We start from the raw sequence: 121896 nt of genomic DNA on the forward strand, positions 1-121896 counted from the left end.
TGACATCCTGCCAAATGTTACTTCTGATATTCACATCATGTGCATTTGAGCAATGTAAAAACCTTTTAGTAATTTAGTACACCTTTATCCCAACACAACTAAGTGTTTTTAGGCTTTGAAATATTATTGTTTCCCTATAACTGCAAATACTGAAGACAACACAAGTCAATAGGGCATTAACATTATCAGTGTTGTTAAAACTTTCTCACGCTTTTCCCAAGCATTGCTTTTTCCTTCTGTCCGCTCAAGTTATATAATGCTCTTTTCCTTCCTTTTTAATAGTTTGAGGTTTCTCTATTATACAACAAATATTAGTGTACTGTCTACATGGTATTTTTAAAAATCTGAATATAGCCCGGCAGGGTGTGGCTCAGGGGTTGAGCGTCAACCTAGGATCCAGGCGATCGGGGTTCGATTCCTGGTCAGGGCACATGCCCGTGTTGTGGGCTCGATCAATGACTCTCTCATCATTGATGTTTCTATCTCTCTCTCTCCTTCTCCTTTCCTCTCTCTGAAATCAATAAAGATATATTTTTTAAAAAAACATTCTAAAAATCTGAATATATTTCATATGCCCTGCAAGTGTCCTTAGCTACAGCATTCTAAAGCTTTTCAAAATGTGGTTATCAGTTTCAAAGTTAAAATAAATATAAGAAAGCATCCAATTAGCCTATGGAAAAGTCTACTTATGGAATATTATTAACAAAAACACCTACAATGCCCAAAACATCCTACCACTCTGTTAATAAATCACACTGCAAAGGGGAAATACCTTATACGCTATATAGCCAGGCAAAAGAAACACTTTAATTCCAGAAGAACAACACACTAATATAACACTGGTATGTTCAAACTATCATTTTCATGTGGAATATTTAATAAAGTCAGTTGTACACAGCTGTGCATTTTGCTACAAAAATATCTAAAATATTTTCCAATGCAATTAATTTTAAATGCTAAGTAGAAATTTATATCTCAGAGATACCATCTTAGATAACAATCCATAAAAAATTAAATTGCCCATTAAAAATCTTAACAGAGCCTGGCTGGTGTGGCTCAGCGGCTGAACATTGAACTATGATCCAGGAGGTTGAGGTTCGATTCCAGGTCAGGGCACATGCCCAGGTTGTGGGCTTGATCCCCAGCAGGGGTTGCGCAGGAGACAGCCGATCAATGACTCTCTCATCGTTGATGCTTTTCTCTCTCTCTCTCTCCCTCTCCCTTCCTCTCTGAAATCAATAAAATTTATTTTTTTTAAAAGAATCTTAACAGAAAAAATTGACATGAGACACACGTTGTCTGCTTGTTGCACAGTGGGCCAATTTTGCTTATATCTGTTAAATATTATCAATGGAAGAGACATAGATATAAATGTTTTCCTAAATTTCTTAAACTGATATATTTCCATATTGTAAACTATGTTAAAATACATTGTAAACTAAAATAAGACAGAAGAGTTTAGAATTTGAACAAAATATAAACACATGCATCAATATGGATCTGTATGACTCAGGTACACACATTATAAAATTCAAGCAATATTTTATTGCTTGAACAATAAAAGCACTCAATGAACACCATGACAAGCATCCTTTTCTAAAGAATCAAGATTGAATAATATGTAATTGGATAGCAAGAAGTGAATAATAAATGCCTGTGTGAATCACAAATACTCCAGCTTGATAAAAGTTACTTAACCCATGTTTTATTGCATCATACTTTCTTTATATATCAGGATATATCTAGCCCACAGAAATTATTGGCAGACAATGGACTACTTAAAAAGTGAAATATCAACAATGATAGAAAAGACTGCTCAGCTGGATGAATGGGGTGACCCATATTCCCACATGCATGAATAGTCTATTTCTGTTACTTTATCACTCATATAAGTAAAAATTTGGCCATTGGGGACAGCTATATTTTCCCTTTTATTTATTTATTTTTACCATGTTTTTATTGATTTCAGAGAGAGGAAGGGAGAGGGAGAGAGCAACATCAATGATGAGAGAGAGTCATTGATGGGCTGCCTCCTGCACGCCCTCCACTGGGGATCAAACCGAGACATCTTGGTTCATGGGTTCACACACAACTGCTGAGCCAGGCTGGCCAGGTTATACTTTTCCTTTTAAGTAGCTAGTTTTCCTACTAACTTCCAGATCCATTGGTTTTCCTATCACTTATATTTCTTTTCTAGTCTAGTCAAAATGTGTTTCTCAAACAATTCCTGACTCTGAAATTTCATAGACATTACTTATATTCGCATCTCTCCTTGTTACAGAATGCAATGAAATAAAATAAATGGTGAGAGTTTATGCATTGTGTTTTGATACCTGAAATATTAACATTTTATGCATCAATTTTCTCCCTTAAAATTAATTGCATTTTAAATTGCATTCACTGCAAATTTCAAATGTAATGATGTGCATTCCTACTAATCACTTTGTTATCCACAGAAACTAGATTCGTATTTGGCCCCAGAAAACAGCACTGAGGTTTTTCATGTTGCTTTAGGACCAGAAAATCCCTCTGTTATGTTGTTTCATTATTATACATCATAAGGAAGAAAATAATCATTGAAATAACATATTAAAAATGATCTTTAAACTGTTAGCTATATATACAGATGTAAAGTAGATAAGTTAAAGTTCTCTCCTCTACCCTGTACAGAGTTCACATCTAACTTGAATTTATTACACATTCAGCAATTACTTACTAATCATGCCGAATGTACTGGATTCTATGACATCACGTGAGAATATTAAATATGCAAAATTATAATGATGCAAATCTATTTTTTGCAGTTAACATCGTGATTTGAAGGAAAATGCCATAATCCACTCCCCCCCTTATTCCCTGGAATGGTAAAACAAGGGTCTTCCACTCCCTTCCCTAATTTCTGCACACCCCCTTCCCTTCTATACACAATCTCTGTGAGAAGTTGGAAAGTAATATTGTAAAATTGCTCTCCCAGTTGCTCCCACTCCATTCAAAAAGTTTCGAAATGCCAACGGCCGCTATGGATAAATTGAGGTATTGTAATAATTTAACTTTTATTATGCATTACTCTCAAATATGGTGTTTACTTATTTCTAAGTGTAATGGCTTCTAAAATAATAATAATAGTAAATCCAAGTTGAATGGACTTTGAATGGTAAGTGCACCTTTGAACACACCCATGTTTCTGACATAACAATTACTCGTCTTTTTTGTGAAATGTATCCGTTAAAACACAAATAAAAGCTTGTTGGGTCCTATACACAATAATGCCATCGTCTTTCTATCAGTACAAATAGGTGTTCTGAGTCATGCTTATGATTTCCACGTACTTACTAATACTGCGTGGAGCTATTAGCTGTGTTGTGGAGTATTATTTTCAAAAAAGACTCCTTTGCCAAATGATATTCATGTAAAGTATGGCCTATGCTGCATCTTATTAAATGGCAAATCATTCAAGATCCAATTCAAATCCCATCTCTGTCACAAAGCCATCTGATTCCCTCCTCCATACCACATGTTCTCTCATGCTCTCTCTCTCCCTTCTTTGAACATCCATGGCAATCTATTTTTAGGTTATCATCATTTTTACTCCTGTATTGTAAAGTTTAAGTAAATGTCTCATCTTCCATGATATGAAGCTGTACTATGCAAAGACTCACAGACTTTTCATTCCCACTTTAGGTATCAGAATGCCTTACACATACCTGTTACCCAGAATATTTTTTTAATGAAGGGATATTGCTTTAAGTGATTCCTTAAAGAAATTCCTAAAAGGAATGATTTAAAGACATTGCAAGTCATTTATTACCTGTACCAGGAATTTTGGCGCTTTAAAGTTTAGACCTTTATACTATATTACTTTTGTTCTTTAATAGCTTTGAATGTCTCACCCTTGTTTCTCAAACATAAACTATAATCTCCTTGAGGCCAAGAACAGTCTTTTAATACTTTTATACTTGCATAATTCTTAGCACAGGGAGTGCCAAGCAGGAGTGTTCAATTTAGTGAATTAAATGTTGCCAAAGGATCATCTAGGAAACATTATTAACCATAGCTGCCAGCCATCTCCTGGCCAAGGAAATCAAATCCCATAAAATTTGCTTACCATGGCACTGACATTTGTGTGATCTTTCCGATTCCGAATCTGAATACAGGATATTGGCAAATTCAGTCCTAACCCAATAGCCAGATTTCTCAGGTCAGCGGCACTGTATTCCCCACACCACAGCAAACTGTTATTATCAGAACCAAGTCCCAGGGAGGCCCGATAGAGATAGGTCTGAGAAAGTCTCTCGACCGCAGTGACATCTATTGTGGCTGATGCCGTGTAAGGATTCGAAGCCATCTTCCTTCCATACCTCCGCTCCTCTGGAGGGTGACAGCAGCTCTGAGAGCAACAACCTGGGCTCTGGCTCAACTTAACACACACAAAGAAAAGTAAGCACCCCAGAAATAAAAAGGAGATACAGGCCAGAGCAATTACTAAATACAGGTTCCGGGCAGAAAGGCGTCCTCCTGTTTCCCAGGCATCTTCAAAGTCTGGAAGGACCTGAGGAGCAGAGTTGCTCAACAGTACGCCCAGTGTGACAGAGGAAGAAAGTGGTGGGTCCCCATGGTCCCGGACCACCACCACCACCCTCTGTTTACCTGCATCAGTGGGAAGGACTATGCGAGCAGTACGGAGCTCGCCCATACTGGCTGAAATTCTGAAGAGACTGGAATCAGAAGCCTGAGAGATGTGGTAGGAAAGCCAGGCATTGGAGCCACTGTCTGCATCCTCTGCTACTACTTTTGTGACCAAGTGTCCAGTTCTGGCAGAGCGGGGCACAATTTCCACTGGGACAGTGCCATTTCTGGTCAAAGGAAACAAGATGACTGGAGCATTGTCGTTCCTGTCTACCACAAACAAGTTCACAGTCACTGCTGCGCTTCTGGGAGGAAGGCCACCATCCCGGGCTTCCACTTGAAAGCGAAACCCCTTGAGCTGCTCAAAGTCGAAGGAAGTTTTGGCAGTGACAGCCCCACTGGATGATTCTACCGCCACCAAGCTAGAGGCTGCCTGCCCTTCAGAGGTAATATCCAGCAGTTCATAGAAGACAAGGCCATTCTTCCCCAGGTCTGGGTCCTGGGCAAACACATGGCCCAGAGAGGCCCCAGGGCCATTGTTTTCAGCCACAAAAAGTTCCTGTTGCGGTTGAGGAAAGCTTGGTGTATTGTCATTCACATCACCAACTGACACAACCAGTGTCCTGCGGGTGCTAAGTGGTGGCGAGCCACCATCTGAGGCGGTGATCAGGACCTGGTATTCACTGACCTGCTCCCGGTCCAGCGGCCCATCAGTCAGCAAACTGTAGTAATTATCAAAAGCAGCCTTCAACTTAAAAGGCCCTCCACTGGACATGCTACAGATGACCTTACCATTGGGACCAAGGTCGTCATCCCTTACACTAAGGAGAGCAATCACTGTGCCAGGGGCGGTGTCCTCGGGAACTGGGCTGGAGAGAGTCAGCAGGGTCACCTCGGGAGCATGGTCGTTCACGTCAGTCACTTCCACCAGCAGCCTGGCGGTGCTGGCCAGACCGAAGGCGCCTTCATCCCTCGCCTCGACATACGCCTCCAGCAGCGTTTCCGGAGGACCTAGTGAAGCAGCTACCCGCACCTCCCCATTTCTAGGGTGAACGTGAAAGTGGTGTCGAAGCTTTGCCTGCGTGCTGTTGCTTAGGGAGTACCGGATTTCCCCGTTGGATCCTTCATCCGGGTCCGAGGCCTGAACTCGGAATAACACAGTCCCGTTGGGTGCAGTCTCTGGCACTTTGGTGCGGTACACCGTGCGCTCAAATACAGGAGCGTTGTCGTTTGTGTCCACCACGGTGATGGTGACCTGTGCGGCCCCAGAGCGCGCAGGCCGCCCGTGGTCGTGAGCGGTGAGCACCAGCCTGTGGGTGGCGCGTTCCTCGCGATCCAGAGCTTTCTCCAAAACCAACTCCGGATACTCGCTGCCATCTACCCGCCACCCCATGTCCAGGCGAAAGTGCTGGCTGGGGCTCAAGCTGTAGCTTAGCACCCCATTGCTTCCCTCGTCGGCATCTTGGGCATTAGGGAGAGTGAAACGGGCCCCAGGCATCAGGAACTCGGGGATGTGCAGCTGCACGTCGCCGGCAGGGAACAGAGGTGAGTTGTCGTTGACATCCAGGATGCGAACGCCCATCTTGTGCAGCTCCAGGGGGTCCTCGAGCACCAGCTCATAGGTCAAGACGCAAGTAGCTTTGGCCCCGCAAAGACTTTCGCGGTCCGCCGGCGCTCGGACCACTAAGCTACCGCTGGCCAGATCCACCCCGAAGTAGGGCTGCCCGTCGTGGCTGGAAAGGCAGCGAAAGTTCCGCAAGGACAGAGCCGCCGCTGACAGCCTCAAGTCCGCGGTAACGTTGCCCACCGCCACGCCCCGCGGAGTCTCCTCCAGCACTGAGTATTCGAGCTGTCCCGCGGCGGAGCCGCAGGAGACCCACAAACATAAAACCGCCACCCTCCAGCCCCCCATCCCTCCTGTCGGCATCCTCGCTCCGCCGGCGGAGACCCAGGACCATGCTCCGGACTCGCGGAGAGTACGAGCCGTGGTAAAGAGCGAGGGCCGGCGGCTAGAGGTGCAGAGCCCCGTTCCGCCTTCTGAACACGGGGATCACCCGGGACTGGCTGGGGGGGAGGGGGGGCGGGGGAAGCTCAGCTGGCGCGACCCGAGGCTTGGCAGACGTCTGGGGAAGTGGAGCGGACCCTGAGCGTGAGCAGAGGAGCGCAGCGCCGCCTAGGGGTGCATGGGCGAGGTAAACGGCCGGGGCGGGGAAGTGCCATGTCCTTGCTCTGCCGGCTGGGATCTCGCCCCGAGAACCTAACACATCTCCCCTGACCCGGAGTTTCCTAGCGCAACGCCCTGAGAGCCCCCGGCCTTAGCCTCCACAGCCTCTGCCTGACGACTGTAACTAGGATCAAGCTCGGCTGGGCTTCTCTCGCCAGCTACTGGAGAGCCGAGCGTGCAGTGCCGGGCGCTCGGACCCACTGCCCCCTAAGTACCGGCTGGAGGGGGCGGAACTCCGAGATGAGCCACCCGGCGCAGAGGGTGAGAGGCGCAACCTTGACCGCGCATGAACACCCCTTTGAGACTGAAGGAAACAGCCTCCCCAAACCTAGTGCTGCGGCGCATTCCGTGCTTAATTCCCAGGCTCTCCGCTGCGGGTTAAAGTCTCCCCTGCACCTCCGTATAATCCCAGGAACCCCCAAGATTTCAATAGAGGCTTCCAGCAAGGGGCAACTTGGGGAACAGTAACCTCCCTCAAGCTTCCTCTGGGATCTCGCTTGGAGCTGCACCAAGCAGGCGAGCGTAAGGCTTATGTTCCGGTTTCTTGCGGGTCAGCAGTTTCTTTCCCCAGGAGGCCCTACGGGGAGTGCGTGCAGGCGCCCTTGACGCTCTGGGCGAGGGGCCAGTCAGCATCAAGCACCAGAAACTCAGAAAGATGGACAACGTATCCCCAAGCAGGACAGGCAACGTGGAGGGGAGAGAAAGTACTGAGATACTACACAGGGTGTGGCCCGGAAACTACTTTGTAAATATTTCAAAAACAGCAATGAGGCAGGGTAAGAACAGTCTAGATGCCTGGACTTTCAACATCTTCTCTTTTTTCTTTTTATTTATTGATTGATTTTAGAGAGGGAGGGAAAGAGAGAGAAATATCAATTTGTTGTTGTGTTCCACTTATTTATGCATTCATTGGTTGATTCTTGTATGTGCCCTGACCCACCCGGGACCCAACCCGAAACCTTGGCTTATCTGGGAGCCGCTCTAACCAACAGAGCTACCCAGCCAGGGCCTCCATCTTCGGTTCTAAGCCAGTCTATTGCATAGAAGTCCTACAGTGATCAGTTCCATGAAAAACATCTGTGAGCTACAAGCAATACCTCCAAATTCCACCTAGCACCCTACTACCAGTGGCTCTCCCTGGGATGGAGGCGAGCTGAAAAAGATACCGACTTAAATTACTATTAAACACTAAATTCCTCACTCAAATCCTTCTTTAAATACAATTGCAGTATTCAAAGTCCCAAGAACCAAAATTTGAAAGACAAAAGCTGACGACAAATGAAGAATTGAAGCTTTCAGGGCATACTACTTTCTGATCAGAGCACTGCCTAAAAGTATTGTTAATTTTTTAAGCTGAGTATGGGATACATGGGGGTTAATTACACAATTCTCTCAACTCTAGTGTATGTTTGAATATTTCTATAATAACTTTTTAATTGCTGATTAAAATGGAGTTGGGGGCAGGCAGCTCCAGCATTCTGGTTTTAAGACTAAAAGTGGAACTGGTAATTTCACTGTGCCATTAAGAACCAATCACCTCCGGGCAACATCACAAAGCCATCCCTCTCTCTTCCGGGGAAGAAAGGCAGGCTGCAATATAAAGTGATATAAGCAGTAAAAGCCCCTGTCTAATTTGTTTTTCTGAATTAAGCAACAAAAACTCATTGACACCAAGTCTTGGATAAATTAAAGAGGAAAACATGTGAGCCCATTCAAGTGTTAGGTAGAGTCATAGGTTAGCCATCTTTGGGGACCTTCAATAGAATGTGAAATAACACATAAAAAATAAATTTATTCTCACTAAATTTCAGAACCAAAGCTAATTGTCTACTTCAGTGCCAGAGGTTAGGATTTGCATTTCCTTATTTTAATTTAATGCTGCTAACCTCCTCTGGGGTGAAAGGTTATACTTTTCATTTCCCTTAGCATCAGGTGAAATTCACCTGGAGAGATGTACTCAACTTCTGGAAGCTCTGACTTTTAGCAATCAAGCTCCCAATTATACTGGACATAGGAATCTGAGCTGTATCTAGGACAGTGTGTGCGGATGTGGATTAGGAAGAGGGGGTAAGGAAAAAGTCATCTTGACAAAAACTCTTCTCCCTTCACACACTTCTCAGGCTTTTGGCTCCCCTTTTTTCACATTTCTCTATTTAAACTGCCACCAGTGTCTAATTTCAAAGGATACAATTTGTGTCAAGAATAAGTGGATAGCACTCACCTAGTGGAACTGGTCTCACCATTGCCTCCATATGTTTGGGCATAACTGTGATTTGTGGGAGAGTGATATTTACTCAAATGCAATGGGATTTGTGAGCAAGCAATATTTAGAAGATATGTGGAAATCCCAAAGATGAGAAAGTCTCAAGAATTTTTCCTTTTGTATATGATAACTAGGTAAGCATTAAAACCATGAATTAACAAAATATTTCTTTAGCAGAACCTTTCCTTTCTGATATTTCATTTTGCCATTTTATGGCATTTTTCATGGTTTCTCATAACTCTGGTATTTTCAAGTTTTTAATTAGGTACAACTTGAAGTGGGCTTGATGCAAAAACATAGTGTTGATTTCTGTTTTGGCTCTATTGCCAAGACTATTATTAGAAATCTCTGCCACCAAACTTGGCCTTAGGCTATAAGTTCAAAAGATTTCTAGCCACTTTTATAAACTCCTATTAGAAATCTTGAAGCCAAACCAAACCAAACCAAAACAAAACAAAACAGTAAATCTATACCCATCGAAGAGTTTGTCAGCAAAAGAATATTATACTTTATGCAAGGTTTCTTAGTGCTTAAGATTATTTCCTGGGAGTATATTATGTTCTTATGAAAACTAAATTAAAAGCTGGGCTATCACAAATTTTAATCCAATAAAATACCTTAATGAAGTGTCCAAATCAAGTTTAACAGAGTGAGAATTCCTTGTATCACTATGTCATTCATTTTTTTTCCTTGAACCCTTTACCAATAACACATTACTACAGAATTTCTTTGTCAAGTTCCTAGTACTAAGGAACTAGTTTCTCACCATGAAATAGTACCATTTAAAGTATCTTGGACCTTCCTTCATGCATTTTCACTCTCATTAACTCTATGCTGTATTTACTTACTACTTTTTATAATTATGTGCCAATTTTTCAAAACTTACCTTTTTATAAAAATATATTTATATTTCATCTTCAAAGTATAGCCCTCAGAGCTTAAAGTAATACTCCAGGTTGGTCAAATCAGATCCAAGAAGAGGCGATATAGTCCTTTGATTCTGAATACCACATATCAAGTAACGGAGTCTAAAATGCATCTGGGTCCTGGCCAGTGTGCCCCAGGTGGTTGGGCATTGTCCCATGCACCGAAAGGTTGCTGGTTCAATTCCTGGTTAGGGCACATGCCTGGGTTTCTGGCTTAATCTCTGTTAGGGGGCGTGCAGGAGGCAGCCGATCGACGTTTCTCTCTCTCCCCCCCTCTGCCTTCCTCTCTTTGTCTAAAAATCAACTTAAAATCTATCTTTTTAAAAAATTTTATTGATTTTCAGAGAGGAAAGGAGAGAGAGAGAGAAAAATCCATGTGAGAGAGAAACATAGGTCAGTTGCATTCTGTACACACCCCAACTGGGAATAGAACCCGAAACCTGAGCTTGTGCCCTGACATGGAATCAAATCTACCACTTTTTGATGTAAGGAAAGATGCTCCAACCAACTGAGCCACACCAGTCAGGGCAAAAATCAATAAAAATCTTTTAAAAAGAAATTGCATCTGGTACTTAAACAGTTACATCACATACTTTTTTCATGATGGATTGAAAACTAAAATTCACACTCATTTTTTTATCCTAGATGTTATTCAGCCACAGATCAAAAAGTCCTAGACTTTTATATTTACATATTTTTACTTAAATTTGTTGAATGTCTAGTCCTATCACATAATATATTTTACCTACATTCAAATTTCATATTCCTACATATTTAGTAAACAATCACACTAGATGTTCTTCTGGGCTGCAGATGAAATTTGTGATCAAGTGTGACTGGAAAAAAAGGCCTGTAACTACCACCAACCAACCTACCTGACATCAGATTATTAGATGGTGTCTAACCTGAAATAAAAATCTGACAAAGATACTATTAACAGTCTCCAAAAAAGAATCTACACAAATCTCATATAATAATTTCCAAAAATGCTAAATAAAATATTGCCAGATCACCATTATGACAGATGCTTAAAAGAAATTTGATAAAATTTTGGCAGCTATCACAAAACGATGGCCATCTTCATTTTAAGCAGTTAAACACTATGAACATAATACAGGACACTTCATGTCACACTTGCTATTCAATACTGACTTTCATACTCTAGACAACACAAGATAGGGAAATGCGTGTGTGTTTTAGAAGAGAGGGTAAAATACATTGTTAGATGATAAATTAATAGATAATATAATTCCCTACTCATAAAATCCTAGAGAATTATAAAAAAATAATTAAAACTAAAAAGAGTTCAATGAGATGATTACCTTAAAAATAAAATCTAAAAAAACATAGCTTTCCTACATACCTGCAATAACTAGACAAAAAGTGGGATTTCTACCAATCAAGGATAAATGAAAATGGACATTGTAATGTGTCTCCTCCTCCATAAAACCAACCAAAAATAACAAAAAGTATAGCCAACAAAAAATAAAATTACATTCTTGTTAAAACTCCATAAAACAACTACACTTCAACCATAATACACATGCATAAAGGAAAGTTCTCAAGTGCCATGAAAATTGGACTGAGGTGGGAGAGAATGCTAAAAGAAGATTCCCACCACTGGAGACCTTGGAAAGAGCTGGTAGATTAGAGTTTTCCAGAGTAGTGGTTCACACTGAGATGCAAAACCAATGACTCCTTGTTTGAAACAAAAAGATCTAGGTACATAGGTTGAATCAGGCAGGACTTTCCCATAATCCTATTTCTTAGCACAAAATTAGAGGAAAAACAGGACTGAATGTGATAATGAGTGGATACACTATTATTTCAAGAGTGAAACTAACTATGTTGTGAGATAAAGAGAAAACTGTAAATGACAAATTGCTCTGCAGCAACTGTCAGTTGTCATCAATTCTAAATATGTAAAAGCTAGCCTGGCCGGGCATGGCTCAGCGGTTGAGTGTCGACCTAGGATCCAGGCGATCGCTGTTTGATTCCCGGTCAGGGCACATGCCCGGGTTGCAGGCTGCAGCCGATCAATGACTCTCTCATCATGGATGTTTCTATCTCTTTCTCTCCCTCTCCTTTCCTCTCTCTGAAATCAACAAAGACATATTTTTTAAAAATAAAAAATTAAATAAATAAATAAGTAAGTAAGTAAGTAAGTAAGTAAGTAAGTAAAAGCTAAAGCATACATTAAATAAGGAAATGTTCACATCAGTCCAGAGAACTTCTGGTCATTCCACTTACATTCTCCATCTGCATATAGCTAGTCCTGAAGGACCTTGTCTGAAAGATAAAGTAATCAATAAAAGCCAACATAGGATCTACATAAGTATTACAAGAAAAAAATATATAAAAAATTACAGATAGGAATACACACCTGAAAATTTTTACTATCAAGCAGATAAAATTTTTGACTAGAGGTCTCTAGTCAGGAGATTCACAAAACAATTCTAAAGGGTTTCAGAGAATTAAGAACTAAAAACGGAATTACAGAATTTCAAGGAGAAAATAACGTGGCCACAGACGACCATTTTTCCCTCACACCCGACTGACACCAATGTTCCTGTGCAGAGCCCTCCCTTCACATGGCCAAATCTTGGTCTGCTTGGCCAAGATCTTGAATTCTGCTGGCCTCATCCCAAGGACTCTATTAAGCCCTACCTCACCACATAGATCCAGAGCCACTAGGCAGGTGGCAGGTGGCCTTGGTGTACCCTGGGACTTTTACTGAGTGACTTCAGACCCTACACTACCGCCAAATTTTAATCTGTATTAATTTAATGAATACCACTTGCCCCTAGCTGGTGACTCACTGAGAATCTTCCTTATGCAACTCTAGTACCACCAGAGGCTCTTTCAGTAACTGAGCCTAATAGGCAAGCCAGCAGGAAGAGGTACCTTGGGCCTTTTGCTGACCTACCCTCACACCCCACCCATACACTCGGTGCTAGTAGAAGCTGACCTTGGTATGCAGCCTGGCTTCTCCCATAAATACCCAGGCCCAGCAGAGGCAGCCAAAACTGTGAATGGCTTAATAGCTCCAAACATGTATCCTAGGGTCAGTCACAGGCAGTACCTGACATTAACCTGCACCAGTGTCTCTCCCAAGAGGCCCCAGAACCAAGTCACCCTGTGGTGGGCTTCAGACCACATCAGAGCCCAACCAAATTAGCTCCACAAGAGGCACACTCAAAGGGAGATCTTGGAAGGCACCAGACCTTGCTGAGGCAAATTTCACTTCATGGGGTCAGCTCCCGGACAGCAGCTCATACACTGTGATCCGGGTCAGTCTTCACAGTCAGCCAGCCTGAGGGTCAACCTCACCCACGTACAGGCCAACAGCAATAAAGACTCAACTACAACAGGAGGGCTCACTTTACCCACACAAGGGACATTCCTGGAGTATCTAGCTCAAGCGATCAGAAAGACTGTGCCACTGAGCCCCACAAGACACCTACTACATAAAGCCACCATACCAAGACTGGGAGACATAGCAGACCTACATAATAGACAGAAACAAATACAGAGAGGCAGCCAAAATGGAAAGACAAAGACACATGTCCAAAATAAAAGAACAGGCGTAATCCCCAGAAAAAGAATTAAATAAAATGAAGGCGAGCAATCTTCCAGATACAGAGTTCAAAACAATGTTTATAAGGATACTCAAGGAACTTAGGGGAAGAATGGATAAACTCAGTGAGAATTTAAACAAAGAAATAGTATACATTAAAAAAGGCAAGGTAGCAAAAAAACACCCAATCAGAGTAGCAAAAAGAAGAAAGAATTTTTTTAAATGAGGATAGTTTAAAGGATCTCTGGGATAATGTCCAGTGTAAAAACACCCACATCATAGGGGTACCAGAAGAAGAAGAGAGACAGCAAGAGATTGAGAACCTATTTGAAAAAATAATGACTGAAACTTTCCTAACCTGAAAAAGACACACAAGTCCAGGAAGCACAGAGTCCCAAACAAGATGAACTCAAAGAGGCCCATTCCAAGACACATCATAAATAAAATAGCAAAGGTTAAACACAAAGAGAAAATCTCAAAAGCAGCGAGAGAAAGACAGTGAACTACAAGGGAGCTCCCATAAGACTGCCAACTGATTTCTCAACAGAAACATTCCAGGCCCAAAGGGATTGGCATGAAATATTCAAAGTGATAAAAAGCAAGGACCTACAACCAACACTACTCTACCCAGCAAGGCTATTATTAATATTGAATGTGAAATAAAGATCTTCCCAGACAGGAAAAAGCTAAAGGAGCTCATTACCACCAAACCAGCAATACAAAAAAAAATATTAAAGGGTCTTTTTTAAGAATAAGAAACAAAAAGAGGGAGGAGCATAGTTATAAACAATAAAGTGATAATAAATACATACCTATCAATAAATACTAAATGTAAATGGATTAAATTCTACAATCAAAAGACATGGGGTAACTAAATGAATAAGAAAACAAGACCTATGTATATGCTGTCTATAAGAGACCCACCTTACAACAAAAAACACACAGACTGAAAATAAATGGATAGAAAAAGATATTTCATGCAAATGAAAATAGAAAAATTAAAAAGCTGGGGTAGCAATATTTATGTCAGAAAAATAGACTGTAAAACAAAGGCTATAATAAGAGACAAAGAATGACATCACATAATAATAAAGAAACCTATCCAACATGAGGATATAATCCTCGTAAACATTTATGCACCCAACATAAGAGCACCTAAATATATGAGGCAAATCTTGGTGGATATAAAGGAGAGAGTAACACTAATACAGTAATACAGTCATAGAAGATTTTAACACCCCACTGATATCAATAGATACATCTTTCAGACAGAAAATCAACACGAAAACAGCAGCCTTAAAGGATACACTAGACCAGATCAATTTAATTGATATTTTCAGAGCATTTCACCCCAAACCTACAAAAAAATTTTTTTCAAATGCCCCTGGGACATTTCTAGAATAGACCATGTGTTAGGACACAAAACAAGTCTTAATAAATTTAAGAAGATTGAAATCATATCAAGCAACTTCTCCTACCACAATGATATAAAACTAGAAATCAATTACAAGAAAAAAACCCTGAAAAACACACAAACACATGGAGGCTAAATAACATGTTACTAAACATTGAATGGCTTAACAATAAGATCAAGGAAGAAATGAAAAGATACCTCGAGACAAATAGAAATGAAAACACAACAGTCCAAAATCTATGAAGCAGCAGTCCTAAAAGGGAAATGCATAGCATTACAAGCCAACCTCAAGAAAAAAGAAAATTTGCACCTAAGGGAACAATCTAACTTTACACCTAAAGGAATTAGAAAAAGAACAACAAACAAAATCCAAAGTAAATAGAAGGAAGAAAATAATAAAGATCAGAATGAAAATAAACTAAATGAAATCTAAATAAAATTACAAAAGATCAATGAAAACAAGAGCTGGTTCTTGGAAAATATAAACAAGACTGATAAGCAAGACTGATAACCAGACTCGTCAAAAAAAAAAGGGGGGGGGGGAGAGAGAGAGATCCCAAATAAATAAAATCATATGTGAAAGAGAAGTAGCAACAAACACTATAGAAATACACAGGATTATAAAATATATATATATTACAAACAACTATACCTTAACAAATTGGACAATCTGGAAGAAATGGATAAATTCCTAGAAACATAAAATTTTCCAAAACTGAATCCAGACAAAACAGAAAATCTAAACAGATCAATTACAACTAACAAAATGAATCAGTAATCAAAAAACTCCCAACAAAAGTCCTGCAGTACATATATACAATGGAATACTATTCAGCCATAAGAAAAGATGAAATACAACATGGATGGACTTTGAGAATATCATGCTAAGCAAAATAAGTCAGACAGAAAAAGTTAAGAACCATATGATTTCACTCACATGTGGGATATAAAACTGAAAGCAGCAAATGAACAAACAAGAAAAACTGATAGACACAGAAAACAGTATGGTGGTAACAGAGGGAAGAAGAAGAGGTAGTACAAAGTAAAGGGGGTCAAATATGGTGACAGAAGATGATTTGACATTGGGTGGTGGGCACACAACGCAATGTGAAGATCATGTAACATAGAAATGTGCACTTGAAACCTATATAATCTTATTAACCAATGTCACCTCAATAAATTTAATAAAAAGGAAAAAAAACTCTTGGGCCAGATGACTTCACAGGTGAATTTTAAGAAGCATTCAAAGAAGAACTAACACCTATCCTCAAAATTTCCAAAAAAATTCAAGAGGAGGGAAGACTCCCATGCTCATTTTACAAGGCCAGTATGATCCTATTCCAAAACTAGATAAAGGCACTACAAATAAAGAAAATTATAGGCCAATGTTCCTGATGAACAAAGATGCTAAAATCCTCAACAAAATATTAGCAAACTGAAATCAGCAATACAGTAAAATGATCAAGTGGGATTTATTCCTGGAAGGCAGGGTTGGTACAAAATTGACAAATCAATTAATTTTACACACCATATAAACAAAATAAAAAATAAAAATCAGCCATGACCAGTGTGGTTCATTTGGTTGGAGCATCATCCTGTACACCCAAAGGTGGCAGATTTGATTCCCCCATCAGGGCACATACAGGAGGCAACTAATCAATGTTTCTTCCCCCCCCCCCCCCCCCCCGCTCTCTCTAAAATCAATGGAAAACGTATTCTTGGGTGAGGATTTAAAAAAATAATAATAAATAAATAAAAATAAAAATCATATGATCATATCGATAGATGCAGAAAAAGCTTTTGAAAAAAATCCAGCACCCATTTATGATAAAAACTCTCAGCAAAGTGGGAATAGAGGGAACATACTTCAACATAATAAAGGCCATATCCGACAAGTCCACTACCAACATCATACTCAACAAGGAAAAAACTAAAGTATTTCCCTTAAGATCAGGAACAAGACAGGGATGTCCACTTTCATCACTCTTATTCAACATAATTCTGGGAGTCATGGCGAGAAGCAATCACAGAAGAAAAAGAAATAGAAGGCACCCAAGTTGAAAAAGATGAAGTAAAATTGTCATTATATGCAGATAACATAATCCTGTATATAAAGAATGCTAAAGATTTCACCAGAAGATTACTAGAACTGATAAATGAATTCAGTTAAGTGGCGGGATACAAAATTAATATTCAGAAATCAGTTGCATTTCTATACACAAATAATGGACTATCAGAAAAAGAAACTAAGAAAACAATTCCATTTATAATTGTATCCAAAAAAAAAAAAAATACCTAGGCATAAATTTAACCAAGGAGGTGAAAGACTTGTACTCAGAAAATTTTAAGACACTGAAGAGAGAAATTGAAGAAAATACAAATAAATGGAAACATACCATGTTCGTGCATAGGAAAAATTAACATCATTAAAATGTCTATACTACCCAAAGCAATTTATAGAATCAGCACAATTCCTATCAAAATACCAATGGTGTATTTCACAAAACTAGAAAAAATAATCCAAAAAATTTTATGGAACCACAAAAGATCCCAAATTGCCACAGCAATCTTGAAAAAGAAGAACAAAGTTGGAGGTATCACTCTATCTGATATCAAACTATACTGCAAGGCTACAGTAATCAAAACAGCATGATGCTGGTGAGAGGGAGGGAGGGAGGGAGGGAGGGAACGAGCCCAGAAAGAAACCCATGCCTATATGGGCAGTTAATATTTGACAAAGGAGGCAAGAATATAAAATAGGGTAAAGACAATCTATTTAATAAATGATGCTGGGAAAATTGGACAGATACATGCAAAAAATGAAACTAGACCACCTTCTTATCCCATATATAAGAATGAACTCAAAATGGATTAAAGACTTAAATGTAAGACTCAAAACCATAGAACTCCAAGAAAAAACCATATGCAATAAAATCTGACATTTCTTTTAGAAACATTTTTTTCTGATACATCCTGGCCAAGAGAAACAAAATAAAACTAAACAAATGGGACCACATCGAACTAGAAAGATTTTGCACAGCAAATGAAACCATCAACAAAACAAAAAGACAGCCTATTGAATAAGAGAAGATACTTGCCAATAATACATCTGATAAGGGGTTAATATCTAAAATTTATAAGGAACTCGTACAACTTCCCTGGCCAGGCAAGGTTCAGCTGTTGAGCATAGGCCTAGGATCCAGGAGATCGCGGTTCGATTCCCGGTCAGGGCATATGCCTGGGTTGCAGGCTTGATTCCCAATTGGGGGCGTGCAGGAGGCAGCCAATTAATGACTCTCTCATCACTGATATTCCTATCACCCTCTCTCCCTCTCCTTTCCTCTCTCTGAAATCAGCAAAGATTTTTTTTTTTTTAATAAAATAAAAAGAATTCATACAACTTAACACCACAAAAACAAACAATCCGTTATGGCTCGGTGGTTGAGTGTCGACCTATGAACCAGGAGGTTACAGTTATATTTCTGGTCAAGGCATATGCCCAGGTTGTGGGCTCAATCCCCAGTAGTGGGGGCGCAGGAGGCAGCCCATCAATGACTCTCTCACTCTCATCATTGATGTTTCTCTCTCTCTCCCTCTCCTTTTCTCTCTCTAAAATCAATAAAAACATATTTAGAAAACAAAAATGGGCAAAGGACCTGAATAAACACTTCTCCAAAGAGGACATACAGATGGCCAATAGACATGAAAAGATGCTCAACATCACTAATTATCAGAGAAATGCAAATTAAAACCACAATGAGATATCACCTAACACCTACCAGAATGGCTATTATCAATAAATCCACAAATGACAAGTGCTGGAGAGGATGGTGGAGAAAAGGGAACCCTTGTGCACTGTTGGTGGAAATGCAGACTGGTGCAGCCACTGTGGAAAACAGTATGGAGTTTCCTCAAAAAATTAAAATGAAACTACCTTATGACCCAGTGGTTCCACTTTTGGGAATATATCTGAAGAAACCCAAAACACTGATTCAAAAGAATATATGCACCCCTATGTTCATTGTAGTGCTATTTGCAATAGCCAAGATTTGGAAGCAGCCCAAGTGCCCATCAGTAGATGAGTGGATAAAAAAGCTGTGGGACATTTACACCATGGAATACTATGCAGCTGTAAAGAGGAAATATTACCTTTTGTGACAATGGATGGACCTAGAGGGTATAATGCTAAGTGAAATAAGCCAGAGAAAGACAAATACCACATGATTTCACTTATAAGTGGACTCTAATGAACAAAATAAACAAAATAGAAATGGACTTATGGATACAAAGAACAGACTGACCACTGTCAAAGGGGAGGGAGGCTGGGGAGCTGGGTGAAATAGGTGAAGGGATCAAGCAAAAAAAAAAAAACCTCATGAACACAGACAACAGCATGGTGATTACCAGAGGGATTGGGAGTGGAAGCAGGTGGAAGAGGGTAAGTGGGGGATAAATGGTGATGGAAGGAGACTAGGCTTTGGGTGGTGAGTGCACAATGCAATGTGCAGATGTATTGTAGAACTGTACACTTGAAAGCTATATAATTTTATTGACCAATGTAACCCTAATAAATTCAATAAAAAATGTGTTTAATAAATATTTGTTCACTGGATTAATAGAAGAGCTTGGGGGAACAAAAGAAATTTGGCCAACTACTTATTTAATCAAAGTGATTCATAAAAAATCTTTTTAAAATTCAGGTTCTGTCCTCACTCAGCCTTTGGGGCAGATAAGATAGGTCAGAGGAGGGCTGGAGTCTGGGTCTCCAGGTATGTGTGTGCTCAGTGAGGCTGAGGAAGGGCCAACTGCTAGGAGCCTTGCTGTAAAGATTAAAGATGATTCGTCCCTCCAGTGGGACTTGCCAAAGGATGCAGTGAATTTGGATCTGCAATGAGGCTGCAAGGTATTTTCACACTTTGAATATTCATTTCCACTTGACACAAAGGACTTCTCAGGTGACCTTGAATAGGCCACTTAGGTAAATTTCTGTTACTTAAATGAACCATCTCTGTGGAGAGAAGTGATGATGAGACTTGTTAATTTACATTTGTAAAAACACTTTGAAACCTCTGGATTGAAGAATTTCTGCAGAGGTACAAAGGGTGAGGTAATATGTTGGGCAAATTCTACCCTCTATGGAGGCACAGAGGGAGCAGGCAGGCTTGAGGACATAGGAGGAGCCTCTCGCACATTATATTCAAACTAACCTAAGAAAGCTCCCTACTTTCAGTGCATCCTGTGTCTTAATCATACGTATAAGTTACTATTCTAGCAAATACTTTCCTCAAACATTTCCCTCCTAAAACCTTAGCTTTGTGTAAAGGGGATCTTTATAGGGATTTGCCTGCAAGCTTTCCCCCTACAACACTTTGGTTTGTTACTTTTCACCTTACGTCAGTGACACTCAGCTCCTAAGCATGACAGTCTCTGTTGCTGAGCTGATTGGGACCCAAACGGGGGTCATTTCATCAGTTCTAGTCATATGTTTACAAGTTATAGTAAGAGATTAGTATAAACTCACAAAGGAGGAGAGAGAAATTTTCAAAAGAACCTGCCAGTCTATGAGTTAATTATATCTATTTCCAAAAATTGTATTAATTTTTACTTAAGAAATAATACCAAGAGCCCTAGCCAGTTTGGCTTAGTGGTTAGAGCATCTGCCCGTGGACTGAAGGGTTCGATTCCAGCCAAGGGCATGTACCTCGGTTGCAAGCTTGATCCCCGGCCCTGGTCGGGCACCTTCCGGAAGCAACTGATCTCTCTTTCTCTCTTTCTCTCTTCCCCCTATTCTCTCTGAAAAGCAATGGAAAAAGTATCCTCAGTTGAGGATTAAAAAAAAAAAGAAATAATACCAATAGAATAGAACATTTTGTTAGCATAATGATCTCTTTCAGCAAGGTAACTACAGACTCAAAGATAAGACATTTAATGTAAAACTGTCAAAGTAACAATCAAGCTTAAAAAAGAAGAGAGAACCAGGCAGTCATCTTTTCAATTCGCTTCATCAATTATATGTTTGTGATTGTGCCCAAATGAGCTTTCTTACATTTTTCTTGACCTTGAATTTGCTTAGTTTGGGAGGGAGGTAGACAGTAAATTTTACTAATTGTTCTCAGCGGTAAGAAGGGTTTTTTGCTTTACTGTGCCTGGCTCTTCCTGAAAGAGGAATGAACTCCTTGGCCCTTTCAATGGATCCAGACAAGTCCCGGGAAATGCTCCTTCAGGTCGTGATGTTCTTTCTCTGTTCATCACATTTCCTTGGGATTTTCTTTACCTGCTTTACCTCTGAAATCTTCTTCCTCGGAGATAGCAGGGCCCCTTCTTGCTGCTCAGAGGCCGCGCATAGTTGAGTTTTTCCAGGTCAAGTCCTGCATGCTGTCCATGAGCACACATCAGCTCATTCCTGGGTGCTTCCTAGACCACCGCCAAGATTCTGGTCAGATGAATGCTGCACATGGAGGCACAGGTGAGGATGCCCACATCCAGCCTTAGGACTCATGGTTTCTCTTGTCTCCTCAAACAGGAACTGTGTGAATGCAATGGGGCCAATCTTCTCTTTGGCCACTGGGTACCCTAGCTCACATTCCCCCTTTTTTTGTCAAAAGTTTTCTCAGCTTTTGAACTAGTTATCTAGATGCCTATAGCTCTATTCTGGCTGGAAAGATAAAATGCAAAGTCACTAGGAATGGACTTGTAAACTCCTGTCCCTCTGGTTCATCACCTTGACAATAGAGTATTGAACATTATAACATAACAAAACGGTTGAACCACTAAATTACTCTGGGCAAGGCATCCTAAACAGAGACTAGGGTGCTATAAAGAACATGTCTGGCATTTCAAAATAAGTGGCTTTTTTATGACTGCAGGGTTTTCTCTAGCTTTTGACAGGATATCTATGTGCTTTGTTTGACTGGCAAAGAGCCCGATAGTCTTGACTTGAAAGAAAGCAACTCAGGGTACCATCACCACCACCTAGTCAGCCAACATCAAATATGTATTGAGCAACCACTGAGTGCAAAGATGTTACACTACACATGCTAAGAAAACACATCTTTCTCTTCAAGGGAAGGCACACTTTAAAGGATGAATCCAAACAAATGAAAACACTCATTTTTCAGTCACTTATATGAGCACAGTGCAAACAGACAGGTTTGAGGTGTACAAAAGGGGCTCATTACAAGGTCTACAAATGGGCACATCTTTGCATCCAGCTGTTTCTGTAAATTGTCTGAGTCCCCTACATTTAAAAATGGCATTAAAATCCTGCAGGGACTGTAGAAAAGGAAATAGGATGCACCATTTGCTTAGAAGAGCATCTCAGTGTGATACTGTCAGGGAGCATCGGTGTTCATGTCTAACCTGCTGACCTATTGACTGTCATAGTGATGTGCTTAGTCCCTCCTTCTACGGCTCACCAAAAACTTCCAGGGAGGAGTGTGGTCTGGTATAAGAGCAGGGCTTGAGGGAGACTTGGGTTTGCATCCAGCTTTACCACCTACATATAGTTCGTTCTTTACAGGTAAATGACTAAATCTTGCTTCCATTTCCTTCTCTCTAAAATGGATATCAAAGCATTGAATTCATGTAGTTGTGCAGGGGAAATGAGATCAAGTGAAAAACTATATATAAACACCTGTAGAAAGCCTGAAAGGAACATGAGTTATTTCCCTATTTCCCTCCCTTTGAATTCAAGTGTAGGTGTCAGTGAATGAAGGACACAAGAGCTTTTAGCAACTTGATGTTTCTCCTGTGAATTGTGCATATCTCACTTAAAGTTCACTTCAGTTTCACAGCAGCTGTATACAATCACGTATGATCTCTTGTGTTATTTAATGCTTTAATCACTCTATGCATTGGTTATACATTTGACTATACTAGATAGTCTCCCCAGCTGAATGTAAGGTCCTCGAACACAGGACTTGTTAGAATCTTTCGTACACACATTTTTAGAGTATATTTAAAGTGTTCAATACATATTTTTGTAATAACTAATGTGAATAACATGATAAATGCCTGTGATCACACGATGACACCTATCTGCTCATCTGCGAGTTTTTGAGGGCAGGCACTGCAGTGTATAGGTTCTTACTGAAGGCCCAGTGTATGGAGGACACTGTCTCTAAACAGCAGTGCTTCCAGTCTCTTTGGCCACTATGTCATGATCTTACTCATTTTAGCACTCCTAGGTGCAGCATTGTGTACTGTTGCACATAAAAATATTCTATACACGTTTGATGCATAAAATAATAAATAGTATAAATGTTGATGAAATTGAAACACTTGAGTATAGCTCTATGAAATAAGTGGATATACATATAAACACCATTTATTTAGTGTTTTGGCAGGATCTCAGCTAATAATGAACATATAATATCTCATAATGTTCCCAATAAGCCCATGATGTTGGTTATATCATAATACATGAAGAAACTGAGGCAGATGCATTATATAATTTGCCCAATGTCATGCAGCAGTAAACAGTGAGACTGGGTGTGTGGCTGCAGAGCTCCCTGTTTAAACAGCACACCATCCTTCACTACCTGCCCACACCTGTTGATTTAAACAGATTCCTCAGTTTATCACTCAAAACTCTTCAAGCTTCACCTTAATTGACCCTTTCAGATTTATCTCTTATAGTTCAAGACTTCTCCATACAGATCCCATACTCTGGACAAAATGGAACTGGCCACTTCCCCATACATCCCGAACTTTCTCCATTTCAAAATTTTACGAATGGTATTTCCTCAATGTAAAATGCAGCAACCATTTATTAAGAGCAAAGGGAAAACTGCCCGGCCAGGCATGGCTCAGCGGTTGAGCGTCGACCTAGGATCCAGGTGATTGGGGTTCGATTCCCGGTCAGGGCACATGCCCAGGTTGCGGGCTTGATCAATGACTCTCTCATCATTGATGTTTCTATCTCTCTCTCTCCCTCTCCATTCCTCTCTTTGAAATCAATAAAGATATATTTTTTAAAAAAGAAAAAAAAGAGCAAAGGGAAAACTGAAACCATTTTAAAAAGTATATATCCCTGGCTAGGTGGCACAGTTGGTTGGAGCATCATCCTGTACAACCAAAGGTTCTGGGTTCCATCCCCAGGCAGGGCACATACCTAGGTTGTGGGTATCATCCCTGGTCAGGGTGCGTATGGGAGGCAACTGATGGATGTTTCTCTCACATCAATATTTTTCTCTCTCTCCCTTTCTATCTCTTTAAAAATCAATAAAAGTATATCCTCAAGTGAGGATTAAATATAAATATACAGAAAGAGATACATAATCATTATAAAGGCTAACATTTATTGACCAATTACCATGTGCCCAAAACTGTTAATCCATTTATATAACTACAGGGAGGGGCAAAAGTAGGTTTACTGTTGTGAGTATGCAAAACACAGAGCTTATTCCTGTACTCTTATTTATTAATTATTGTATTATTTTTCATACAAACAACTGTAAATCTACTTTTACCCTACCTGTGTATCATAAATGCAATTATGTATAATAATACATATAGGTATTATCTCCCTGATGCTACAGATGAGGAGACCAAGTGTTAGGAAAGTTAAGTATCGTGTCTAGAACAAGTTAACTAATAAGCAATAGAATCACAACCCAAACTCCAACTGTCTGACAAGGAGCAAACTGTTAAACATATATATTAGGCTGCATCTGTCTCAAATTCTAATTTGCATTATAGTTGTTTGAGAGTAAATTTTGTATCTCCCTGCTAAACAGTACACTTCTCAGAACAAAGGCTAGATTTTGCATCTCTGAACACCTCCCAGCCCAACAGACACACAGTTTTGAGCACAATGTTTGTGAAAGTGATGTAAGTAAAGGCAAAGAATTCTAAAGTAAAATGCCAATTTCAAGGCTCTGGGAAGTCTTGAATCCCTGGGAGGGGCAGCCCCCCATCCCCCCAAGCACCACCTATGTTAAATGTGCGCTCCTCTTGCCCCCAGGGAGACTGACAGGAAGCAGACCTGCAGAAAGAGTCAGCGTGTGGTGGGGCCTCTTCTGTACGATCCCAGGTGGGAATGACTCGCAGTCCCTCACCTTGCTCTGAGCGCTGTGTGGAAAGTGTTGTGGTTTGAGAACATATTGGAACTAACCTTAATTCAGGCTTTTCAAAGATTATAAAGCCTCACAGACTGTAAAATTTTTTAAAGGAACATATTCCCTGGGAGATTTCTTGTATTTCTGGTTACATTGCCAGTAGTCAGTCTGAGATATATGTATTTAAATTAAAGAAAGTTATTTAAACATACCAGAGCCAGAAGATATTATTAAATCTAATTTTGGTTCTAAAAATAGATAAAGACTCAAATCAGCAAAATTTGAGACCAATTCTAATTTTATCTGACCCATCTGGTTACGTGCTGCTTCTTGAGACACTATCAGTGCCCGTGGTATCCCAGAGAACTACCTACCACGGTACACGGAGAGACACCAGACTCAAAGTCAGGAGACACAGATTCAAGGTCAGATCAGACTGTCACTTAAAGCAGAATAAGCATGAGGAGGTTACCTGGTCCCTGAGCCTCACTTTCTTATGTAAAATGGGATGGTCTAACCTATTGGTTTTGTACTGTTAACACAAAATCCAGCATGAAATGCTTTGCAAATTGTAAGGTCTACAACATAAAACGCTCATCAGTGGGGGCACAATGGTAGCCAACCTCAGGACATATTTGGTTATGAGAGAGAACAAGCTTTCCTGTCTCCACCCGTCCTTTCCTTCCCACCTCTACTCAACCATTTAACAAATATTCACCAAGTACCTAACATGTGCCAGACACTGTACTAGGTGCCGAGAATACAGTGGCAAACTAGCCAGATAAGACGCCTCTAGGGGCGGGGAGGGGGAGAGATGTCAAAGAATGTGTAAATAAATGAAAGCAATTTCAGGGCATGAGCAGGACTAAGAAGGTAATGATAATAAACACAAAGGCTCTTCTGAGGAGATGACAGGAGGGCTGCAGTCAGACTGATCACAGTCTCCAGTACAGGAGGAAACAGTGGGAAAAGTATTCCAGAAAGACACCAGCAACAGCAAGTCCCTAAGGGCAAATGACCTTGGCATGTTCGAGACCCAGAGATGAGCCCCCCCAGAGGTGGAATAACAAACGAGGAGGGGGTGTTAAAGGTAAGTTGGGCAGGCAGGACGTAGAGAAAGGGTCTTGGAGACTGTGGTAGGGAATTTAGATTTTATTATAAATTCAGTGGAAAGCCATTGGAAAGTTTTAAGTAGAGAGTGAGTTAATCTGCGTGGTCAGAATACTAGATAAGGCCAAGTAAAAAGGCAGAGTCTTTGTTAACATTGTAGCATTGAGTGTTTTTTGTTGAGAGTCAGAAATATTTAACCTTAAAAAGGTTTTCCTCAGTGGATACTAACAGACATCTCAAACTCAACATGTTCACGATCTAGATTTCTCCCCAGCAGCCTTCCCTCTTTCAGAAATGGTTATTATATGCTTCCAGCTTTCAGAACCAAAACCATGAAGGCATCCTTGATTCATTCAAGGCGTGCCAGCAAAGCCTGAGCCCATTTCTCACCTTCACTGCTACTACCATGGCCCAAGTCCTACTCATTGCCTGCCTGGACCATCGCAGTGGCCTCCTAGCTATCTCCCTGCTTTCACCCTCATCTCACTCCAGTCTATTTTTAACACAGCTGCCAGAGGGACCCTGTTAAAATAAAAGTTAGATAGTATTATTTCTCTGCCCCAAACCCTCCATTGTTCTCTTACCTCAGAGTCAAAGTCAAGGTCCTCACAATACCCTAGGAGGCTTGGTGACACCTTTTCTACTTGCCTCTCTTCCCAAATTTCCTGCCAGTTTTCTGCTCATTTACTCTGCTCCTTGAACACTGATGCCTCCTCCCAGCTCTGGCCTTTGCTCTTCCTGGCCTTACTGCACAAAATATATTCTCCAGATACACATAAGGCTTTCTTTGGCCTCTTTTAGGATTTTACTGAAATTCATATTCTCAATTTAGGTAGGAATTTGATTATTTATATATACCAATTTTTTGTTTTTTAAATGAATATTTGGTATATGTAACTCAAAGTCAAATTTGGCTTATTTTTACCTTAATGACTTCTGCAAAATAGCCACCATTTTACTCGTTGAGTAAATGGACACAGTCTGATGTAATTATATCATTTTCAGTGCCGTTTTTTAATATATATTTTTAAATTTTATTTTTGTTTAAAATATTACAGATGTCCCTTTTTCTCCCCAATGACCCATTCCACCCCCTTCCATCCTCCTCCCCAGTCCCTCTCCACATCATTGTCCATGTCCTTGGGCTGTGCATATATGCATATAAATTCTTTGGTTACTTTGATAATGCATTCCTAGGATTAAACTTACAAATCCCTTTTTGCATTGAAGGGTTCACATTAAATTAATCTTCTCTGTAAACATAATGATAGAAAACGAGGATTGAACTCGTGGATGTGAAGCCTGATGAGGACCAAATCTGCCCAAATATCAGTGATCTCTGGGATACAGTGTCCTCATCACTATGTCATTCCCCTTCAGTGGCTTCCCCATTGTCCTTGGGATGAAGGCCAGAATCTTTACTGTGGCCACATAGCCTGGGCCCTGCATGGCTCTCTACCCATCTGATGTCCCACTTCCTCTTTGCTCCCTGCCTTCCAGACATTCCAGACTTCTTTAAGGTAAAGACCTTTGACCATCTCTTTCTTCCTCTCGCCTTAGGACTTTCGAAGATGATAGTCCCATGGACTGGAATACTCTTACCTCCTACTCCATGTATCGTGCTAATTCCTATACTTCAAGTCCCATAGCAACCATCAACCATCACTTCCTTGAGGATGTTTTCCCTGACCTCACTCAACAGGTCAAACCATCCCCTCCATATGTACTCTTATAATAACACAGTCCTCTCCTTCGAAGTGTCTCTCATAGTTGTGGCTTTACATTCATTAGTTTGATTGTTTGATTATTTTTATCTCACTCACTACACTGTACAAGGACAAAGATTGTGTGCATATTTGCTCTCCAATCCCCAGCATTCACGCCCATTTAAGATACTCAGTAATTATTTGTTAAACAAGTAAATGGATGAATAAATATTAAAATGACTAAATAAACAAAAAAAAAAATCACAATTTAGGGTTTTGAGGGCCTCAATCAGCTTTTAACAGAATATCATCATCTTCCTATATCAGAGCTTTCTAATACACCACTATGGAAGACCATCAATTCACAAAGGAAGATAGCAAGAGAGGAGGAAAGAAGTAAAGAATCTATAAAACAGCCAGAAAATAATTAACAAGATGGCAATAGTAAGTCCTTACCTATCAATAATTATTTCAAATATAAATGGATTACATTCTCTATTCAAAGGCATAGAGTGGCTGAATGGATTTTAAAAAATTAAGACCTAACTATACGCTGACTCTGAGGCATTCACATCAGCTTCAAGGACACTCATAGGTTCAAAGTGAAGAGATGAAAATGTATATTCCATACAAATGGAAAACAAAAGAGAGAACAGAGGCAGCTATATTTCTATCAGACAAAATGGACTTTAAGTAAAAAAAAAAATCTATGATAAAAGATAAAGAAGGTCATTATGTAATGATAAATGGGTTGATTCATCATGAAGTTTCAACAGTTATAAATATAATGCACCCAACATCAGAGCAAATAATGTATAAAGTGACTACTAACAGATCTGAAGGAAGTAATAGAAAACACTACAATAATAGTAGGGGACTTCCATACCTCACTTTTGTCAATAGATAAATAATCCAGACAGAAAAAAATCAATAAGGAAACATTGAACTTAAACTATGCTTTACACCAAATGGGACTAACAGGCATATTCAGAACATTCTATCTACTGGCAGCAGAATATACATTATTCTCAAGTGTACTTGGAACATTCTCCAGGATAGATTATATGTTAGGTCACAAAACAAGACTTTGCAAATTTTAGGACTGAAATCATATGAAGTATCTTTTCTGACCATAATAGTACAAAAGCAGAAATAAATAACAGGGGAAAAACTGAAAATTTTACATATATGGAAATTAAACAACACACTCCTGAAAACCAATGGGTCAAATATGAAATCAAAGGGAAATTTAAAAATCTGGAAATAAGTGAAAATGAAAACACAACATACTTAAATTTATGGAATTTAGCAAACGCGGTTTTAAAAGACAAATTTATAGCAATAAACACCTACATTAAGGAAAATGGTTTCACAAGTAGATTTTAAAAAAACAAACTCATAGATACAGATAACAGATTGGTGGTTGCCAGATGCAGGGGGTGAAGGGTGGGTAAAATGGGTGAAAGTTGTGTAAAGGTACAAGCTTGAAGTTATAAAATAAATACATCATAGTAACTATAGTTAATACTATACTGTACATTTGAAAGTTACTAAAGAATAGATGTTTAAAACTCTCATCACAAGAAAAAAAATTTGTAACTATATATGGTGATAAATGTTAACTAGACTTATGTGGAGATCATTTCACAATATATACAAATATCGAATTACTGCAGTGTACACCTGAAACTAATAAAATATTATATGTCAATTGAACCTCAATTTAAAAATTAAATTAGCCCTGGCTGGTTTGGCTCAGTAGTTAGAGCGTCTGTCTGTGGACTGAAGGCTCTTGAGTTTGATTCCAGTCAAGAGCTAGTACTTTTTGGTTTCAGGCTCCAGATGAGGGGTCTGTGGGGGAGGCAACCAATCAATGTGTCTTTTTCACACTGTTTCTCTTTCTCTCTCTCTCTCTCTCCCTTCCACTCTTCCGGAAAAGCAATGGAAAAAATATCCTTGAGTGAGGATTTTAAAATTTATGACTTAATTTAATTAAAAATAAGTGTTTAGGGAGGAAACAAGATGGCGGCATAGGTAATAGCTGCATGCTCTGCCTCCCGCACAACATCAAAATTACAACTAAAATACAGAACCACCATCACTCAGAACCTCCTGAAATCTGGCTGAACAGAAGCCCTATAACCAGGGAACTGAAGGAGCATCAAGACCAGGAGGAGGGACGGAGACGAGGGCGGATTGGGCCTGAATCCTGCAGACGCGGCCGTGGGCCCACACTCGGTGCCGCGGTTGAAACCTGGGAGGGAATCTCGGCAGTGGGGGTTTCCTGGAGGAGCGAGGGGTCCAGCCCCACAGCAGGCCCCCAGCCCAGGGCTCCAGGTCCGGGAAGAGACGTCCCCACAACTCCAGGCTGTAAAACCAGCGGGGACTGTGGCTGAGGGTCATGGAGGCTTCGGGAGCCCCAGCAGCTCCTCTCAAAGGGCCGCGCACGGACTCACTCAGACGCTCCCTCTGAGCCCAGCGCCGGGCAGCAGCCTGAAAGGACCTGGGACACTCCGGGAGGAACTAACCTGCCTGAAATCCAGGTGAGAGGCGGAGGGGCGGCTTCCTCCCAGGGAGAACTGGCAGAGGCCATGGCTCCTTTGGCGAGTCCTCCCCGCACACAGCCGGCAGGCAGACGCCATATTTGAATCGCCAGCACCTGACTCCCACCTTTGGCCCCGCCCAGTGATTCCCGGAGGCCCCGCCCCTCCCCACCTGCAGCTCATCCAGGCAATTTCCAGGAGCTTTTCTATGCAAGTGGCCTCTCCAGCCTCATGCTTAGGACTTTCCTAAAATCTCTCAAACAAGCAGCAGCAGACCCCATACGCTTGATAAGCGGCCCCAGGCCTGGCACTAGTGGCAGCCTGCATTGGCTCATAGCTTGGCCTCTCCTGGACAACGCAAAGCCCAGAATAGTGGCAGCCAACTACTATTTGCTGTGTAGCTCATGCTGGGGGGCCCTGGGCAAGGCACAGGCAGAGGCTGACTTTGCACCTCCCGGGAGGCCCCAGAGACGATGAACCTGGTGGTCAGACTCGACCAGGCTGGATTACAACCCTACCACATCCACAAGTGACACTCAAGGGGCGCACTTGGTGAACACTAAAGCTCCACTGAAGTAAATCTTGCTCCATAGGGGTGTCTCCAGCACAGCAGCTCTTTGGCTGTAGTTGCAGCTGGTCCTCACAGCTGATTGGTCTGGGGGTCAATTCTTCCCAGTGACACCAACAGCAACCAAGGCTCAACTACAACAGGACAGTGCACACAGCCCACACAGGGGAGCACCTTGAAGGCCCAGCTCAGGTGACTGGGGAGGCTGAACCTCTGGCCCCTCAGGACACCTACTACACAAAGCCACTCTACCAATTCCAGGAGACATAGCAGCTCTACCTAATACATAGAAACAAACACCTGGAAGCAGCCAAAATGTGGAGGCAAAGAAACATGTCACAAAAGAAAGAACAGAAGAAATCTCTAGAAGAGGAACTAAATGAAATAGATCCAAGCAAGCTAACAGATACAGAGTTCAGAATTTTGTTTATAAGAATGTTTAAGCAGACTATTAGGGAAATAACTGAGAAAATCGGTAACATAATAAAGTACCAACTTGAAATGAAGGCTACACAAACTGAAATGAAGAATTTACAGGGAATCAACAGCAGAGTAGAGGATGCTGAGAATCAAATCAGCAATTTGGAACATGAGGAAACAAAAATCACCCAACCAGAAGAGCAAAAGGAAAAAAGAACCCAGAAATATGAAGATAGTATCAGGAGCCTCTGGGACAACTTCAAACGGCCCAACATTCGTATGGCTGCAACTACAGCCAAAGAGCTGCTGTGCTGGAGACACCCCTATGGAGCAAGATTTACTTCAGTGGAGCTTTGGTATTCACCAAGTGCACCCCTTGAGTGTCACTCATGGATGTGGTAGGGTTGTAATCCAGCGTGGTCGAGTCTGACCACCAGGTTCATCGTCTCTGGGGCCTGCCGGGAGGTGCAAAGTCAGCCTCTGGCAGTGCCTTGCCCAGGGCCACCCAGTATGAGCTACATAGCAAGAATTTGAAAACCTATTTGAAAAAATAATTACAGAAAACTTCCCCTACTTGGGGAAAGAAATCGACTTACAAGTCCAGGAAGCACAGAGGGTCCCAAACAAGAGGAACCCAAAGAGGCCCACACCAAGACACATTATAATTAAAATGCCAAAGGTTAAAGACAAAAAGAGAATCTTAAAAGCAGCAAGAGAAAAATAGTTACCTACAAGGGAGCACCCATAGGACTGTCAGCTGATTTCTCAACAGAAACCTTGCAGGCCAGAAGGGAGTGCCAAGAAATGTTCAAAGTGATAAAAAACATGGAACTACAACCAAGATTGCTCTACCCAGCAAAGCTAACATTTAGAATTGAAGGTCAAATAAAGAGCTTCACAGATAAGAAAATGCTAAAGGAGTTCATCACCACCATACCAGCACTACAGGAAAAGTTGGAGAGTCTTCTTTAAGAAGAAGCTAATGAACAAAAGAATCTGACAAACTAAATAGATCCAGAGACATTGACGCATGTAACAGACGGTCATATTTCAGAGGAAAGAGGGAAGGGGGTTGGAGGGTGGGAAGAGATTAACCAAAGAAGTTATATGCATATAAGCATAACCCAATGGACACAGTCAATAATGGGGCGAAGGCCTGGGGAGGGGGTGGGAGTGAGGTGGAGGGGGTCAATTGGGGGGAAAAATGGTCACCTTTAATACTCTCAACAATAAAGATAAATTTTAAAATAAATGTTTATTAAATAGATTTAATTAATTAATTTAATTAATGAGAAGTTTTACCTAATTAACCTATATAACTTGGAAACCTTAAAATCCATAAGTAGAAAATAAAAATGTTTTATTATAGCAATTTAAATACACTTTTATGTGGCAAAATATACTATAAGTAAATAGATATAAATTATATGGGGAAAAGCTCTTTGTGATGTAGGTGAGAAATAAATGTTAATATCTATATTTTACAGAGATATTTCCCAAATTGAAAAACAAAAAAGTTTCAATTAAAAAATGAGCAGAGAATTTAATTAATAAATCAAAGAGCCTGGCCAGGCATAGCTCAGTAGTTGAGCGTCAGCCTAGGAGATCTCAGTTCGATTCCCAGGCAGGGCACATGCCTGGGTTGCAGGTTCGATCCCCAGCAGGGGGTGTGCAGGAGGCAGCCGACCAATGACTCTCTCATCGTTGATGTTTCTCTCCCTCCCTCTTCCTTCCTTCCTCTCTGAAATCAATAAAGATATATTTTTTTTAATAAAATAAATAAATCAAAGAAAACAAATGACAATATACTCAAATTCAGTGGTGGTATATAGGAATAAAAATTAAAGTAACATTGAGATATCATTTTATACAGACCACATTGGCAGGATGCAAGACCACTATTTCTTTTGGAGATAAAAGTGAGAATGCTCACAACTTGTTGATGGCAATTAAAAGTACTATGAAATATTTGAAAAGTAATCTAGCAACACATTTCTAAATTAAATTATTAATACTCTTTGATGTATCAATTTTACTTCTGAAAATAATTTTGTAGAAATAAAAGCACCAGCCTGGCTGGGTGTGGCTCAGCCGTTGAAGTTCAATTCCTGGTCAGGGCACATCCCCAGGTTGCAGGCTCGATCAATGACTCTCTCATCATTGATGTTTCTATCTCTCTCTCCCTCTCTCTTCCTCTGTCTGAAATCAATAAAGATATATTTTTTTTAAAGAGAAAGGTTTCAGTCTGAAGTCTTAAAATCATCATGTCAATAACTCTCATTAAATACCAAAACGAAGACCAGCAAAATCTAAAACTAACCTTAAAATTGAGAATGGAGACTAAACCAAAAACTATGAGGAAGGCAAAAATAAAAAGACAAATTTACCTAAGAACTCACCTCTTTCAAATGTTCTGAATCTGCTTCTCTTTCACATGTTCCTGCTGAAGAAATCAGACAAGGAGGAAGGCTGGGGCTGAAGGCCATGAGGTCCGTCTTGGGCGCGCCCTCCCCAGAGCACACCCGCGGCCGCCTCTGCTGCGAGGCCGACCAGCTGCCCCCCGCGCCCGGGCACACCAGCCTGGGCTGCCCCGGCCCGCACGCGGCCCCGCTCGGCGCCGCCGAGCACCGCACGGCCGTGTACAGCAGCAGCGTGAGCACCAGCAGGCTGGACACCGCGCAGATGGCGACGATCAGGTACACGTTCACGTCCACCAGCGCCGCCTCCGAGCCCGCGGCGCCCGCAGACACCGACACAGAGGCCTTGGGCGCCTGGCCGCCGTCCACCAGCGACAGCAGCACGGTGGCCGTGGCCACCAGCGCCGGCTCGCCGTGGTCCTTCACCAGCACCAGCAGGCGCTGGCGCGGCGCGTCCGACTCGTCCAGGGCGCGCGTCGTGCTGATCTCGCCCGTGTACAGCCCCACGCGGAACGGGCTGCGCGCGCCGCCCGCCGCCGCCTGCAGCTCGTAACACAGCCACGCGTTGTAGCCCGAGTCCGCGTCCACCGCGCGCACCTTCGCCACCACCTGGCCCGCGCCCACCGACCGCCACACCAGCTCGCTCGGCCCGCCCGCCCCGCCGCCGGCCCCGGGCGGCAGCAGCGCGGGCGCGTGGTCGTTCTCGTCCAGCACGAACACCTGCAGCGTCACGGTGCTGCCCAGAGGCGGCGCGCCCGCGTCGCGCGCGCTCACCTGGAACTGCAGCAGCTCCAGCTCCTCGCGGTCCAGGGGCTGCAGCGCGTACACGCGGCCGCTCTCCGCGTGCACGGACACGTAGCTCGACAGCGCGCGCTCGCCCGCCCGCCGCTCCACCAGCGAGTAGGACACCAGCGCGTTCTCCTGCGCGTCCCGGTCGCGCGCCGACACCGTGAAGATGTGGCAGCCGGGCGGGTTGTTCTCCTTCACGAACACCGTGTACTCGCGCTGCGCGAACTCCGGCGCGTTGTCGTTCACGTCGGCCACCTCCACGGACACGCTGGCTGTGGCCGACAGCGAAGGCGAGCCCCCGTCCCGCGCTGTCACCACCAGCTCATAGTCCGCCACGCTCTCGCGGTCCAGGGCGCCGTCCAGCACCAGCGAATAGTAATTCTTGAAGGTGGACACCAGCTTGAAGGGGACATGAGGTGTTAGTGAGCAGGTAACCTGCCCGTTAGCGCCAGAGTCACGATCGGACACACTAATCAAGGCGATGACAGTGCCCAGCTGAGCATCCTCTGGGACAGGGAGCGACAGAGAAGTGATAGTAACTTCTGGGACGTTATCATTTATGTCTAGTATTTCCACCAAAATGGTACAATGACCCGCCAAAGGAACACTTCCCTGGTCAAGTGCATCCACTGATAATTCATAAAATTTCTTTTCTTCAAAATCCAGTGTACCTTTTGTCCTAATTTCTCCACTGTTAGGATTTATGATAAATGCATTCAACACTGCAGGTGACACAGGCCTTCTAAATGAGTAGATTATGTCTCCATTTTTACCATCGTCGGGATCTGTGGCATTTAGCTTGAACACTAATGTTCCATTAACTGCGTTCTCTAAAACTCTCACCTTGTAAATGAATTTGTCAAATTCTGGGGCGTTGTCATTCACATCCAGAATTGTGATCAGCAGCTGAACTGTGCCCGTCAGCTCAGGTTTACCTCCATCGTTGGCTGTCAATAATAACCTATGTTCCTGAATTTCCTCTCTGTCCAATGATTTCCTCAACACAAGTGATAACGAAGACGTTTGTTCACGATTGTTTTGTGTGTCCAAAGCGAAATAATCGTTAGGATCGATTCGGTAAGTCAAGGCTGAGTTTACTCCAACATCTGCATCGGATGCGCCATCTAGTGGAAAGCGAGTTTCCGGAGGTCTAGATTCTGCAATAATTATTCTTTTCTTATTTTCAGGGAACACAGGCGGGTTGTCGTTAATGTCCGTCACCTCCACCTCCACGTGGAAAACCCGCAGCGGCCTCTCCACGATCACCTCCAGGTGGATGCTGCACTCCGCGCTCCGCCCGCACAGCTCCTCGCGGTCGATCCGAGAATTCACGAACAAAATGCCATTCTGCAGATTCACCTCCAGAAGGTCCCCGCGGCCCTTGGGCGCCACCCGGAACAGGCGCGGCACCAGCTCCGCCAGCTCCAGCCCCAGGTCCTGCGCGATGCGGCCCACGAAGGCGCCGTGCTTGGCCTCCTCGGGGACCGAGTAGCGCACCTGGCCGCGCCCGGCCTCCCAGGCTGCGAGGAGCAGAAGCGAGAGCAGCAGGCGCCGGGCTCCTGGGCCTCCTCGCCAAGAAAACAGCATGGTACGCTCAAAAGGCTTTGGAGGTATCTGAAGTATATAGAATACCTTACCTCAAGCTGACTCTCAAGATCCAATTTCACGGCCTTCTTTGTGGGAGAATTCGCTAGAGGATTTCCACTATATGCCAAATTTTCTGCAGGAAGGAAAAAGCCGAGGAGCTTTCTTCGAGGAAACGTTCTCAGTGAAGAGCGACACCATGCGCATGAATGTGTAAGTGTAAAATGGTTCCACCTTCCTATTTTCCGTTATGTAGGGGGCTTTTTTCTTGCGTTTCGAGAAGTTTTTCATTGCAGATAGGTAATTGAGGATTAAAATGTTTTTCTTTCCAAAAGCAGTAAATCACTGTATTCTGCTCAGCATTGATTGTTAGCTGAAAATTGATCGAAGAGTTCCTTTTTTCACAAATATGTTTTTTCATGTGTAAAACTTCCATGTAGAATTTTAAGAGGGAGAATATTCTACATTCACTTTTGGAAATCAGCCTCTACTTCTGCAAAGCTTTGTAGGTTTTGGTGGGAATGTACTTTTCCTGTAATATTTTTGAGACCCGCTCACACAACAGCCATTGACTCCAAATGGAAATATAACCAATCACATAATAAAATGGATGAACATGGAAAATAATCATAAGTGATAAACTGGATTTTAAATAAATGTCATGTTTATAAAGTCCCCCAAAAATGACTATGAAATGTGAATAAACTAGTTATATTTCAAGTAAGTGTCCAATGTGTGTAGGAGTTTACATATGAATGTGTGTGTGCATAAACACAATTTAGGCCATTTAGATATAACAATGCTCTAAAGTTCTGGATTATCTTTGTATAAAACATGTCAATAACTAGCATGCCAAGAACTATATATTTGGTGAAATATAAATTACTATCAATAGGTTAAACTTCCCTCTTCTCTTCCCCTTCTTACACCATCACTGGAGAAAATCTTACTATCATTTAAATTGACTGATTTTCCAAGCAACAACAGGTTGACATGGATGCTAACACAAGGAAGAGAGGAAGGGAATATTACTTTTACCTATTGCTATCACTATCTTTACCAGGCCCGGAAGTTCCAGGCCAAATAGTGCTATGAAAGATGTAGAATAGCTCCAATTATTCTCTTGCCTGTTCTGTGCACAGCTCTGCAGGAAATAATAGTTGGGTTCATTTCCACATCTTTGCTCCACTCTGAAAATTTGACTAAAGTATTTGATGTTCTCTTATGTTCATCTTCCTCTTCTGCTCCATTACTTTTGTTAACATAGCTTTACTCTTTTGTTTCTATTGATTTCTTTTTATTGATTTTTAGAGAGGAAGGGAGAGGGAGAGAAAGATCAATTGGCTGCCTCCTGCTTGCCTCCAGCCAGGGCATGTGCCCTGACCAGGAATTGAACCAGCAACCTTTTGAGTGCATGGGACAACACCCAACCAACTGAGCCACACCAGCCAGGGCAACATAGCTTTACTCTTATAGTGGGAATAACCCCTTGATTCTTTCCCATTGTTCTTGGTTATCAGGCCCTAAGTTGTCTCACTTACCTTTCCATCTAACCTAGACTACATAGCCACCCATTTAAAACACGCCCTAGCAGATACTCACCTACTTATACTATTAGACCTCTAATATTTTCTTTAGCTTCCAACACACAACCTAACTATCCATTTTCTCCATTCCTCCTATTGAACTTCTCGGTATAAGAGTCACTTAACCATGATGGCTACATTCTCTACAGGTTTACTCTCACTTTTACCTCGACTGGGCCCTCAGATGAATGAATGCATAATTATTCCCTGTGCTACAGAGATTCTTCCATATTCTCTTCCCTTGTCTCAAATTCCCAACCTCATTCCCACCAACTGCTTCTCAGATGATTTACAGAAAGTAATAAGTCATCCATATGAACTCAATGTCTCTCCTCTTATATCTCTTCTTATTTTCATTCCCTACTAAGGAACAATGGTCCCCACTTTTAAGGCAAACCCTACACTCTTTTAAAATTATTCTCTATTCTATTTTCCTTCACATTTTTCATCTTCATCTTCAGTCTTTTTCTGCTGTCTCATCCTCAGTATCTTCTTTACTTGCTCCTTTCCCTCACACTACAAAAACGCTCAAGTGTTTTTAACTAATATATACATTTCAGGGGGAGCCTGTTCTTTTTTCTCCTCATTACCTCTAACTTCGAACATTTACCTGACGTATTGCACTTTGAGTTTTATTTCAGTTGTCAACCATCTTATGATTTTAAGCCTACTGTAGTAGGTTCAGTGGTAGCCCTCCAAAAGATATGTCCACATCTTAATACTTGGAATCTGTGGATATTACTTACATAGCAAAAAAAAAAAAAAAAAAAAAGTGAATAAGTTAAGGGTTTGAGAGGAAGCACTTATCCCAGATTATGCAGGTGGACCCTAAAGTTCAATTACATGTATCCTTATTTTTAAAAAACATATAGAGGGGAAGATGAGGCAATGTGATCACAGAGGCAGAAGCTGTAAGAAACAGCCGATTCTCCCTTTGAACTCCAGAGTGGGTACAGCCCTGCCAATACTTTGATTTTGAATCTCTGGCCCCCAAAACCATGCAAAATAAGTTTTTGTTGTCTTAAGCCAGTTTTTGTTACAGCGACCCCCGGAACATATCTTCCTACCTAAATACTTGGACACATTGCTTTTCATTTTTCCATCTCTTTGGTGACTTTACTTTTCCATGGATGTATTTTTTCCCTGAGGGAAAGACTCACAAGTCTACATCCATGATCTCCCCTGAGTTCCAATCACATATGGTATTCTCCTAGAAACTCAAGAGTACTATTTTCTTAAACATTCCTCTCTAGTCCTGAGCTTCACAAACACACACAAATTGTTTCTCTGGCTTAATTCTGTATCTTGGTTAAGGCAATCTCATCTTCCCAGGTGACCAAACTAAAAAAGTTAGTCATCTGCTCTTGTATTTCTCTTATCATTGTATTGAATCAGTCATTATCTGGCTGCTTCTACTTTGCTAATGCCTCTTCCATGTGTTTCTCTCAATACATTTCAACCGTCATAACTTAAGTCTTCATTGCTTGATACCTAAAGTATTAGAAAATATTCTTTACTAGCTTTCCTTCCTTCAAAACCTCCCCTGCTCCAATCCGTCAATGAAGTACACATTCACTAGAGCAAACTCTGCTCATTTATTCATACTTATCTCTCCATCTGTAACACCTTCCTGTTGAAATGTTACCTATCCTTTGGGCACCCTTCAATAAAACAGTATCTAATCTCTGGGGCCCATCCCAACTTCTACAGTGAAGTTTCTTCCAATACCGTATATTTATTTCAAATGTATTGATTGAACATATGCTGTATTCCATGGCCTAAACTAAAGATATGTGAAAGAATAGTAGGAAAAAGGCAGGAAAGCTTGATGCCTCCACTACAAGGTTGAAGGATTTAAGACTATTCTCTGGTCAAAGAGAAGTTTCTGGATGTTTTCATGGAAGAAAGTTACAACATATAAAATGCACTTAGAACATTCACCTGATAATAGTCTTAGAGCAGTAGTATGCCACAATGGGTTTGGGATCCTCCCAAACTGGTTTGATCCACTTCTAACTATCTATGTGCCTTAATCTTCAGGTTTCTCATCAGTGAAATGACAATGATAAATATTCTACTGGCACCATTTGGCTGATTTGATAATTAAATGAGATAATACAATTAAATACTTAGCACAAGTCCTGGAAAATAATAGGGTATCAATAAATGTTCTTATATTGCATTGTATAAAAATGTCACTATTATAAGATACACCATATTACTTATGTGCTACAAATAAAGAAAAACAGCTAGGTAAATTATTATAAACCATCAATTATAAGATGCATCCTGATTTTGGTGGTTATAATAATACTTTGAATATGAAATGGCTTTATTATATTTTATGTAAATAAATATAGTATGATAGCCATTTCTACTTGAAGGAAAAAAGGCACTTCATGAGAACAATAACAAAAAATATTTCATTGTAGAATTAATAACATAATTATTGTTGATCTAATACCTGGAATAGGATTGTACTGAAATTAGAATGGTGACCAACGAGACTATTTTACAAGCCTATGCACATAAAGAACAGTAAGGAATCCACTAAATGGTATCTGGAAACTCTCTGTATTGATCTTATAAATTTTCTGTAATCATGAAATTAAGTTCAAATTAAAAATGAATATAAGAGTGATCAAACATTGTGGACAGTTTTATTGTAGTGTACTAATATTTTCAAGGCTAGTAATTCATAGATAATAGAAAAAATGAATTTTTTTTAGAACTAGAAATTTTTTAAGTGTGATGATCAATGGCTTCCAGTTCATTTATATACCTCATTCGTCAAAACATGAAAAATTGGGCAAATGCATGAAAGGTCAAATGACTAAGAATGATCCTATCACATAGGAGGAGATATCGACCATTTAAAGGGTAACATGGGTGGGGGAGGAAAATAGGATCTATTTATACCTTAACAAAAAGTTCTTAAAAGGAGCAAATATATATCAATGACTTACTTCACTGGAAGAATTTAAACCATCTTCTACTGACTGTGGAAGGCTGGGGCTGAAGGCCATGAGGTCCGTCTTGGGCGCGCCCTCCCCAGAGCACACCCGCGGCCGCCTCTGCTGCGAGGCCGACCAGCTGCCCCCCGCGCCCGGGCACACCAGCCTGGGCTGCCCCGGCCCGCACGCGGCCCCGCTCGGCGCCGCCGAGCACCGCACGGCCGTGTACAGCAGCAGCGTGAGCACCAGCAGGCTGGACACCGCGCAGATGGCGACGATCAGGTACACGTTCACGTCCACCAGCGCCGCCTCCGAGCCCGCGGCGCCCGCAGACACCGACACAGAGGCCTTGGGCGCCTGGCCGCCGTCCACCAGCGACAGCAGCACGGTGGCCGTGGCCACCAGCGCCGGCTCGCCGTGGTCCTTCACCAGCACCAGCAGGCGCTGGCGCGGCGCGTCCGACTCGTCCAGGGCGCGCGTCGTGCTGATCTCGCCCGTGTACAGCCCCACGCGGAACGGGCTGCGCGCGCCGCCCGCCGCCGCCTGCAGCTCGTAACACAGCCACGCGTTGTAGCCCGAGTCCGCGTCCACCGCGCGCACCTTCGCCACCACCTGGCCCGCGCCCACCGACCGCCACACCAGCTCGCTCGGCCCGCCCGCCCCGCCGCCGGCCCCGGGCGGCAGCAGCGCGGGCGCGTGGTCGTTCTCGTCCAGCACGAACACCTGCAGCGTCACGGTGCTGCCCAGAGGCGGCGCGCCCGCGTCGCGCGCGCTCACCTGGAACTGCAGCAGCTCCAGCTCCTCGCGGTCCAGGGGCTGCAGCGCGTACACGCGGCCGCTCTCCGCGTGCACGGACACGTAGCTCGACAGCGCGCGCTCGCCCGCCCGCCGCTCCACCAGCGAGTAGGACACCAGCGCGTTCTCCTGCGCGTCCCGGTCGCGCGCCGACACCGTGAAGATGTGGCAGCCGGGCGGGTTGTTCTCCTTCACGAACACCGTGTACTCGCGCTGCGCGAACTCCGGCGCGTTGTCGTTCACGTCGGCCACCTCCACGGACACGCTGGCTGTGGCCGACAGCGAAGGCGAGCCCCCGTCCCGCGCTGTCACCACCAGCTCATAGTCCGCCACGCTCTCGCGGTCCAGGGCGCCGTCCAGCACCAGCGAATAGTAATTCTTGAAGGTAGAGACCAGCTTGAAGGGACCATGTGGCGACAGGGTGCAGGTCACCTGCCCATTGGCGCCAGAGTCATGGTCAGACACGCTGATCAAGGCAAGGACTGTGCCCACTTGAGCATCCTCTCGAACCGGGAGTGAGAGCGAAGTGACCGATACCTTGGGTGTATTGTCATTGAGGTCTAAAACTTCCACCAGGACTGTGCAGTGACCTGCCATGGAAGGAATCCCTTTATCAATGGCGTTAACATAAATTTCATATTCATTATTCTCTTCAAAATCCAGTTTCCCAAAAGTTCTGATTTCTCCTGTTTCTGGATTTATTGAAAACATGCATTTCTCACTCGCTGGCAAAATCATTCTGATTCCATAGGAAATTTCTCTGTTCAGTCCTTCGTCTCGATCAGAAGCGTTTAGCTGAATCACTCTCGTGTCATTTGGGACATTTTCAAACAGCACCACTTTATAGCCAGGCTTATCAAACTCCGGAGCATTGTCATTCACATCCAGGATGGTTATCTGAATAGGAACAGAGCCTGTTAGCTCGGGTTTACCGCCATCCAAGGCGGTCAGCAATATATGAAGTTCTGGCGTTTCCTCTCTATCCAAGGACTTCTGAAGAACCAGTTCAGGCAATATACTTTTATCGTTTTTCGTCATTATTTTGAGAGTAAAATACTCATTTAGACTTAACCTGTAAGTCAGAAGAGAGTTTACCCCGATATCCGCATCAGACGCGCCCTCTAGAGGAAAACGCGAGTCCAGAGGCGCAGATTCAGAAATAAGTACCTTTTGTTCTCCGCTGAACTCCGGCGGGTTGTCGTTAATGTCCCTCACCTCCACCTCCACGTGGAAAACCCGCAGCGGCCTCTCCACGATCACCTCCAGGTGGATGCTGCACTCCGCGCTCCGCCCGCACAGCTCCTCGCGGTCGATCCGAGAATTCACGAACAAAATGCCATTCTGCAGATTCACCTCCAGAAGGTCCCCGCGGCCCTTGGACGCCACGCGGAACAGGCGCGGCACCAGCTCCGCCAGCTCCAGCCCCAGGTCCTGCGCGATGCGGCCCACGAAGGCGCCGTGCTTGGCCTCCTCGGGGACCGAGTAGCGGACCTGGGTGATCCCAGCCTCCCAGAGCGAGAAGAGCAGAAGCGACAGGAGCAGGCGCCGGGTCCCCGTGCCTCCTCGCCAGGTAAACACCATGGCAGACGCGGAGACCTCTGAGGCTGGAGGGTCAGTTTTAAGGGATCGCTGGTCAGGAGCCTTTAGGAGCAGTCAGTCTCCCTCTGCTGTAAGTGCAGCTCGTCAATTTCACCCACAATTTCGGTTGATGTGGAGTCGATCTTATTCTGTGAATGGTTGGAATCCGGGCTCCGAGGCAAAAATTTTCCCTTTCCACCTTTTGAGCATACAGCGACATCATGTGACTGATTGTGTACGTACAAGGAAGATCCTGAGGTTCTTTTTAGTTTAGCCACTTCCCAGGTCACTTTATGTTGTTTCTTTTGGATACTTTCCACGTTTGGATACTTTCATGGATCATTTGTAAGTGCCTTTTTTTAAACATATGATATTAGAGACAACACACAAATGTTTCCATCATTACGCAGTTTTTTAAAAATATTCTGCTTCAAAGTCTATCGTAAAATAATAATTGACATGGGTATGTCAGAAGCTACTGTTTAGCTCTCATGAAGAATTAAATAAAGAAAACTGTCATCACTCCTGCCACTATCATTTATAATCCTCCCTTGCAATGACTTTTATCCTGCAGAAGCACTTCACCAGAGGACTTCAGGAGAAAGGAAAGAATTCCCTCATTTAGTAACGGAAAAGAAACTTAATATTTCATTCATTCATATAAATTATTTTATTCATAAATCTGGTGAATATTAGAATTCATCATAAATATGGAAGATGTCATTGTTGTTGGTTCCTTGATGCTCAAATATGATGACTGTACAATTGTTCTCATTCCCATAATATGTTAAGATGAGGATTGAGTACAGATTCTGGAAAGTTTTACTCTAGCAGCTCTAAAGCTTTTCATGTAAAATGTTAACGCCTTCAGATTTCACAATATTCTAAAGTGGTGGTGGAGTTCTCATGAAATGTTTTGGAGCCTAAGCTTACTGACTAAAGTCAAAAGAATATTAGCTTCATAATAACCTTTTGGTTTCCCTCTAAATTTTTCCCTTCAGGGCACTTACCAGTTACTCAGAATATGCCTGTCTTCAAAAAATTAGGTGACTATGATGAAAAGGAAAATTAAAAAAACTCTTCAGAATTTTATTTATTAATTCAAGACCAGTTTTAAGGGGAAATAAAACTGATAGGCTCCCACAGCTAGGTGTAAACAAGTAAATATAGATTTTATAAACTCACTAAAATTCAAGCAAAAAAATCTTTAAACCAATAATTTGTCACCATTCCTTCCATGTATAATAATAATAATGATAATAAAGGGAACTGAGATATGAAATCTTTATAAAACCAGAAAATGATAACAAAGAATGGTTCTACAATTATAAGATAACAAGTCAACTATAAAACTGGCTCTTAATTAATCAAAAATACTGATTAATTTTGAATTTGATGCTATCAAAATATTAAATTTTCTAGTATCACCCTCAAGCTTCTTTATTTTCTATCTTCCATTTTCAAAAATAGTCAATGTACCATAAATGCTAAGGAACTTTACTGAAAAAGTGGGGTGTTATGTAGTTCTCACAGACTGTTAGACATAATTAAATTACTAAACAGATAGGAACATCTAAATATAGTTTACTACCTAAACAACTGAACCAGAAAATAGGTTGAAATGATAATTTTACAATTGAGAATATAATCCTGAAACTGAATAAGTGTAAGATCACTAAATTTGTAGAAGTTAGTTAACACATTAGAAATGTCAAAAATGTGCATTGATTACTTATGTACTGTAAATACAATGATTTTCACAATTTAAAACTACTTAAAATATTCCAGTATCTTTGTTTATTAGATTTAAATGGCCTTGGGTCATTCCAAGAACTTTGTTTGGAAATGGGCAATAATGTACACCCTACCTAACATGTGCCTTTATGATATTTACAGTTTCATAAAAGATATGATGATTAAATCACTTTTGAGTCTGAAATATTTTATATTTTAATCTGGTTGCCTACTTTGAAATAAAGAATGTTTTTAGCCAATTAATATTGAAGTACAAAGGTTCATAGCCAGAGGTCCAAGAATGTGTTTCAGCACAGGTCCTTCAATATTATGCCAAATGGTATGCTGTGTAATTTTACGGGGAAAATGGCCACATGTGACTTTTGTTGGATTCCCAAAGAGGTCAGTGATTCCACCACCTTACATGTAGCTAAGAACCACTGAATTAGAAAAATGACCTAGAGGTAAGTGATCTTTGCTAGAATCTTCAGATGTAATCATACCAAAATAGAGATAATTTCACAAACATTAGCGATAACACATTGAAAGATAGGAAATTTAAAAGGTAAGATGGATGAAACTGATCATTGCCCAGAGGCTTCACATTATTACAGTTAACTTTTCCTTTCTAGATAAACCTAAAAAAAATAAACCAGGAAAACTGACAACCAGCATGTTTTGCAGGTATTACAAGCCTACACACATGCCTTTAGCAAATTTGAATGACTTGATTAACATAAATGACTTTATTTGCCTAGTTTACTTAGGAAGCATAAATCTAGGAGTTCTGGTTGAGCATGTAGTAGATAAATATCTACCTATTTAATGGAACAAAATAAAAAATGAACAGAACTATTAATTATATCATTTCAATGAAAGCAGCATACTAGAAAGCAGGGCTGCACTGGCTTTTAATCCTCACCTGAGGCTATTTTTTCCGTTGCTTTTCAAAGGGGGGGGGGAGAGAGAAACATCAATGTGAGAGACCCCAAGGATCAGCAGCTTCCAACAGGAGGGATCGAGCCTGCAACCGAGGTATGAGGTACGGGTCCTTGGCCGGAATCAAACCCAAGACCCTTCAGTCCGCCCGCCAACACTCTAACCGCTAAGCCAAACTGGCTAGGGCTAGGTTGCATTTTTAATGCAAATAATATTAAAGCAAGTTTTATCTTACCAGTAGGGTCAAAACTAAAGATTATCTAATGGCCATTAAATGTATGATGAATGTTTAACAACTCAGAAAAAGAAAAATAAATTTTTTCAACCCTAATAAAGAGAGTGTTCTATCTTTGATACCAGCCTAAAGTGAGATAAGTCAAGTGATCTAATTATATAAAAATATCAAGGCAAAAGGCTGTTAAAAGACAAAGAAAATGAGAATCCATAGTGATCATCTACATTAATAAGGATTAGAGATAAAATAAAGTGACCTGAGTATATCGGTGATAATTAGAAATATTTCTAATGAAGTGATCATGGGAAAGTCAAGCTTGCATTTTCTAACAAAACATTAGGAAAAATGGGACATTTACTGGCTACAAAAATGGGATTCTTCGTATGATCGAATTGTATTGCCTGGCTGGTGTGGCTCAGTTGGTTGGAGCATCGTCCTGGGCACCAAAAGGTGGTGGGTTTGATCCAGGTCACCGCACATACCCAGGTTTCCGGTTCCATCCCTGGTTGGGCGGGTGCCTAAGGCAACTAACCCATGTCTCCCCCCCTTCTCCCCATCCACCTTCCTCTCTCTAAAAATCAATTTAAAATTTTTTAAGTGAACTTGATTTTTTTAATTCTATGTATCATGTGGCATTTCACTATCATTGTTCTTTAAAAGAATACTCAAAATACACAACATTCATTAAAATTTTCAATGAAATAAATTAGATTTCTAAAACTTTAACTTAGACTTCAGAATAGAGAGAATCTATAGAACTCACGTGCTCAAGAGGATTTGATCCTGCCTCCTGCCTTTCCACTCCATCTTTATCCAGACTCGGAGGGAGGCTGGGGCTGAAGGCCATGAGGTCCGTCTTGGGCGCGCCCTCCCCAGAGCACACCCGCGGCCGCCTCTGCTGCGAGGCCGACCAGCTGCCCCCCGCGCCCGGGCACACCAGCCTGGGCTGCCCCGGCCCGCACGCGGCCCCGCTCGGCGCCGCCGAGCACCGCACGGCCGTGTACAGCAGCAGCGTGAGCACCAGCAGGCTGGACACCGCGCAGATGGCGACGATCAGGTACACGTTCACGTCCACCAGCGCCGCCTCCGAGCCCGCGGCGCCCGCAGACACCGACACAGAGGCCTTGGGCGCCTGGCCGCCGTCCACCAGCGACAGCAGCACCGTGGCCGTGGCCACCAGCGCCGGCTCGCCGTGGTCCTTCACCAGCACCAGCAGGCGCTGGCGCGGCGCGTCCGACTCGTCCAGGGCGCGCGTCGTGCTGATCTCGCCCGTGTACAGCCCCACGCGGAACGGGCTGCGCGCGCCGCCCGCCGCCGCCTGCAGCTCGTAACACAGCCACGCGTTGTAGCCCGAGTCCGCGTCCACCGCGCGCACCTTCGCCACCACCTGGCCCGCGCCCACCGACCGCCACACCAGCTCGCTCGGCCCGCCCGCCCCGCCGCCAGCCCCGGGCGGCAGCAGCGCGGGCGCGTGGTCGTTCTCGTCCAGCACGAACACCTGCAGCGTCACGGTGCTGCCCAGAGGCGGCGCGCCCGCGTCGCGCGCGCTCACCTGGAACTGCAGCAGCTCCAGCTCCTCGCGGTCCAGGGGCTGCAGCGCGTACACGCGGCCGCTCTCCGCGTGCACGGACACGTAGCTCGACAGCGCGCGCTCGCCCGCCCGCCGCTCCACCAGCGAGTAGGACACCAGCGCGTTCTCCTGCGCGTCCCGGTCGCGCGCCGACACCGTGAAGATGTGGCAGCCGGGCGGGTTGTTCTCCTTCACGAACACCGTGTACTCGCGCTGCGGGAACTCCGGCGCGTTGTCGTTCACGTCGGCCACCTCCACGGACACGCTGGCTGTGGCCGACAGTGAAGGCGAGCCCCTGTCCCGGGCTGTCACCACCAGCTCGTAGTTCGCCACCTTCTCGCGGTCCAGGGCGCTGTCCAGCACCAGCGAATAATAGTTCTTGAACGTGGACATGATCTTGAAGGGAACTTCGGGAGTTAGAGAACAGATCACCTGTCCGTTGACACCAGAGTCGCGGTCGGATACACTAATTAACGCAATGACGGTGCTAGGCTGAGTGTCCTCTGGTACTGGGAGAGACAGGGAAGTCACGGTGACTTCAGGGGCGTTATCATTAGCATCTAAGATTTCTACCCAGACTGTACAGTGACCTGCCATCGGGGGATTTCCCTTATCTGTGGCCTGTACTTCAATTTCATAAAACTTGTTTTCTTCATAATCTAAAGTTCCATTGACCCTCATCTCTCCATTATTTTTATCTATCGTAAATACGGGCTTTCCATTGGGCTTAACGGACAAGATCGAGTATGTCACCTCCCCATTGACTCCTTCATCTCTATCTGTAGCGTTCACCTTTATCACAAACGTTTCTTTAGCTGCGTTTTCCATTAATCTCACCTTGTATTCTGATTGCTCAAATTCCGGATCATTGTCGTTAATATCCAAGACGCAGACCAAAAGCTGGACTGTGCCAGTTAGCTCTGGTTTCCCCCCGTCTGTAGCCGTCAGGAGCAAAGTAACTTCCGGAGTTTTCTCCCTGTCTAGAGACTTCTTTAATGTAAGTGACAGTCTATTGGTTTGCTTATTATTTGTTGGTAATTCTAAAGAAAAATACTCATTTTGACTTAGTCTGTAAGTCAATAGAGCGTTCTCTCCTGTATCCGCATCCGAGGCGCCCTCTAGAGGAAAGTGGGAGTCAGGCTGCTTAGATTCCGAAATCAGCAGCTTTTGTTCTCTGAGCGAGAACACAGGTGGGTTGTCGTTAATGTCCGTCACCTCCACCTCCACGTGGAAAACCCGCAGCGGCCTCTCCACGATCACCTCCAGGTGGATGCTGCACTCCGCGCTGCGCCCGCACAGCTCCTCGCGGTCGATCCGAGAATTCACGAACAAAATGCCATTCTGCAGATTCACCTCCAGAAGGTCCCCGCGGCCCTTGGGCGCCACGCGGAACAGGCGCGGCACCAGCTCCGCCAGCTCCAGCCCCAGGTCCTGCGCGATGCGGCCCACGAAGGCGCCGTGCTTGGCCTCCTCGGGGACCGAGTAGCGCACCTGGCTGATCCCAGCCTCCCAGAGCGAGAAGAGCAGAAGCGACAGGAGCAGTTGCTGAGTGCCCAGTCCCCCTCCTTGATGCCCAAACATTGCATACGACATTTACTTGCAAAATAAGGTTCTTCACACTTACAGTACCAGAGACTCCAGTTTCGGGTTTTAAATCTCGCTGGATTTTTGAGACGTTTCAAAGGATCGGTTAACAGTAGCGACCGGCATGATGGAGTCGTTTCGGATGGGGAGTTTCTGGATAGTCAGACCAGCCCTCCAATGAGCTATTTCCACCAAGTAAAGAGCGACACCTTGTGCCTGAAATTGTGAGTACGGTACACTGCATCCAATACCTCAGAATTTTACTTAAAGAGAAAAAATTACTAATTTTCCATGTTTCATGCTATTTTAACTCCAAGGTATTATTTTCAAAGTGCTTATTTATGGAATATTCAGATTTTAAATCATATTAAAATTGATGACATATGGGAAACGGCATTCTAGTCTTGACTAACATCAAATTTAAATTTTTGTTCCTATGTTTGATTTTGAGTTATAAAATGATTCTTTTACTTATCTACATATATACAAAGAAACCAATTCTAGGTGTAATTTTATGGAAAACTATGGTTAAACACTTCCTATAGATATTTTTCCTTATATAAAAATATTATCAAATTTAAACTGTTTTTCTTCTAGTCTTCCTTGTTACTTTCACTGCTAGGAGACTCAGGATGAAATTAAAGTTTTAATAACAACTATTTAGTCTTTAAATCCTGCATATTGTATTCCCACCTACGTGCACTCGCCTACTCACATTTTCCTTAGTTCTGATTCTTTATTATTTACATTAAATTGTGATCTTACTATAAACACCTTTATATCCATTGAAGAGCAATAAGAAAACCAAAAATATATTTTCAAATTTGGTAGTTTAAAACATAGATTTCACAAGGTAAAAGTATGTTGATGTAAATTAAATTTGTATTTCATGTAAATTTTTAATTCTCATGTAAGTTGCATTGCTCACAGTATAATATGAGGTATCAAAATGACAATTAGTGTAATGGTATCAATGATATGACAAAAGTCATCTTTCAACTCTACAATGAATTTCATTATCATTCAATGAAATAAAAATCACCGTGGAAATGTCTATACCATATTGGTATTTCCAAGTCATCTACATTGGTTTTTGTATATCTAGTCAAGATATATTCATGAGAATAGATGACCTGCTTCTTGTTAAAAGAACTTTTGGTTTAAGACGATAAGTTTATCCAAAACAAGAGAAATGATTTCTAATTGTATCTCCTTTATATGCCTCATAGTGCACTAAAAAAAAATAATGAACAATCAAACAATCTAACCAAATGGCAAATGACTTCAGTGTTTGTAGAAATTCAATTTCATAAAGTACTAAGTAGAAAATGGAAATAACTGATGTGAGTTTTTATTGCCTGAAGTTGTAATTTAGATACATGTCCTTTGTTTTCACATAGCCTTGGGACATAAGGGTGGGGGAAGAGCATAAAATGGAAGTAGAAGAGTAGAAAGTGACTCAGAATATATCACTCTAGCTTGAGCATTTTGTTGTATAGTTTAGACGGTTCATCTCCAATCTAAAAATATTGCAATGACATAAGAAAAAAATCACTAGTATATTAATTTATGTGCTAATATTTTTATTTTCCTTGAATATACACACATGTGGATAAATACAGGGTGAGGCAAAAGCAGGTTTACAGCTGTTTGTATAAAAAATAATATAACAATTAATAAATAATATAAGAATAAACTCTGTGTTTTGCATACTTAACAGATGTAAAGCTACTTTTGCCCCACCCTGTATTCTATTTCTAATTTCAGATCTTGTTCCACTTTTTTCAAATTTACGCTTTTCCTGATATTATCATTCTGCTGGAACTCTTATTAAAGTAATGCAAATTCTTTCTTTAAAACCTATTAAAGCAGGCTCATCATCTTTTGTTTTTCTTTCGCTAATCCTCACCTGAGGATATTTTTCTATTGATTTTTAGAGAGAGGGGAGGGAGGGAGGGAGGGAGGGAGGGAGGGAGGGAGGGAGGGAGGGAGGGAGGGAGATGGAAGAGAGAGAGAAACATTGGTGTGAGACACATTGATTGGTTGCCTCCCACAAGGGGATGGAACCTGCAACCCAAGTACCTGCCCTTGACCCAGAATCAAACCCAAGAGCCTTCAGTGAATAAGCCTACTGATCTCTAACCACTTAGCCACACTGGTCAGGGCTCCTCACCTTTTATGACATTGAATTATGTTATACATCTGTAAAACAATCAGTCATATGGGCCCCTAATCCAAAGATAACATTACACTAGATAACAGTAGATTTAACATGATATTTGAAGCTTGTCAGATTTGTTCTGGAGAAAAGAAGCAGCAGATCTTCAACCACTTCACTATGGAAACTGGGACTGAGATATGATATGCAATTTGGAGTCTTCAAAGGTAGATAGATGGACATGAGAAAGTTTACCCATGGGCAATTATGATATTACATGTCTAATTAACCAGGTGTTGGTTACTTAAGAATTACTTTCCAGTAATGTGGTGTTTTGAGAGCATATGAAGTGACACTGGACAAATACCAAGTAATAGAAGAGTTTTATATGTTGTATGAACCAATGATTCATCTTCTGCATTTTGGCTGTGTTATTTTCGCTATCACCATCTCAACCAGCCCCTTTAGAAGAGATCATGCTAGTTTGGAACACACCTTTTGGGGTGGGCCTGAGATCTGGCAGCCAGCTAATGCCAAGAAAGCCACATCAGCCCTGGCCAGTTTCGCTCAGTGGTTAGAGCTCAGTCAGCCCACTCACCAAAGGGTCTCTGGCTCAATTCCTGGTCAAGAGGAAGGGTTGCAGGTCTGTTCCTGGCCCGAGATCAGGGCGTGTGAGGGATGCAACCAATCAACATCTCTCTCTCCTTCTCCCTCCCTTCCACTCTATCTAAAAAAGCAATGGCATCCTCGGGTGAGGATTTAGAAAAGAAAAAAAGCCACATCCATATCATTGATAAATTGATTTTGTAAAATCATTGAAAAGACTGAGGAACTTTGTGCCTGACCCTTACTAAACCAATCTGGTTAGCCTTAAGTTCCAACTGAATGCCCTGCTAGTCATGTTAGAGTGCATGGTTTAATGTTCTACTAGTCCTCATCATCCATTAATATTTCAAGATATGTCTAGTACTATTACTTATTGAAAACATAGAGAAATAAATCTTGAAGTCATTCTTGGAAACTCAGGAGGTTATTCAAAATCAATAGATTAGAAGTACTATTCAACGTTGTAGTAACAAAATTATAGGATATACTCAGTGATGTTCACTCTGCCCTATCATGGCTTATTCAAGTATATACAGTTATTTGATCACAGGGTATTTGTTCAGTTGGCACAAATCTCTCAGACAACAATAAGACCAAATAAGACTGAATCTTGAAAGACCTAAATACATTCAAAGATTTCCATGGAGAATATATATACCATTAAAGTTGTATTGAAGTGTGTAATTTTGGGAACACTTATTGAATCCTTGTTGATGTTCTGGATCCTAGAAATAATCATATCACCACTTATATTTGTCCAAAACATTATCCAAACTCACAGTGTTAAAAGGACGAGGTCATTTTTATATGTGTCATTTGTCTTTGGTGTTCTGCAAGAACAATGCAAAGCAGTCTTCTGATTTTTCTGATACACTAAATGATTCTTCTTATTCATATCACTTCCGAACAATTGATTGATAGTCCTTTTAAGACAACTCTTAATTATTTACCAGTTGCACAATGTAAATGCCTATTTTAATGTGTGATTGATTAACACAAATGATAACGATGATCATGACCTCCTAAGAGGAAAAAGTCACTTAACAACATAAGCATCTTAATTCCTATGGCATTGCACAAAATTAATCTTGAAGATAATCATGAAGGTTTTTTCCTTAGGAAAACAGAGGAGGATTCACCTGTACATAGTTGTGATTTTCCTAGCCAGAACTATGCCTGATCAGAGAAAAATTTACTGCAGAAAGATCTACAGTGAATAAAAGAATGGTTCTGGAATCTAAAAGATATGCATTTGAATATATTTATCATATACTAGCTGGATGGCAGTGGACAAGACAGATATCACACCATCTCTTAGATCATCTTTAAAATTTGAATAGTCACATGCAATTTAAACGTTGTTATAAGAATTAAATTAAATTATGTATTGTAAGCCCTTCACATTGACACCATGTCTAACAAGTAGAAATAGCTCAAATCATAGCGGTTTATTATAGTTAGTGACCAATGTCTGCTCTTGCTCTGTTCTATAGCTAAGGATAAAGACAATTCCAGTACAATAACTAGGGCCAGGTTTTTCCTTTTCTGAAGATTTCCTAGAGTTCATCTTCATGGAAATCGTCCTACATTTTAGGCAAAAAAATGACCACTAATGCCTTCTCCGAACTCCTATTAACTTCACCCTACCTACTGTAACATGGTTCTCCTCCCACAGGTAAATTAACATGTATAATTTATTTCTCCAACAATCCAATTAAACGTCTCTGATTTGTATACTGGAGTCAAAAAGAACAAAAAATACCTTCCACTTTATTTGATTCACACCCTTACACTTCTAAATAAAAGTTATCTGTTGTCTTTTTTATAGACAATTCACATGAATATAGCTTTGGGACCAAAAAAGCGTTTGCATCAAATGTATCTAAAGTATACAATGTTAAATTCTGAAATGCAATCAACAACACCATTGTCAAGAACTAGTGCCAAGTGTCAAATGGAAGTTCCACAATTGTTATGCTTAAGTTATTTAAAGCAATATTATTTTGAAGACCAAGTGGCTTGGTGGAAACAGGCACCAGCATCACAATTGCCCACACATGGGAAGACTCTCTTAAACTCAGAGCACAAAGAAGTACAACTTTTCCTACCCTAAGATATTTCCACACAGCTTCATGGCAGGTACCATGAATGGAAGAAATATAAGTATAATCAATGCTCAGAAAAATCTTCCAAATAAAGTAGAGGAACTCAATAAATTAATCTGAAGGAAAACGGCAATGGATTCAACAGGCAATGAGCAAACAGACCTTATATTAGGAAATAAAGAATAAATTATCTATCTAAAGCAACTGAAGACTACGAAGAAAATGAGCTTGAAATAAGGGGGGATTAAAGACAAAGGGAAGTAAAATCACCCCCAAAGTCAAAGAGAAACTCCACCCACTAACTCAAAAGAAGCATGCCATTGATTATAAAGAAACAAAATGGTTTATAAAATGAGGCCACCTCACCAGCCCATGCCTATTAGTAATAGGTGAACTTGTGGATTATAGGAAGGTAAGAATTTAAACATGTGTGAATTCAAATTAACTAAATACGAAGTTGTGCGTTAATATGGTAACTCTGAGCCCATAAACATAATGAGTGCAGGACACCATTTAGCATAAGAAAATGGATGGGAAGAAGGAACTTGCTGCAATATTGAGAAGCTGAAGATTGGAGCCTTGCCCACACCCTCCATTTCTCATCAGTGACCCAAGCCTCCTTCCTGACTTAAATTTATGCATTTACAGGAAGCTTTAGCCATCTATTTCTTTACTGCTATTACTACTATTATTATTTCTACCAACTAATATTCTTAGTGTGTCCACCAAGACTCTTGGTAAAAAGAAATAAAAATGGTTGGACTTTAGTATGCCTTAAAATAAGTCACCGCACCAGAAAGGCCAAAACAAATAAACTTTACAGTAACATGTTGGTGAACTACTATGTGATTGACATTAACAGGCATGAAATATATCCCAGAATTACTGTACTTACATTCCCGCAAATCTGTTCTTCTCCACCATCCCCTGAAGAACCAGGCGGTACACTGGGGCTGAAGGCCATGAGGTCCGTCTTGGGCGCGCCCTCCCCAGAGCACACCCGCGGCCGCCTCTGCTGCGAGGCCGACCAGCTGCCCCCCGCGCCCGGGCACACCAGCCTGGGCTGCCCCGGCCCGCACGCGGCCCCGCTCGGCGCCGCCGAGCACCGCACGGCCGTGTACAGCAGCAGCGTGAGCACCAGCAGGCTGGACACCGCGCAGATGGCGACGATCAGGTACACGTTCACGTCCACCAGCGCCGCCTCGGGGCCCGCGGCGCCCGCAGACACCGACACAGAGGCCTTGGGCGCCTGGCCGCCGTCCACCAGCGACAGCAGCACCGTGGCTGTGGCCACCAGCGCCGGCTCGCCGTGGTCCTTCACCAGCACCAGCAGGCGCTGGCGCGGCGCGTCCGACTCGTCCAGGGCGCGCGTCGTGCTGATCTCGCCCGTGTACAGCCCCACGCGGAACGGGCTGCGCGCGCCGCCCGCCGCCGCCTGCAGCTCGTAACACAGCCACGCGTTGTAGCCCGAGTCCGCGTCCACCGCGCGCACCTTCGCCACCACCTGGCCCGCGCCCACCGACCGCCACACCAGCTCGCTCGGCCCGCCCGCCCCGCCGCCAGCCCCGGGCGGCAGCAGCGCGGGCGCGTGGTCGTTCTCGTCCAGCACGAACACCTGCAGCGTCACGGTGCTGCCCAGAGGCGGCGCGCCCGCGTCGCGCGCGCTCACCTGGAACTGCAGCAGCTCCAGCTCCTCGCGGTCCAGGGGCTGCAGCGCGTACACGCGGCCGCTCTCCGCGTGCACGGACACGTAGCTCGACAGCGCGCGCTCGCCCGCCCGCCGCTCCACCAGCGAGTAGGACACCAGCGCGTTCTCCTGCGCGTCCCGGTCGCGCGCCGACACCGTGAAGATGTGGCAGCCGGGCGGGTTGTTCTCCTTCACGAACACCGTGTACTCGCGCTGCGCGAACTCCGGCGCGTTGTCGTTCACGTCGGCCACCTCCACGGACACGCTGGCTGTGGCCGACAGCGAAGGCGAGCCCCCGTCCCGCGCGGTCACCACCACAGCATAGTCCGCCACGCTCTCGCGGTCCAGGGCGCCGTCCAGCACCAGCGAATAGTAATTCTTGAAGGTGGACACCAGCTTGAAGGGAACTTGGGGTGCTAGTGAGCAGGTCACTTTCCCGTTGACACCAGCATCACGGTCGGTTACACTGATCAAGGCGATGACGGTCCCCAGTGGAGCATCCTCGGGAACGGAAAGCGACAGCGAAGTCACTAGCAACTCCGGAGCATTATCATTGATGTCCAAGACTTCTACCAAGATTGTGCAGTGACCAAACATTGGGGGATTTCCTTTATCAACAGCTTCTATTTGAAGCTTCCATAATTTAGTTTCTTCAAAATCTATTTTTCCATATACTTTTATTTCTCCACTGGCTGAATCTATGCAAAAAGTTGCTTCTGTATGAGAGGAGACACCAGTTGCAAAGGAATAAAGAATATGGCTATTTGAACCCTCGTCCAAATCCGAGGCGTTAAGTTTAATGACCAGTGTACCATTCTCTGCATTTTCCAGTAATTTTACACGTTGGACTGCTTGGTCAAACACTGGGGCGTTGTCATTTGCATCCAGCACTGTGATCTGCAACTCCACAGTACTTGTCAGCTCAGGTTTGCCCGCATCTGTTGCTTTAAGCACCAAGAGAAGCTCCGAAGCGACTTCTCTGTCTAAAAGTTTTTTTAGTACCAGCTGAAGAGGTTTTACCTGGTCGTCGCTGGTCGGTACGTCCAGAGAGAAATACTCGTTGGAGCTCAGTGTGTAGGTGAGCAGAGCGTTGACGCCAATATCTGCATCGGAGGCGCCCTCTAGTGAAAAGTGAGAGTCAAGAGCCCTACTTTCGGAAATAAACAGATTTCTTTGTGTCGCTGGGAACACCGGCGGGTTGTCGTTAATGTCCGTCACCTCCACCTCCACGTGGAAAACCCGCAGCGGCCTCTCCACGATCACCTCCAGGTGGATGCTGCACTCCGCGCTCCGCCCGCACAGCTCCTCGCGGTCGATCCGAGAATTCACGAACAAAATGCCATTCTGCAGATTCACCTCCAGAAGGTCCCCGCGGCCCTTGGACGCCACGCGGAACAGGCGCGGCACCAGCTCCGCCAGCTCCAGCCCCAGGTCCTGCGCGATGCGGCCCACGAAGGCGCCGTGCTTGGCCTCCTCGGGGACCGAGTAGCGGACCTGGCCGCTCCCCGTTTCCCAGGCTGCGAGGAGCAGAAGCGAGAGCAGCAGGCGCCGGGCTCCCTCGTCGCCTGATCCTGAAGCTAACACCATGCCTGGATCCCGGTTAGTAAATCAAAATTTCATGCGTAGAAAGGTGTAGTCCTTTTGCGATCTTTCTTTTGAGTCTTCGTTCCTGAGATCCCAGGTGATCTTAACAGTATGGGTGTGTTTATAGTCTTTAAAGCTCCGGAACGGTGGAGAATCTTTCTGATTCTGGGAGTCATCGTAATTTTCTTTGTTAAAACAATCCTCTCCTTGGAGAACAGCGACACCCCGTGGCTCACGATGGAAGAACATCTGCATTTATACTAGTATTTCCTTGACTTAATTGCTTCTTCCTCGATTCCTTCGTATTGGTTCATGTTTTTCTTTGTGGGCCTTTAATTTTTTATATATTCCTTGTGTGTGACCACTAACTCAAGGTGGTTTTGTCTTACAAATTAGAATTCCAAAAAGTTTTCCCCTGCATAGAGACATCTAGGAGAATGTACTACCGCGCAATCACATTATCAAGTACATGAAGGTGAAAACTCCATGTTGTAGGTTACTGGCGATACTGTTGTTTTAGACTTTTAGAAGTGATCATTTTGGAATGGTTTCTTATTAATTTTACTCCATTGCTAATATTTTTTAATTTTCCAATGCTTAACCCTTACACCATGTTAAATTATTCTAAACATTTAGTCCAGTTGTGTAGAGGATAACTCAAGATGCAAGTTCTCTAAGTTACCTCTTTAACATAATGGCATTTCAAATCAGTACTAAATATATAAGCTACTCATCAGTTGATCCAAAGATTTAATTGCTTTCATGTTAATGAATTTACCAAAAGTACTGGCTTCTGGAAACACAAAGTATACTTAACTTTGTCTCATTTTAAACCTTTTTTCCAATTCCTGTGTCTGCTATGGATGAATGTTGTTGCTTCCAGCCTGAAGGACAATTTGCATGACACCCATTGCTACTTTTAAAGATAACCTCTTGCTAATAAACACACACACACACACACACACACACACCACTGCATCAGTAATTCATGTTATATTTGTCTGTTTCTTTATACCCATATTATTCCAGAACTGGCTTAAGGAGACTATGATATAAAGGGTATTGAGTCTCATTCATTCATTCAATTTTAATTTCCTGTTTTCATCTCAAATACAAAAAAATATATATTGAGATTTTCATAATGGTTATCAATTGCAGTAAAGTTTATCACTGTTGTCTTTTTAAAAAGAAAAATGTTTTACTTCTTCTCAAGGCTGTTAAGGAACCACTACCCAATATTTGAAATCCTTATGCTAAGATGGCAGCCATTGGGAAAATCCCAAATTTTTCTACTAAAAAAAAATTGTAAGTGGATACCCAAGGGAATCTAAGGTTTTATGTAAAAGTACAGTCTTCATTCGAAACACTTTTTAAAATGCTGAGTCAGTGAATCTATGTCAAAGACTTATAATTCAAACTATTTCTAATTCTTTTTTAAATCATGGAAACCATAAATTCAAGACCAACATATTGGCCTAAAGAAGAGCAAGAAAAACTATAGCACATGACAGGGACTAAATTCAGAAAATGGCATGACTAAGAAATAAACCTTGTTTGCTGATTGAAGTAATTTAGTCCCTTGGGAATGACTCCATGCTGAAGGACTGTTCCACTTTTGGTTTAAAGGGTTACTTCATAAATTAAGAATTTATTAAAGATAGTTTTTAAAGCCCCAAATTCCAAGGCCATCATATAGCTAAGTAACTATAGTATGTCAATAAAGCTAAGGGTTCATTACTCATCTTGAAACAGACTATCAAAAATCCTATGCCACCAGAGCTAAAGAGTATTCCTGATTAACTTCATTTAATACCATCTAATAAAGAGCAAGTTGAGCGTGATTATAAAAATAAGATTCTATAGTTTTAAAAGAAATTAATTTCTTTTGGCAAGAATGTTAAAAGCAATCCTTTTTTAAAAAATATATCTTTATTGATTTCAGAGAGAGGAAGGGAGAGGGAGAGAGAGAGAGAGAAACATCAATGATGAGAGTCATTGATCGGCTGCAGCCCGCAACCCAGGCATGTGCCCTGACTGGGAATCGAACCCTGATCGCCTGGGATCCTAGGTCTATGCTCAACCGCTGAGCCACGCCTGGCTGGGCTAAAAGCATTCCTTGATTTGAGAAAACTTACGTTTTTATTCTGAAAATTCAATCATTCTTCATTGAATGGAAGAAACAAACTGTTCACAAATGTTCACAAAGTTTTAAAGAATAGTTATGTCTATAATAGAGCCAGAGGAAGACACTATCAAACTAGAATCAGGAAAATTTGTCTTTGCTGTCTCTCAGCTTCTCATTCTGAACCATCTCCTCATTTCCTCTCCTTTCTGCACTTCCTTCTCCATAGACTTTAAGATTTTTATGCTGCTGGATAAAAATCCTAACTTGTTATGTTAATATTTTATGAATACTTGTATTTTTAAAGGAAACATGTCCAGAAGAAGGCAAAATAAAATCAATAGCACTAAATCGGTAAATACATAATTCTATGTTCCATTAATAGCTCACATCAGGAGTTATCTTTTAGACACGGCTTTTCTGCAGAGGGCACACTGATGTAAAGGTCTGAGAGAGGGGGCAGGTATATGAGGATGAATTCTATACACGAATTGAAATGCTCTGCATAGCTTACCATCTACAATCTCTAAAAGTTGGAGACTGGCCATGGAAAATATTAATATTGAAGGCAATGCCATTCTTAATGTCTTGCCACAATTCTTTTTTGTGTTCCTAAACTTCAATAGAGATATCAGGTTTTCTTTAGAAGCTATTTATGAGGCACATAGAGGGAAAATTTAATCTGCATACTGAAAGGAGAAAATAATTGCTAAAAACCACAGTCAAGAATATAAATGAGTTGCATTGCTATTTGGTAACACTGAAACTAATAAAAATTTTAAAATAAAATTCTAGATACTGGGTAACAACCGGTTTCAGAAAGGTGTAATTAATACGGTAGTGTTGGCCACCATGCCATTTAATTGTTTAGCATTTCAAAGCCTACATTACCCAGCACTGTATGATATCAGAGCAGTAGAAAACATTCTAAGAAGATACTTCCATTTTCTCTTCAAACTTCTAATATTAATTTGGATGAAAGTAATCCTTTTCAATCTCCTAAAATTAAAGGTGATTTTCAAATGCTCTCCATCAGTAAACATAATCATGACTTCTTTCTCAAAGTGAAAGAGCTAATATTTGACTATCACCAGCAGCGCCTCATTCTGATGAATGAGAAGATAAAGGCTACTGTGTAAAATTATATAAATAACTGAAACTTTTTCTGCTGCTAAAATAAGCAATACACGCTGACACAGGTATCACCACACCGAAATAAAATAAAAACATTTTAAAAGCTTAAAACACAATTCTATAGATTGGAACATTCTTATGAATGAACTTCCAGTCATCATACTGGAATGTTAAGAATAAAGTATGGCTCAGCCTGTGTGGCTCAACAGTTGAGCATCAACCTAGCATCCAGGTGATCGGGGTTCGATTCCTGGTCAGGGCACATGCCCGGGTTGCGGGCTTGAGCCCCAGTCAGGGGTGTGCAGGGGGCAGCCAATCAATGACTCTCTCATCATTGATGTTTCTCCTCTCTCTTTCTCCCTCTCCTTTCCTCTCTTTAAAATCAATAAAGATATATTTTTAAAAAATAAAGAATAAAGTATGAACATTGAATATTGAAGATCTATTATGCATTATAAGTTATGTTACACTACATCCATTCTTTACTTAGGGAGCAAAGAGTACAATTTTACCATGAAGAAAATGGATTAGGTCATTCTTTTTGTGACTGTAACAGGGTCATTTTAAACTTTAGATTTGGAAAAATAAGTAAACTTGTGAATCAAAGTATTAATCCTACATCTGTAACATTAAAAAAAGATAATGGCTTATTTTTTATTGTTATTTTTTAATCCTGACCGAGGATATTTTTTCCATTACTTTTCTGAGAGAGTGGAGGGGAAAGAGAGAGAGAGATCCACTGGTTGCCTCCGGAGGGAGCCTCAACCTGGGCAGAGCCTGCAGCCAGGACTGCCCTTGGCTGGAACTGAGTCCCTGGGCCACGATCTAACCACTGAGCAAAACTGCCTAAGGCATAAAGGCTTCTTTTAAAAACCTACAACCACATTAAATATTTGTATTAAATATATAAATATTTCAGGATAAATGGCAAATTTTTTAAATTGACGTATCAAGCAAAAGTTCATGCAAAGAATACACCAGACAAAATATAAAATAAACTTTGAAAATAAACTATGTCACAATAGGTATTTCCAGATATATTTAAGGTATTCTAGAAATATGCTATACAAAGAATGAAGATATTCCAAGACATGTGTATGAAAGGAAAAGTGGTGAAATAAAGTATTCCCAAAACAAAATATGAAAATTAAAAGTAATACCCACCTTCCTAGAGGGGTTCCCTCCAATAGGTTGTTCTTCATCTTCAACCTTTGGTACTGGACACGAAGGAAGGCTGGGGCTGAAGGCCATGAGGTCCGTCTTGGGCGCGCCCTCCCCAGAGCACACCCGCGGCCGCCTCTGCTGCGAGGCCGACCAGCTGCCCCCCGCGCCCGGGCACACCAGCCTGGGCTGCCCCGGCCCGCACGCGGCCCCGCTCGGCGCCGCCGAGCACCGCACGGCCGTGTACAGCAGCAGCGTGAGCACCAGCAGGCTGGACACCGCGCAGATGGCGACGATCAGGTACACGTTCACGTCCACCAGCGCCGCCTCCGAGCCCGCGGCGCCCGCAGACACCGACACAGAGGCCTTGGGCGCCTGGCCACCGTCCACCAGCGACAGCAGCACCGTGGCCGTGGCCACCAGCGCCGGCTCGCCGTGGTCCTTCACCAGCACCAGCAGGCGCTGGCGCGGCGCGTCCGACTCGTCCAGGGCGCGCGTCGTGCTGATCTCGCCCGTGTACAGCCCCACGCGGAACGGGCTGCGCGCGCCGCCCGCCGCCGCCTGCAGCTCGTAACACAGCCACGCGTTGTAGCCCGAGTCCGCGTCCACCGCGCGCACCTTCGCCACCACCTGGCCCGCGCCCACCGACCGCCACACCAGCTCGCTCGGCCCGCCCGCCCCGCCGCCGGCCCCGGGCGGCAGCAGCGCGGGCGCGTGGTCGTTCTCGTCCAGCACGAACACCTGCAGCGTCACGGTGCTGCCCAGAGGCGGCGCGCCCGCGTCGCGCGCGCTCACCTGGAACTGCAGCAGCTCCAGCTCCTCGCGGTCCAGGGGCTGCAGCGCGTACACGCGGCCGCTCTCCGCGTGCACGGACACGTAGCTCGACAGCGCGCGCTCGCCCGCCCGCCGCTCCACCAGCGAGTAGGACACCAGCGCGTTCTCCTGCGCGTCCCGGTCGCGCGCCGACACCGTGAAGATGTGGCAGCCGGGCGGGTTGTTCTCCTTCACGAACACCGTGTACTCGCGCTGCGCGAACTCCGGCGCGTTGTCGTTCACGTCGGCCACCTCCACGGACACGCTGGCTGTGGCCGACAGCGAAGGCGAGCCCCCGTCCCGCGCGGTCACCACCACAGCATAGTCCGCCACGCTCTCGCGGTCCAGGGCGCCGTCCAGCACCAGCGAATAGTAATTCTTGAAGGTGGACACCACCTTGAAGGGAACATGGGGTGACAGGGTGCAGGTCACCTGCCCGTTGGCGCCAGAGTCACGGTCAGACACGCTGATCAAAGCGATGACGGTGCCCACCTGAGCATCCTCTAGCACCGGGAGAGACAGTGAAGTGACAACCACCTCCGGTGAATTGTCATTTTCATCCAGGATTTCGACTAGCACGGTGCAGTGACCAGCCATAGGTGGGTTTCCTTTATCTGTAACATCTACATGAATTTCGTAAGTGTTACTGTCCTCAAAGTCGATAGCGTCATTTACTCTTATTTCTCCTGTCCTTTCGTTCATTAGAAATTTCCTTCTTATGCTGGGTGTAACCAAAGAGCTAAATGAGTACATCAATTCCTTGTTTATTCCTTCATCCGCATCGGAAGCATTTAGCCATATTACTAATGTTTGGTTCGGTGTATTTTCATACATCTTCACTTCATAAATAGACTGGTCAAATACGGGGGCATTATCATTGGCATCCAACACCAGGATCAGCAGAGAAACAGATCCAGTAAGCTCAGGTTTGCCTCCATCAGTTGCCGTTAATAACAACAAAAGCTGAGCATTTTCTTCACGATCCAGCAGTTTTCGTAGAACAAGTACCGGGAATTTGCCTTTGTCTTTCTTGTTTATAATATCAAGAACGAAAAACTCGTTGGGACTGAGTCTGTACGTAAGCATTGCGTTTTGTCCAACATCCGCATCAGATGCGCCTTCTAGTGGAAATCGAGAGTCAAGCAGTCGCGATTCCGCGATTGAGAGCTTTTGCTCTGAGACGGAGAACACCGGCGGGTTGTCGTTAATGTCCGTCACCTCCACCTCCACGTGGAAAACCCGCAGCGGCCTCTCCACGATCACCTCCAGGTGGATGCTGCACTCCGCGCTGCGCCCGCACAGCTCCTCGCGGTCGATCCGAGAATTCACGAACAAAATGCCATTCTGCAGATTCACCTCCAGAAGGTCCCCGCGGCCCTTGGGCGCCACGCGGAACAGGCGCGGCACCAGCTCCGCCAGCTCCAGCCCCAGGTCCTGCGCGACGCGGCCCACGAAGGCGCCGTGCTTGGCCTCCTCGGGGACCGAGTAGCGGACCTGGCCGCGCCCCGTTTCCCAGGCTGCGAGGAGTAAAAGCGAAAGCAGCAGGCGCCCGGTTCTCAGGTCGCTGGGTCTGAAGACCAACATTATACGTACCTTTCCCCCGTTTTACAAATCCATGAAGCGGCCAGCGGTCTGGAGGACTCACAGGCTCTGAACTCCTTACATTCAATTTTATCGAAGTCGCTGCGATCTCAGAATGAAGCTCCTTCCTAGTCCTTGAGACACACAGGATTGCGCCTTTGTTCTAAAAACCCATTTTGTGGAGGACAGCGACATCCGGTGGCTTAATGTGTAAGTACAATTCTATTAGTTAACTTCTCTTTTATTCAAATCTTTTTCCCCTCCATGATTTGATACTTTAATTCGGCAAGGGCACAGTTCAGGTGTGGGAGGGCCCACCACCGGCCCCCGTGGCCTGCAGCCAACCCTTCGCGCTCATGATTCAGGGGCACAGCCACTCCCAACACAGACTCAAGCTCTCACACACTCCCTCCAGTACTCCTAGGCGACCCCAGGGTCCCGCTGCCCTCCCAGCCTGCAGAGAGGAGTCTCAAGAGCAGTCCTCCCCCCTACTAGCACCCAGGGCACTCACAGCCCATCTTCGATTTTTTGGTCCCTGAGGGGGGTCAGACTGGAAGGAGGACAGTGCTCCAAGGTGGTGGTGGCCAGGTGGTGGTGGCAGGAGCTGGGGCAGGAGAGGAGGTAGAGGGAGCTCCATGGGTCAGGGTGGGCCAGAACCCCTCAAAAGGTGAGAACTTCAGGGGGCTGGTGGGGAGAGGGGAGCTGCTGTTGAAGTGCCTGGGGGAGCGCAGCTTGGGCGGAAAGGAGAAGCCCTCCTTGATGCTGCCCAGGTCAGAGGGTGCGATGCACATGAAGCCCAGGAAGGCCCAGTTGTCGCTCCCACCAAGGGCCGTGTCCTTTGGACAGTCATTCTGATTTTACATATTTGTATCTCTATGGGCTGTCAAAGTCTCACATTATGTCTCTTTTGTGAATAACAACAATCTTTGTGCATTGCTAATGCAAATCCCTAGTAAATGGGCAAAAAGAAACTGAACTATTATTATAATTAAAATGACTCAAAAATGTATGATTTCCACTTTCATAGACAACTACTTTTATCATTGTTATACTTAAGCTGTTCAAATACCTCAAATATACAGTTTTGGAATTATCTAATAGTTTTATCAGTGTCGATAATTTTTCATCAACATCTGCCATAAAAATATTTTCTTGGAATCAAATATTCAGTAACTTAAGTTCTCCAATAATATATGTATGCTACTGAAAAAACTTAAAGTTTCTCTCCCCGCCCCCCGCCCCCGCAAAAAAAAGGAAAGCTTAATAAGACCTTTGGTCTTGTCCAAGATTAGTTTCTTTACTTTAATGATGTTATGATTTATAAAAAGAGACACTTTTAACAGATCAATAATTTTGAACTCTTTTAGTTGTTATTTAAAGCTGAAAATAGAGCAACATTTATGAATAAGAAAACTGATGGGAATGAGGGTTTCTGGGTTCATTGACATGTGTGCTACTAAATTCTGTTTTTATACTTCTCCACTCATTTAAAATGACTCTGTTGCCAAAGTCCATTCAAATGCTGATTTTAAGAGTTACTTTCTTATAAAGCATAAATTAAAATGTAATGAGTTATCCATCCATCCACAATACCAATGTTCATTTTGAACTACTATCTGGAGCCTCAAAATAAGTTTATCATCGATTAATCATTCAATGCAAGGTAATTACATAAACCTAACTTCATTCCTGTTAATGTGCATAAATGTCTGAAAATAAATTTCCAATAATAAATAAAAAGTAGGGGTAGCTAAATTACATCCCAACATATAATAGGAACTTGCTTTGCCAAGCATCTTATAGGGCTATTGGATCTAAAACTTTAGCTGGATAAAAGTCACCCAAGGTACTTGTTAATATGCAAATTTGCTAGTACCTCTTATTACAGAAATTCTGAGGTGGAGTATGGGAACCAGAAGGCCTTCAGGTGCTGCTAATGCAGTTAGCATGATCAGATCTAATAAATGGTTGACCACAGACACCAGTTTGCCTGGAATAATTGTTTTATTAATGCTGTGGTCTTATATACTTATTTATAGTGCCCTGTTTAGTCACAAAAGTGTCTGAGATTGGCTCATAACTTAGTCAACTCTATCTAGAAACTCCAACCTAGGAACTGGCATACAGGAGCTTCACTGTTGCTTTCATGATTCTAGCTTGAGTTGGGGAATGCTACCTACAGAAGCACAGGGGGACAGTTATTGGGCACAGTACCTCCATATTTTTAACTTCCTGGCTGTTTTGAATCCTAACCTTCCTGGATCCCAATGTACTCATACTTCCTGATGACTGATAAGATAGATGTTCACTTATCCTCTGAAAATTTACATATGGCGACAGCCCATATTCTGGGAGAGAATAAAAATTACTATAAAGGACTAAATTACCAATTATGTCAACATGGTCATCAGTAATAAAGAATAAAATGTATTTTTATAGAAGATAGACTAAGTACTTAATAATAATAATAGCTCTAAGCAATTAAAGGTGGGGTTTTTTAAGTGGATGACATCTGTACCACTTCTTAATCAATATAACATATTCAAATACCTCAGCCCAAGTTCAAGTAGCATATGGAATCGGGGGGGGAAAAAAAGCTCAAGGACAGAGATATGTGAAGGTTTAAGTCTAGATTTTAGGTGAATTGTGCTGATAGACATAGACAGGTTTTACCACAGAAATTCAGAGACTATTCAAGTTTTCAAGGAATTAAAATAAAAAATAGATTGTTCTGTAGCATATGCCAAACATGTGTTCTACAGAATGAAATTTTAAAAATAACTGAAATATTTAATCTTACTTTCATTTTCATGGTTATACTATTGTGGCTCTATTCTCAAAGCCACTCTGATCTTTCTCCACTGAGTTTCTAATTAAGGAATACCTTGTAAAATACCTAACAAAATAAAAAATAAAATAGCTGAATAGAAATATTAATCACATCACAAAAACTCCACAGAAGTACAAAGGAAGTTTTAAAAATATAAATTAGAAAACAAATGCTTGAGCTACCAATAGAGTATGAAGAACCACCGACTTAAGCTACCAGTAGAGTATGAAGAACCACTGACTTGAAATTTATATTTACAGCTACACCATCAGATATCCAGATTTCTGTCTTTTGGAATATTAAAGAAAAAGTAAATACTCATATAAACTGGTAGAGGTAATTTTTTAAGCTCCAAACTATAAATTTCAAGAGAACTGAAACTGTAGAACATAGTAGATCTTTCATGTCCAAGCATTATATCATTACCAGAAATTTTCAATCTGAGAAAGTCTTCTTGAAGAAAGAAAATACCAGTCAGAAAGTATTTTGTCCAATATCAGATAAAATATGAATTTCAATAAATTTTCTAAGTGTAGAAAAGATTCTCAATCAACATTTTCTTATGATCTACATTGTCAGGCATAGAGAAACATGTTTTACACAGTTTTGATAAGAATTATATTTGTAACATTTATTGTTAGAATTGGATTCCTAAAGCTAAAGCAACTATTTTCAGGTGTATCCTGGAGGTTACTCACTGAAGGTATAAACACTGAGTAGTGCTGACCAACCATGTCTCTAGAAATTTTCCATCCACAGAAAGGTAGAAAATTACAGAGTTGACTAGGTAACAGTTACTACGTGTTTCTGCAACGAGGTTTCTGATAACCAGTGCTATTAAGCTAAAATATTATCCATACCTTAGAAATTAATAAATGATAGAGTGGTGTTGAAGTTCACTTAATGTGTAACAATTAAATTTATTTTCACCAAATAGTTTTCAGGTACACTGACATCACAGCTTTAGTGATTCAATATGACTCCCATAACAGGTATTAAATGAAAGAGGAGTATTTTCTGGAAAGGTGATAGGTTCCACTGGCTTGATTCTCTGTGGGCTTGCAGGTCCAGACAAAGCCCAGAAGCCTACGGGATACAGGGAGAGGCACCTAATGGGTGTTTCTCTCACACGTGAATGTTTCTCTATTTCTCCCTTCCTCTCTCTGAAGTCATTTTTTTAAATATATCCTCTAGTGAGGATTTTTTTTAAAAAAGTAATTCAGCACCTAATGAATAATTGTTCAATGTATGGTGTATAATGATTTTATATTGGAAGTGGAAACAAGCAAACAGTAGTTATAAACTTAAGGTATTTACTTTCTAGCAATAAAATTTTAAATGAGCCAGATGAATAAAAATAAATATGCAAAACTGTTTAAATGTACTATATAATAAGAATATTTTCTAGAACTAAAAATATATATTCATAAATAAAATATAAGAGCAACCTACCTTCGCAGAGGAGTCAAAAGAAGCTTCTGGATCTCCCGTTGCAACTACAGATCCAGGGGGACCTGGAGGAGGAAGGCTGGGGCTGAAGGCCATGAGGTCCGTCTTGGGCGCGCCCTCCCCAGAGCACACCCGCGGCCGCCTCTGCTGCGAGGCCGACCAGCTGCCCCCCGCGCCCGGGCACACCAGCCTGGGCTGCCCCGGCCCGCACGCGGCCCCGCTCGGCGCCGCCGAGCACCGCACGGCCGTGTACAGCAGCAGCGTGAGCACCAGCAGGCTGGACACCGCGCAGATGGCGACGATCAGGTACACGTTCACGTCCACCAGCGCCGCCTCCGAGCCCGCGGCGCCCGCAGACGCCGACACAGAGGCCTTGGGCGCCTGGCCGCCGTCCACCAGCGACAGCAGCACGGTGGCCGTGGCCACCAGCGCCGGCTCGCCGTGGTCCTTCACCAGCACCAGCAGGCGCTGGCGCGGCGCGTCCGACTCGTCCAGGGCGCGCGTCGTGCTGATCTCGCCCGTGTACAGCCCCACGCGGAACGGGCTGCGCGCGCCGCCCGCCGCCGCCTGCAGCTCGTAACACAGCCACGCGTTGTAGCCCGAGTCCGCGTCCACCGCGCGCACCTTCGCCACCACCTGGCCCGCGCCCACCGACCGCCACACCAGCTCGCTCGGCCCGCCCGCCCCGCCGCCGGCCCCGGGCGGCAGCAGCGCGGGCGCGTGGTCGTTCTCGTCCAGCACGAACACCTGCAGCGTCACGGTGCTGCCCAGAGGCGGCGCGCCCGCGTCGCGCGCGCTCACCTGGAACTGCAGCAGCTCCAGCTCCTCGCGGTCCAGGGGCTGCAGCGCGTACACGCGGCCGCTCTCCGCGTGCACGGACACGTAGCTCGACAGCGCGCGCTCGCCCGCCCGCCGCTCCACCAGCGAGTAGGACACCAGCGCGTTCTCCTGCGCGTCCCGGTCGCGCGCCGACACCGTTAAGATGTGGCAGCCGGGCGGGTTGTTCTCCTTCACGAACACCGTGTACTCGCGCTGCGGGAACTCCGGCGCGTTGTCGTTCACGTCGGCCACCTCCACGGACACGCTGGCTGTGGCCGACAGCGAAGGCGAGCCCCCGTCCCGCGCGGTCACCACCACAGCATAGTCCGCCACGCTCTCGCGGTCCAGGGCGCCGTCCAACACCAGCGAATAGTAATTCTTGAAGGTGGACACCAGCTTGAAGGGAACTTGGGGTGACAGGGTGCAGGTCACCTGTCCGTTGGCACCGGAATCGCGGTCCGACACACTGATCAAGGCGATCACACTACCGAGGGGAGCGTCCTCCCTGACCGGAAGGGACAATGAAGTCAAGGAAATCTGAGGCGCATTATCATTAATATCTAAGACTTTTACCAAAACTATACAATGACCTGCCATGGGTGGGTGGCCTCTGTCCGTGGCGTCAATGCGGATTTTATAGGAATTCACTTTTTCAAAATCCAAATTCTTTCGAACTGTTATCTCTCCACTATCGGGATCTATGCTAAACTGATCAACAATCATGGGTGGAACAAGGCTATTGAAAGAGTAATAAATCTCCTGGTTGGCTCCTTCGTCGGGGTCAGAAGCATTCAGTCTGATAACGGTTGCTCCGGGGCCCGAGTTTTCGAATATTCTTACTTCATAGTCAGACTCTTGGAAACTGGGGGCATTGTCGTTCACGTCCAGCACCGTGACCAGAAGCTGAGCAGTGCCGGTGAGCTCAGGTTTGCCTCCATCAGTGGCCACCAGCAGTAAGTTATGCTGGGGAGTGTCCTCTCGGTCCAAAGATTTCCTTAACACGAGCCCAATTTGTGTACTGTCATCGCTGTTTGTTTTCACATCCAGCGTGAAATGTTCACTGGAACTGAGTTTATAGCTTAAAACGGAGTTAGCTCCAATATCTGCATCCCAAGCACCCTCTAGCGGAAACCGAGAATCTTGCAATCTGGATTCTGAAACAAACAGCTTTTGCTCCTTTACAGGGAACACGGGCGGGTTGTCGTTAATGTCCGTCACCTCCACCTCCACGTGGAAAACCCGCAGCGGCCTCTCCACGATCACCTCCAGGTGGATGCTGCACTCCGCGCTCCGCCCGCACAGCTCCTCGCGGTCGATCCGAGAATTCACGAACAAAATGCCATTCTGCAGATTCACCTCCAGAAGGTCCCCGCGGCCCTTGGACGCCACGCGGAACAGGCGCGGCACCAGCTCCGCCAGCTCCAGCCCCAGGTCCTGCGCGACGCGGCCCACGAAGGCGCCGTGCTTGGCCTCCTCGGGGACCGAGTAGCGCACCTGACCGCGCCCGGCCTCCCAGGCTGCGAGGAGCAGAAGCGAGAGCAGCAGGCGCCGGGCTTCCGGGCCTCCACGCCAAAAAAACACCATGTCAAGTACTGGTTTTATTGCTATCAAAGAGCTTGTTTGATACAAAAAGGAACTACTGCATCGCCTGGAGTCTTTAATCCAATTCCGCTGCCTCCGCCATTGCGCAGTGTTTAGAGACGGATGCGGGACTAGCGAGGAAGTCCGGAGCCTGCCTAGACAGAACTTCTTTGTAGACAGCGACATCATGCGGCTCTAAAGGGTAATAATTATTGGATTCACTGACCTCCGCTATAATGGGGGTTCTTTTAATCCAGTGAGTATTTTCTTCTCCCCTCTTCTACTTAATAGTGGATCTTAACCTTTATCAGTCGCAGAGGCATTTATAACGTCTGGCTCCTTACATTAATTTGGTTCCACAGGGGGGTCTCTTTTTTCATAAAGAAAGAAATCTCTTCCCAATATTTTAAATATTGATATGTATACCTTAAAAGTTACTACTTTACTTATTCACCTTAAAAGTTACTACTTTACTTATTCACCTTAAATGCCTCAATAGTAGGTGATTGCGCTCTCCTTTGAATTCATCCATTGGCAATTCTCAATGGTAAAGAGTTTTCAAATATTTTGTGCTCCTCCCCTCACTCAAGATCCTGGCATACTTGAAATAGCCTCATAGATGACGGTGATTTTAAAAGCGCCATTTGATAAAATCTGTCTTAACATATGTCATTGGAATCTCTGTAGAGATGCTTATCACTGACCTTTTATTCTATTTATTTTGGAGCAACAAAGAAATCCTTTCTTACTATCAGAAAAGACTTCATAACATATGCATTAGCCAGCATGCTTTACCTTGTAGGTTTTCTTGGGAGGCAAGAGTATTTCATGAACTTGGCCCTAACCGAAGATTTCTAATTTTTAAAACTTAAGTAAAGCATCAATATGGCTTTTACTCAAGTCCCCAGCAATCCAGATGTGTGAGACTAAGATTGACATATAATCACAATATTTTCAGTAATAAAATAAACATATTTAAAATCCTTACATAAACGCAAGTAATATGGAAAAAGAGAATAACAGCATTTTCTGTGAAACTAATTACATTGTATTTACTTTAACTATTCAAAGACTATCTCTATAGTTCATTCTAAATAATGAGAGAGATTATGTAAAGGTAATTGTATTCTTCAATATCTTTGTGAGAACATTTTATCAACAAAAGAAAAATTCCACAGCCTTGGTATGTCAAAGTTTGAATTTTTTTAAAAAATGTTATCTTAATAAAGAAGTGGTAATTCGTGGGTAAAGATTACAGTGCGGAGGAGGATTTCTATCACCTTCTAGTAACTCCCTCAAACCCAAAGGTAGAATTTAAAATTTTTCTTAAAATATTCTTGGAAAATAGTTTTTAAATAGTATGTGAGAATAAAATAAAAATAAAGCAATAAAAAATAGAATTACAATTACCATAATCAAGAGCTATAAGATTTGTAGGTTTTCCTACGAAACAGACTGTTCTTTAAACAAGAGCAGGAAATTTGTTCGATTATGGTGGCTGCAAATTACTACTCAGTGGTAAATAATTCCACTGAATATGGGACAAGTTGTTGAGTTTTCATATCTCTGCCTTTATGTAAAAGAACACTGAAAACAATAAAATAACTCTCTGAAGTATTCTAAAATTTTGCCAACTGTAAAAGTTGACAATACTGATGGTTATGAGTTTGTATAAGTAAGGTATTGTTCCACTAATGTATGAACAGAGAAATGGATGAATAAACCATTATGAATCCATACAATAAAATGAGATGAAGATACTGTAAAAAGAGAGAAAATAACCAAAAACCAGAAAGCTTTTTATGAAATAACATGGCATAAATGTAGAAAAATTAAGAGTAGGGGAAATGCGCCTAGCCAAGTGTGGCTCTATGGTTGAGCCTCCACCCAGGAATCAAGCGGTCACATGCCCGGGATGCATTTCTCTCATCGATATTTCTATCTCTCTATCCTTCTCCCTTCCACTCTCTAAAAATCAATAAAAACATATATATTTTTTAAAAGTAGGTTAAATGCAATCACTTGCTGTTGTTGTGTTTTTGGTTTTGTTTTAAAAAAGGCAGATTATATATAAATATATGTACATATATATAATGTATACATAAATATATATAATCTTAGAGAAAACTAAAGAAATTTTCAATGTTTCAGGAACTCAAAGAGTTTAAAGTGAACGGTTTAGGGTTGCAGGTGACAGTGAAACTTTTCACTATATATTAGATTTGATTCCTGGATATTTTGAATGTGAGTATATTGGCTATGCAAACAAAGAACAAATTAAATGTACTACTGAAATGTCATTTAAACTATATTTTTAAGTTATAAAAATATTCATTATGGACAAGGCAAAAAAGAAACTTCTACAGAGTAAGTTAAAATGAAGTCAGTTACCAGACAAAGAAGATTGAAAAAGAAAATAAATTAGTGTAATTTAAAAACTAAGATAATTCAAGTTCTAGACTAAGCATAAAAAGGCAATATTGAACAGATGATGTTGAAATATATGTTTTTATAAAATAAGAATGTATAGGATATGTCAAATATATCAAATTTGATTTTTTAAAAATTGTAATGACTTCATAGCAAAGTGTGGACATGTAAACATTCAGTTAGGGACTTCCACTATATAAGAGAGAGTGAAATCATTATTCCAATTAGTAAACATTTCTTACAAAAATAAAAAGCAACTAATATAAGTCGCCAATTTTAACTTATAAGATTGGACACTCTGACAATGAAACTGCATATTTAAAATAAGTGTAATTTAAGGTAAAGAAACAGTGGAATCAGAGCAATAGCATTAAAAATAAAAATTACATATAAACCTATTACTAAAAATAGAATAAATTATATAAAAAATATTTGAAGAGAATACCTACAAATTTGTGTTTTTAAATAACTGAAAATTGAGACTCACGTTGTCTGCAGAACTGGGGCCCTGAGGTAGGCTGGGGCTGAAGGCCATGAGGTCCGTCTTGGGCGCGCCCTCCCCAGAGCACACCCGCGGCCGCCTCTGCTGCGAGGCCGACCAGCTGCCCCCCGCGCCCGGGCACACCAGCCTGGGCTGCCCCGGCCCGCACGCGGCCCCGCTCGGCGCCGCCGAGCACCGCACGGCCGTGTACAGCAGCAGCGTGAGCACCAGCAGGCTGGACACCGCGCAGATGGCGACGATCAGGTACACGTTCACGTCCACCAGCGCCGCCTCCGAGCCCGCGGCGCCCGCAGACGCCGACACAGAGGCCTTGGGCGCCTGGCCGCCGTCCACCAGCGACAGCAGCACCGTGGCCGTGGCCACCAGCGCCGGCTCGCCGTGGTCCTTCACCAGCACCAGCAGGCGCTGGCGCGGCGCGTCCGACTCGTCCAGGGCGCGCGTCGTGCTGATCTCGCCCGTGTACAGCCCCACGCGGAACGGGCTGCGCGCGCCGCCCGCCGCCGCCTGCAGCTCGTAACACAGCCACGCGTTGTAGCCCGAGTCCGCGTCCACCGCGCGCACCTTCGCCACCACCTGGCCCGCGCCCACCGACCGCCACACCAGCTCGCTCGGCCCGCCCGCCCCGCCGCCCGCCCCGGGCGGCAGCAGCGCGGGCGCGTGGTCGTTCTCGTCCAGCACGAACACCTGCAGCGTCACGGTGCTGCCCAGAGGCGGCGCGCCCGCGTCGCGCGCGCTCACCTGGAACTGCAGCAGCTCCAGCTCCTCGCGGTCCAGGGGCTGCAGCGCGTACACGCGGCCGCTCTCCGCGTGCACGGACACGTAGCTCGACAGCGCGCGCTCGCTCGCCCGCCGCTCCACCAGCGAGTAGGACACCAGCGCGTTCTCCTGCGCGTCCCGGTCGCGCGCCGACACCGTGAAGATGTGGCAGCCGGGCGGGTTGTTCTCCTTCACGAACACCGTGTACTCGCGCTGCGCGAACTCCGGCGCGTTGTCGTTCACGTCGGCCACCTCCACGGACACGCTGGCTGTGGCCGACAGTGAAGGCGAGCCCCCGTCCCGCGCTGTCACCACCAGCTCATAGTTCGCCACGCTCTCGCGGTCCAGGGCGCCGTCCAGCACCAGCGAATAGTAATTCTTGAAGGTGGACACCAGCTTGAAGGGAACTTGCGGTGTTAGGGAGCAGGTCACTTGCCCGTGGACCCCAGAATCTCGGTCAGACACATTAATCAAGGTTATGACTGTGCCTGGCTGAGCATCCTCTGAGACAGGAAGAGACAGGGAAGTGATAGTCAACTCTGGAGCATTGTCATTAGTGTCCACAACTTCCACAAGAACTGTACAGTGACCAGCCAGTGGTAGGTAGCCTCTATCAATCGCCTCTACTCGAATATTGTAGGCTTTGGTTTCTTCGAAATCGATATGTCCTATTGCTACAATTTCTCCGCCTATGGGATCTATATAGAACTTAGATTTTACCTCTGGAGAAATATCACTAGAGAATGAATAAATAATATCCCCATTCAAGCCTTCGTCTAAATCTGAGGCATTAAGTTTAATTACCAACGTTCCATTGGGAACATTTTCTGGTAATTTCACCGCATAGAGTGTCCTGTCGAAAGCTGGGGCGTTGTCATTGGCGTCCAGCACCGTGATGTGCAACTGAACGGTGCCAGTCAGCTCAGGTTTGCCGCCATCAGTGGCCGTGAGCACTAAAGAAATCTCTGGAGTTTCCTCCCTGTCTAAAGGTTTCCGCAATACAAGTCCAAGAGGTTTTACCTGGTCGTCGCTGGTTGGTGCGTCCAGGGAGAAGTACTCATTGGGGCTCAGCCTGTAGGTGAGCAGAGCGTTCTCCCCGATATCTGCATCCGAGGCGCCCTCTAGTGGAAACCGAAAGTCCAGCGGCCTGGATTCCGCGATGAACAGGTTCTTTTGTGTTCTCGGGAACACGGGCGGGTTGTCGTTAATGTCCGTCACCTCCACCTCCACGTGGAAAACCCGCAGCGGCCTCTCCACGATCACCTCCAGGTGGATGCTGCACTCCGCGCTCCGCCCGCACAGCTCCTCGCGGTCGATCCGAGAATTCACGAACAAAATGCCATTCTGCAGATTCACCTCCAGAAGGTCCCCGCGGCCCTTGGGCGCCACGCGGAACAGGCGCGGCACCAGCTCCGCCAGCTCCAGCCCCAGGTCCTGCGCGACGCGGCCCACGAAGGCGCCGTGCTTGGCCTCCTCGGGGACCGAGTAGTGGACCTGGCCGCGCCCCGCCTCCCAGGCTGTGAGAATTATAAACAACAGCAGCAGATGCCGGTCCCCCGAGTCTCCTGGATTCAAGTCCACCATTTTAAATTGTTTTTTAAAATTCTCATCAGCGTAACTTGTCTCCAAATGTATAGGAACCTCCTTATCTCTCCGTTAGTATCCTGATTTGCTCGCCATTGCTCAGCTGCCGGATAGTGGAACAGTGTGGAGAGTCCGATATGAACGTGGATGACTTCGTTTTGTCTTGAATATGAGAGAATTTCTCGGTAAAGAGCGACATCATGTGGCCCAAATAGTAAGTACAAATTACAAAAATCAATTTTATATAAGATGCAAAGTTTTATTTCAACCTCTGGATTTTTTTCCTTTATTTTTGTTAAGGGAAATATTCTCATGTCTGCTGAAGGCATTCTTAGGAAACTTCACTTCTGAATATTTAGTGTGGCCATAGTTGTGGTTCCCTTATGCTTTGATAACAGATAGTTCCACAGTTTTATAATAAAGATAAAAGTCTGACAATAAAGCAAATCGATTAGCACACTAAGTTTTAAAATCCTTTGTTCAGATTCAGGAAACTATTTTCTTAGACTTCTGATAAGAAAATTCCTGGTCTCTCTAGGGACTCAGAATCTCAAAAATCTACAAATGAAAGAAAAACTTAGAAAGGTTGTTTGCTTTTAGAAGCAAAGAATATAAGCAACTAATTTATACACTCTTAAAAGAATTGGTTTTGGGATTCTTTGAAGGGGAATCATTTGTATTAAGTGAATTTTGTGAGGAGGAAGTATTCTGAGTTTCTTTTCTCAGAATTTATATGTTCTGTATCCGGAGTTCATGGTTCTTATATCTCTTTATTCTTTCATCCTTTCTAAGCCTCATGTTTTATGAATATCCATTGTTCTTATAATCTCCAATACAACTTAGATGACTTATTTTATCATAAAAATTTATTTCAATAGATAAATATTTGTTCTCATCTGTCATACTTAGAGCAGTCCTTTAATCACCCTTTTTAGTTACAGCACTTAACTGAGCACGTTTTAAATGTTCAGGCCCATGTTCCTAACTTCAAGTGAAAAGGTTACACCTGCACCCTAATGCTTTCCCGGCCTGGCCTCTGCCTGAGGGAGTTCTCCATGTTGGCGCTGTCCTGGATGGTTGTCATTGCTTCTGGCTGTACTGTCTTGTCATAGCCCCATTTATTCTTTTTTAAAATTTTATTGATTTATTTGAGGGGGGGGACAGAGGGAGAGGGAGGGAGACAGAGAGATCGATTTGTTGTTCCACCTATTTGTGCATTCAGTGGTTGATTCTTGCATATGCCCTGGGCAGGATGGACCTCCCTCCCCCACACCCCCTACAAACTTGGCATATTGGGAAGATGCTCTAAGCAGCTGAGCCACCCACCCATTTCTTCTTTTTTTTAAAAAATCCTCACCCAAGGATATTTTTTCCATTGCTTTTCAGAGAGTGGAAGGGAGAGAGATAGCAACATTGATGTGAAAGAGACACATAGATTAGAGACACATGATTGGTTGCCCTGCAACCGAGGTATGTGCCCTTGACCAGAATCAAACCCGAACCTGAGACCCTCAGCCCAAGGCTGAGTTCTAACCACTGAGCCAAAGAGGCTAAGGAGGTTCCCATTTATTCTTCACTTAACCCTGGCAGTCATCTTCCTGGGGGGGAAAAAACAAAACCTTTTATTCTTACTGCTTTGCACTTTTTTGTATAGTTTAAAGGACATTGGAGGTGAGTTCAAAATTCTTAGTGTAGCACTCAGTTATTTGAGATTTTTCTCCTATTAATTTTCCTGCCTTATCTCATACTCTTTCCTATGACCAAAGCAAACTATTCCTTGTTTCCAGGTACCTTTGGAATTTCCTGTGTACTCATTTATTTAAGTTCCTCTGTTCCCAAGAATACCTATGAAACTCAGTATTCTCCCAGGGGAAACTTCTCCATTTGAAAACCACTAAAAATATAAAAACTATTGAAGGACTCCTTAAACAAGGGAAACAGGCAGACCTTTTTCTCAGTTCCAGCCAGAGGGATTTACATTGCTTACACCTCAGAATATTCTGCCTTCTAAAATGTCATGTTTATGTACGACATATATCTTTATTTTTCTGTAAACTTCTTGAAACCAGAAACTGGATCCTATTAATTCAATGAGTCTTGGCACAACGTCATGCTCTTGGGGATCTGCCGAGGACCTTTTAAAAAGTGATGGTTATGGTTTGCCTCTATTTCCTAAGAAAGCGTGTTGTTTTTAAGGTTGTTATATATATCTACACAAATGACACTCTCTATTAATTAGTATAACCATGGCCTATTTTGTCATTTTTAAGTATGTGTTTAAAAATTATTATGCGCCTGTTTTTAAAAAGCAGAAAACATTATCAATGGTTTTGCTATTTCAAGAATGGAAAATGAACACATTGAAGAGCATAAACTCCAACTCAGTCCTCTGATGGACTTTGAGCAACTTTCAAATGTGGGCAAATACACCTTTCCAGTTAAAGATAATCTAGTATTTCCTAGTAAAACTTGGAAAACACAGGAAGTTAAAATCACCTTCTGCAAAGCACTGAGGGGCTCAGTAGCTTAAACGCCTCATGAATCCAAACTTCTTTTCACTGCCAAAGTCTTAATTCAATTTTCAACTTTGAAAAACTGGTTTCAAGTTATTTTTTTAAGTGTAGTACATGGCATTCAAATGTTAGAGACATCTTGGATTAATTTGGTAATTAAGCCCCCCTCCCATAATCTTTACCAAAAATTTAAAGAATACAGAAGCCATAATGACAACTTTGTGACATTTTAGATTTTCCTATTCTTCAGAAAATAGTAACTGACTTTCACTAAACACTATTTAGCTAATGCTATTGTGAATTCCATATAAGTATCAACTTTCTAAATACTTCAAATTCTTTGTGATAGAACTGCTTATCATGCCAACTTTACAGCTGGAGAACTGCACACTGAGAGTTTCAACAGTTAGCTGTACTACACAGAACAAATTGGGAGGCATAAAATGTAGGCAAGAAAGGATGTCTTCAAAACCCACAACACAACACTACAGTCTGCTGCCTTCATGTAAAGAAATAGTGGATAGTTAAAATCATAATACAGAAAAAATAGCAAAAGCATCAAATTAAAAGATATAGCTCTTCAGGAAAAGAAATCCACCAAATAAACTTCAATCATAAACTAAGATTGGCAGTGTCTCGGGAATGGAGATTTTACATGGGGTTGCTTTATCAAAGTCCAGATTCCCTTGAATTACTATTTCTCCCCTGTTCCAAGCCCTGATATGGGTGTCACATGGGAATTAAAAGAGTATGAAGTCTCCCCTTTCACTCCTTCATCCCAATCAGAAGTACTTAGTCTGACGACTAATGTTCCGTCCTTTATTTCTAAGTGGTTTAAAAGACCAACAATAAATGAACACCACAGACTCTTGGAATCACTGCGGCCAAAGGAGAAGGAAAGAATCAGATACGATGGGCAGAGCCCTTACACAAGACACCTCACTTGAAAGTGTTGGTTAAATGAAATTCACCAGCGAAAAAGAAGAAATGAAAAGCGAAACAGAAACGGTAATCGAATGAGTACTAAAGTGGCGTTAAAATGTCTTTATACATAGTTACTCCCTACCCGCGGACGGTTTTTCATTGTTTTTCAAAGAGAGTGGAAGGGAGGGGGAGGGGGAGAGACACAGAGGAGACCGAGAGACATTCCTGTAGGAGAGACAATTCAATCCACCGCAGCGCCCCAACCAGCACGGGCCAGGGCTCATTGGATTTTTCTAAAGTGAGCAAATGAGAAATAACTCTGAAGTTCAAATGGAAAGATATGATACTTCTACAGAATGAATCAGAAAAAACACTACTATGGATGCCAATTTTAAAAAGACCAGATATAGACATATCAAAGACCGCTCCTCGCGGTCCAGGGGCTGCAGCGAGTACAAGCGGCCGCTCTCCGCGTGCACGGACACGTAGCTCGACAGCGCGCGCTCGCCCGCCCTTTGTTTGAAGACAAATTCTTGTGGTGTAAAATTGTTAGTAATGTTGGATTCCACTTTAAATTAAGATTAATAAAAAGCCGAAAGATTACAATTACAAGAAAAAATAAAAGGATGTATATAATGTGAAATTATTCCAATTTTTAAGAATAGAAAAGTGAAAAGAAAAACATTGGGAAAACAATTAAAATACGTCAAAATAACTATTAACTGTAACTGAAGAAAATTCACTTACTTTGGCACAATGATCATCCTTTAAATCCTGACGTTCCCCTATATCCGCCACTACGGGACAGGGTGGAAGGCTGGGGCTGAAGGCCATGAGGTCCGTCTTGGGCGCGCCCTCCCCAGAGCACACCCGCGGCCGCCTCTGCTGCGAGGCCGACCAGCTGCCCCCCGCGCCCGGGCACACCAGCCTGGGCTGCCCCGGCCCGCACGCGGCCCCGCTCGGCGCCGCCGAGCACCGCACGGCCGTGTACAGCAGCAGCGTGAGCACCAGCAGGCTGGACACCGCGCAGATGGCGACGATCAGGTACACGTTCACGTCCACCAGCGCCGCCTCCGAGCCCGCGGCGCCCGCAGACACCGACACAGAGGCCTTGGGCGCCTGGCCGCCGTCCACCAGCGACAGCAGCACCGTGGCCGTGGCCACCAGCGCCGGCTCGCCGTGGTCCTTCACCAGCACCAGCAGGCGCTGGCGCGGCGCGTCCGACTCGTCCAGGGCGCGCGTCGTGCTGATCTCGCCCGTGTACAGCCCCACGCGGAACGGGCTGCGCGCGCCGCCCGCCGCCGCCTGCAGCTCGTAACACAGCCACGCGTTGTAGCCCGAGTCCGCGTCCACCGCGCGCACCTTCGCCACCACCTGGCCCGCGCCCACCGACCGCCACACCAGCTCGCTCGGCCCGCCCGCCCCGCCGCCCGCCCCGGGCGGCAGCAGCGCGGGCGCGTGGTCGTTCTCGTCCAGCACGAACACCTGCAGCGTCACGGTGCTGCCCAGAGGCGGCGCGCCCGCGTCGCGCGCGCTCACCTGGAACTGCAGCAGCTCCAGCTCCTCGCGGTCCAGGGGCTGCAGCGCGTACACGCGGCCGCTCTCCGCGTGCACGGACACGTAGCTCGACAGCGCGCGCTCGCCCGCCCGCCGCTCCACCAGCGAGTAGGACACCAGCGCGTTCTCCTGCGCGTCCCGGTCGCGCGCCGACACCGTGAAGATGTGGCAGCCGGGCGGGTTGTTCTCCTTCACGAACACCGTGTACTCGCGCTGCGCGAACTCCGGCGCGTTGTCGTTCACGTCGGCCACCTCCACGGACACGCTGGCGGTGGCCGACAGTGAAGGCGAGCCCCCGTCCCGCGCGGTCACCACCACAGCATAGTCCGCCACGCTCTCACGGTCCAGGGCGCCGTCCAGCACCAGCGAATAGTAATTCTTGAAGGTGGACACCAGCTTGAAGGGTACTTGGGGTGACAGGGTGCAGGTCACCTGTCCGTTGGCACCGGAATCGCGGTCCGACACACTGATCAAGGCGATCACACTACCGAGGGGAGCGTCCTCCCTGACCGGAAGGGACAATGAAGTCAAGGAAATCTGAGGCGCATTATCATTAATATCTAAGACTTTTACCAAAACTATACAATGACCTGCCATGGGTGGGTGGCCTCTGTCCGTGGCGTCAATGCGGATTTTATAGGAATTCACTTTTTCAAAATCCAAATTCTTTCGAACTGTTATCTCTCCACTATCGGGATCTATGCTAAACTGATCAACAATCATGGGTGGAACAAGGCTATTGAAAGAGTAATAAATCTCTTGGTTGGCTCCTTCGTCGGGGTCAGAAGCATTCAGTCTGATAACGGTTGCTCCGGGGCCCGAGTTTTCGAATATTCTTACTTCATAGTCAGACTCTTGGAAACTGGGGGCATTGTCGTTCACGTCCAGCACCGTGACCAGAAGCTGAGCAGTGCCGGTGAGCTCAGGTTTGCCTCCATCAGTGGCCACGAGCAGTAAGTTATGCTGGGGAGTGTCCTCTCGGTCCAAAGATTTCCTTAACACGAGCCCAATTTGTGTACTGTCATCGCTGTTTGTTTTCACATCCAGCGTGAAATGTTCACTGGAACTGAGTTTATAGGTTAAAATGGCATTTGGACCAACATCCGCATCCGACGCGCCCTCTAGTGGGAGCAGAGAATCTGGCAGCCTAGACTCGTAAACCAGCACTCTTTGTTCCTTTACCGGGAACGCGGGCGGGTTGTCGTTAATGTCCCTCACCTCCACCTCCACGTGGAAAACCCGCAGCGGCCTCTCCACGATCACCTCCAGGTGGATGCTGCACTCCGCGCTCCGCCCGCACAGCTCCTCGCGGTCGATCCGAGAATTCACGAACAAAATGCCATTCTGCAGATTCACCTCCAGAAGGTCCCCGCGGCCCTTGGGCGCCACCCGAAACAGGCGCGGCACCAGCTCTGCCAGCTCCAGCCCCAGGTCCTGCGCGATGCGGCCCACGAAGGTGCCGTGCTTGGCCTCCTCGGGGACCGAGTAGTGGACCTGGCTGATCCCAGCCTCCCAGAGCGAGAAGAGCAGAAGCGAGAGCAGCAGGCGCCGGGATCCCAGTCGGCCTTCCGGGGTAATAACCATGTCAAATTCTTGTTGTTTTATTTCCGTCAGAAGGTCTTCTGTGGGCATTGAAATGAAATATTGTACGATCCAGTCAGTTAATCCAAATCTTCTGCGCCCGCCATCATCCAGCGCTGCGGGAGCGGTGCAGTAATTGGAGGAAGTGTGTTGGAATAACAGCGAGATGCAATTCATGGTGGACAGCGACATCATGCGGTTCCAAGGGGTAAGAAACGAATTCATTTAACCGCTCTGTGCTATAGTTGAAGTTTTTTTAAAAAAAGTCTTCGTTTGCCTTACTTTAATAGTAAAGCTCCCCATATTTGTAATTTTCAGGGTCGGTTTCATCTTGCCTAAAGCATTTTATAATTTAAAGTAGGGTAAGGGATCAACTATTCATAGTGAAACAACTTTTCTTCCAATAAATCAGGTACTATTATCAACCCATTTAGAAAATTTAAATGTGATTGGAACTAGGTTTGGGAACTAGAAAAGCAAACTATCCTACACTTTTTATGTAGAGAAAAAGCATTTGCATATATTTCTGTCACAGGCCTTGCTGTTATATTCTGCTCTGGGGGAAGAATGTAATTTTAAATTAACAAATGTTATCCAAAATTTTAAAACCTTATAGATTATTGAAGCCCATTCTTTCTTTGTTTAGAATTTCGAATACTACTATGGAAATTTCTTTTATTTAATAATGGAAAATAAATATTTTAGCTTATATTCTTTACATTTGTAAATTTCTCTGCAATTTATATTGGGTCTCCCCCTTAAAACATTTTCCTTCACATACTTCTCCATAATTCTAGTGAAATTTCTGCCCGTTGTTGTTTGATGCTGTGATCCTTCAGCTGCTCCCGAATGATCTCATTTCTTCTCAATCTCAACCTTTTATATGCTTCCTTTAACTATTCTCATCCACTTTCAATGTTTCAGAGTTTTATTGAAGGTATCCCCAAACCCACATCTTCTCTCATTTCTAATGGTCACTTTCACCCATACATGCTCATGACTCCTAGAAAATAATTTTATTGTAATTTGAAGATTATGAAGAGAAGTCATTAATAATCCCAAATTCAACCCTTGAAATCCTCATTTTATTTTAATGGCAAGAACATTCTCCATGTCACCAATATGAATTTTTTATTACATCTTCTCCCTTACCTGCCCTATTCAAAGTCTACCTACAGTCCATTTTTTTTCCACATACCACCATATTTATCTTCATTACTACAGCTTTTATTGAATTTCACTGAACTCAAAAGTGCCAAGAAACAACAATCACTTTGACATGACCTGATATGTGATCACAAGCTAACTTTTCCAGTGTTATTTTCAATTACTCCCCACTGTAAATTCTATTTTGCATACAATATAGATCACTTACTTTTCTTCTTCAAGGCAATCTTTGTTCAAGCTGTTTTCATAAAATTACCTCCATCTTTACCTATAAAAATGTTACTTCATATTAAAGTAAAGCCCAAACTTCAATTTCACCATGAATTCATTCTTAATGTCATCAACTGGAGGTGATTAAACTCTTGCTCAAAAGTAGAAATCAGTCACAAAAAGAGACTTTTCCAGTAGACACATGCCAACACACACTCTTCTTCAAAATTCTGATGTACTTGGGAAATCCTCACAGACAACTGTAATCAAAACTCCTTCCAATAAGTTACACCTTACAATAATAACCTAGATCTATGTAGTGGTCCTTATCAATGACTTTCTATTGCAGTTTTGTTTGTTTTTTTGCAAACAAAGAGTTCGTTTGCTAACCAATTATAACTTCAAAAGAAAAAGTTCCTTTGCTTGCAGGAAGATTAAGCCTTGACAAAAAATATATTGACCTTTAGTCTTATTATTGAAGTTTTTCTACAGTGGTTAAGGTGTTTCACAAATTTTGCCTTAAATGAAGAGAGTCTTCAAATCTCAACTTTCTAATTAATTAAAGTTAAGTATCAAATCTCTTTCCATTGCAGTTCCTAGCAATTTCCAGAAAGCTTATAATATAATCCAATTAAATGGGAGAGTTATAACAATTCTTTTTATTGGCTTTAAAAGAAAAATATACAATGTTACTAAAATCCTTTATGTAAAATAAATCAACATGGAAAAGGAAAATGCTAAACCTCTTATGAGAAACAGCTCATATATTTGCCCATTTGCTTACAAAAAATAGTTCATTCTAGTTAAGGGAGATTATGTACAGAAAAAAATGGTTTAGTCAATCTATGAGTAGCTTCCTCTTCCAGCAAAGAAAAATTTCAGTTATAATATAAATCAAAGAATTTCTATTTTAAAACTTGACTTTTAAATATCTGCCAGTTGCTAACCACAAGTTTACACAGTGGTGAGAACTCAGTTTCTAGGGTTTCCCCAAAGTAATGGGCCATTAGAAATATTTGAATAGTATGATGCAAGTGTATTTATAAAATTAAATACATGAGAGAATGCAAGAAATAGACAAAGCAATAATAAGGGGAACTGACATTTTATCATATGAAATGTGAAATATTAACTACCTGCTGAACCCACATTATTTTTTCAACAAATGTAGAAAAACAATTCTCTGTATTTGAGATGGAGAGCACCCTTGCTATGGTAGATTCAAATGTACAGCTTTGTTATACACCAGAGGGAAGTTTGTATCATGGTGCACTTATTTTTTAATTGGAAAATAAAAAAGCAACCATAAGTACCAAATTTTTTTTAAAAATTTTAAATTGATTTTTAGAAAGAGAAGAAGGGTGAGGGAGAAACATCAATGTGAGAAACATCGATCAGCTGCCTCCTGCAAGCCCTGCAACTTTTTGGTGCACAGGAAGATGCCCAAACAACTCAGCCACACTGACCAGGGCAGTACCAAAATTTTAAATTAGAAAATGTTGAGATTTTCCTTATTATGAGATTTCACAATGACTTCTCACCAACCAACATAATCATTTGTAAATTTTAAAAATGCAACTTAGACAAAAGCTAATCATTGTTCCACTTAATGTTGATGTTAAAGGAAAAAAATAATGATATATCCACAAAATGGGACACCATAGATCTGGGAAAAAATATGAGAATCCCCTTAAGTAATGATATGTCATGATCACCAAGATAAATTGATTGAAGAAAACAAGGTGAAAAGCAGAATAAATATTACGGATTAAAGTACGAGAGGGCAGTTTATTTGTATACGAAGAAAATATCTCCAGAAAAATAACCACGGTATTGCAATATGTGAAATATTCAAGAAAGTGTATTAAGTGGGTTGATATTGGAGGTGGAAGGGAAATATTTTAAACCATGTAAATGTTTTTTCTATTCAAAAATGAAACCATTCAAGCTAAAAAGTTTAAACTATAAATTCATCATGAGTATGCACAGCTCACTGTTTAGATAAATTTTGAAAAGAATCATTCAGGATGCAAATATTACTGAAAAAATAAATTGGTTTAACAAAAGCTATGAAATAATTGATATTCAACTAAGAACAAAAGGCATTAAACATTCTGATGTACCATAATAAGAGGCTTTAAGAACAATAATAAATAATATATGTCTTACAAGTATCTTCCTACATTTACTAAGATTGAAAGTTAAACTGTTTATTAAAATTTAATTATGAAAGCACTTTCTATCGTGGAAAAAACCGAATCCATTAAATATAACCATAAAAAACGTATAAAAGGGGGAATATTACTGAAATAAACTCTATAGTGCAAAGCAATTATCTCCAACAAAGTTAATTTTGAGTATAAGTGTATTTTTAAGTAAATGAGTTAGTACCAACACATAATTAGCATCTAAAAGAATGGTAAGTACAAAGCCATAATTTAAAATAAAAAGATTGAGGGAAATATTAAATACTTAAAATGAAAGACTTACAACGAAAAATAGCCATGAATAAAATAATTGAGACTCACGTTGTCTGCAGAGCTGGGACCCTGAGGTAGGCTGGGGCTGAAGGCCATGAGGTCCGTCTTGGGCGCGCCCTCCCCAGAGCACACCCGCGGCCGCCTCTGCTGCGAGGCCGACCAGCTGCCCCCCGCGCCCGGGCACACCAGCCTGGGCTGCCCCGGCCCGCACGCGGCCCCGCTCGGCGCCGCCGAGCACCGCACGGCCGTGTACAGCAGCAGCGTGAGCACCAGCAGGCTGGACACCGCGCAGATGGCGACGATCAGGTACACGTTCACGTCCACCAGCGCCGCCTCCGAGCCCGCGGCGCCCGCAGACACCGACACAGAGGCCTTGGGCGCCTGGCCGCCGTCCACCAGCGACAGCAGCACCGTGGCCGTGGCCACCAGCGCCGGCTCGCCGTGGTCCTTCACCAGCACCAGCAGGCGCTGGCGCGGCGCGTCCGACTCGTCCAGGGCGCGCGTCGTGCTGATCTCGCCCGTGTACAGCCCCACGCGGAACGGGCTGCGCGCGCCGCCCGCCGCCGCCTGCAGCTCGTAACACAGCCACGCGTTGTAGCCCGAGTCCGCGTCCACCGCGCGCACCTTCGCCACCACCTGGCCCGCGCCCACCGACCGCCACACCAGCTCGCTCGGCCCGCCCGCCCCGCCGCCCGCCCCGGGCGGCAGCAGCGCGGGCGCGTGGTCGTTCTCGTCCAGCACGAACACCTGCAGCGTCACGGTGCTGCCCAGAGGCGGCGCGCCCGCGTCGCGCGCGCTCACCTGGAACTGCAGCAGCTCCAGCTCCTCGCGGTCCAGGGCCTGCAGCGCGTACACGCGGCCGCTCTCCGCGTGCACGGACACGTAGCTCGACAGCGCGCGCTCGCCCGCCCGCCGCTCCACCAGCGAGTAGGACACCAGCGCGTTCTCCTGCGCGTCCCGGTCGCGCGCCGACACCGTGAAGATGTGGCAGCCGGGCGGGTTGTTCTCCTTCACGAACACCGTGTACTCGCGCTGCGCGAACTCCGGCGCGTTGTCGTTCACGTCGGCCACCTCCACGGACACGCTGGCTGTGGCCGACAGAGATGGTGAGCCCCCGTCCCTCGCTGTCACCACCAGCTCATAGTCCGCCACGCTCTCGCGGTCCAAGGCGCCGTCCAGCACCAGCGAATAGTAATTCTTGAAGGTGGACACCAGCTTGAAGGGACCATGTGGCGACAGGGTGCAGGTCACCTGTCCGTTGGCACCAGAGTCTCGGTCGGACAGACTGATCAGAGCAACGACAGTGCCCAGTGGAGCGTCCTCTTGGACAGGCAGAGACAGGGAAGTTATGGCCATCTCTGGGGTATTATCGTTCTCATCCAGAAGTTTCACTATTACTTTACAGTGTCCAGTTAATGGGAATGGACTTTTATCTACAGCATCAATATTGATTTCATATAAATTACAGTCTTCATAATCCAGTTCTCCCTTAACTGTTATTTCCCCACTATTGGAATTGATTATGAATTTAGATTTCACCTTGTCAAGAACAAGATTACTAAAGAGGTACACTATTTCCTTATTAAGACCCTCATCTGCATCTGACGCGTTAAGTTTAATAACTAACGTCCCATTCGGTGTATTCTCCAGTAATCTAACGTTATAAATTGATTTATCAAATTCTGGGGCATTGTCATTTGCATCCAATACATTGATCAATAACTGAACAGTACCTGTTAGTTCAGGTTTTCCTCCATCAACCGCAATCAATAATAAACGATGTTCTTGGATTTCTTCTCTATCTACTGGCTTCTTCAACACTAGCTCCAAAAAGTCTGTTTCTTCTTCATTTGTTTTCACATGCAAATGAAAATATTCATTAGAATTTAACTTGTATCTCAGTTCTGCGTTTGCTCCTATATCCATGTCAGATGCGCCCTCTAGCGGAAACCGGGAATCGACTGTTCTTGATTCTAAAATAAATAATGTTTGTTCTTGTCGGAAGAACCTTGGCGGGTTGTCGTTAATGTCCGTCACCTCCACCTCCACGTGGAAAACCCGCAGCGGCCTCTCCACGATCACCTCCAGATGGATGCTGCACTCCGCGCGGCGCCCGCACAGCTCCTCGCGGTCGATCCGAGAATTCACGAACAAAATGCCATTCTGCAGATTCACCTCCAGAAGGTCCCCGCGGCCCTTGGACGCCACGCGGAACAGGCGCGGCACCAGCTCCGCCAGCTCCAGCCCCAGGTCCTGCGCGACGCGGCCCACGAAGGCGCCGTGCTTGGCCTCCTCGGGGACCGAGTAGCGGACCTGGCTGACCCCAGCCTCCCAGGCTGCGAGGAGCAGAAGCGAGAGCAGCAGGCGCCGGGCTCCTGTACTTCTTCTCCGGGGATATACCATCGCAAATTTGGTGCAATTTTCAAATGTCTTTGCCCTACCACACAATAGATTTTGGAAACTTAAATCCAGATTGGCTATAATTTTTATTTTTCCGCCTTTTCTGCTGCAGCTGCAGAGTGAAAACTGGAGCAGCCTTTTTCTTTTCTAAGAAATATAAACGCGCTGTATTCCTTTGTTTAAAAAAACACACACAGCACAATAGGCGGTTTCCAGCGCCATCATGTGGATGAAAGGGTGAGTGCTTTACTGTGTTATGCTTTATTCACCTTACGCTTGTTTAACATTTCCCAATTTCAATGATTCGTGTATTCTTTATTTCCCTTATCTCCAATCAAAATACATCCTTAAATTTTTAACAAAAGATAAACTTTCATTAAATATTGCAAAATCAATACTGCTGAAGTCACGCCACCAATCTACTAAAGTGATTAGTATTGGTTTATTCTATTTAGGGGCAGACTTTAGATATTCACTAGCTGACTTGAAACGTTTTAGCTTTTCATTTTTCCAATATTTAAATGAACCTTATTAAAATCCTTGAGTTTTCCTTTATTATTTTGATGGTATGTTTGTATATTTTGTTACTCATAAAACAAATTTATATTCCTATTTGCAGCATTTAATATTGGCTTTTGTTGATGTTATTTCCAAAGCAACTAAAACTATTTGTCTGAGTTCCATTTTGGAAGTCTGATTTTCAAATTGCTGAAAATCCACTTCTTTAATTTTTTTCCAATATCATTACCTACTTTTGGTGTTCACAGAAAAATCACAATGTGGAGATTTAAATTTTCTAGAAGCCTAAATCATAGTATATCATTTTGGTAAGCATCTTGACACAGTTTTCTAGTTAGGTGCATCTAGACAGCATTTCTTCAAGTTGCTATTATTGACAAGTCAGTGTTGATATAAATTGTCACATAACTCACATATCTTTGCTTTTTGCAGCAAATAAAAATCCTAATGTCTGTAGATATACTACTCCATAAAATGTTTGGGTTCCAATAAAAATTAATAGTGAAAAGAAATCACATTATTAATTGGGCTAACTCTATGTTAATTTTATCTCTTTGAATCCGCCAGTTGATTTGCTGCATCATACCACTTGGACATCACTTGATAAATATAGCCAGAAGAAAATGCCCCCCCCAAAGTCACCAATCTTTCTACTGAAAATATATTTAACATTCTGCTTGAGTATATACTCCCTAGAATTCCTTAATATTACAAAATCTTCCTTATCTGTGAAGACAAGAGAGTCCAGGACATAAATAATTCTATTACTTGACACTTTTACATGTAAAGCATAAATCTCAAATATATTTCCTTAATTCTGGTATAAGTCCTATATGGGACTTTAAGTATTTGTTGTGTGTGTCAGTGTAAAAAACAAATGTGGAAACATGGTAATATAAAGAATAGCTTGAAAAGCAATAAGAAATTACTAGAAAATATACTCAGTTGAAATTAAGTTGCTTCCTAGTATTCAAAGTAGTAATGTAAAGAAATAAGAAGTTAGTGGCTTTATTTCTGATATTATTGTTAAAGTATATTTATCATTCATTTAATTTTTGAAAGAATCTTACTATCTCTACTGTTACGATTTTCCCTTAGCATTCAGATTATCCAAACATTAAAGAATTTAAACACTAGTCAACTTTCAAGACTACTTGCCTAGCAGATAATGATAACTTTTAAATATTTTCATACACAATGGTAAAAAGGAAAATGATAATAAAGTGTCAAAAATATCAGTTAAATTGATACACTTTCTATTAAAGAACCATGATTAATATGAAACTATACTACAATAAATTTACTTTGAAAAAAAGTAAATATTAACAGCCAAACTGAGAGTGTAGTACTTACAATGCATGCATAATAATTGTGTGCACAGAATATTTTCAATATACTATATATTTAAATATTTTTAAAAGATACTAAGTGGCCCAGCCAGGAGTGGTTCAGCGGTTGAGCTTCGACTTAGGACCCAGGATATCGAGGTTCGATTCCCAGGTAGGGCACATGCTGGGGTTGTGGGCTGGATCGCCAGCTGGGGGCCTGCAGGAGGCAGCCAATCACTGACTCTCTCATCATTGATGTTTCTTTCTTTTTTTTTTTTTAATATATCTTTATTGATTTCAGAGAGAGGGAAGGAGACGGAGAGAGAGAGAGAGAGAGATGAGAGAGTCATTGATTGAGCCCGCAACCCAGGCATGTGCCCTGACCGGGAATCGAACCCTGTATCCTAGGTCGACGCTCAACCGCTGAGCCACGCCCGGCCGGGCATCATTGATGTTTCTTTCTCTCTCCTTCTCCCTTCCTCTCTCTGAAACCAATAAAGATATATATTTTTAAAAATAAATAAATAAAATAAAAGATACTAAATGGAGAAAATGTCATCAACACTATCAAATGCTCTTAGTTTATAATTTTTGTGTAAATACAAAGACATTTCAGGAGAAAACAAAACTCTTGACATTTGACCCATCTTCACAACTGTTAGATTATATTAAGTCTTTGAATTATCATCTCATTTGTCTTTTAATGCTCAACTCTTTTTTTTTTTTTTTAGGTTATTTTCTCAACAATTATAGGCTTTCTAGTCTTAATTCCAAAGATGACTCCATAAGTAGTAAAAATTCTTTAAATCTTTTCCCAGACCATTCTTTCAATCAAATATTATAGGCTACTTTATTGACTGAACTTTTCACTAGCTAGTTTTTCTGGAAATTTCAGCTATATTTAAGCCCCACGGCAGAAATAAAACTCCTTCCTTGACAATGTATTTAGGTTAAGGAAACCAGGTAGTTTGGAGGGGTCTCTTAACTTACTGTGAAGCATTCAGGAAGATTTTACACTAGAAAATTTAATTTTGCATTGTAATCTAGATGTCCTTTATTTCCTACAAAGCCAGTATAAAATTTTAATAAGCTATATTTCTCTCTTATCTGTAGAAAATTATATAGGTTTACCACACAGCTGAGAAATAACAAGTGAAGTTGAAGTAATCTTTTAAATATTTATAAACAATTTATGCAGCTGCATCAATTTGACCAAAAAAAATTTACATATGGAAAATAAGTTATCCTATGAAAGCACATCCTGTGTATATCATACATACCTTTACATTACTTTTATAATGGTTTGACTTTCCTATAAAATATTGAGCTAAAATATTTATATTATATATTATACCTCTGAGAGAATAAGTAAATTAAATTAAGTATAGTTTTTACTCAGAATCCCATTGCCTTCATTAGTGCCAAATGAGTTCATTTAGTGGTGGAAAGGGACAATGGAGCTGAATCCTAGAATTTTGGGGTTTATTCTATGTACTCACATTAATATCCTTGTGGCCTCAGGCAAGTTTTTTTTATGTCTGTGAGCCACAGTTTATTCATCCTTAAATTAAGAGAAATTATGATCCCTTAGGTCACATCCAGTTTTAAAATTCTAGATCAAGTGAATAGAACTTGGTGAGATATAAAATTCCTATAGCATTAGCCAGTGTCCAGGGTAAAAAAAGAAAAAAAAAAGTAGGGTAACTAAACAGTAATAAACTTCAATAAGCTTGGTTCTTATTATTCCAATGGTGGGGAGGAAGAAAGAAGGCTTTAAAATAAAATCAAAATCATTATTGCACTGACTTTATATGAGGTTACAAAATTAGTCTGAGGAGTATGAGAGATGAAAATAAAATGTTCAAAAGATTTGTAATGACACATCACTGTAGAAGATAAAAAAGAAAAAGAGGAAAAATTTATCTCGTCTTTCCATAAATGCCCTAAATCCACATATGTCAGATATTTATAAGTTCCTTCTCCATCTCTGGAGGAATATAACTACATCTGGAACAACTACGACTTCCATGCATGATACCCAGAATTCAATACATTATCAGGTTTACTGAGCAAGAGGATAGTGAGAAAAAAATGAACAATAAAAAGACATGCAGATGATTCAATTATTAGTGATCCAGAAGATCAAAAATAAACTGTGATTAATGTATTGAAATAAATGAATGATAAGTAAAAGTGCTCAAGATAAAACGTTAATCTATTTCTAAAAGGGAAATTACAATTCTAAAGCTGAAAATGTCATAACTGAAGTTTAGGTTCATTCGATGATTTTAACAGTAGACTGAACTAAGAAGAAGGAAAAAATGCTAAAGTAGAAGATTGGTCAGAATATAATATTCAGCATATAATAACAAAATGTGGTTTTCTTAAAAAAAAAAAAGATAGGGCACAGAAGATATAAGAGATATGGTGAAAAAATGTAATGCACATATGCCTTGAGTTACGGAAGAGTGGAAGAAAAAAACACGAGGCAGAAGCAATGTTGGAAGGCAGATGGCTGAAATGTTTCCTATACTGATGAAAGACATCGAGCTACGTATTCAAGAAGCTTTAAAAACTGCAAGCAAGATAAAACTAAAGAAAACTAAAACTGAGCATATAATAAAGGTATTAAAAACAAAGAAAAAGTATAAAAAGCAGCTGGAGAAAAAGAAACATGGCCACTACCTGAGCAATAGAATTGACAGCCGTCTTTTCAAAAGAAGACTATGGAATGTCATCTTGAATGTACTGGGAGAGGGGGCAACTATTTTTCAAAAGTGATTGTGAAATAAGCATATCTGTGACATACAAAAGTTAGAGAATTCTTTATCACTAGAAATATTAATATTATTAATATTCTATTTAACATAGTACTAGTGGCTCTACCCAATGCCATATGATACACAAAAAATATAAAAGGTATAAGAACTGGAAAGGAAATAAATACAACCATCATTATCTGCTGACAGGACAATTGTCTATATTGAAAAATATAAAGCACCTATAGATAAATTACCATAATTAATAACAACATGTTAAAACAGAAAAAAAATACAACATATATTCATATTATCATTATTAAACAGAAATAAAATTTTAACTTAAAGCTGATATTTATAATGATCACAACTTGCAAATGCTTAAGAATAAATCTAATGAAAGATGTATAGAACCTCTACACAAAATATATATATATATAAAATATTTAAAAACTGTGCAGATTATTTAGATAAATAGACCATGCTCATGAATTGATGACTCTTTATTGTAAAGATGTCAACTAGCTTCATGTTCCTCAATACTAGGTTCAATGCAATACAAATCAAAACCTCATGAAGTTGTTTTTATGGAATTTATGTACAAATTTAGGTGGAAATGAAAGAAGAGACATGGCATTAATGGGAGGGAAAAGAAAAGTTAAATAGATTAAAACAGAAAACCACCATGCCTATGTAATGGACAATTGTTTTGTAAAAATATATGGAACTCATTTTAAAGAAGTGGACTTGGCCCAGTTGAATGTCCCTGGGAAAAAATTAATCTTGATCCCAAGTGACAGAGTATAAAGGTGCAAAATCAAGAAGGAGTTATGTCCAGAATATGATAAAATTGTAAACATTATAGAAAAACACAGCACCTATAGAAAAATAGGTAGGAAATGTGAGCAGCTATTGCACAAAATAGAATACAAAAATGTCTAATAACACAGAAAGGTGCTCAATTTCATTTATAATCAAGAAACATAAGATGGAAATCCTAAACGCATCCAACAAAATGGTAATCATTTAAATAATCTGGCAATGCCTATATTGGGAGATATGTAGAATAGGAAGTCTCATACACTCTAGCACTAGTGTAAACAGGTAAATGCACTTGGGAAAATTGTTTGGCATAACCTATTAAAGATAAAGATATGTACACATTCTATGTTCCACTAATCTCATTCATAGTGTAAAATGAGAAAACTGTGTACATGGGCACTGAAAGTTTTCAAAAGATATTTAAGGCAACACTATTTAAAATAGGCATAAAGAGAAATGATGCAAAATCCTCAACAGTGGAATGAAATAATTCATACTATAGTCATAAAATAAACCACAAGAGATAAAATAAACAAACTCTAACTGGCAATAGGTATTGTTCCACAGAATGATGAATGATAAATACGAGGAACATGCAAACATATGCACACACATAACATATCTGCCACAATTTAAAGTTCAGGAAACTCGTCAAAAGTAACCGAAGTTGTAAAGCTAAAATTGTGGTTGCATTTGGAAAGAAAAAAGGAAACGTGTTTGGGAGGTATATTTGAGTGGCTTCTGGATTGGAGGTAAAAGAAGTTTTCACTTTCAAATAATTAACTGACCATTATTATTCTGTCTGTGCACATTTCAGTTATGGGCAAATGACAAGAAAATGTTCTTTAAAAAGTTGATTACAACTCATAATAAATAGGTGAAGATAGCAGACACAGAGCTTATTACTACAGCTATATGTATGTAGTAACACATATTACCTGCTGTCCTGTAATTCTGTAATATTTTAGTGAAATGCCTAAGAAGAAGTAAAGAAATTTAAGTCAGAGAATTTTGATTCTGAAAAACCTTTTAAATTAAGAAGAAATTAATAGGAAAAAAGAAGAAATTTCAGATTAAATTATTCAGACTGAATAAAGAATATTTATAAACTAACCTTTGAAAGGGAATTCCCAATTGCTGGCTGCTGCTCCTTGTCCCCAGAGTCAGGCACACTGGGGCTGAAGGCCATGAGGTCCGTCTTGGGCGCGCCCTCCCCAGAGCACACCCGCGGCCGCCTCTGCTGCGAGGCCGACCAGCTGCCCCCCGCGCCCGGGCACACCAGCCTGGGCTGCCCCGGCCCGCACGCGGCCCCGCTCGGCGCCGCCGAGCACCGCACGGCCGTGTACAGCAGCAGCGTGAGCACCAGCAGGCTGGACACCGCGCAGATGGCGACGATCAGGTACACGTTCACGTCCACCAGCGCCGCCTCCGAGCCCGCGGCGCCCGCAGACACCGACACAGAGGCCTTGGGCGCCTGGCCGCCGTCCACCAGCGACAGCAGCACCGTGGCCGTGGCCACCAGCGCCGGCTCGCCGTGGTCCTTCACCAGCACCAGCAGGCGCTGGCGCGGCGCGTCCGACTCGTCCAGGGCGCGCGTCGTGCTGATCTCGCCCGTGTACAGCCCCACGCGGAACGGGCTGCGCGCGCCGCCCGCCGCCGCCTGCAGCTCGTAACACAGCCACGCGTTGTAGCCCGAGTCCGCGTCCACCGCGCGCACCTTCGCCACCACCTGGCCCTCGCCCACCGACCGCCACACCAGCTCGCTCGGCCCGCCCGCCCCGCCGCCCGCCCCGGGCGGCAGCAGCGCGGGCGCGTGGTCGTTCTCGTCCAGCACGAACACCTGCAGCGTCACGGTGCTGCCCAGAGGCGGCGCGCCCGCGTCGCGCGCGCTCACCTGGAACTGCAGCAGCTCCAGCTCCTCGCGGTCCAGGGGCTGCAGCGCGTACACGCGGCCGCTCTCCGCGTGCACGGACACGTAGCTCGACAGCGCGCGCTCGCCCGCCCGCCGCTCCACCAGCGAGTAGGACACCAGCGCGTTCTCCTGCGCGTCCCGGTCGCGCGCCGACACCGTGAAGATGTGGCAGCCGGGCGGGTTGTTCTCCTTCACGAACACCGTGTACTCGCGCTGCGGGAACTCCGGCGCGTTGTCGTTCACGTCGGCCACCTCCATGGACACGCTGGCTGTGGCCGACAGCGAAGGCGAGCCCCCGTCCCGCGCGGTCACCACCACAGCATAGTTCGCCACGCTCTCGCGGTCCAGGACGCCGTCCAGCACCAGCGAATAGTAATTCTTGAAGGTGGACACCAGCTTGAAGGGTACTTGGGGTGACAGGGTGCAGGTCACCTGTCCGTTGTCACCAGAGTCCAGGTCAGACACCCTTATCAGGGCTATTATGGTCCCCAGTGAAGCGTCTTCTCTGATTGGGAGTGACAGGGACTGGAATTCCATTACAGGGACGTTATCGTTTGTGTCTTCAACTTCCACCATAACTGTACAATGGCCAGAGAGTGGAAGCTGCCCCTTATCAGTGCCCTCTACAAAAATTTCATAGGATTTGCTTTCTTCAAAATCAATATATCCCTTTACCGTAATTTCTCCAGTAATTGGATCTATGTGGAACTTGGATTTGACATTTGGTAAAGTATCAGTTGAGAATGAATAAATAATATCCCCATTCAAGCCTTCGTCTAAATCTGAGGCATTAAGTTTAATTACCAACGTTCCATTGAGAACATTTTCTGGTAATTGCACCGCATAGAGTGTCCTGTCGAAAGCTGGGGCGTTGTCATTGGCGTCCAGCACCGTGATGTGCAACTGAACGGTGCCAGTCAGCTCAGGTTTGCCGCCATCAGTGGCCGTGAGCACTAAAGAAATCCCCGGAGCTTCTTCTCGGTCTAAAAGTTTCCTTAATACAAGTCCAAGACGTTTAACCCGCTCACCTTCGGAAGGTTTTTGCAACGAGAAGTACTCATTGGGGCTCAGCCTGTAGGTGAGCAGAGCGTTCTCCCCGATATCTGCATCCGAGGCGCCCTCTAGTGGAAACCGAAAGTCCAGCGGCCTGGATTCCGCGATGAACAGGTTCTTTTGTGTTCTCGGGAACACGGGCGGGTTGTCGTTAATGTCCGTCACCTCCACTTCCACGTGGAAAACCCGCAGCGGCCTCTCCACGATCACCTCCAGGTGGATGCTGCACTCCGCGCTGCGCCCGCACAGCTCCTCGCGGTCGATCCGAGAATTCACGAACAAAATGCCATTCTGCAGATTCACCTCCAGAAGGTCCCCGCGGCCCTTGGGCGCCACCCGGAACAGGCGCGGCACCAGCTCCGCCAGCTCCAGCCCCAGGTCCTGCGCGATGCGGCCCACAAAGGCGCCGTGCTTGGCCTCCTCGGGGACCGAGTAGCGGACCTGGCCGCTCCCCACCTTCCAAGTTGCGAGGAACAGAAGGGAGAGCAGCAGGCGCCGGGATTCCTGGCCTCGTCCCCAGGAAAACTCCATCTCATTAAGGGATCTTACTTGGAATCAACGGATATCTTCTGAACGTTCAGCCCAGTGTCGCTGCGTCCTTCATTTTTCAGCATCTGGATAATGGATGCAGCTTCTTTACAGTAAGAAGGGATTTTTTTTCCTTCCTTTCTCCATCAGATCATTTCATGGTACAGAGCGACATCATGTGGCTCCAAACGGTAAGTAATCCATTCTGGAAATTCATACTCTAAGCTGCTAAATCTTATTTATTCTTGCAGCCATCCCTCATACTTTAATGGCCCTAGAGAACAGAATCGCATTTTGTACCACCACTGATTGAGTGTGAGCCTTAGTTTCACCACAGAGGCAGCCTTTACATCTGGGGAAATCCTTTTTTCACACAGGGGTTAAGTATATACAGAGACCCAACTGTAGTTACACACACTTTGTAAACATACAATTGAAAAGTGATGGTTAGGAGAACTCATGTGTTCCTGAAAATGCAGGAAGGTTGTAGTTAATGACGACGCACTCTTCATCTTTGGATTTCATATTCCAGATTTGAAGTCTGCAGAGAACTCATCTATAGGGAACCTCTGATTCCAAGCATAAGCCATGGAAAGGGAATTTTGAAAATGTTCAAAAAAGAAAGCAAAGGCCAGCATTTAATTGAAAGTCTTCCTTAAGTCATCTGAGGGCTGAATGTGCAAGGAAGTTTTAACAAAGAAGTATGGTGTTATGGTATATAATTTGTATTTTTAAAATTCTAAAGAATACTATTCACTGAAACCCACTCACTTCCCATGGTCAACAGTGGTGTTCTCATTTTTGTCTCATGGCTTATAAATACTTCCCATTCTCCAGTGTCTAATATGTCTAAACTTCATTTTCTCCTATATCGCTCAAATATTTTAATCAAAGTGGTTACTTTCCTGCTTCCAACAAAATTTTTCATTAAACAAACATCTCCTTTTGTCCCCTGCCTAAATGGTATCCATCATTTCCAATCTCTCAGCAAAGCAACTTGCCCTACTTTAGAATCATTTAAAACTTCCTTGACCAATGAAGACTTTCATGATTAAACCAATTGGGCAGGCATCTTTAGTTTCTGTTATATACTATAGCATCCAGATAGGATCACTTGGACCACTTAATACATTAATTTCTCTTTTGGTATGTATGTCTAATTTTGGTATGCCTGTCTAATCCATTTTGGTACGTATGTCTAAAGCTCTTTTTCAAACACAAACTTTTACCTTCACCATTTCTCACAGGTCTTCTTTTTCTGTATCTGAGTCATTCAGGGGACTCTCCACTTTAGGTACCTTTTGACCTTCTTAGACTATGGTATCCACAGCTTATCACTGGACTTTAAAAATAAATTAATTAAATAAATAGAAATAAAATTAAAAGAGGGGCCAGTCAGTGTCAAATACCTTGGATGAGAGGGGTGTATTATCATTCAGACTTTATATACAACACTCCTATTTAGATATTATTGCTGGGACAAAGTTACTATATTACCATATTTTGTTCTTTCTCACATGTTTTTTCCAAGTGCCCCAAGCATTTGCTCCTAACCAGTGAACAGCCAGACTGGGTCTTCCAGCCAGTCACAACCACCAGAAAGGCTCTCTCCCTAAGAGACATACTCCCTGAATTATACACAGTAGACATTCGTTCTGAAAGCATTCACCCGATATCACAAAACAGTAAGATAAGTAAACCGACTGTGTGACCTTGTTTGTTGAACTCTCCATGCTTAAAAAAACGAATTAAAATAAATAAATAAATAAATAAATAAATACTTTTAAAAGGAATAGTTATGTTTTATAGTCTAATAGCTCAGAAAACTTAAGTCGTATGTGCTGAACATGTACCTAATAGGACAATTTGGTTCTCTTCATTTGACTAATAAAATGCATTAAATTAAGGTGGTCACATAGCGAGTCAGGAAAATATGTCTCAGCAGCATCTATAATTTTCCAGAGATACAAAAATATTATCCTTAGACAATGCCCTAATTAATATACTAACTTCCATATTGAAAACCTGGAATTTAGCTTAATTTTCATTCCAGTTCTTGGTAGTCATGATCTTTGAAACATCCGAGTTTTAGTAGTCAATGAATAAGTCCCAATTAATACAGCACAATATAATTTGCTGACATAAAGAAACTTAATATAAAAGAATATGTTGGTAGCCATTTTTAGACTTTCTTTGTCTCTTATGTTCATAAACCTCTTTCTCCCATGGTTGTCTAGGACAAAAAAAAAAAAAAAAAATCAATGCAGTGAAGATAGCTTTAATCTCTCATCTATGAAGAGCCACACTCACAAATTTTTTTCCTAATTAAAACATAAATTGGGGTAGTTTCACTGTTTGAGGACCCCAAACTGCAGATTTGTACAAAGATATCATAGGTGTCAAACACACTGGAAGAAAGTGAAAATAACTCTCTGTCCATTTATTTTGCAAAATAATTAAATACATAGATGGGAATGCAACAGACTAGAAAGGATATTTATTCAGAAACTGTTCAGTATTCAACTGGTATGGCAATACGTCTCTAAAGACAAAAACTCAATTATTTAAAATGTCTTATTAGCTGAGAATTTCTTAGTCAGTAATTTTGAAGAGGAGAGCTGGAGTTGAAGACTGAAGTCCCATATCCTGGGAGACAAGAACTTTTCATGACCCTGTTATTTATAATAGGATGGAAATTAGGCCTAATAAAATAAATAGTGAGCTGAGGTTGGAAATGCTGTGACTAATACAGGCTAGACAGGGAGCAGCAAAGAATAGTGCCACAAAATAGAAATGAAAATGCTTTATATGTTAGCCACCTCCACAATGTCATCAAGTGTTAGCCAGGTTTCAGCAAGGAAGCTTGAACAAGGAAGTAGAAAGTTGTAGTATATAACTTGTGTCAAAATTATTTCATATAATTGTATATGCTGGAACTCATTCACCTCCTGTGAACAAGGGTGTATTCTCATTTTGTCTCTCTTTTTTAAAAAAAAATTTTTATTGATTTCAGAGAGAGGAAAGGAGAGGGAGAGAGAGAGAGAAACATCAATGACGAGAGAGTCATTGACTGGCTGCCTCCTGCACGCCCTCGACTGGGGATCGAGCCCACAACCCAGGCATGAGCCCTGACCAGGAATTGAACCTTGATCTCCTGGATCATAGGTCAACGCTCAACCTCTGAGCCTCGTCAGCCAGGCTCATTTTGTCTCTTTATGGTTTATAAATACTAGACTGTTCTCCAGTCTCTAATATACTCAAACTTTGGTTTTCAGTGGCAAGGAAACTTGAATGGGAGCCCAATCCTTTGCTAGGGGAAATGACCAAATATCAAATAAGGAAATGACTGAAAAATAACCTCACTTCAATTTTTTTGGTGCAAGTTATTTGGAGCTTTGCACTTGCTACATGACACACATTAATAGACAGGTTGGTATTCAGAGGAAGACCACCAGTAATGACATTGACTTACTGAACTTTTTGGCCATTAGCATCCTTAATACTGTATGCAAAAGATGTTAATGATTAATAAGTTTCCTAGTAGAATAGTTTAAAAATTATATGTATCACTTTCAACAAATTTTTCAGATGGAAAATTATTCTTAATCAGATTAATAATATTCTTTTAAAAATATTTTCTAAATGATGATATAAAGGGAGTGTTACAACTTCACTTTGATTTCTTAATGCTTACTATTAATAGTGAGAAAATAAAGATGGACAAAAATACAATTCTAAAAGCAATAAAATTATTCTATTAATTTTTTTTTTTTTTACCAAGTTGGGAAGCTAGTAACAATACACATATTGCCAAATGTGAGCACAAGGACTGAAACAAGTCATTAAAGTGGAGAGGAAGAACTGAGACTCCACATGAATGAATAAGTGAGCAACAGAAGCTCCATAAGAGATAATGGGTTTAATAAACTAATACTGAAACTGAAGATATAAGAGCATAATAAAAAGAGAGTGGTAAGCATTCAGGGTGGACTCATAAAATGGGCCAGTGACATTTAGACTAAAATCTAGTAGGAACTCTAATGAAAAGCGGTAAAAGCTATTGAAGCATTGTGCGGAGATTTGTACACCACATTTGGAGTCAAATATTCTAAATAATGCAATTCATCCAGAAAAATATATTTCTTTCCTATCCAGACTTTTAGTAATAAAATATAATCCTACTATTGCACCTACTAACAACAACAAAAACACACACAAAAAACCCCCTCCAAATATGGTTCTCATTGCTTATTGCTGATTTGATTCAAAAATATTAGTCACAAGATTTTCAAACATTTCAACCACAAAACCGGGACTTGGAAAACTCTAATTACCAAAAACATACAGCAATTAATTGCAAAATGTTTCCAAAGGAGTAGAATCATTGAAGACTAAGAGACACATTATTGAGAGGATTTTTCAAATTACTCACTTTGGCAGAAACATCAACATCCACGTCCAGCTGCTCTTCTGTATCCTTACTAAACGGACCCGGAGGAAGGCTGGGGCTGAAGGCCATGAGGTCCGTCTTGGGCGCGCCCTCCCCAGAGCACACCCGCGGCCGCCTCTGCTGCGAGGCCGACCAGCTGCCCCCCGCGCCCGGGCACACCAGCCTGGGCTGCCCCGGCCCGCACGCGGCCCCGCTCGGCGCCGCCGAGCACCGCACGGCCGTGTACAGCAGCAGCGTGAGCACCAGCAGGCTGGACACCGCGCAGATGGCGACGATCAGGTACACGTTCACGTCCACCAGCGCCGCCTCCGAGCCCGCGGCGCCCGCAGACACCGACACAGAGGCCTTGGGCGCCTGGCCGCCGTCCACCAGCGACAGCAGCACCGTGGCCGTGGCCACCAGCGCCGGCTCGCCGTGGTCCTTCACCAGCACCAGCAGGCGCTGGCGCGGCGCGTCCGACTCGTCCAGGGCGCGCGTCGTGCTGATCTCGCCCGTGTACAGCCCCACGCGGAACGGGCTGCGCGCGCCGCCCGCCGCCGCCTGCAGCTCGTAACACAGCCACGCGTTGTAGCCCGAGTCCGCGTCCACCGCGCGCACCTTCGCCACCACCTGGCCCGCGCCCACCGACCGCCACACCAGCTCGCTCGGCCCGCCCGCCCCGCCGCCCGCCCCGGGCGGCAGCAGCGCGGGCGCGTGGTCGTTCTCGTCCAGCACGAACACCTGCAGCGTCACGGTGCTGCCCAGAGGCGGCGCGCCCGCGTCGCGCGCGCTCACCTGGAACTGCAGCAGCTCCAGCTCCTCGCGGTCCAGGGGCTGCAGCGCGTACACGCGGCCGCTCTCCGCGTGCACGGACACGTAGCTCGACAGCGCGCGCTCGCCCGCCCGCCGCTCCACCAGCGAGTAGGACACCAGCGCGTTCTCCTGCGCGTCCCGGTCGCGCGCCGACACCGTGAAGATGTGGCAGCCGGGCGGGTTGTTCTCCTTCACGAACACCGTGTACTCGCGCTGCGCGAACTCCGGCGCGTTGTCGTTCACGTCGGCCACCTCCACGGACACGCTGGCGGTGGCCGACAGAGATGGAGAGCCCTCGTCCCTCGCTGTCACCACCAGCTCATAGTTTGGCACGCTCTCGCGGTCCAAGGCGCTCTCCAGCACCAGCGAATAGTAATTCTTGAAGGTGGACACCAGCTTGAAGGGAACTTGGGGTGACAGGGTGCAGGTCACCTGTCCGTTGACACCGGAATCGCGGTCGGATACGCTAATCAGGGCGATGATCGTTCCCAGTGGAACATCTTCTAATACAGGTAACGATAGTGATTTGATAACCAACTCAGGTACATTATCATTTTTGTCCAAAATTTCCACTAGAACAGTGCAGTGATCTACCATTGGGGGATTTCCTTTATCTGTCGCTTCTACCTGGATTTCGTATAACTTAGTTTCCTCAAAATCTAAGTTGCCCTTTACACTGATGTATCCATTTACAGGGTCTAAGTGGAATTTCGACAGAGTATCTGCTGACGTGTCTGTACTGAAAGAATACACAATGTCCTTATTTACCCCTTCATCCAAATCAGAGGCGTTCACAATCACTGCGAGGGTACCATTTGCTGTATTTTCGAATAATCTAACTTTGTAGACCGGCTGCTCAAACTGTGGGGCGTTGTCGTTGACATCTAGAATGGTGATTGTCAGCTGAGTAGTGCCAGTGAGCTCAGGTTTCCCACCATCAACTGCCATTATTAATAAATGGTGCTCAGGAGTGTCTTCCCGATTTAACAGTTTTCTCAACACCAGTCCAATGGATTTTATTTCCTTATCATTTCTTTTAACATCCAAGGTAAAATATTCACTGGAATTAAGAATGTAGGTCAACAGCGAATTCGCTCCTATATCTGAATCTGATGCGCCCTCTAGCGGGATCCGAGAACCAGGTGGCCGGGATTCGTAAACAAACAATTGTTTTACAGCCACTGGGAACACCGGCGGGTTGTCGTTAATGTCCGTCACCTCCACCTCCACGTGGAAAACCCGCAGCGGCCTCTCCACGATCACCTCCAGGTGGATGCTGCACTCCGCGCTCCGCCCGCACAGCTCCTCGCGGTCGATCCGAGAATTCACGAACAAAATGCCATTCTGCAGATTCACCTCCAGAAGGTCCCCGCGGCCCTTGGGCGCCACGCGGAACAGGCGCGGCACCAGCTCCGCCAGCTCCAGCCCCAGGTCCTGCGCGATGCGGCCCACGAAGGCGCCGTGCTTGGCCTCCTCGGGGACCGAGTAGCGGACCTGGCCGCTCCCCGTTTCCCAGGCTGCGAGGAGCAGAAGCGAGAGCAGCAGGCGCCAGGCTCCTAGACCTTTTCTCCAGGAAAACACCATTGCAGCCCTTTTCCAAATATTTGGTCTCTCTTGCATCGATCCAAAATTTAAAAATAATTTGAGTTCCTTATTCTTCATTTCTTAAAAAACCTTCCCATGCCGGTACTTCAGAAATGGTGAGGGAAAGCGGCATCTGCGTACGTAATATCCTTTGTGGCGAGAGACCTTGTGGTGCACAGCGACATCATGTGGCTAAATGTGTATTATATTAAATAAAATGCATCGTCTTTTCCTTATACTTGGTTTGAACTTTCCCAAATTACTATTTTCATTGTGATTTCCTTCAAGCACTCCTCAAAGTTTTTATATTTTATCAGAATATATCCTTAGAATTTTTTATACTAATTCATTACTTTTAATTCTGCCAATCCATTACATAGAGTAAAATATAATAAAAGTGATTACTGCTGTAACAGCAGTGGACATCTATTGGAAACAGTTCCCATTTGACAAGCACTGTTCTATTTGTTTTAACGGGATTATCTCACTAAATTTTCAGAACAACCCTCTGAGATACTTACTAATATGCTTCACATTTTACAAACAAGGAAGTGGAAGCATATGCAAGTTAAATAACTTAAAAATGATATTGACTGGTGGTGTTTGGGTGGGATCTAAATCTGACTGAAGAGCCATAACTTTAACCACTTGGCCTCTAAGCCTACATTTTATAGAAAAATCAGGCCTTTGATATTTGTGACCATCAAAACACCAAGACACTGAAAATATGTGTGTATACATATCCATATATACATACATATTTACTTCTATATTATTTGGTCAATTGTTAACTCATCAAATATGTTCACATTATTATTTATTTATTTGTAGAATGTCTATAAGTCACTCTTGTGTCCTTTATCCAATAATTATATCCTTGTTAGAGGTCTTAACTGTTATTTATACAAAGACATAAATACGCCAGAAGTCAGTTCTTTCACAGTGCAGTTCTTTTGTAAATGTGCTTTTGCTGCATGACAACACTTCGATTTGGATATTTGTCACATTCACATCACACCAACTAGGACTATATTAGTTTTTAACATTTCCATATCATCTATATGTTTGAATTTACCTATATATCTTTAAATGTTCAATACATGAAATAATTGTGTATTTAATCATCTCCACTCTGGATAAATTTCTGGAGTACAGTTTCTTAAAACATTCTTGGGAGAATTGGTGATTTAACCAATCAGTAAAAAGAGAAAAGTTTTAGCACATGATTCAGTATATGTAAGATGAGACAGTAAAATAGTCTAAAGAGATCTGTGAATTCAGTTTTCAGTTATCTGAGCATTTGGAAATTGAGCAAAGAAAGTCCATGGGAAGAGGCTGAATTTAGAGAGGTAAGGGAATGTCCAAATTTTTGCTTATAGTCAGACCCCTTTTTAAATGAAATAAAACATATGATTCTACTACTAGGAGAAAAATTTTTATACCAGTTCTTTCTTGTGACTCGCTGAATGCTAGCCAGGATTGCACCTTACTGATATTTTATTATTTATATTTAGAGCAGAATGAATTATCAATTAATATTTTAATTAATAAATAAATATTTTAAATAAACTTTCTCAAGTAATATAACAGGTAAGTTACATAAATAATATTTTTAATATCAAATTTACATAATTTCTAACTGACTATTGTACAAGTTCATGAAAAAAGTAAGTAAACATTTAAGAATTATTTTGGAAAAGCATGGATCTAGGAAATAATTATAGAGATCAATATGCTAGTTCTTTGATGAATCTTGAAAGGTAGTGAGTTTTAAAATGAGAGACAAACTTAGCCCTGGCCCATGTGGCTCACTTGGTTGAGCTTTGACTCATGCACCAGAAGATCCCCCATTGATTCCTGGTCAGGGAACATGCCAGAGGCAGCCAATCCATGACAGCTCTCCCTCTCCCTTCCTCTCTCTCTAAAATCAATAAAAACATATTTAAAATAAAATCAGAGACAAATTTAAAATTTTAAATCATCTTATTAATTGCTATACTATTAATTGACAACTTATTTTAATACCATACATTTCATGACATTTAAGAGTGTACTGAGGCAACTTAAGGAAAATGTAAATAAGGAAAAAGAAATATTAAGAACTTACTTAGCAATAAGTTGTAACTCCTGGAGATCTGGGCACACTGGATATAGTTTTAAAAGCTTACCTTTTACCTATAGTAGAAATGCAGTGGCCAGACCTCCAATAGGAAGGATTCCACCTGACTATTCATACATTCTACACACAAATCTCAAGGTGGTGAGCAGCTATGATATTCTAAGTGGGATAGTTCCTCCCAAGACAAAGCTTCTTCCTCATTTATTCAAGCTATTTGTTTTACTCTGTAAATATACAGAGCCTCAGATTAACTTTTATGATTCCTAGAAAATATATACTCTAAATTTCAAGACATCAATTCTGAGGAACTAATAAGTTTCCCCTAGGAACAGACTATCCTTAAATGGAATTCAAAATCTCCCCACCAGACTCCTCAATTCCTGTAAAAGACGACCCTGGAGGGAAGTTGATATTCTGGCCTATCTGTGAAGTGGCTATGGGTAAGATCATTTAGTAGAAATTATTTCTATGATTTATCAATATCCACATACATTTTGGGGGGAAACAGCAAATAACTAAGCACCAAGTAGTAGAAGACAGTTTCATATGTTATTTAACCACAAGACAGCTTCCTTTAGTTGAAAAAAATTTTTAAATTGTATTTACAAGTGTAACATTTACTTGTCAAGTTTAGTGTTCTAATTACCCAACACAGGAGTTTCCAACAAAAATATAGTAATCTAACACCAGTCCTTACCTTTCAAAAAACCTCCAACTTCATTAACCATACGGATGTTGCCAGGTGAAACTGAGTGAGCTCATAGTCACAGAAAACTTTATACGAGGCATAAGGTGGTGCCAGAAAAACATGACCAATGTCTGCACAGTGGGAAGCCTACTTACATTATTAGCCCAGTGGTACTGATCCTGGAAAAATGACTGAGCAACCAGCTAACATAAAGACTGGATTAGAGTACTCGCCACTTGTATGAAGAAAAAGTCCCACCACCTGGCCACCCCATTACAAGATTTTTTAAATGTTAATATTATTTAATTAAACAGTATAGAGAGGGACCTCTTTTCTCAACAAACTCTCTATTGTGCCTTAAAACTCCCAGGATTTTGCAAGTGTGAAATCTCCATCCCAAATAAGTTTATCTTACTACTAATAGCCATAACAAAGTGATGTATGTGTGGTAATATTATGATAGATAATTTTGGAAGGCTGGCATTAAAAGATCCACTAAGGCTGCTTTCAAACATGAGGGAAAGAAAAATTAATTTATGAATTATTATATAAACAAGTAAAGACAAATTAATTCTTCATCGAAAGGATAATTTAGGACCTGCCCAGATATATAATATAGTCTTATTCCAACACATTCTGACAGAATGAATGGATGGTATATTATTGGAAATATGTATTATAAAATCATACTCTATAAATATTTTCCAATTGTGATTTTAAATTTGAGAACAAATATTTACAGGTAATACTGAGTTTTCGAATTTTGCGGAAGTGTTTTTTAATCCTTAAAGGTCTTATTATTCATGGAGAGGTTTAATCATGGAAAAGCAAAAATGTAAAAATAACGAACCATTTAAGTAAATTGTTCTCATTGCAATATATATATGTATCCCATTCCATGTGTCGCACAAGAGGATAATGATATAAAATAAAGGCAGAGCTTTGAAATGAAATAATTAATACAATCATAAAGAATAAAGAAAATAGGACTGACAGGACAAAATTAAAAGACTCACCTTTCCTAAGTGTTCTGATTCTGAGAGTTGTTGTCTTTCTTCTGCGGAGCCTGGACCCTGAGGTAGGCTGGGGCTGAAGGCCATGAGGTCCGTCTTGGGCGCGCCCTCCCCAGAGCACACCCGCGGCCGCCTCTGCTGCGAGGCCGACCAGCTGCCCCCCGCGCCCGGGCACACCAGCCTGGGCTGCCCCGGCCCGCACGCGGCCCCGCTCGGCGCCGCCGAGCACCGCACGGCCGTGTACAGCAGCAGCGTGAGCACCAGCAGGCTGGACACCGCGCAGATGGCGACGATCAGGTACACGTTCACGTCCACCAGCGCCGCCTCCGAGCCCGCGGCGCCCGCAGACGCCGACACAGAGGCCTTGGGCGCCTGGCCGCCGTCCACCAGCGACAGCAGCACGGTGGCCGTGGCCACCAGCGCCGGCTCGCCGTGGTCCTTCACCAGCACCAGCAGGCGCTGGCGCGGCGCGTCCGACTCGTCCAGGGCGCGCGTCGTGCTGATCTCGCCCGTGTACAGCCCCACGCGGAACGGGCTGCGCGCGCCGCCCGCCGCCGCCTGCAGCTCGTAACACAGCCACGCGTTGTAGCCCGAGTCCGCGTCCACCGCGCGCACCTTCGCCACCACCTGGCCCGCGCCCACCGACCGCCACACCAGCTCGCTCGGCCCGCCCGCCCCGCCGCCGGCCCCGGGCCGCAGCAGCGCGGGCGCGTGGTCGTTCTCGTCCAGCACGAACACCTGCAGCGTCACGGTGCTGCCCAGAGGCGGCGCGCCCGCGTCGCGCGCGCTCACCTGGAACTGCAGCAGCTCCAGCTCCTCGCGGTCCAGGGGCTGCAGCGCGTACACGCGGCCGCTCTCCGCGTGCACGGACACGTAGCTCGACAGCGCGCGCTCGCCCGCCCGCCGCTCCACCAGCGAGTAGGACACCAGCGCGTTCTCCTGCGCGTCCCGGTCGCGCGCCGACACCGTGAAGATGTGGCAGCCGGGCGGGTTGTTCTCCTTCACGAACACCGTGTACTCGCGCTGCGGGAACTCCGGCGCGTTGTCGTTCACGTCGGCCACCTCCACGGACACGCTGGCTGTGGCCGACAGAGATGGTGAGCCCCCGTCCCGCGCGGTCACCACCACAGCATAGTCCGCCACGCTCTCGCGGTCCAGGGCGCCGTCCAGCACCAGCGAATAGTAATTCTTGAAGGTGGACACCAACTTGAAAGGGACATGAGGTGTTAGTAAACAGGTCACCTGCCCGTTGACACCTGAGTCGCGGTCGGACACTGTGATGAGGGCGATTACTGTGCCCGGAGGAGCGTCCTCTCTGATCGGAAGTGAAAGAGATGTTACTGAGATTTCCGGTGTGTTATCATTGACGTCCACAATTCTTACTGAAATTTTACAGTGCCCAGTCATTGACGGAGTTCCATTGTCATATGCAATGACTTGAATCTCGTAGGATTTCGTTTCTTCGTAATCTAATTGTCCCTTAGTTCTGATTTCCCCTATCCTGGGATCTATTTTGAACTTGGTCTTTATAGTGGAGGGTAAATCACTACTAAATGAATATAGAATCTCGCTGTTTGGTCCTTCATCTGCATCAGAAGAATTTAGTTTGATCACTAACGTTCCGTTGGCGGTGTTCTCTAACAATTGCACTTTGTAAACTGATTGGTCAAAAGTAGGTTCATTGTCATTCACATCCAATACGTTAATAAGCAACTGAACGGTGCCTGTGAGCTCAGGTTTGCCGCCATCAGTAGCCACCAGTAACAAATTAACCGCGGCAGTTTCCTCTCTGTCCAGAGATTTCCTAAGCACAAGTGACAAAGACTGGCTTAGTTCATCATTTGTCTGTATATCTAGAAAGAAATACTCACTGGAGCTGAGCTTGTACGAAAGAAGAGCGTTTGCTCCGATATCTGCATCGGTTGCTCCCTCTAGAGGAAACCGCGAGTCAAGCAGCCTCGATTCGGGAAACCGGATGGTCTTTACCGCCATTGGAAATATCGGCGGGTTGTCGTTAATGTCTGTCACCTCCACCTCCACGTGGAAAACCCGCAGCGGCCTCTCCACGATCACCTCCAGGTGGATGCTGCACTCCGCGCGGCGCCCGCACAGCGCCTCGCGGTCGATCCGAGAATTCACGAACAAAATGCCATTCTGCAGATTCACCTCCAGAAGGTCCCCGCGGCCCTTGGACGCCACGCGGAACAGGCGCGGCACCAGCTCCGCCAGCTCCAGCCCCAGGTCCTGCGCGATGCGGCCCACGAAGGTGCCGTGCTTGGCCTCCTCGGGGACCGAGTAGTGGACCTGGCTGATCCCAGCCTCCCAGAGCGAGAAGAGCAGAAGCGAGAGCAGCAGGCGCCGGGCTCCCCTGCCTCCTCGCCTGGGATACAGCATCGCAAAAGCGCTACACCTTGCGTACCTCTTTCACCTTACTTCAAAATCATGCCTTTTTACTTCATATTTTTAATAATTTATCTCCTTAGCGTTTCTGTCTTCTCTCGGGCGGTGACAAAATGGAGCTTCCTCCTTTTGTATTGGCGATCAGTACATTTACATTGTCAAGACTTTGTGGTATACAGCGACATCATGTGGCTGATAGTGTAGAATTTGGAGCTACTCATTGATTTCCAAAAGTCTCTATATTCATTTGGAATTTACTGAAGGCAATCTTTCAATTTTATGTCCTTTTAAAGTCCCAGACATTTCAAATGTCATTTGAGAGTACGTAATTCAATATTTCCTTTAAAACTATTGCAGTTGGATTTGGGGAAATCACGATATGCACAAATAACTAAGTCTTTTTATTTAAAATAACCTATCAGCTCATATGTTTGTATTATTAAATACTCATAACTGCACACTGTAGTTTTAAAATAAGGCACTTAGACCACTAAAATTCACCTTATCCTAGGATAGTTTCGGTGTTTATTTTTTAAATCATATATCATTACCAAGTACTTACATATGAAATATTTACAAATTTTGATGAAATGTATTTAAGATTCTTTCAATGTATAAAAAACCATTTTCTGGTATTTAAATCATACAATAATGATATTTGGAACATTTTCCTTTGTTGCTTGTTATATAACTTTTAAGTCATTATTCCAGATTGAATTAGTGTCCACTGAATCTTCATTCCTATGTCAAATTTTAAGGAACTTACACATTTTTAACTTTTTCTTATTAAGACAAAACATTCTCATATTTCAGTTAAATAATATTGAATCAATATAAAGTACATATATCTGAAAATCTGATAATCCATTGTCAACATTTTAAATGTAAATCTAATGTAATTATGTTTTCAGAAGAAACTATTTGAGAAAAACATATTAATAAATTTCTTTTTCAGCTTCAGTTCAGTTCATAATAAGAATCCCATAGCTAAATCAAAATTTGAGTATGTGATTGTAAACTATCACTAGCTGATTTTTATTTTATTTTATTTTTTTAAATATATTTTTATTGACTTCAGAGAGAGAAAGAGAGAGAGATAGAAACATCATTGATGAGAGAGTCACTGATCGACTGCAGCCCTCAACTCGGGCATGTGCCCTGACCGGAAATCAAACCCCAATTGCCTGGATCCTAGGTCGATGCTCAACCGCTGAGCCACGCCCAGCCGGGCTAGCCAATTTTTAAAAGAATGTCCTTAACATTTCTACTGCCAGCACTATAAAAATTTAAGGATATTAATATTAAGAAGGGTTAATCTATTATATCTTCCTAATCAGAAAGCCCAAATCATTGTTTAAATTGATAATTAAAATACAAATGATAATATTTTAATTTTTAAATATAAGCATATAATTTCAATAGCTCAGTGTAATAATTACTTAATTACAAAAGGTACAGCAACATAAGATACTTCAATATCCTCTTATTCTCAAAATGAAGCAAATTCAGAATTTAGAACTTTTTTAAATATCAGATTTAAACAATACCAGCAATACTTGGAAGTACAAGGTACTTTAATGTATTATAAATTTCCTTGGGATACATTTTATTACTACTAAGAAAACAGAATAAATGCTAACCGTAATCCACTGGCATTCAAATATCTTAAACATAAAACTGTTGAATTAAACATACTTTATTTTCTACAGTTAAAAGCTTATTTTACCTTTTAAGATGTACCTAATTTAACTGAAAATTATATAATTATCAAGCATTAATACTGAGAACTACAATGATCCTTAAATATAATTTCAACCACAAACCATATTATATTGTTTCATCCTCTTTCTTTTGATGAAAAATGCTCAATTTGAAGATATTCTCAATATTAGAAAAATGTAATTACAATAACCAGATGACACTTAACTGAACAAAAGAGTACTTGACCATGGACTTCATTATCATGGTAATGATCATGAAAATAAAAGGCTACACACTGCTATCCTCAAGGAAAAGACAAATGAGAGTATAGATTCCTTGAAAAAGTATTATCAGACAGAGCTGTTTATAAAAAGCAGTGTTTGGCCCGGCCAGCCGTGGCTCAGCCATTGAGCGTCCACCTGGGATCCAGGCGATCGGGGTTCGATTCCTGGTCAGAGCCCATGCCAGGGTTGCGGGCTTGGTCCCCAGTCCGGGGCCTGCAAGAGGCGGCTTGTATCTCTCTCTCTCCTTCTCCTTTCCTCTCTCTGAAATCAATAAAGATGTATTTTGAAAAATAATAATAATAAATAAAAATAAAAAGCAGTGTTTGGCCCTAGCTGGTTTGGCTCAGTGGTTAGAGCATTGGTTTGTGGACTGAAGGGTCCCAGATTCAATTCCAGCCACGGGCATGTACCTCAGTTGCAGGCTTCATCCCCAGTTGGAGCGAGTGCAAGAGGCAACCAATCTATGTGTCTCTCTCTCATGTTAATGTTCCTCTCTTTTTTTCTCTCTCCCTTCCACTCTCTCTGAAAAGCAATGGAAAAATATCTTCAGGTGAGGATAAAATAATAATAATAATAATAATAATAAATAAAAATTAAAAGGCTGTGTTTGTATGTTACTGAAGTTAAGCTGATATAAACCCAAATTAGAGTGTTATAACTTTAAGATAATAAATGCAATCTCCATAATAACCACAAAGAAAATAGCTATAGAATCTGAAGAGACCTATAACCATTAAGGGAATTGAATCAGCAATTTTAAAACTCTGACAAAGAGAAGCCCTAGTGAATTCTACCAAGCATTTAAAAAAGAAATAATGCCAATCTTTCTCAAACTTCTTCAAAAATTGAAAAGGAGGGAACACTTTCTAACTCCTTCTGAGGCCAACATTACCCTAATACCAAAGCCAGACAAAGACGCTACAAGAAAATAAAGCTATAGCTCAATATTCCTTATGAAAGTTGGTACTGAAATATCCTCAAAAAATATTTAAAAACAGGATTCAACAGTATGTTAAAAGGATTGTACACCATAAGCAAGTGGGATTTATTCCTGGAATATAAGGATGTTTCAACATCAATCAATCAATGTAAGACACCACATTAACAAAATGAACAAAAACCTACATGATCATATTAATAAATACATTAAAAGCCTTTCACAAAATTCAAAACCCTTTTATGAAAAAAGCACTAAATATCTTAGGAATAGAAGGAAACTACCTCAATGTAATAAAATGCAATCCATGAAAAAGCCAGAATGAACATCATCTTTGATAGTGAAAGATTGAAAGCTTTTCCTCTATAAGGAACAAGGAAATAATTCCTGCTTTGACCTCTTCTATTCAACAAAGTAATGGAAACTCTAGCCAGAAGAAGAAGGTGAGAAAAATAACTAAGAGGCATTCAAATTGGTTAGAAAGAAGTAAAAGTATCTCTGTTCACAGATTACATGGTCTTTTATGTAGAAAACCCTAAAGATCACAAACAAAAACCTTAAAATTAATAAATGAATTCAACTAAGTATCAGGAAACAAAGTCAACACACACAAAAATCAGTTACATTACTATACACTAAGAGTGAACAATCTAAATAAGAAATTAAGAAAGCAGTTCCATTTAGAATATCATAAAAAAATACTTAGAAGTTAATTGAGGTGAAAGATCTGTATGATGAAAAATACAAAAACATTTCTGAAAGAAATTAAAGAATACTCAAATAATGGAAAGACAACTCATGTTCATGGATTGGGAGACTGATTTTTGTTATGACGTCAGTAACACCCAAATTGATCTACAGATTTAATGTAATGCTTATGAAAGTCCCAATGATGTTTTTTGAGTAGTAGAAAAACCCATCTAAAAATCCATATGGAACCTCAAGGGACCCCAAGTAGCCAAAACAATCCTGAAAAAGAACAAAGCTGGAGGACTCACACTTCATAGTTTCAAAACTTACTACAAAGCTACAGTAATCAAAACAGTGTAGTACTGGCATAAAAACAAATACATAGACCAATGGAATTAAATAGAGGGCCCAGAAATAAACCTTCACATATATAGTCAAATAATTTTAAACAAGGATGACAGAACAACTCGATCAGAAGAAAGACAATCATTTCAACAAATGGTGCTAGGAAAATAGGAAGGCCACATGCAAAAGAATGAAGTCCTACCTTTACCTAATGCCACATATGAAAATTAACTCAAAATGGATTCATGACCTAAATATAAGACCTAAAATGATAAAATTCTTTGAAAACATACTGTAAAAACTTCATGGTGCTGGATTTGGCAATGATTTTTTAAAAATGATACCAAAGGCACAGGCAACAAAATAAAAAAAATAGACAAATTAGACTTCATAAAAATTAAACAGCCCTGCTGGTGTGACTCAGTGGTTGAGCATCGACCCATGAACCAAGAGGTCTGTGGTTCGATTCCCAGTAAGAGCACATGCCCAGGTTTCAGGCTCTATCTCTAGCAGGAGGCATGCAGGAGGCAGCTGATCAATGTTTCTCTCTCATCAATGTTTCTAACTCTCTATCCCTCTCCCTTCCTCTCTCTAAAAAATCAATAAAAATAATATTAAAAAATTAAACATTTTTTCCATCAAGGACTTCCAATATCCAGTTCCAAATGTAAGGGGCTTGGAAATAACCACTCCATCCTAACAGCAAGTATAAAGCTGATCAGACTGAAGAATCAGCAACTTTTCTTGGATGTGTAAGAGAGGGGAGGACATAGGGCAAAGCATAGTAGGGACATAGGTAGGGAAATAACAAAAGTCACAGATTACTGGTGCAGAGATTTAAGAGCAGAAACCATTGTGGAACCAGCGCCAGAGTAGTAAAATGTGAACTGTAATTTACAAATTGCTGGAGGCTAACTGTGGATAAGTCTGAGAGTTGAAAACTCCACGTGGGAGCAGTCATGGGGGCTCTCACAATATTTTGAGGTTTACCTCCAGGATCTTGACCAGATTCCCATAGTAAATATCAGAGAAAAATCTCCTCATGCTCTGGCAGTGGGAGGGGAAAAGAAATCATTTTGGAAAACAAAAAGTGCTCCATTTTTATTAACAAGACCTTCACTTAAGGGAAACTAATTAATGAGAAACCTGTTTTATTATTATCAGAGCCTAACAGGTCTGAAGGAAGGGAAATAACAAACTCCAACATGTTCTAGCCTCCCATGAGGGATATGGAAAATATCCAACTCCAGTACATTCTAGCCATCCTGCCCCACCTAGTGGGAGAGAAAAAAACTGGGAAACACTTGTGAAATTCACAGTCCAAAAGCATAAGCTAACTAAAAAACTGAGAGTTAATCATAGCACTATAGAATGCTTTCCCTCTTCACATACTTCACCACTGTGTTAATACAGGGCTATTACAGCAGTTCCTTATATCTGGTACATCATGTTCAGTGATCAAGAAAAAATTATGAGACATACCAAAAGGGAAAGAAACAACCCCCCCACACACACACACACACACAATTTGAAGAGACAGAACATATATCATAACCAGACATGACAGGGATTTGGAATTATCATATGGGGAATTTAAAACTATAATTAATATGCTAGGGACTCTAGTGGATAAGAAGACAGAATGCAAGAACAGATGGAAAATGTAAAGAGAGAGATGGGAATACTAAGAAAGAACCAAGAAGAAATACTAGAGATAAAAAACACTGTAACACTGAAGAATGTGTTTAATGGACTCATTAGTAGGCTGGACATGGATGAGGAAAGCATCTCTGAGCTAGAGGATATATTAACAGGCTCTTTGAAAACCAAAAAGCAAAGAGAATAAAAACTGAAAAAGGCAGAACAGAACAGAATATCCAAGGGCTGTGGGACAACATACCAGAGAAAGAAAGTGAGAAAAGAATAGAAGAAATATTTGAAATAATAATAACTGAGAATTTTCACCCAAATTAATGTCAGACACAAAATCACAGATCCAGGAAGCTCAGATAACACCAGGCAGAATAAATGCCAAAAAATCTACACCTATGCATATCAATTTTAAACTAAAGAAAAATCAAAGATTTTTTAAAATTCTGAATGAAGCCAGAGGAGGAGAAAAACACCCTCATGACTTCTCTTTAGAGACCATGGGAACTTCCTCAACTTGATAAAGAGCATTCATGAAAAACCTACAGCTAACATTATACTTAATAATGAAGAATCAAATGTTTTCACCCTAACATTGGGAAAAAGACCAATATCTGATTTCACTACTCTTATTTAGCATAGTGCCAGAAGTTCTACCCTGTGCAATAAAGCAAGAAAGGAAATAAGAGACATACTAGGAAGGAAAAAAGAAAATTATCCCTATTACAGATGACACAATTGTGTACATTAAAATCCCAAGGAATAAAAAACCTCTCCTAGATAAGTGAGTTAAGCAATGTCATGAAAAAACAAGATAAACATACAAAAATAAATTGTATCTTCATATACTAACAATAAAAATATACATACCAAAATTAAATTTAAAATACCATTTATATTAGCTCAAAAAAAGATACGTAGGTATAAATGTAACAAAATATGTACAGGACTTGTGTTCTGAAAACTACACAAATTGTTGAAAGAAATCAAATACCTAAACAGAGAACATATATTGTGTTTGTAAATTGAGTGATTCAACATGCCATAGGGGGATGTCAATTTTCCCTGAATTAATATTTAGATTTAACACCATTATTATCAAAGTCCCAATAAGATTTTTCTGTAGATATAGACAAGATTATTTGGAATGGCAAAGGAACCAGAATACCTAAAACAATTTTTAAAAACAAGAAATAAGTAGAAGTAATCCATTACCTTATTTTAAGATTTATTATATAGCTACAGATATCAAGACTGTGGTATTGGCAAATGAATAGACATAGATCAATGGAACAAATTAAAGAATCCAAAAATAGTTACATGTAAGGGTGCAAAAGCAATTAAATGCAGGAAAGATAGCTTTTTCAACAAATGGTGTTGGAGCAATTGGACTTTATTAGGCAAAAAGTAAAAAACAAAACAAAAACCTTGACTTACCTAAGTCTCATATCTTATACTAAAATTAATTCAAAATGGATCACAAACTTAAAAGTAGAACATAAAATTCCAAAACTTTTATTAAAAATATGGGAGAAAACCTTCAGTATGCAAGGGTAGGCAAAGAGTTCTTAGATTTGATGCCAAAAGTACAGTTTATAAAGGGGAAACAATGATCAATTGAACCTCATAAAAATTTAAGAACTTTTACTCTGTGAAATACCACATTGTGAGTATGAGGAAAAAAAGCTAAAAATTTTTGGAGAAAGTTTTTGAGCACAAAAACTTTGTATATGACAAAGAACTTGTATCTAGAATATATTAATGAACAATCAAAACTCAACAGTAAAACCAAAAAAAACCCCTCAACAGTAAACAATCAAACAGCCCAATGAGAACCTGGGCAAAAGACATAAAGGAACATTTCACCAAAGAAGATATACAGATGACAAAGAAACACATGAAAACATTTTCAACACCAGTAGCTATTGGAGAAATGCAAATTAAAATTACAATGAGATATCATTACACATCTATCAGAATGGCTAAAAAAAAGTGTAACATCAAATATTAGCAATAATGCAGAGAATCTAGATCATTTATAAACAGCTGGTGAGGATGTAAACTAACATAGCCACTCTGGAAAACAGTTTGGAAGATTCTTTTAAAAAATAAATATATTGCCCTGGCTAGTGTGATCAGTGTTTAGAGCATCTGTCCATACACCGAAGGGTCCCAGGTTTGATCCCAGTCAAGGGCAGTACCTGGGCTGCAGGTATTACTCCAGGTCCAGGTCCAGGTCCAGGTCTGGGCATGTGTGGGAGGCAACTGACCAATGTTTCTCTCATATTGATCTCTCTCTCTCATAGAAGTTCTGGAAAACACTCAAAGGTTTACAGCAAACAAGCAAATGTCCATCAGGAAATAGCTATCTTCGATATGATACAAAAGTTTTATGGTGTTTTTACTCACATTTCCCCACTCCTTCCCAGGCACAGCATCAAAATTAGCCATAAACAGATGGCCCCCTGGTTCCTAATTGCCTCCCTTAAGCCAAAGAACAGCAGACCTTATTCTCAAGTTATTGGATTTGTCTGCTCTAACTTGCTTGGGAGATACCTAAAAGACTGAAGAAAGGCACTTCTTTGTTTTGTGTAACTCAGAGTGCAGGTGGGAAAAGTTTCAGGCACTGTTCATAAAAACTACTAGGTGATCCACAAACCTGCAGACACCTGTGGCAAGAGATTATGCATATAGTCATACAATAGACCACCTAAACCTAAGAGAAGGTGGGATAAGACTTTTTAAAATTAAGACATTCAAAAGCAGCTGCATATATGGGAGAAATGAGAAAGACATGTGTTCATAAAAGTCCTGAGAAGACCTTAAGCTATCATCTTGGGCTAATCCCTATGTACAGAACAAGCCCAGCTAAGTGTTAGTGTCTCAGCACAGAAACAGAGTCAACCTACTAAGACTGGGAGAAGTGGCTATTCTATCTGTCTTTCTCTTTCTTTATTTCTCTCTTTCTCTCTCATTTTTATTCTTGTTTGTTTGTTTGTTTGGTTTGGGTCCTAATACTCAGGGAAATCTCTGTCAAAACATTATTTGAAAACTTTAGTGGTCATACTCAACATGGAATAGTCATAAAAAGCTTGCAAAAGTATCAAAACAAAAAGTCTAACATAGCCTTCAACATTAAAAAAATCCAGCAAACTCTTGGGAAGGGGTGGGAGGATAATCTGATTTCCACAGTTACTACTAATAATAGCTAAATGCCCAATTTAAAAAAAATTACAAGGCATCAAACAAACAGAAATACATGGCTTATTCAAAAGGACAAAATTAATAGGCAGAAATCATTCCTGAGGAAGTGTACACATTGGATTTCATGGACAAAGACTTCAAAATAATTGTTTTAAATATGCTAAAAAAGCTAAGAGGAAAATGGATGAAAAGGTAAGAGAAATCAGGGGAATGATATATGAACAAATAAATATCAACACAGAAATAGAAATCATGAGAAGGAACCAAACAAAATCTGGAGCTGAAAAATACAGTAACAGAAATGAAAAATTCACCAGAGGGGTTCAACAACAGATATGAGTAGACAGAAGAAAGAACCAGCAAACTTGAAGACAGGACAATGGAATTTATTGTCTGACAGACAAAAAGAAAAAGATTGAAGAAAATTAAATGAAGCCTATGTGTAAGTAAGCCCTGACAGTTTTTCTTTCCTTTTTTTTTTTGTAATGCAATTACCTGACTTAAGCTTTGATGGCTGAGGTATCCAATTCAAAGACAGCTATCTTAAATAAAAACATTGCCAGGCACATGATTAGATAAAAAAACAGGTCACCTGCCCCCCCACACACACACACACACACATACACACACACCAAGGCTCTTTTGTTTAGATACTATATCTTGGTTGATTTTGATAACTGACCATTTGGGCCACCTTTTTTTCATTCTGTCTATGCTTTACATTCACACTCATGTTTTGTTTTGTTTTGTTTTGTTTTATTAAAGTAGAACTGCCATATATCTTATTAATTTCAGGTGTGCATCATAGTAATTCAATATGTATATACATTACAAAATGATCATTACATTAAGTCTGGTTATGATCTGTCACCATATAAAGTTATTACAATATTATTAACATATTCCCTATGCTGTACATTACACCCCATGACTAAATTTATAACCAGAACTTTGTACCTTTTAAACCTCTACACCTATTTCACCCACCCATCCCCATCCCTTTCACCTCTGGTAACCACCAGTTATTTCCTGTATCTATGAGTCTGTTTCTGTTTTGTTTTGTGTTTTTAGATTCCACATATAAGTAATATCACATGGTATTTGCCTTTCTCAGACATTTTATTTAGCAAATTATCCTCTAGGTCCATCCATGTTCTTGCAAATTACTGATCTTATGTTTTAAATACACCAATAAAGAGTAAGCCCATGAAAACCTAGGCCACCACCCTCAACCCAATAATAGCATAATTTCAGGCTCTCTCTCTCTCTCCACCCCCCATCTCCTCCTCCCTCCCTCCCTATGAACTCACTATGTGGCCCCAGATATAATTTTCAGGTCCTATAAGTAATAAACTTATTTTTTCAAAGTTTCCTGATTGTTATTGCTGAAGGGCACCTTGAAATCATAACAACTACTAGGGTCAGTCCAACCACAACACTGGTTATTGATAGAATGAGACCAGCATAAAGCACCAAGAAACTTATGGGATACCATTTTTTTAGGCAGATAAAAAAATATATATGAATTATTGGAATACCAGAAGGAGAAGAGAAAGAGAAATGGGTAGAAAATTAATTTGAAAAAATAATGGCCAAAAACATCCCAAAGTTGACGAAATATATACCTTGAAATACAAGATTATCAGTGAACTCCAAGTAGGGGAAATCTAAAGAATAAGACACATTATAATCAACCTTATAATCAAAGTATCAAAAGACAAAGAGAGAATCTTGAAAGCAGCAAAAATAGAAGCTACTCAGCATATACAAGGGATGCTCAATACAATTATCAGCTGAATTCATATCAGAAACTTTAGAAGCCAGAATTCAGTGGGATGATATATTTACAGTTTGGTGGGGGCAAAGTGTCAACCAAGAATTAAATATCTAGGTACCATATGCTAGGCCATAAAGCAAGCCTAAAAAATTTAAAATAATTAAACTAATAAAGGATGTTCCTCTTTATTGGATATTGGAAATTAATAACAGGAAGAAATTTGGGACATTTGAAAAAATTAGACAATACACTAAAAAATAACCAATGCTTTAAAGAAGAAATATCAAAAGAAATAAGACAACAGTTTGATGTAAATTAAAATATACAACACACCAAAACTTGTGGGAGACAAGTGCTTACAGGAAAATTTATAGCTGTAAACAGCTATATTCAAAAAGAAGAATGAT

The 121896-nt window shown here is 42.5% G+C and overlaps 12 protein-coding genes and 1 pseudogene across 12 annotated transcripts; all 13 read right to left on the bottom strand.

The window, feature by feature from the left end:
* Window positions 1-4081: 4081 nt before the first annotated feature.
* On the bottom strand, window positions 4082-6538 carry PCDHAC1 (protocadherin alpha subfamily C, 1). Its single transcript, XM_087816325.1, has one exon. The coding sequence runs from the start codon at window positions 6536-6538 to the stop codon at window positions 4082-4084; it is 2457 nt and encodes an 818-aa protein (XP_087672451.1).
* A 27284-nt stretch (window positions 6539-33822) lies between these two features.
* Window positions 33823-36243, bottom strand: PCDHA13 (protocadherin alpha 13). The gene has a single exon (XM_087815882.1). The coding sequence runs from the start codon at window positions 36226-36228 to the stop codon at window positions 33823-33825; it is 2406 nt and encodes an 801-aa protein (XP_087672008.1). The 5' UTR covers window positions 36229-36243.
* A 4522-nt stretch (window positions 36244-40765) lies between these two features.
* On the bottom strand, window positions 40766-43156 carry LOC107531493 (protocadherin alpha-12-like). The gene has a single exon (XM_087816324.1). The coding sequence runs from the start codon at window positions 43139-43141 to the stop codon at window positions 40766-40768; it is 2376 nt and encodes a 791-aa protein (XP_087672450.1). The 5' UTR covers window positions 43142-43156.
* Window positions 43157-46750: 3594 nt separating this feature from the next.
* LOC107531494 (protocadherin alpha-11-like) lies at window positions 46751-49204 on the bottom strand. Its single transcript, XM_087816323.1, has one exon. It carries the CDS (start codon window positions 49195-49197, stop codon window positions 46774-46776), a length of 2424 nt encoding a protein of 807 aa, XP_087672449.1. The 5' UTR covers window positions 49198-49204; the 3' UTR covers window positions 46751-46773.
* A 62-nt stretch (window positions 49205-49266) lies between these two features.
* Window positions 49267-57458, bottom strand: LOC148093196 (protocadherin alpha-10-like). The gene is made up of 2 exons (XM_087815883.1): window positions 54965-57458; window positions 49267-49416 (listed from the first exon to the last, which is right to left on the bottom strand). The coding sequence occupies exons 1-2, from the start codon at window positions 57341-57343 to the stop codon at window positions 49267-49269; spliced, it is 2529 nt and encodes an 842-aa protein (XP_087672009.1). The 5' UTR covers window positions 57344-57458.
* On the bottom strand, window positions 57365-64265 carry LOC107545779 (protocadherin alpha-10-like). The gene is made up of 2 exons (XM_087815884.1): window positions 61761-64265; window positions 57365-57505 (listed from the first exon to the last, which is right to left on the bottom strand). Exons 1-2 carry the CDS (start codon window positions 64152-64154, stop codon window positions 57365-57367), a joined length of 2535 nt encoding a protein of 844 aa, XP_087672010.1. The 5' UTR covers window positions 64155-64265.
* A 431-nt stretch (window positions 64266-64696) lies between these two features.
* LOC148093197 (protocadherin alpha-8 pseudogene) lies at window positions 64697-70911 on the bottom strand (annotated as a pseudogene).
* A 2794-nt stretch (window positions 70912-73705) lies between these two features.
* Window positions 73706-77159, bottom strand: LOC148093198 (protocadherin alpha-7-like). Its single transcript, XM_087815885.1, has 2 exons — window positions 77121-77159; window positions 73706-76069 (listed from the first exon to the last, which is right to left on the bottom strand). The coding sequence occupies exons 1-2, from the start codon at window positions 77157-77159 to the stop codon at window positions 73706-73708; spliced, it is 2403 nt and encodes an 800-aa protein (XP_087672011.1).
* Window positions 77160-80062: 2903 nt separating this feature from the next.
* Window positions 80063-82754, bottom strand: LOC107545783 (protocadherin alpha-6-like). The gene has a single exon (XM_087815922.1). The coding sequence runs from the start codon at window positions 82726-82728 to the stop codon at window positions 80236-80238; it is 2493 nt and encodes an 830-aa protein (XP_087672048.1). The 5' UTR covers window positions 82729-82754; the 3' UTR covers window positions 80063-80235.
* A 3786-nt stretch (window positions 82755-86540) lies between these two features.
* On the bottom strand, window positions 86541-88937 carry LOC107546472 (protocadherin alpha-5-like). Its single transcript, XM_016224897.2, has one exon. The coding sequence runs from the start codon at window positions 88935-88937 to the stop codon at window positions 86541-86543; it is 2397 nt and encodes a 798-aa protein (XP_016080383.2).
* A 6527-nt stretch (window positions 88938-95464) lies between these two features.
* LOC148093199 (protocadherin alpha-4-like) lies at window positions 95465-97858 on the bottom strand. The gene has a single exon (XM_087815886.1). The coding sequence runs from the start codon at window positions 97856-97858 to the stop codon at window positions 95465-95467; it is 2394 nt and encodes a 797-aa protein (XP_087672012.1).
* Window positions 97859-102209: 4351 nt separating this feature from the next.
* On the bottom strand, window positions 102210-104681 carry LOC107537990 (protocadherin alpha-3-like). Its single transcript, XM_087816326.1, has one exon. The coding sequence runs from the start codon at window positions 104679-104681 to the stop codon at window positions 102237-102239; it is 2445 nt and encodes an 814-aa protein (XP_087672452.1). The 3' UTR covers window positions 102210-102236.
* Window positions 104682-108453: 3772 nt separating this feature from the next.
* Window positions 108454-110946, bottom strand: LOC107537991 (protocadherin alpha-2-like). Its single transcript, XM_087815887.1, has one exon. The coding sequence runs from the start codon at window positions 110893-110895 to the stop codon at window positions 108454-108456; it is 2442 nt and encodes an 813-aa protein (XP_087672013.1). The 5' UTR covers window positions 110896-110946.
* Between the last annotated feature and the right edge of the window lie 10950 nt (window positions 110947-121896).

This window comes from Miniopterus natalensis, chromosome 4, assembly GCF_054644295.1.
Source record: "Miniopterus natalensis isolate mMinNat1 chromosome 4, mMinNat1.hap1, whole genome shotgun sequence".
Taxonomy (NCBI): Eukaryota; Metazoa; Chordata; class Mammalia; order Chiroptera; family Miniopteridae; genus Miniopterus; species Miniopterus natalensis.

What these genes read in the sequence shown, in the direction of transcription:
- LOC107537990 (XM_087816326.1), bottom strand. Translation starts at nt 104,681, where the DNA reads ATGGTGTTTTCCTGGAGAAAAGGTCTAGGAGCCTGGCGCCTGCTGCTC.
- LOC148093199 (XM_087815886.1), bottom strand. Translation starts at nt 97,858, where the DNA reads ATGGAGTTTTCCTGGGGACGAGGCCAGGAATCCCGGCGCCTGCTGCTC.
- LOC148093196 (XM_087815883.1), bottom strand. Translation starts at nt 57,343, where the DNA reads ATGGTGTTAGCTTCAGGATCAGGCGACGAGGGAGCCCGGCGCCTGCTG. An exon ending in AAGAACAGATTTGCGGGAAT is followed by an intron (nt 49,417 to 54,964) that starts GTAAGTACAGTA and finishes TCACAATTTCAG; the next exon opens with GCACAAGGTGTCGCTCTTTA.
- LOC107545779 (XM_087815884.1), bottom strand. Translation starts at nt 64,154, where the DNA reads ATGTTGGTCTTCAGACCCAGCGACCTGAGAACCGGGCGCCTGCTGCTT. An exon ending in GAGGGAACCCCTCTAGGAAG is followed by an intron (nt 57,506 to 61,760) that starts GTGGGTATTACT and finishes GATGACTCCCAG; the next exon opens with AATCAGAAAGATTCTCCACC.
- LOC107546472 (XM_016224897.2), bottom strand. Translation starts at nt 88,937, where the DNA reads ATGGTATATCCCCGGAGAAGAAGTACAGGAGCCCGGCGCCTGCTGCTC.
- LOC107531494 (XM_087816323.1), bottom strand. Translation starts at nt 49,197, where the DNA reads ATGTTTGGGCATCAAGGAGGGGGACTGGGCACTCAGCAACTGCTCCTG.
- LOC148093198 (XM_087815885.1), bottom strand. Translation starts at nt 77,159, where the DNA reads ATGGAGAACTCCCTCAGGCAGAGGCCAGGCCGGGAAAGC. An exon ending in AGAGGCCAGGCCGGGAAAGC is followed by an intron (nt 76,070 to 77,120) that starts ATTAGGGTGCAG and finishes GACTCGGGGGAC; the next exon opens with CGGCATCTGCTGCTGTTGTT.
- PCDHA13 (XM_087815882.1), bottom strand. Translation starts at nt 36,228, where the DNA reads ATGCTGTTTTCTTGGCGAGGAGGCCCAGGAGCCCGGCGCCTGCTGCTC.
- LOC107531493 (XM_087816324.1), bottom strand. Translation starts at nt 43,141, where the DNA reads ATGGTGTTTACCTGGCGAGGAGGCACGGGGACCCGGCGCCTGCTCCTG.
- LOC107545783 (XM_087815922.1), bottom strand. Translation starts at nt 82,728, where the DNA reads ATGCCCACAGAAGACCTTCTGACGGAAATAAAACAACAAGAATTTGAC.
- PCDHAC1 (XM_087816325.1), bottom strand. Translation starts at nt 6,538, where the DNA reads ATGGGGGGCTGGAGGGTGGCGGTTTTATGTTTGTGGGTCTCCTGCGGC.
- LOC107537991 (XM_087815887.1), bottom strand. Translation starts at nt 110,895, where the DNA reads ATGCTGTATCCCAGGCGAGGAGGCAGGGGAGCCCGGCGCCTGCTGCTC.